Source organism: Choloepus didactylus, chromosome 4 (genome assembly GCF_015220235.1).
Source record: "Choloepus didactylus isolate mChoDid1 chromosome 4, mChoDid1.pri, whole genome shotgun sequence".
NCBI lineage: Eukaryota > Metazoa > Chordata > Mammalia > Pilosa > Megalonychidae > Choloepus > Choloepus didactylus.
In genome coordinates this window covers 169,739,795-169,883,973 of record NC_051310.1, presented here as the reverse complement: position 1 = coordinate 169,883,973, position 144,179 = coordinate 169,739,795, and the positions used below count along the sequence as shown (strand labels likewise).

The window sequence follows — 144,179 nt, the reverse complement described above, 5'->3', positions numbered from 1 at the left end:
AAGACCCACCTTAAATGGGTGGGGCCACACCTGCAAGGAAATAATCTAATCAAAAGGTCTCACCCACAGTTGGGTGCATCACATCTCCATGTGGGTCACATCTCCAATGTAATCAAAAGATTCCACCCATAAGAAGTCTGCAGCACAAGACTGTATTGAAAGAACATAACTTTTGTGGGAGACATAATAGACTCAAACCAGCACAGTTGTGTCACACCTTAACTAAAATAACTTCATCAAGAGGTCCTACTTATGATGGTTCACATCCATATAAATAGATTAAGTTTAAGAACATTGTTTTTCTGGGGTACTTAGCTCCAAGTCACCACAGATACTGTTTCATATGATGGGGTGTCAGAAAATGACAGTGATCTGAAAGCATTGTCCATGCAACTTGCATCCCAAGAACTTCTTAGCCATTGCATCTTCCTGGTTTAGCTTTTGGCTTGCCTTTATTTGTTTGTTTGTTTCCTGATAAATGACTTTTGTTTTCTGATAACTTAGCCACCTGTTCTTCATCTTTCTGTTCTGACACCCAATAAAGGTTCAGATGTTTATTGACTTATCTATTCACTAATAATAAGCCCTAGATTGGGTCCTGCCTGTGTTTCTATCCTTCTGCCTTAAATATACCTATTCAAAAACCTGATAAAATTTGATCCCTGCCTACTAGTCCCAGCTGTGTTTGAGAGATTGTAGGTCCTTTATTCAGTTCTAATTCCATACTCATAAACTGTTTCTGTCACAGTAGTCAGCTCATCTCATTGTTCAGCCATGGTGATTAGTGAAAGCAGGCTGTAGAATTTCCCTGATATACCAACCACTAAACTTAGCAAAAGAGGAAAGGGGGTTAGTTTTGAATGACATTCTGAGAGAACCCATTTTGGCTTCTAATGATCACCATGTACTTTCATAAATGCCTATAAGCCAATGTTTAATAAACTGCTCTAGAATGTTATAGAATATCAGAATCAAGCTTTCCACCTTTCAGTTATTGGAATTTAATAATTATGAAAATTGGGAAAGTTGTCAGTTTCCAGGTTTTCATAAATTTGCTCTTCTCCAACCCCCCCTTTTTACATTATTTCTCAGAGATTATTAATACTAGCTATAAAATCAATGGCAAATTCTTTGAGCAGCTAAAGTTATAATCCTCAGGAGACCTGGAGTCTTGAACTCAGTTGAAGTGAGTAGACAATCCTTCTTATGGTTCTTCACAAATTCTGGGCTTCTAGCTCCCCTTTAGGTTTGTTCATTTAACATACATTAATGAGCATCATGTTGTGCTTAAACTCAGACAAAGTTGAATAACCAAGGAGTTTACTCTATATTAGGGGATGCAGATATGTCCCCAGCTATTACACACTCTGTGTCAATGAAATGGATTAGATAGCAAAGATGAAGTTCTGAATGTGAAAGTGGCTGGCCTTTAAATTCTGAATTTCTAACACTGGTATTATGGATTTGTAGATTTTAAAATCTGTCCCAGCTGTGTAGATAATACGGAGTTTTATCTCAGAGGTAAAGATTGGTTTCAAAGTATTATTTTGATTTTTTCCCGGCTTGAAAAGATTTCTTTTTGCTTAGGAGATGGAAACAATTTAGTAATCAAGCAGCCCAAACTTTTTTTCAGTTATAAATATTATACCACTTCCCTCAAGCAATACGTCTCTTTATTTTTGAAGTACAACAAATATTTACCAACAAGTTACTCATAACATTTTATGATCTGCTTCAAAATTATGCCTTTTCCCTAAGGAATTGGGAGCAGTTGCTTAATAAGGGTAGAATGTTTAACTAGGTTGGACTTAAATGTTTGGAAATGGATAGAAGTGACGGTAGCACGTTATTGTGAGAATAATTAATAGTACTGAATGGTGTGTGAGTGTGGTGGAAAGGGGAAGTTTAGAGTCCTGTGTGTCACCAGAAGGAAAGTTGGAGGTGAAAACATGGGAATGTACAACATAGTAAATCTTGTGGTGGGCTATGAATGTGATTAACTGTACAAATATAAAAGATACTACAAAGTTTCTTTCATGAATTAGAACAAATGTATGAACTATTATAATAAGTTAACAATAGAGGGGTATATGGGAAAAATGTACCTATTGCAAACCATGGACTAGAGTTAATGTAATATTTTAATATTCTTTCATAAACAGTAATAAATGTGCCATACCAATACTATGGGTCAACAGTAGGGTTAGATGAGGGGTATGGGATGATTTGGGTTTTATTTTTTATTCTTATTTCTTTTCTGGAGTAATGTACATGTTCTAAAATTGACCATGGGGATGTATGCACAACTATATGATGATACCATGAGCCACTGATTGTATATTTTGGATGATTTGTATGGTGTGTGAATATATCTCCATAAAATTGTAAAAACAAAAAAAATCTGCCTTTTCCAACTACAGAACAGTGGTAGGGAGGAGAGTGAATATTAATGACTATATAATTAATATTTACTCCATGCCAGGCATCTTTTTAATTTGATCTTCATGACAACCCTGTCTGGTAGGCACTATTATTAATTCCATTTACAGATCAGGAAATAGGCACACAGATATTAAATAACTTGTGTTGCTTAATTACAGCTCTTAAGTGCCAGAAGTAGGATTTGAACCCAAGCCTGCCTTACTTCAGAGCTAAGTGTGTAACAGTCATAACAAACTGCTACCTTTCCTTCTGTAATTCTCTGCTACATTATTAGGCAAAGCCTGCCTTCCTGCTTTCCTTAAGTTGTTCGTGAGATATTTTAGTTTCCTGGCTGCTACAACAAATACCATGCAACAGGGTGGCTTAAGCGGGACTTATTGACTCACAGTTTTGAGGCTAAGAGAAATCCAGAATCAAGGAGTCAGCAATGTGATGCTTTCTCCAAGAAAACTGTGGTGTTTCAGTGCTGGCTGGCAGCAATCCTTGTTCCTTAGGTTTTCTGTTACATGGCAATGCACGTGGCAGCTTCTCCTCACTTCTCCCTTCTCTTCTGGTTCCGTTGACATCCAACTTTTGGCTGCTCCATCTGCCTTTCCCCCTTCTTTAAAACCTTCAGTTAACAGGATTAAAACCCATCCTGATTCACCTGGGCCACACCTAATTGAAGTAATTTCATCAAAAGATCCTGTTTACAAGGGTTCATGCCACAGGAATGGATCAAGTTTAGGAACATGTTTTTCTGGGGTACACAGCACCAAACCACCACAGATACTGAAGACTCAGGCCTGAAATGGTGCTTAGAAAGCATGACTCAGTAATTTCATCCCTACTGTGTGTCTGCTGTGGTGGTTTCTCCAAAACCTTCTGCTTCCCTTTAGAGACAGATAAGAACAACAAACAAACCAATTTAAAATGAGTCCTTTTCTAACCGCTCTGCTCTGCTCTTTGAAGAGGGATTCATAGACTCAGTGGTGCCCATAGGACTTATTTGAATATATACTTTCTCTTTTGGCATTCCTGCACTTATCTGAAACAGGCAGAAATATGTACATGTACCCTTTCCTAAATACTCCATTTCATATTACATTTTCAGATTTTGAACTCAATGCCTGATTATAGCCTATATATCAGGATTGTGTACAGAGAATAGTTGAAAAGGAGAATATGTTTTCCTTTAGCAACTTAATCTCATTTTCTCTAATAAAAGAGATTAAAAACAAATGTGTGCCTTTTCTTCACTAGAAGTTACAAAAGTAACCTTACCCCTTCAACATTGGCTCAACTACTAATTATGATTAACTTTAATAGAATGTTGAGGTTATACTACTGTTTTCCTGCAGGTTACTGGTTTTTAACTGCTAGAGGGAAAAAAACCAGTAGAATAAATAGAACACATTCACTGCGATATGAAATCCAGCCTATAACTTTCCAACACCAAAAAGAGGTAATTATTTCTTAGTTGTTTAGAACTTTAGTTATCTGTAACTGCATATAATATTTAAAATCTGACTATCAGTACAGCTTGGTACAAACTGTACAAATTAAATACTCCAGATTATTGAGAAAACTGTCAAATAGGTTAAGTTTTTCTTCTGTGAATCTTTATTTCCTTTGCTGGGACATCTTTCTGTATTCTCCCTTCTTCCAGGTATTGGTGTCCTGCTGTTGCTCCCCAAACTGCCTACTGCTCTCCACGGCAGACCCCTAAGCCTGGCAGTTGCCCTTATCTTCCCCTCTCCCCAGTGTGTTCCAGTGTCCTATTTCCTACAAGTTTTACTTACATAAGTTGGTAATTGATACACTAATTCAAACTAACATATTAATGACTGACAGCTGCCTTGGGAATTTGGGAAAGAGCTCTGGGAAAGGCCTTTCCCTGTGGCTTTCAAATCTCACATGGGCAGCCTATTAATTAGCTTATCTCCAGGAGTTCCTAATCAAATTAATTGGCAAGTACTGTGTACCTTGAGAGAATATATTATTTAAATATAAAATGGCTATTTATTAAAGGGGCTATTGTTTAGATCTAATTGTGTCTCTCATGTGGGAATTTTTTTTTTTTTTACATCCAGAGTAAAAGTGAGAATTAGGAGACAAATTACACAATCACAGATCACAAACTCATCTTCATCCCAGCTTTGTTACTACTGAATATCCTGTATAAATTCTTATATTAATCATTTATAAAATAGGAATAAAGGATGGGCATATTTCATAGGAATATTAGGGAAATTAATAATTATACAATATATTAAAATATAAATTATTAAATAATGATGTTTAAAGCCATAATTTGTGGTTTTCTATAATATTACCATTTATAAAATTACACAGGTATAAATATAGCATGATAAATTTTTAATTTAAGAAGTGTAGTGAAAAATGTCAAATTTATATAAATGTTAAATCAAGATGGATAAAACTTTTGGGAGTTTTAGATACTCAGAATAAATTTTCTATGGAATGTGATACTTTTGTGCATGAGATTTTTCCCTAATTAGCAAGGTAGAAGAAAATAAGAAAACATCAGTATGAATTATAGGCTCTAACTCAATACTGCTGATTGACAGAAATTGAGTTATAATTTTAAATTTCATACACACTGTATTACCCAAGTACTGTTGTAGTTACAGACCTCATGAATTTTTTTTTAATTAGAGTACACAATTTGTTTTTTTTTTCTTGCAGTCTTAGAATTGGGATCAAAATTGGGTATCACTTTTAAAGCAAAATTGTTTTCAATAATTATGTTGAAAGGTCCCTGTATATATTTACCATCATCCAGAGAGTTTAATTAATTTTTCAATACTTTTGTTGACAATTTGAATCATATGTATTGCTTTAAATTTTTTAAAAATGTTCATTTTGGATTTTCATATGAATGTGAATAAAGGCACATCATTTTAGCATCCATTATATTTGCTCTTTCATTTTGCTTATATGAATGGTGAATTAGAACTTTTTTACTTAATCGGTTACAATACATTTAAAAGTGCAGACAGTGGTGTTTTTTTCATTATTACATCAGATTGTGCAAATTAAATGGTAACTATATTTTCAGAACTTAATAAATCAAAGATAAAACTCATGTAATTTAGTGAACTCTGCTTATTCTTTCTGATCCATTTTTTTTTACGTTAAGTACCTTTTTTTTTTTCCATTTTTATTGAGATTGTTCAGATACCATACAATTATCCAAAGATCTAAAGTGTACAATCACTTGCCCCTCAGTACCCTCATACAGCTGTGCATCCATCACACTTAATTTTTGTTCAATTTTTAGAAACTTTTCATTACTCCAGACAAGAAATAAAGTGAAAGATGAAAAAAAAAAGAAAATCCAAAATGAAAAGGAAACTCTAATCCTCCCCTATCCCTAACCAACCCCCCTCAATTGTTGACTCGTAGTATTGGTACAGTACATTTGTTACTGTTTATGAAAAGTGTTGAAATACTGCTAACTGTAGTATATAGTTTGTAATAGGTATATAGTTCTTCCCTATATGCCCGTCTATTATTAACTTCTAATTGTATTGTCATACATTTGTTCTGGTTCATGGAAGTGATTTCTACTATTTGTACAGTTGATCATGGACATTGCTCACCATAGGATTCAGTTTTATACATTCCCATCTTTTGAACTGCAACTTTCCTTCTGGTGACATATATGACTCTGAGCTTCCCCTTTCCACCTCATTCACACACCATTCGGCACTGTTAGTTATTCTCACATCTTGCTACCAACACCCCTGTTCATTTCCAAACATTTAAGTTCGTCCTAATTGAACATTCTGTTCATACTAAGCAACCACTCCCCATTCTTAAGCCTCGTCCTATATCTTGGTACCTTATATTTCATGTCTATGAGTTTACATATTATAATTAGTTCCTATCAGTGAGACCCTGCAATAATTGTCCTAATGTGTCTGGCTTATTTCACTCAGTATATTGCCCTCGAGGTTTTGTCATCAACCCATTTTTTTTTTAATATGGTCTTGTTCACTCACCATATATTCCATCCCAAGTAAATAATCGATGGTTTTCTGCATGGTCATACATTTATGTGTTCACCACCTTCACCATTATCTATATAAGAGCATCTATTTCTTCCACAAGGCAGGAGGGAGAGTCAAAGAAGGTAGAGAGGCAAAAGAAAGAGAAAAAAAAAAAGACAGCTAGGAAGCAGCAAAAGGAAAAATAACCTTAAATCAAAGTAGAATAAAGAATCAGACAATACCACCAATGTCAAGTGTCTAACATGCCTCCCCTATCCCCCCCTCTTATCTGCATTCACCTTGGTATATCACCTTTGTTACATTAAAGGAAGCATAATACAATGATTCTATTAGTTACAGTCTCCAGTTTATGCTGATTGCATCCCTCCCCCAATGCCTCCCCATTTTTAACACCTTGCCAGGTTGACATTTGCTTGTTCTCCCTCGTAAAAGAACATATTTGTACATTTTATCACAATTGTTGAATACTCTAGATTTCACCAAGTTACACAGTCCCAGTCGTTATCTTTCCTCCTTTCTTGTGGTGTCTCACATGCTCCCCACCTTCCTCTCTCAACCGTGTTCATAATTACCTTTGTTCAGTGTACTTACATTGTTGTGCTACCATCTCCCAAAATTGTGTTCCAAACCACGCATTCCTGTCTTCTATCACCGTGTAGTGCTCTCTTTAGTATTTCCTGTAGGACAGGTGTCTTGTTCACAAAGTCTCTCATTGTCTGTTTGTCAGAAAATATTTTGAGCTCTCCCTCATATTCGAAGGACAGCTTTGCTGGATACAGGATTCTTGGTTGGCGGTTTTTCTCTTTCAGTATCTTAAATATATTACACCACTTCCTTCTTGCCTCCATGGTTTCTGCTGAGAGATCCGCACATAGTCTTATTAAGCTTCCTTTGTATGTAATGGATCGCTTTTCTCTTGCTGCTTTCAGGATTCTCTCTTTGTCTTTGACATTTGATAATCTGATTATTAAGTGTCTTGGCGTAGGTCTATTCATATCTCTTCTGTTTGGAGTACGCTGCGCTTCTTGGATCTGTAATTTTATGTCTTTAATGAGAGATGGGAAATTTTCATTAATTATTTCCTCTATTATTGCTTCTGCCCCCTTTCCCTTCTCTTCTCCTTCTGGGACACCAATGATACGTACATTATTGTACTTTGTTTCATCCTTGAGTTTCCAGAGACGTTGCTCATATTTTTTCATTCTTTTCTCCATCTGCTCCTTTGTGTGTAGGCTTTCAGGTGTTTTGTTCTGCAGTTCCTGAGTGTTTTCTTCTGCCTCTTGAGATCTGCTGTTGTATGTTTCCATTGTGTCTTTCATCTCTTGTGTTGTGCCTTTCATTTCCATAGATTCTACTAGTTGTTTTTTTGAACTTTTGATTTCTGCCGTATACATGCCCAGTGCTTCCTTTACAGCCTCTATCTCTTTTGCAATATCTTCTCTAAACTTTTTTATTTGATTTAGCATTAGTTGTTTAAATTCCTGTATCTCAGTTGAAGGGTACGTTTGTTCCTTTGACTGGGCCATAATTTTGTTTTTCTTAATGTAGGTTGTAATTTTCTGTTGTCTAGGCATGGTTTCCTTGGTTATCCAAATCAGGTTTTCCCAGACCAGAACAGGCTCAGGTCCCAGAGGGAAGAAATATTCAGTATCTGGTTTCCCTGAGGGTGTGTCTTAGAAAATTGCTCCACCCTTTGATGCCTGTGCTTTTCTGCCCAGCAGGTGATGCCTGTTAGCCTATAATTCTTGACTGGTGTGAGGAGGTGTGGCCGTGTTCCCCCAGGTTCTGGGGTCTGGTTCTGAATGGAAAGGGCCCCACCCCTTTCCTCCTAAAGAAGACAGAGCTCCCAGGTGGAGGTCATTAGCATTTCAATGGTCTCTCTCTCTCCTTGTGCTGTCTCCACCCTTCTCCGCTTCACAGCCCTGGAAACTGAAAATGACTGGGGCTTTCTCCACCGAGCCAAAAAAGAAACAGATAGTCCCCCTTCAGACCCAGTCCAAGGCGACCCTCCAGCTCTCCCAGGTCAGTCGTCACCCAAAGCCTCTGTCTGTTTTTTGGGGATGCGTACCTGTAGTGAGCAGTTCACACTCACTACTTAAAACCCCAGTTGGAGCTCAGCTGAGCTATATTCGCTTGCTGGGAGAGAGCTTGTCTCTGGCACCACGAGGCTTTGCAGCTCGGGCTATGGGGGAGGGGGTCCCACGACTTGGTTCCGCAGGTTTTACTTACAGATTTTATGCTGTGTTCTCAGGCATTCCTCCCAGTTCAGGTTGGTGTATGATGAGTGGATGGTCTCGTTTGTCCCCCTGCAGTTATTCTGGATTATTTACTTGTTGTTTCTGGTTTTTTGTAGTTGTTCCAGGGGGACTACTTAGCTTCCACTCTTCTCTATGCTGCCATCTTGCCCCTCCTCCTCTTTCTGATCCATTTTAAGTAGATTTTTATTTACCTGTGAATTCTTCATTCAACTATTCAACATGGATTTATGGATTTTCCAGCAACCTTTCAAGACAGGTGTTATTTCCATTTTGTAGATACAGAAGCTGAGGTTTAAGGGTGGGAGTGAGGTGGTTAAGTAACTTGTCTAAGATTGAATGGCTGGCCCATGCCAGAGCTGGTCTCAAACCTGGAGCTAATCCAACAATGAAAGACCTCCAACTACAGTATGCTATCTCAAAAAACTTACAGTATATGGATATTTGTGGCTAAGGAAAGATGGGGAGGGGACTCAGGCATTAGAAGACCCAGGTTGACTACTGGCTATATCATCTCTATACTCAGTAGTTGTATGACTTTGGGCAAGTAAACTCAACCTCTCTGAGCCTTAATTTTCTCACTAGTTAAATGGGTTTAATAATGTCTACCTCTAAGGGTACTGTGAGGATTGAATGAGATAATGCATGTATAACACAACACAGTGCCTGACACATAGTATTATTTCAGTAAATGCCATCTATTAATTTTAGTATTTCATAGTAGCAGTTCAAGGAAGAGAGTGGCATTGATATATGTTAGTGAAAATGTTATTGCTGATGAAAATTTTTGTGACCTAAATCTTTTGATCTCATGTAATTCTCCAATATCAGATATGATTATTTAATAATAAAAATAATTTCTGAATAATGATTTCATTGTTTTATGATTTGTTTTTAATTATCGCTTTTAAATCTTTATTTATTACTTTAGTCCCTATGGTAAATCTGGATGAAATGTTAATAGAACAGAATTAACAAATATTTATTGCACATCTACTATGTGCCAGGCACTGTTCTAGGAGCTGGGGATCTAATGGTGAGCAAAAACAGTTGGTCTCTGCCCTCATGGAGTGTACAATATGGTTGAACAGGGTAATTAAATAATTACACAAATAGATGTAAAGTTGTACTTATATAAGTGCTATGAAATAGATGTACATGATGCTATGAGAAAGTGTAATGAATAGGGATTAAACCCAGTCGGGAAATTCAAGCTAGATTTCTATGAAGAAGAGACAGTTGAGATCTGAAGGATGAAAAAGATAACTAGCCAAAGACAATGGGAAGAATATTCCCAGCAGAGAGGACAGCACCAGCAAAAATCAGGAGGTAGCCTAAGGTATACCAGGAGTTGAAAGAAGATGAGTGTGGCTGGAGAAGAAAGCCAGAGGAGTATATTGTAACAGGAAGCTGAAGAGTAAAACAGTCCAAAATGTACAGGGTGTTGGAGGCAGCACTAAGGAGTTTGGACTGTAAGAACAATGGGAAGATTTAAGAATTCAAAGTCAAAAGTGACATGATCAGACCTTACTGTTTCAAAAAGCACTCTGTAGTGTGGATAGAGGAAGCAGAGTAAATACAGGTAGATTAGGAGGCTGTATTACTATTTCAGCAAAAAGTGATTGACTTGGGCTAGGAAAGCAGTGGCAGGAAAATTGAACTGATTAGAGAGAGAGAGAAGAAAATGAAACAAGGGATATGTTGGATTGGATAATGGGAATTAAAGAAGGCAGTGTGTTTTCTATGAAATATAATGCTTTAGAAATAAAGTCATGCATTAGAGATACAGCCAACTGTATTAACAATTAATTGTATTAACAACCATATGGCAATAAAACAAAACAAAACACCCTCCTAAGGTAAAGGTGAATTCTAATAACAATGAAATATTTTAGCTAGAAATAATTAACTTCAAAAAGTATTAGTAAAAATCTAGGTTATTTCTTATTTCATTAGCCATGATATGACCTATTTGCATGTCTTCTTACAAAATGTAAAATTGTATTTTAGGTGTACTTTTAAAATTGTGCACAGAGAGTGTGGCTGCACTGTTTCTAATGATATATTACTCCTGAATGCCTTTCATCCCAGCATTGTAAAAGCCTTTGCAGGTATTAAACTTCATAATACTCTGATAAGCAGTTTATATGTAATTAAATTCGGTGACCTACCCACTTTACATATGAGTCAGTTTCTAGTTATCATACTCTCTTACATATTTAAAATGAAATAAAAATTAAAAAAAAATAACATTGGAACAATCCCTGGAGAAAAATGGAGTTTAAAATAACCATGAATGTGCCTTCTTTTAAAAATATAGCTTCTTAAGAAATGTGTGAAAACTTATGCTTGAACTAGTTCAAGGTGGATCTAGAAAATATTTTTGTAGGCCCTCTGTGTGTCAAACACAGTGCTAAAGGTGGCTATATAACAATAGATAAGATAAGGCAGCACTGGCACCTGTCCTTGAAGAGCTAGCTATCTAATGAGAGAGACCATCAAGAAAACAATTATAATACAATGTGATAAGTGACAGAGGTGTTTAGGAAGAGTATCTTCTACTGATGCATGAGGACAATGGCATGAGAGAAAGGCAAAAGATCTTACAATAATTAATAACTACTCCCAAGACTGTGCTAAGAACACCAATTTTTCTAAAGCACAAAGATACATTTACATATTAGTAAGATGCACTTTAAAATCCCTGAATAAATTGATCCCATGGCAAGCATCTAATTTAAACATCACTGACACAACTGAGTACCCCTAGAAGTTTAATGAATAGGATTAATGACAGAGACTAAATTTTCTGACTTCTACTGGTGTTCTTTCCATCCCACTTTTACCATGTACTTATTTCTGCCTTGTTCATGATTCAAGAAAAAAGAAACCCTATTTCAGATCTCTATAAATTCATACAATAGAGGTGACAAGAAACCCACAATTCAGATTCCCCATGGCATTCATGCATTCATTCATGCATTCATAATATATTAAATAAGGGGCCACTATGTGTCAAGCATTGTTTTAGGAGAGGAACACATTGTGCCCACCACATTATTAATATCTAAACAAATGAGTACAATGTGTTATAGGAACTGTGGAGGGGAATAGGACACCGAGAAAGAAGCATTCAGTGTTATGGATGTTTGGGAGACTGGGAATACAGGAATTACTTCCTAGACTTAGTCTAGTATGTATTATTTTTTTAAACTTTTTTAGTGACAAATATACAGTTCAAATTTCCCATTTTAAATACATTCAAATGTACAATTCAGTAATATTAATTAATTCACAAAATTGTGCTACCATCACCAATATCCATTACTCCTACTTTTTCATCACTTCTAATATGTATTCTTAATCTGTACTTGGAAAATAATGGTTTGGTCCATATAATTATATCTGACCTGTACAAAGTAGAATTTGGAGGCAATAGTAGTTTTTTATTTTGGCCAATTAAAGTTATATAAGAACCTTTGGTTGGACCTTTTAAGTTTTTCCTGGATACTACTTATTTTGAAAATTTTAACCCTACTTAATGCAATTTATGTTTTTCTAAATGTTGAGACACACCAATGAACTTTAATTTTTGCACAGACTGATTGCAACGGCTTTGGAATGTGTTTGTAAAATTAAAAAGCAAACAAAACACAAAATGCTACAGTTCAAAATTGGCTTTTAATTGGATTGGCTACTTTGCTTCAAACTTTAAACTGTACACAGATAATGTAAGAAACAGATAAATGCAAGTTGCAGAAAACTTTGTTTTGATTGCCTCTAGGAAATTTTAACGTTTGACTATCCCATGGACCAAGCATGGAATGGGGGTTGGGGGCAAAGATACAGAGGCCTACCTAGCTGTAAACCCATTATGAAGAAGAACAATATCATGGCTAAAGTAAATCTTAGGCTATTCTTGAGGATGTACATAGAAAGCTATGTATTGTTAATACATATGTGTGAGCTGAAGGCGATCAGAAGCCAGAAAAGCAATACATTCAGTCTGAAGTATGATTTGCTACATTGTTAGAAGAGAGAGAATATGCTTTTGGTGGGGAGGCCAATTCCTAAGACTGGTTTCAAAAACAGAGGAAGAGAAGGGTTCCAGTACTCTCTGATAGAGACAGGCCTTCCTCTGTCCACAGTTCACATCCTGATCAGAATGCTCACTAGTGCCACGCTGTGCTGGTTTGGATGTATTATGTCCCCCAAAATGCCATTATCTTTGATGCAGTCTTGTGTGGGCAGGAAACTTATTGGTGGCCCTGCCCATTCAGTGCAGGCCTTGATTAGTTTACTGGAGCACTATATAAGGTCTGACAGAAGGAGCAAGCTTGCTACAGCCAAGAGGGACACTTTTAAGAATGCACAGGAGCTGAGAGAGGAGCTGCAGATGACAGTCTGAAGACGGCCTTTTACTTTTACTCCAGAGAAGCCAAGAGAGGAAAATGCCCCAAGAGCAACTAAGAGTGACATTTTTGAGGAACTGCAGCCTAGAAAGGAATGTCCTGGGAGAAAGCCATTTTGAAACCAGAACTCTGGAGCAGACACCAGCCACATGCTTTCCTAGCTAACAGAGGTTTTCCGGACACCATTGGCCATCCTCCAGTGAAGGTACCCAATTGCTGATGTGCTGTTACCTTGGACATTTTATGGCCTTAAGACTGTAAATTTGTAACCAAATAAATCTCCTTTATAAATGCCGATCCATTTCTGGTGTTTTGCGAAAAGGCAGCATTAGCGAACTAGAACACATGTTTTTGTTTTTAATTAAACACACTATAAGAAAAATATTTAAAGAAACTTAAAGAAAAATAATACTAACCTGAAAAAAATAAAAACAGAGCAAGAGATACTCGTGAATAATAAGCCCAAACAAATCTTACTTGAACCACGGACCCTTCTAGAAAAGTAAAGAGAAGCATCAGGTGTTGCTGTTGCTGTGGGCTACAGGCATCAGAATGGGTTTTTTAGTAAGTTATACTTGGTGGCCTTCATGATCTCTGGGAGGAAACTGAAACAGAATAAGAATAGAGTTCCACTGTATGGGTGGAGCTGTAATTTTGACGCAGCTGAATCCAGGACAATTTCCTGGGCCCAGATCCTGTTATACCGGGTGCCCACCCAACATTTTTTAAACAGCTCCAGTCAAGTTAAAATGAACATCAAAAGCCTGAAGGTAAAGAGTTTTCTCTGGTGTAAAGATAAGGCATGATCAGTCCCATTCCTTGGCATTCTTGAGGGTGAATAAAAGTTTTGACCACTTTGTTTTTGCTGCTGGGTAAAAAGTCGCCTCTTACAAACATGAATACTGCTTAAGGGGAGACAGGAGACCAACAGTTGGGCCTTAACGGTGCTTAGCACTTTATCTGAAAAGTAAAAGTAAACTTTCTCATTAAAAACAATTCAAGGACCAAGCCTTTTACCATCAATGCTTAGGGTCCTTTGGTAGCCAATGGATGTAATGGTCAAATTAATGTACTTAAATAAGAATTTTTCAAAAGTCAATTTTTCTTGTATATTCTGACAATGAAATTGCCAATATCATTAGTAGAAGGAGAATTGTAAAGGAGAAAGCAAGTAGTATTTGGTTGTTTTTGTGTTAGCCAAAGAAGCAGTGTGGAGGCAGATGCAATGTCACTTTAAGGACTGAGATGGTGTTGCTTTGGAGACACACATGCTTAGGTTTTTTGTTTTTTGTTGTTTTTTTTTTTAATTTTATTTTGAAATAAATTCAAACTTACAGGAACAGTTGCAAAAACAATACAAACCCCATACACAGAACTCCAGCATACCCCAACCCCCCTCCCCCATACCCCAATCCACCAACTTTAACATCCTGTCACGCCACCATTTCTTTCTTTCCCTCCCTCCCTCCCTCCCTATCATTCACTATCTATTGCTCTGTCTTCTGAACATATGAGAGCAAGCTGCACACATCCTTGAACAAATGATATAATTCACATATACATTTCCCATGAACAAAAACATTCTTTTATGCAATTCCGTTAAGCCCAGCTAAGAAGTTCAAGAAATTCAACATTGATACAAAGCTTACATTCTATATTTCATTTTTTTTTTCTTATATCCCAACTGTGTCCCTTTGAGCCTCCTCTCCTCCATCCTCAGATCCCATCCAGGATCATCCTTGGCATTTAATTGTCATTATCTATTTAGACTGTCTTTTTTTTTTTTTTTAATTGTAGAAACATATATACAGCCTAAATCTTCCCATTCCCACCCCTGCCTAGCATTCCATTAGTGGGGTTAATCACATTTAGAATGTTGCAATGCTATCACCTTCCCACTATCCATTACTAGAAATTTCCCTTCACCCCAAACAGAAACCCTACACTCATTTCTTAACTCCCCATTGCCCCTTCCCCCACTTCTTGTAACCCATACTCTACTTTTCATCTCTATGGTCATATTCTCTGATACTTTCTTAGTGTTTACTGTGGGGCTTAAATTTAACCTCTTAAATCTATAACAATCTTGTTTTTCTTTGATACCAACTTAACTTCAATAGGACACGTAAACTATGTTCCTATACATATACATATACATTATACATTATTCCTCCACTTTTATGTAGTTCTTGTCAAAAATTACATATTTTACATTGAGTCCAAAACCACTGATTTATCATTTGCTTAGGTTTTTATATTCTTCATATGTAACCATATTGCCAAAGACAAACTATTTCACCATGTATTGTAAACAACACTTTTCCCCAGACCTACCATACAGCTTTTGTGACACACTGTTTGCTGGTTGCAATAAAAATTACAGAGTTGCACCAAAGTCAGACAAAAAGCAGATGACCTTATTTTTAATTCTTATTATAAAAACAGTGCAAAAAACAAAAATAACCCCCCAAAATCAATAAAGCAAAAATAAAAATTAAAAAACACCAATAAACCTATTCATCTAGAAATAATTACTGGCCTGTGTTAAAATTTTGAAATATCTTTGAAATATGTCACACACGCTGTTTAATAACTTTTTTTTTACTTAAACCATATATTGGAAATATCTTTTCATGTAAATAAAATACACTTCTGCAACATTATATTTAATGGCAGTACAGTTGTCAGTTGTTTGGATATACCATAATTTATTTGATTCCTTTTTGTGAAACATTTGGGTAGTTTTTGTTTTGATTTTTTTTCTTTATTTGCTAACATAAACTGAACTTTGATAAACATCCTTGTATCTGAATCTTTGTCCATGAAGTTGATTATTTTCTGGGGAATAGAGTCCTAGTAAAAAGGTGGGCAAATTTTATCCTTGATGTTTGACAAATGAAAAATGATGGGCCTATGTCTAATTTTTAATGAGGCAGAACATTTTTGCCCCAATATCCTTGGACATTTATATTTTTCTTTTTGTAATGAGCTTCATTATCTTTTGACAATTTTTCTTTTGAGTTCTTTGTTTTTATTTGTAAGGGCTGTTCACATATTAAGGATGCTAACCCTTTACCTGTCATAATTATTACAAATAATTTTGTAAGTTTTCCATTTGCCTTTTTAATTTTTTTTATGTAAAAGTTCCTATTTTTATATAATTAAATATATTGATCTTTTCCATTTTTTTATTTCTACCTAATGTGTCATGCTTAGGCAGTCTTTCTCTACCCTAAGGTTAGGTAATATTTGCATACATTTTCTTCCAATAGTAGATATTTGTCAGCATAATATGCCTTATATTAATCATTTTTATATAATACTTATTCCATGTGAAACTTGTTTTGAAGTAAGATATAAGGTAGGGATATAATTTTGTTTTGCCTGAATAGTTTGCCAGTTGACTCGATGCCATTTTGACTAATTTCATTTTCTCTGACTGATTCAAAAATTCAAAATTCCACCTTTTTTGTATTCTAAACTCTTACCCATATTGGGATTATTCTGGACTTTCTTGTTGCATTGATGTGTCTGTCTATTCCTTTTTTTTTTTTTTTTCCTGTAGGGGAACTGAGTTTATTTACTTGACAGGCAAGAGAATACAAACCAGTGAAAAACAGATTAGTTCACTAATTCACTAAAGGGGAAATGGAGTGAGGTGAGGAGGCAGGTATCTGTGCTAGACAGGCAGAAAGTTCATGATGCTTATGCTAATTTGGAATTGTAACTTGCACTCTGGATAGGACAAGTAATCTATATGTCTCTACATGGTTTGTTAAAATAAGTCATATTGTTCAATGATCAGGAAAGAGCCTCCTAGTTAGGTCCAGTAAGAGTCTGTCATACAAGGACACTAAATATTCTTAGTCATTTTTTAGCTTCCACGGGCGTGTTGCACAACATTTATTTATTTATTTCCATTTTTAATTTGAAATAATTATAGGTTTGCAGAAAGTTGAAAAAAAAAAGTATAAGGATGTCCCATGTACCTACCCTTCACCTTTTGACCAATGGTAGTATCTTGCATAACTACAGTGCAATAGTAAAATCAGGAAATTGACATTGTTAAAGTTCACAGACTTTATTCAAATTTCACCAGTTTTACATGTACTCGTGTTTGTGTGTAAAGTTAATTCAGTTTACCACATGATTAGATTTGTGTGACCATCATCACAATCAAGATATAAAACTATTCCATCTCCATAAGGCTCACACACCCTTCAGCTCATCCTTACCCCTAACAACCATTAATTTGTTCTCCATCTATATAATTTTGTCATTTTGGAAAGTTACATAAATGGGAAAATGGAATCATACATTATGTAACCTTTGAGATTGGCTTTTTTCACTCAGCATCTTTCCATTGTGATCCTTCCAAGTTGTTTCATGTATCAATAAATTGTTCCTTTTATTGCTGAGTAACATAGTCCAGGTATGAATATACAGCGGTTTGTTTAACCATTCACCCACTGAATGCCATTGGGGTTGTTTGCAGAGTTGGCTATTATAAATAAAGCTGCTATGAACTTTCATGTACAACTTTTTGTGTGAACATAAGTTTTAATTTCTCTGGAATAAATGCTCGAGTGCAGTTAATTACTGGAGTAATTTTTAGTTTTATAAGAAACTACCAAACTGTTTTCCAGGGTGGCTATACCATTTTACATTTCCACCAGCAAAATAGGAGCGATACAGTTTTTCTGCATCCTTGCCAACATTTGGTATTACCACTATATTTCATTTTAGCCATTCTGATAGGTATGTAGGGATTATCCCATGGTTTTAATTTGCGTTTCTCTGATAGCTAACGATGTTGAACATCTTTTGATGTGATTATTTGCCATTTGAATATCCTTTTAGGTAAAATATCTCTTCCTATCTATTGCCCATTGTTTTAATACAACCCCCTCCTCCCCACGCCCCCACATTCCCCCCCACCCTGCTAAAACAAATACCATACAATGGTTTGGCCTAACAACAGGAATTTATTGGCTCACGTTCAGGGGCTACAAGGTTTGCTTCCTCCTGGGGTCAGTATCTTCTGGCTGGCCAGAAATCTTTAGGGCTCATTGGCTTTTCTATCCCATGGCAATGTACATGGCGGTGGCTCCCCTTTTCTCTTCCAGGTTCTGTTGACTTCCATCTTCTGGCTGTTGCCCGTGTCTTCTCTCTCCGTCTGACTTTCACTCAGTTTATAAAGGACTCCAGTAATCTGGATTAAAGCCCATCCTGATTCAACTGGACCACACTGTAACTGAAGTAACATCTTAAAGAGATTGTATTTAATATGTGTCCATACCACCAGAATGTGGACCAAGACCAGGAACATTTCCAGTCTGGGTTATACAGTTCAATCCATCACACTCATTTTCTAATTGGATTGTTGATTTTTTTTTTTTTTTAAGCTTTTGAGTTTTGAGAGCTCTTTATATAGTCTAGATATTAGTCCTTTGGTGGATATATGGTTTACAAATATTTTCTCCCAGTCTGTAGCTAGTGTTTTCATCTTCTAAAAAGGGTCTTTCATAGAGCAAAAGTTTCTAATTTTCATGAAGTCCAATTCATTAATTTTTCTTTTCATTGGTTGTGTTTTTGGTATCAAGACTAAGAACCTTTCGCCTAGCCCTAGGTCCCAAAGATTTTATGTTCGTTTTTTTTTTTCTAAAAGTTTTATAGTTGTATGTTTTACATTTAAATCTATGATCCATTTTGAATTAATTTTTGTAAGGTATAACTTTTAGGTTAAGTTTATTCATTTATTTATTATTTATTTTAATTTATGATCTCCAGTTGTTCCAGTACCATTTGTTGAAAAGACTATCCTTCCTCCATTGAACTGCTTTTGCATTTTTGTCAAAAATCAATTGGAAAAAAAAATTCAGTTGGGCATATCATTTGGGGCTATTCATGTCAGTTCATGTCTGTGTTTATCCCTCCTATATATTCCTATTTTTATAGATTTATAATGTGTTTTTATATCTCTTGGGTAAGGCCCTTTTGATTACTTTTCTTTTTCAAAAAATTTCTTGATCTGGAGACAGTATAACATTGTGGTAAAGAGCTCAGACTCCAAAAACAAACAGTGACTCTACCACTTAAACAGCTGTGTGACCTTAGACAAGTAAATTAACACTACCAAGTTTCTATTTTCTCATCTGAAATGTAGTCATTGTGATGACTAAATTAATGCATATAAAATGCCACAATGTTTGACACATAGTAAGTGTATTAGTCAGGGTTATCTAAGGTTCTAATAAACAACCCTTAAGTTTCAGTGGCTTACCTGAAAGACATTTCCTGCTCATGCAACAGACCAATGTGGGTGTTTTAGGTTGGGTAGCTTCCCTGAGCTATTGTCCTCTAACCTGGACCCAGGCTCCTTCCATCTTATTTTGGCTTTGGGAGTCTTTTTCATTTAGCTTTATGGGAAAAGAGAGGGAGAAACAGAGAAGTGCTTGAGAGGTTTTTTTTTCCTCCTGGTGTAGAAGTGGCACTTCCTCTAACCTTATATTGGTAAGAGATCAGTTATATGGATTCAACTAACTACAAGGGAGGCTAGGAAATGTGGTCTATTCGTGTACCCACGAGTAAAAGTAAGCATGGCAAACAGCATTCTGTGCCATGGGAAATGCCTAATCGTGTTAGCCGTCATATTAGGGTCTAGATAAGGGAGAGGTTTTTCTGAAGAACAGGAGATTGAGATAAGTAATGGTTGATGAGAAGGTGGCAACCAAAGATCTAGGGAAAGTATTTGAAGCAGAAGAATTAGCAAGTTGCAAAGAAAGTCCTCATACAATGGGTATTTTTGAAGGGAACTTGCTTCATGTAGCTATTTAAATAATAATTGCTACTCTATAGGAAAATTATCTTGTAACAGAACATCTTTCTGACCTCTCTTATTATTAGTAGTAGTTTTTCAGCTGTCTCCTGATTTTCCAGGTAAACAATTAGATCTACACAAAATGATAACTTACTCATCAATTTTAATAACTAATCCTCTTTTTTTGTCATATTTATGTGCTATCTTCCTGAACAAATATGAATAATAACAATGGCATTAGGGGCTTTTGATTGTTCCCAACTTTGGAAATGCAGCTAGAGGTTTTTTGGGTTTTTTTTTTAAGTTCTAATAAAACTTTATTGTGGACACTGGAATTTGAATTTCATATAATTTTCATGTCATGAAACATTCTTCTTCTTTTGGTATCTTTTCAACTATTAAAAAATGCAGAAACCATTCTTGGTGCTCAGGCTGTTCAAAATCAGGAGGTGGGCTACACTTGGCAAGGAAAAGACACAAATTAACAGGGTATTTGCTTTCAGTTAGCTTTTATGAATGTTTAGGTCTTTTTCATAATAAGAAATAATTCCTAATGAAGATTATTTTAAAATTTTAGTTTAAAAATTAACACACAGTAAAACTGACTTTTTTGTATATAGATCTATGAATTTTGACTTATAGATTTGATGAATGTATTTGTTTAACAACCACTCAAATCAGGATATAGACTAGTTCCATCATCCTCCAGAAACTTCTTTGTTGCACCCTGTATAGTCATGCCTCCTTGTACCCGTAAGCCTTAGTAACCACTGAGCTCTGTAACCACTCTGTCCCTTTAGTTTGTTTTTTTAGAATGTCTTATAATAGAATCCTACAATATTTAAACTTTGAGCCAGGCTTCTTTCTCTCAGCATAACGCTCTGGAGGTTCACCCAAGTTGTTGCGTGAATCAGTAGTTTGTTCCTTTTGGTATTTCATTGTATGGCTGAACCAAAGTTTGCTTTTCCATCCACATGTTGGAAGACATTTGAGTAATTTCCAGTTTTGGCAGTCATGAATAGAGCTGCTTTAATATCTGCATGCAGGTTTTTGTGAGAACATAAGTTTTCATTTCTCTTGGTTATGGGATTGCTGGGTCATGTAAGTGTATTTTTAACTTTAATAAAAACTGCCAAACTGTTTCCCAGAGTGTCTGTACTATTTTGCATTCCCGCCAGCAATGTATGAGAATTCCAGTTCACAATTTTTTATTGCTCTTACCTCATTCCTGATAATTTAAATTCTTTTTCTGGTATCATTTCCCTTCTGTGAAAGCACTTCCTTTAGCAGTTCAATTAGTGCAAGTCTATTTACAATGAATTCTGATCCTTCTCCTTCATTGGGGAACGTCACCTATGTTCCTTAAGGTTGTTTCACTGGGGATGTAATTCTGGGCTCATAGGTCTTTCAGTACTTTAAATATGTTGCTCCACATCCTTCTGGCCTCCATTGTTGTTTTGTTTTTGTTTTTGTTTTTGCTTGTGGCAAGCACACATTTAATAAGTGTCTACTGGATGTAGAAGTCCATGCTGGACACCTTGGAGAATGCAGTGATGTAACAGATAAGGTGCCTGCTCTGTGCTTCAGTAGGGAAGAAAGACACATGCACAAATATCTTCAGGAATAAAACAAATGTTGAAAGTGCTGTATGTTCTGTGAAAGCAGAAAAGGCCCATTTAATAACAGCAATTATTCATGTTACATTAACATACATTATTTACCTTGATATTCAAAACAAGTCTATAATGGCAGTGTAAAACATTCTCGTTTTACAAATCAGTAGGTGGATCAAATTGCTAAGTTCTCCTACCTGATGAGGGAAAGAGCTAGGATTCAAACTCAGGTTTCGCTGACATCCGGGTCCTTGTTTTCTTTTTCTTTTCTTTCTTTTTTTTTTTTATAAATTCAGTTTTATTGGGATATATTCACATACCATACAGTCATCTGTGGTGTACAATCAACTTGTTCACAGTATCATCATATAGTTATGCATTCATCACCCCAATCTATTTTTGAACAATTTCCTTATACCAGAAAGAATCAGAATAAGAATAAAAAATAAAAGTAAAAAAGAACACCCAAATCATCCCCCCATCCCACCCTATTTTTCATTCAGTCTTTGTCCCCATTCTTCTATTCATCCATCCACACACTGGGTAAAGGGAGTGCAATCTACAAGTTTTTCACAATCACACTGTTGCCCCTTGTAGGTTACACTGTTATGCAATCGTCTTCAAGAGTCAAGGCTACTGGGTTGGAGTTTGATAATTTCAGGTATTTACTTCTTTGCAGCTAGAGTTTTAATGTGAAGTTTGAAATCTGCTGTTTATTGCTTTATTGTGTCTCCATTTGCATGTTTTGGTTTGTTTGATTTTTAAAAAAACAGAACTGAAGTTGAATTTTATCAAGTGTTCTTTTGTTTTCTCTCCAAGTCATCTCAGATTTTTACTCTTTTGCTCCATTAATGTAAAGCTTATGAATTGATTTCCTAATGTTGAACCATCTGCACATTCTTAAAATAAGCCTTTCTTGGTTAGAGTGCATTATTATTTTAATATATTACTGAATTTTGTTACTTGTATTTTATTTGGGATTTTTTTTCCATAAATAATACTGGTCTGTAACTTTCCTTTTTGTGTGCTTTCTCAGGCTGTGTTCTCAAGGTATGCTAGCTTTGTAAAATGAATAATAAAGCTCTCCATATCATTCTATTTTCTAGAATAGTTTAGTAGCTAATACTGATTATAATGTATCTATGCCCTAATGTTTTGATAGAATTCATGCTAAAACGTTTAGGGGACTGGCATCTGTCTCTATTCTTTGTAGGTGAGGAAACCTAGTTTCCTGAGGCTTCTTGTGCTAAATAGAAATTTAAACCCCAGTCTTTCACTCCAAAGCCATTCACTTTTTGCAACAGCCTGCTGCTTCTCTAGCATGATTAATTATCCTTAGCTAGTTAAGGATGTCTGGGAAAGAAGAGAGTCTTCTCTCATTTAATAGAGTAGGATTTACCCAAACTTCAATAAGCTGATATGGAGGGGAAATGAAACTCTTCTATATTTGTGAATGCTCATATGTGATTACCCAGTGATTAGCTGTGCCTCCTGCTCAGCCCCCACCACAGCCTTCACTTTTAGCCTATAGGGCAGGACCAGTCAGGCTTACAGTCTACCTTGAGAATGTTCTTTTGATGGGACTCTCTACTGCTATCAAAAGCCACTAGAAATTAATTTAAGTCCATTCTTTGAGTTACTGCCTCCTCCTGAGGCCAAGGAGGGAGTGGGAAAGAACAGGTTCTCTCTTGTTCTTGCCTCCTTGTTCTTTTAGACTCCACACACTTTATACATTAGACTGTGAAACATATAAACTACTTTAAAGCCAGATTAAGAAAAGAATAATTTCCCTATATTTGCTGTGCTCAATTTCAGTCCTTAGAAACAATGACTCCCCATTGTTGTGCAGAGCAACTTTTAGTCTTTTCTTGCCTTGAACTGTTCAGGGAGCCCAGCAGCAAAATAAAAGTGCCATTCTAGTTTTAATGGCTGTGCTTTTTCCCCTTGCCACCTAACAGAGCTTATTCTTATATTTATCTCAACCTCTGAATATCAAAATCTTTTAAAATGTAAAAAGATATCACTAAAGAGAAAATCCAAATGGCCAATAAACATATGAAAAGATAATTAACCTCTCCTAATCAGGAAAATGCAAATTAAAATTACAGTTGAGATATCACTACATATCCACCAGAATAGCTAAAAAGATAATATTGTTGAGAATGTGCAGCTACTGGAACTTGTATATATTGCTGGTGGGAGTACAAATTTGGAAAACAGTCTCTATTAAAGCTAAAAATATGCATATCCTATGATTCCATTCCTAGCTATATACGCACATGTATGCACATGTGCTCCAAGAGACATGCACAAAAATATTCATAGGCAAAAACTGGAAAGAACCCAATATCCATCAACAGAAGAATGGATAAATTATGGTGAAGGCATACAAATAATATTGTAAATTAATGAAAATGGATGAATTACAGCTATGTGCAACAACATGGATGAATCTCATAAACGTTGGGATGTGAGCTATGTTCTCTTTCTTGACCAGAGTGGTATTTGTTTTGTGATAATTCACCGAGCTTTTTATTTATTTTGTGCACTCTTCTGTATATCTCACAACAGTAAGGATTAAAAACAAATAGCAAAAACATATATATGCATAGTACATGCATTCTCAAACTCTGAAATAGTATATTGAGCATAATTTTATCTTAATAATTTAGAAGCACTACAATAAACACTGGTATTACTGGGCTAGAATAAATTTGATTTACATTGGACTTTTTGCCCTAACATGCAATAGCTCTAAACCTATGCTTTTAAAATTTTTGTATGTGGTTCCGAGTTTATCCTGACTCAGAAGCAGCTCTGAGTCACCCTCTGAGTGGTGGAATTATGATACAATGAATATGAATATGCATCACCCTTTTTAATTAGAAAGATCTTAAAAACATGACAAGGAAAAATTCCTCTAGATATTACAGGAAAAAAATTTAGCCAATTTTCTGATTTATTCAAATTCTCACTGTGATGACAGTATTCACAGGAGAAGGTCCTGTCCCTTCTCAACAATAACCTTATGAATGTGGAAACATTATCTTTTAAAACCAGGATAAAGTGGCTTCTCAGCAATCAAGGGAGAAGTTTCCAAGAGTGGTCAGCATGGTTAAATGTTGTGGACAAGTTGAGGAGAATGAGGATGGCAAACGACCACTGGAAGGGAGACCAGGTAGATTTAGAGATATTGAGTGCTGTGGAGTTCGGGGTACTGTGTGGAGAGAGCAAAAGGAATGGAAATAGAGCAAATAAGAGGCGTTTTTCAAGATGATCCTTGTGCATATTTAATACAGTGAGATGGATTCAGTGAGGGAGGCAATAATTGAGTAAGTCATGTTTTAAAGGAGACTTGAGGTGATAAAATCAAGAACCAAGATGGAAATGTTAATCTTGGGAAAGAAATTTTTTCTTTATTTGTGGAGGTGGTTGGCGGGGGAGAAGACAAAGGAGTTGTCATCTAATAAAAGTGAGCACCAAAAGTGCAGATGTCTTCTTTTGTCTTGTTCTCAATGTATCCCAAGTGCCCAGAACAGTGTCTAGCATACAGTAGGCACCAAGAACTATTCAAAATAGATTTGAAATAGATTTGAAATCTAATCTACCTGAATTCAAATACCAGAATCTTCACGCTTTGTTGTGGGACCTTGGAAAGTTTCTGTACCCTGCTGAGCCTCAGCCTTATTATCTATAAAATGAGAATAATAATATAGTACTTCATAGGCATATTATGAATATTAAATGCAATAATATAAATTAAGTGCTTTGTACTGAGTATAGTACATAGCAAGGAGACATTAATTTAATGAAGTAGAAGAAAATGCCATTTTACAGTATTTAAAACTAGGGTCACTACTTGAAATTTTCATGAAATCACTTGATCCTACTCCCCAACATTCACACACCCCCTGCAAAATTTTCATGCAGTGTTAGTAAACTTACAGGGCTTGTTAGACTTGAGATGGTATATGGTGAAAATATATTTATGAATTTTAGAAGAAATAATAGGGCCATGTTTGATTAATAAAAGAAAAAGAAATGTTGAGGGTAAATCCCTAAATATTTGAGATTAATGTGTTGAAGGGTATTTCCTCTAATAAAATGTCTCTTGGTACTACTATTAAAGAATATTTGCAAGACAGACTTTTAATCTGATCCGTTATGACTTTCTTATTCTTAAGCTCAGTGCTTAGTAAAGTGCTTTATACTTAGCAGTTGTTCTCTAAGTGATTTTTAAGTTTACCTTTTTTGCTTAAACAACTGTAAGGAAGAAATTTATTTTACTGGAAATCACAATATCTAGATATTTTCAGGGGTTTTCTAGTTGTAGGGTCTTTGTTATTTTGCTATGATTACATGAGATACATATTTTGTTTTTGTAAACTTATAAAAGTAACTTTTTTAGAAGTTGGTTGTAAAGTTAATTTTAAGTATTTCATTCTTTAGCCCTTAGATCCAAATAATTAGCTGGCATTCTCTCTAACTTGATCAGTTATTGGGAAGGCAACTATAGGGATTTTATGAAGTAAGACTGTTTGTATCTAAATTAATAATGGAAAAAATGTAGTGTTCTCATGGAACCTTTTAAGTTTAAAACTTGCCTGCCCACTTCTCATGCTAACATCTACATTTGTTGCCATAGGGATTGCCCAAGACTTGCTTACCGCCTTAAATGAATATAATTGCTATTGTTGTAGACATCAGACAAATCCTGACTTATGACTAAGAGATAACCATCACATGACAACTCTTTAACTGCGTTTACAATTTTAACTCTTGGAAACAGATAAAGGCAAACTAGTATTTTATTTGTTGTTTCTCAGAAGTCAACTTCCCAAATCACACAACTATTTTTTGTTTAATTATAGTTGAAGACATTTTATGATTAATTTATCAAACTATTTCTGCCCTATAGAAACTTACATTTGGATATGTGGACACGAATATATGAATACACCAACACAAATAATATTGTAGGCACAGGAAAAAGACATTCTGTCAAGAGTTCAAACCACTATCAAGACTACATTTAGTTAGCTTACGTGGTGTGACTGCGTGACTGTGAAAACCTGGTGGCTCACACTCCCTTTTTCCAGTGTATGGACAGATGAGTAGAAAAATGGGAACAAAAACTAGATGAAAAATAGGGTGGGATGGGGTGATGGAATGTTTTAGATGTTCTTTTTTACTTTTATTTCTTTTGGAATAAGGAAAATGTTCAAAGATTAATGCTGGTGATGAATGCACAACTATATGACGGGTCTCTGAACAATTGATTGTACCCTGTGGATGATTGTAGGGTATGTGACTATATCTCTATAAAACTGTATAAAAATAAAAACAAATTTAAAAAAGACTACATATAGTTATAAATTACTAAATTTATTAAAATTATTAAATAATAGTAATAAAAAAAGAAGAGCAATAAGATTGTAGCTGTGAGGGAATCAAAGTGAAGGAAAAAAATTTAAGTATAATTAAGGCTTGAATATTTTAGTAGGCCAAAAGAAAGGAGTAACTGAAAGGGAGATTAGAGACGAAAGTCAATAAATGGAATGAGGTCTTAGATGTTGAAAGAAATAGGGTCAAAGGCACAGATATAGTTATGGAAAGGAGAAATTCATATGGAAAAGAGAAAGGCTAGGGTGAAAATAAAAGAAAATTTGGTTTGCAAACAGAAGTCATATTGAATGACCCAGATTTTATAAGTAAATTTGGAGGCAAGGTGATTGCTGAGAGCAAAGGTAAGGCTAAGGAAAGACGATCATCAAGTTAGAGGCTTGAGAAGAATGAAAAGAGGTTTAGAAAATATGTCAATATGAAATGACTTAAAAGGAGTTTAGAGGGCCTGTGAAGGCCCCTGAGGTTTGTAGTATCTAGCAGTGGTCAACTTGCAAGAATGAACAGAGAAAGCAAATGCTGGAAGTTACTCATGGTGGGACAGTAAGGTGTTTGGGACTGCTGCTAAGTGCCTTGGCATCCTAGCTGGGTACTTGAATAGGGGGATAGGTATTTAGTCACTCAGGAAATACTAATTACCTACTGTCTATTCATCAACTTTAGTAGCTTTTGTTATCACATTCCTGTAAACAATTCTTGAATCTATAGCCTCGATCCTGATTTGCCTTCAGAGCCCCATCTTCCAATTGTCTATAGGGCATCTCTGCTTTGATGTTCCATATCTAAAATTGAAGGTTACATTTTCCTCTCAAACTTATTTCTAAACTTGTTAGTGACACTATTGCCTTTCTAGTTACCCAGGCTTGAAACCTTTAAGTAAAATCTCTTCCCAGGCCTGAAACCTTTAAGTAATCTCTGACTTTTCCCCTCCCTTCCTTAGTGTGTCATCAAATCCTGTCCCAAAATACTTTTTTTTGAAATATTTCTCTGGGTTCATATTCCTTTCCATGGCTGTGCTTGTACTTCTGTGATGCCTTCTCAATTTGTTTCTCTGCCTCCAGGTTCTACTCAATCCAATCAATCCTACATACCACATCCAAATTAATCTTTATAAAATATCAGTTTCACGAGTCACTCCTCATCTCAGAAATCTTCAAGGAGCTGTGATGAGGTCCCTCAGAAACAAGAATAACTTAGAGGAGCTCATATTCTAGTGACTGTGGGGGGCAGTCAGTGTAGTCAGGTGGTGTTGATTTAGGGAAGGCTTCTAGTGATTAGAGAAGAGAATGCTGGGAAACACGAGGTTTTAGGATATGGGTTGAGAAGAAAGAGGTGATTCAAAGAAGATTGAGAACAGTCCAGAGGGGCAGGAGGAGTACCAGGGAAAACTGACACCGAGTCCAAAGGAGGAGAATGAGTAAAGTGGAGTCTTCCCTGGAGACAGTCTATTGGATTTGGCAATTAGGGGATCAGAAACAAGATCAGTTTTAGGAGGGTAAAGGGAATAAAGGCCACAGACTGTTGAGAAATAAAGAAATAGAAAAAAGAAATGTAGGTTTCCTTTTTAAAAAGGTGGCTAAGAAGAGAAACAAGGTTGAAGGTAAAGAGGGATGTACTTAATTTTCCCCTCACAATGAAAGAGACTTGCATTTGTTCACAACCTAAAGGTAGAAATTCCAGTCTGAAGAAAAGGTTGATATTAGATGGAGGGAAGATAACTGATAGAGCAAAATCCCTAAGGAGGTCTGAGATAGAATCTAATCATGAAAAAAAGGTCTTTGTCCATTTATAATCATCCTCTTACTATATACATGCTAATTCTGACTGTATATATGTTATGATTATTGTATGTTTAAGGTAATGGTATATTATGAAATGACTAGATGAATTTTGCAATTTGAAGAGAAGTGCGGGATGAATCATTGCAGAATACTCTAGAAGTGGGAGGAGCTAATAACATCAGCTTGAAAGAGCTAAATCATTCATTAAGGTTCAAAGGTATCATTCACTATTGCCATAAAAATCAGCTGGGGACTAATACATTTTTCAAACTGGAAACTGGTTATATGAGTTTACTATTGTTGCTGTGACAAATTATCACAAACTTTAGTGGAGGTCAGAAATCTGACACGGTTCTCTCTGGGCTAAAATCAAGGTGTTGGCAGGGTTGTGTTCCCTTTTGGAGGCTCTCTGGGAGAATCTGTTCCCTTGCCTTTTCCAGCTTCTAAAGACTACTTGCATTCCTTGGCTCATGGACCCCTTCCACCATCTTCAAAACAAACATTGTCACATTTCCCTGACTTCACTTCAGGCATCCCATCTCTCTCTGACCACAGCTAGAAAAGGTTCTCCTTTTTAAGGACTCTTGTGATTGGATTGGACCCATTCAGATCCAAGATAATCTTATCTCAAAGTCCTTAACCTTAGTCATATCTGCAAAGTTCCTTTTGCCATGTAAGGGAACATACTCACAGATTCTGGGGATTAGGATTTGGACATCTTTAGGGAGCCATTATTCTGCCTACCATACTGGAACTGAGCTGAGGTCCTTATTTTTGGAGAGAAGTTTGAAATGGGGAAAAAGGAAAGTGTTTAAAATTGGAGAATTTGGTTTTTGTCATTGAATCAGGCAAGATGCTTATTCTGGTAGGTATCCTGGCTCCAAGATGCCAGTTATATCTAGATGCAAAGAAGTTACTGAGAAAGAGTTTACTGGTAACTTGGAGTGAAGAAACCAATCTTAGTGCCTGCAGACGGTGCTAATCTATTGATTACTAAAGAGCAGTAATCTTAGAATAAAGGACTTTAGAGATCTCAAAAGCATGTCACTGGTTTTACAGTGAGTCTTAGTTTCACAAATTGGCTTATTTTAATATTGTGTATATGTATATATATTTAAATTTATCTTTAGCTTTTTTAGCTAAAGATAAATTTCAGTTGGACTAAGGAAATAGATTTTGACCCAAACATCTGGTCTGGAGCCAATGGGGGGGTACATAACTCCTGGGTTCTAGGTATGATGATGGCAGAGGAAATAAAAGAGAAAACCCTAAATGTTTTATTTTATAGGAAACTGTAGCATTAGCATATATGTCACCAGGAAATTTTAGGTTGGAATTCAGCAGTAACACATTCACAACTGGGTTCCTAATTTTAACTGTCCTTATTCTGACTCTCCACTCATAATTGCCAAATTACGTATATATGCAGTATGAGGATTCTTCTTTGTAAAGCACAATGGCTATACTTTTTTTTTTTTTTTTTTTTTTAAGCACAGTGGCTAGTTGTTTGTGTCAAAGTTGCAGTATTTATATTGATAACCATTTCTTCAACCACTTAAACTGACTGGTAAAAATCATATGGTCCTAAGAGGCTTAAATAACATAAGAAAATTAACAGGTTTTGAGTGTCTACCCTGTTCCAGGCATTGTGTCAATCTTTTTAAAAAGATTTTAAAAAATTGGATAGTAATCTGTAAAATGATATAGTAGGTTATAGCTTGAACACTAAAGGAAAAATGAAAGAAACAAAATATATTCCAGTATCTTGTGCTCCAGTATTAACAGAAATTAGATGGCAACTCTTGGCGCAATTTTTCTCAGATGGCTATTTTACTCCAGACAAAAATAAAACTTGCAAGTTTGTTTCATTGTTGATTAAAATAAGAAAAGAACCCTGTAATTCACATTTTAAAACCTAATTTTTCCTTATATGTCTTATTTTAAAAAACAATGATAACTCTATTTGGCTGAATATAGTATCATTTGTTCTATAAATTGGTACATAACTAATTATTAAAGTAAGCAATCTAGAATTTGCTTTTCATAATCTGAGTTCTATTTCCAGGTTAAGATGAAAGCAGCTGTCCATCTGACTCTAGTTCTCTTACTATAATCAAATTGAATTTGCAGTTTTTACATCCATCTAACCAGTCATCCATCCACCAAATATGTATTGAACTCGTGAGGGATAGGCACTATGTTAGACCTTGTAAAATATTTAACATAGACATCTTTACTTTTTATTTGCAGTTCTAAACTTTTACTTCCAATTGTGAAGTAAAAACTTTATTATATATTACATCAACTATCTGTCCTAACCTACCTCTTCCCCTTCTAATTCTATATTTAAAATTTTTTTATTCATCTTTCTACAGCAAAAAGTCTCCATGTCCCCTGGCCACCCTTTTCTCAGAGGCAACCAATGTGTTATTTTCTTGTATATCCTTCCAAAATGCATGTTACATATCAAGTAAATATGTATATATATTTTACCCCATTCACACTTTTCTGCACCATGCTTTTTTTTTTTTTTTTTTTTTTTACTTCTTTGTTCCTCTGATGCTCTGTATACTATTTGTTTGGCTTTATCATAATTTATTTAATTATGGACCATACCATTGTTTATAATCTAATGTATTCCTAACAAAGCCAAACTGAAGAGTCTAATGTATTTGTGGGCTATCTTCTGAGATGCAACTTCTGGTCAAAGGAAGTGTGTGCTTCTTGTAACTTTGAATAAATATTGACAATTTGCCCTCTATACAGGTTGCACCTGTTCCCTCACAGACTAACTATACAGTGGTGATCTTTGCTACTGGAAGGATGAAAAATGTCATCTCAATGTAGTTTTAATTTGCATTTCTCTTGTGAGGTTGAGAACCTTTTTATATGTTTTCAAAGCCATTTGTATTTCCTTTTCTATCTCTCTTGAGTTATTTTGGGTTATTATTATTTATAGGAAGAGAAATTGGTCCTTTGTCAGTAAGTTGCAAACATTTTTGTCTTTCAACTTTGCTTGTGGTACATTTTGTCATGCAGAAAATTTAATTTTTATTTTATACAATTATCTTTTATAGATTCTGGGCTTTGTGCTATACTTAGGCTTTCCCTACTCTGAGATAATTAAAAAAAATTACTCCATGGTATTCTCTAGTACTTTTATGGTTAACAAACATTCTTAATCATTACAAGTTCTAAATTGTTTTGTACATAGGCTCAAGTTCCCTGTTTCAGTTTACATCTGAACTAGATTAGCAAATCAGTCCCATGGGTAGTAGTAAGGAGGGTGGAGTCTGGAATTTGTAAAGCTCTGATTTGGGCTTTTCTGTTTCCGGGCTAAATGAGCTTGGGCATACTACATAATTAACCTATTTGAACCTTACAGTCTTCATCTGTAAAATGGAAATGATGACTAGTACCTAGTTTGTAGGAATCACCTGAGTAGATTTTTAATCTACAGATGCCTGGGTCCCTACCCCAGAGATTGTTTTAATTGGTCTGGGGTAGGGTCCAGGCATCAGTATTTTTCAAAAAACCTCTCAGGTGATCCCAGTGGGCAGACAGGGTCTAGAATGACTATCCTAACTTTAGGCCAAAGGTTTCAGATATGAAGGAAAACATATTCATTGCTTTGAAAGAACAATATGTAGAACTCTTTTATAGGTAAAATGTCATAAATTAGTTAGGTAGACATTAAAGAATAGAGCATAGAAGAGTTCAGACAGGTGTTAGAGATACTTGAGGGAAAAAGGTAAAGTTAAAGATGCTCCTCATATATTTCTTTTTTTTTTTAACTTAAAAAAAGAGAACTTTTTTTTTTTTAAATAATCTCAAACTTACAGGACCATTTCAAAAATAATACAAAACCAATACAGAAAACTCCACTATACCTCCTACCCAGATAACCAGATTTACCAACTTTTAACATGTTGTGACATTTGTTATATTATTCTAGCTAGTAGCTATCTTTCTTCAGCTCCTCATATATTTCTGAGGCATTTTTCTCAGAGGAGCTCAGGGCAGCTATACTCTAAATACTTTTATAAGATTGCTAAGAAAGAGGTAACGGATGTGAAATGCTAATATATGTTAGATGTGTTAACTGAAGTATGGAGATAGATAATAGGAATAATAGGACTCATGCCAGCTGTTCAATTAGACAAATTTGAGATTATTACCCAGTTCACTGGACTAACCACCTATCCATTTGTTTTCCTGAATACTTCTCAAAAATAATTTCTGGTCATCAGAGTCAGGAGGTCTAAATTCCGTTTCAGCCTTGCCACTAACAACTATGTGAACTTGGTCAGTCACTTATCCTTTCTGAGCCTCAGTTTTCTCAGCTGCAAAACGAGACTTACAGAATTCCCAAAGGTTTCTTTAAGCTTTAAGTCCTGTGATCACTGTCTCACCAGATCACCTAATTAAAACCTTTCTCATGTTAATCAGTCAATAGAAGACAGGAAAGTTATTCCAGTTTAAGCTTTTTAAACTTATATTACATAGTCTTGTTTTCTCTAAGGTGATATACCATCTCAAAATTGAGATTTTTATCCAAACTGTGAGTTGCTGATACTAGATTAATATATGTCCTGCCTAAGTAGCATATTTACATTTTACATTTAAGCAGGAACCATTGGTGTCTTCATCCAGATGGGTGACTAATGGAGGGTGGGAGACTTAGGTCTTGACTGGCAAGGATATGTTGGAGCATGAGTTTTCTTTTTCCCTTCAATTCATGCTGTGTAGATTACTTCATTTAGAACCAATTCTAGGTCCCTCTTCTACATGTTCTTCTAATTATTCCTACTTCTCTTTTTCATTATATTACTCATGATCATTAGGACTCAAACAGTTCTTATATTGGCTGTCTTTACATCTTCTCTTCCCTATAAGACTGTATATTTCTTGAGGTTAGAATACATTTATATTGAATCCCTAACACAAGCTAGTACAATGTCTTACATATACAAGGTGCACAATAAATGTTTAATTGAATTAAATTTTAAAAAATTAAGTGATTTCAATTTCAGTTTTTTCTATTTTTTTCTGTACCATTTTAACTTTCATAATTTCCTTTACAATATTTCCAATTTTTGACACAAAGTCCCATTTCATGACTATTTTTAAATTACTTTCTGAATATAGCAATGAGCTTTTCATTCTCAAGTCAAGACATATTAATCAATAAAGCAAGGAAGTAATCATGATTCCAAAATACAGAAATAAATAATAAACTAGGTAAGCTTTTAATAGTGAATCTGTAGGGTAACTTTAAGAGAAGTGTTACTTGGTGAGGCAATTTGAGCAATTTGATCAAGTATCAAAACTAAACTTTTTACTGAATTATAATTTTCTAAACTTTCATCATTCTGAGTTAACAATGAACCACCATGTATAATATTTATTACATGTTACAAATCATTAAAATAAACGCTCTCTATATATATACAGAAAGAGAATTGAGTCATAATAATATTAAAATTTGAGTATGATAGTATAAAAGTTGAGTATGATAGTATTGGATGAAATAGAATAAAATTTCAATTTTAAGTTCGCATAAGAAAAATATCCAACATTTAAAATGTTATATTTAGAAATACAATCATTGCTTTTGATCATAATAGTAACAAAATAATTTTTACTTAATCAAATAGTTAGAACTAGGAAATTTAAAGACTTAAGAGTCCAGACAGAATTTCATCTGTTTTTAGCTATCAAGTTAAGTTGGGATTTTGAGTTGTGAGGGTGATGCATCAAGACAGGCTGAAAATTATTTATCCCCATCTCTCCCCTACCCCCACCCCCCTTTTGAGTCTACCATTGTCTGCTCTAAGTTTTTCACCTGGAAAATTAATAAATATTTTCTAGGTAGGGGATTCTAAATTGTCACTCAGTACACTACTTGGAGGCCAGTTTAAAACATGAATTTTTTTAAAAGTTTAGGCAGGAATAAAATATGTACTTATTAATGAAAGCACTTCCAAACCTCTATGACTTCTATACTGTTACAAAAAGGTGCATTAATATTATTAATGATTTTTAAAACATCCAGTGACTATTCGGCCTTTTACAAAATGCTAATCTTGTAAGCCACTGTAAAAGCAGCTTGAAAGAAGTTCAAATATAACTCTTGAGATTTAGAATGAGTAGTTTCTTTTTCTGCTTCAATGTACACAATGTACACATGTGCATAAATTGAAGGCATCAAAATGATTCTACATTGTTTCTGTAACTTACCATTTTACAGTTAGAAAAATAACAATTAGAAAAATATGTTGAATGACTGCTCTTCAAACTTTCTTTTGACTTATTCTTACATGTTAATCTGCAGATAAGCAAAAGTCAAGGGTAGTAGTAAAAAAAGACTTTAAATAAAACAAAACTGGTGAACATTCTTGTTACTTCTAGTTAAAAAATTTGTTTAAATTTAAAAGTCACATGCATAAAAATTGGTTTCATAAACGAAAATTATTGATACGGGAAAGTTGCTTTAGGGGGAATTTTTCACTAATAAATCCATACTCTTTAAAATTCTAAGTGATTGAATTAGATTGTTTTTCCAAAGAATATTGGTCCTTCACAAAATATTTTCAGCGGTTGTGTTTTAAGTATGACTTTTAAAGGTGTGTTTTAGTTTTAAATATGTGGGGTCCTTTAGGTATAATGACATTTTCTAACATACACTTTTTTGGTCTTTTCCTCTGCTAAGTCTCTGAACTGCTATGAGTAGTAAAAAGAACTGCTGTCAAGAAAGCTATTTTCTTTTCAAGATGGATGTTTACACAAGCAAAATATTTTTTGGAGATACGAATTCTAATTTTGAAGAATATAAAAATATTTTTAATTTCTTATTTCTCTTCCCATCCTTAAAATACAAGTTTAAATCGTAATTTGAGTCCTTTTCCCACAGTGTAGCCAAACTTTGGCACCAGACTTGAAGGCTTTACTTTGTTAGCCATGTGCTTATGAAACCCCAGCGCTTTCCTTAGATCTTTTGGCTGATAATCTCAAACATGGAGGATGCTTCTGATTCTTCACAAGGGGTTGCTCCATTAATTAATAATGTAGCTCTCCCAGGCTCTCCGCAGTCTCTTCCTGTATCAGTGACAGGCTGTAAAAGTCATCGAGTAGCCAATAAAAAGGTAGAAGCGAGAAGTGAAAAAGCTCCTCCCAACAGCTCTTCCTCCTTCTGAGCCGAAAGTAGATCAGAAACTTCCCAGGAGCTCCGAGAGGCGAGGAAGTGGCGGGGGGACACGATCATCCGCGCGGAGCCGGGCAGTGGCGGCGGGAGGAGCGGCAGCCCGGGGCGCAGCGGGGGACGCAAGAAGCGACCCCGCGTGAGGACTGAGCCTCTGCTCGCCCCCTCTGTAGTTAAGAAGATAGAAAAGTGGCAGTCGGCGTGCTCGCAGGTGAGGGGCTTGATGCGGTCGCTTGGGAGCCGGCCAGCGCCGGCAGGGAAGTGCAGGCAAGCCGGGGAACAAAGCAGTGCGGGGTGGGGGTCTGCCCGCTGCGAGCCCCCTCGTGGCGTCGGGCGGGCCGGCTGCGCGCCGAGCACGTTGTGAGCCCGGCGGCTACCGACTGGGAGCCGGCGCTGGGGGAGGGGGTTGCCGCGGGTCCCGCAGCGCCGGCCCGCGGCGGAGCGTCCGGCCCCATTGTGAGCAGGCTGCCGGGCGTGCGGAGGTGGGGCGCGCTCAGAGGGTAGACGCGGCGGTGGCGGCTCCGCTCGCTCAATACCTCGGCGGCGGCAGGAGTGAACTCGGCTCCGGTGGCAGCCGCGCCGCGTCACACAAAAGGCAGCAGACCTTCTCCCGGCGCGCGGACCAGCCCACGCCGCTGCCGGGCGCTCCCCACCTTACCGGCTTTCCTTTCCCTCCAATTTTGATAGGGAAGCGGGGCCGACGCGGGCGGCCGAGAGAGCGGGCGAGCCCGCGGGCGGACAGGAGATGCCGCTGCTACACCGAAAGCCGTTTGTGAGACAGAAGCCGCCTGCGGACCTGCGGCCCGACGAGGAAGTTTTCTACTGTAAAGTCACCAACGAGATCTTCCGCCACTACGAGTAAGGGCCGGGCCCGGTCGGGCGCGGGGGGTGAGGAGTGCGGGTAGACCCTCCCCAGCACCCCAGCTCCGTTCAGTTCTTCTCTGCCTCCCCAGCGCCCTTTTGTCTCCTTTTCTTCGCCCTGGGGATCTGGCGGGGCGATTTGAAAGTGACGGGTAGTCGCAGGCCCGCGTTCCTCTGCTCGCGAGCCCGACCGGGTGACGGAGCGGGCCCTGGGGTAGCCCTGCCGGCCGCGGCGCTTGTAGGGGGAGCGGGCCTGGGCGAAGGAGGCAGGGGTACCCGGCCAGCTGCCGGGACTTCCCTGAACCGCGGCTACCGCCTGCGGGGTGGCGGAAACTCCCCGCCTCGCCCCTCCCCGCCGCGGCCACACGCGCACTTCGCGGCCAGTTCCGGGATCCCCGCCGGGTGGCCAAGGGGATCCCCGCTCCGGCCAGCGGCACGGGGCCCCCGTCCCCAGCCCGGGGGAGGGAATCCCCGCCCCCGGGGGCAGGAAACGACCGGGCTGGGCTTCGTTTCCTCTGTCCGGAGTGGGGTCTGAAGTTGGTTCTGTCTGGATAAGAGCGGGAGAGAGCCTAGTTGAGACTCATGGGAGGAGGGCTTCCCCCGGGTTCGGGGCTCCGGGACTCGAGAGCCTACCCCGGTGGCCTCCTGTGAGGTTGGGCTAGGCCTCGGAGAGTGCGACGCGAGCCGCTCGCTCTGTCACCGCCCCTTCTTGGTGACTAACTCCCGGCCCTGGGGAACTCGGCGTCTCCGCCCCCGGAGACCGGGTGAGGAAGGAGTACCGGCCCTACTAGAAGAGGAAGGGGGAGAGAGCAGGGCCCAGGGCGCTCCTCGTTTTCACTTTCGCGTTGCCTGGAGGGCGGCAGTGGGAGTTGGGGGAGGGGATTAAGACAAGTTCAACTCCAGCCACAGCCAGTCGCCTCTTTATCCCCCTGCGCACGTGGGCCACCTGACATGTGCCACTCGCTATTGTTTTGCTAAGAACTCAGTGCTGCTGCTTGTGCAGTTTCAACTCCTAAATTTCCAGCTTCTCTCCTGATTTTATACCAAGAGTTTCTTATCATGTGACAGGGAGCAATGGAGTGTATTTTAGCCATCTGTGTTTAAATAGGATCTTACAAGTGAAAATGTCAATTGATCAGTCATTGAAACGACCTCATCATCCCTTTTTCTTACGTCTTCTTTTCTCTACTCAGAATGAATCCCTTTGTGGCATGGAAACTAACTGATAGAGCAACCAAGCACATTTGTGTAGGAGGCACCTTTTCTGAGTTGGGGGCTTAATCCAGGGAGGGCGTTAGGCAAACTCTGCACCTGTTGGCACAACGAGTAATGAGGTTAGAAAAGAGTTCCTTTGAGCATTTATTTTAAGTAGTTCTTTTTCCTCAGTTCCACAGAAAAATGAGTTACAAGTAAACATGTCCAATAATGGTCCTAGAGAAATTTTTCACCAGATAATACTTTTAAACCAAAGTGCACATCTTACTCTGCTCCTGTATGGACTTGTTTGTTACTCAAATAGATTTCACTCTTGTAACCACTTAAGTGAATGTGGATTAGGTAAATTGACAAGGATGATGTCTTATTTTTTTTTAAGTTTAAATCCTTGGTAATAATTCTGAAATTTTAAAAATTGTATTTGAGTGCCAACAAAATAGTGAATTTCAAACTCTGTTTTCCCCTTTGACATAAACAATCTTATCTATTTAAGAGGCTCTCCACTTTGGAGTGGAGAATGAATATGGCTGTCATCCTTTTTGAATTCAACACTTTTCATATACTTTGTTTCTTAAGGTGAACTACTCAAACCTGGAGATATCTAAAATGCAGAAATAAAGGGAACTTTTGATATTTGAAGCCTACCTACCTTTCATTTATATTAAGGCACTGTGTCCTCTGTAATCTTATGACATGAAAACAATTTTTAATAGTTTTTTGTTTTTTTTTTTTTTGCTGTAGTGTTTGAAGTTTTGGAAATTACAAGCAGTTCAGGAGAGATGATTGGGTTTGGGAGCAAAGACCAGTTATCCCTGAACGAAGCAGTGCTACTGGTGTACTTAGATATTAATCTTTTATGACTTTGAATTGGCAAAATGGAAAGACTTCCTCCTTGTCCTTCTAAGCAGGAGTGATCACCCGCTCCATTGTATCTAGTGTAATGTCTGCTATTATTGTACTATAATGCAATGTATTTGTTGCCTCACATTTTCTCTTCTCCAAAACCATGAATTCTTTGAGACAGACTATGAACAGGATGAATCCTTAGTGATTATATAGTATAACTCCTTTGTGTCTTTGAACTATGTGTTTCTTAATTAATTGCTAACTCTTGTTTGACCTGCTTTTGTAAGTAAAGATGACTCATTAAAAATAGCATTTATAGGCAAATACATATTCAAAGTACATAATGTAGTTTCTTAAATTAGAAGTTTATTCTGTAATTTTAGCTAGCTGACAAAAATTTTATTTTTAATTTATTTTTGGCTATGAATTGTTAACAAATGGAAGAGTCAGGTCTGAATACCAGAAATTCTAGATTTGTGGGATAGGAAAATGATTTGTTGTATTATCCAGTGACTTAATCTCCTAAATAAAATAACTATACTCTTTTTTTCAGCCATTAGACCTTGGAATTTGAATGTACTTCCCTGATTTCAACCTTCCTTCCAACATGTAGGAATCTCTTCCATAATATCACTGAGAGGCTGTCCAACTTATGTTTTAACTTGGCTTTCCAGTGAAAGGAATTTGATTAGCTTTTAGGGCAGTCCATTTTCATTGTTCACCAGATCTCACTTGTCAATTCAGTCCTCTCAGCAACCTCCTACAGAGGAGGAAGCTGGGACTGGGGCGGGAGGGTGTAGGGGGAGTAAGTCCAAGATCACCCAGGTCCAAAATCACATAGTGAGCAATTGGTGACACTGCAATTCTAACTCATGTTCCTAAGACTCTAGAGTTTATGCTCTTATTTACTGTCACATGGTGCTTGTTATAGAGAATTCTTCCTAATATATGTTGAGGTTTAGAGAAGTATGCACTGAGAACATAGAAGCATTGCCTGGAATTCAAGCTGGCTTCCTAGATCTTTATGTAGGCAGCATCCTCTACTGCCCGTGCTCAGATATTTGACTTCTTCACTATGCACCAAAATGATTAAGCTCTAGATTTTAATTCACAAACCAGAATGCCATTTATCAATTTACAGTGGGGGAAGAATGCCTTTCACATAGACCAATCCCATAACTGATGATCAGCTGTGTGTGAAATCCAATTATAATCAGAAGGCTGTGTGGTAAGCATGGGATTTTTCAAGGGGGATGGATAATCATCATAGCTTGTGTCTTCAAATTAGCTCTTCTTTAGGAATAAATCTGCCACATGCCCAGATGCTTGGGTTGATGCGTCTGTTTTCCTTTGGTACAGCAGAGATATTCCTAAATGCTTTTTCTTTATTGCTTTTCTTCAGCTTCATATCATCTGCACATTTTGTGAACCTGCCTTGCTTGTCTTCACATAAGTCTTTCTAAGGCAGCACCAAATAAAGTGCTATTTCATTGGAGTGGGGTTTTTTGGGTACTAAACCCAAAAAATAAAACATTTTTTTTTATTAAACTTTTCAAATCCTGACTATCTCTGAATAAATGTAATGTAGTTTTCACCAAGCTGTGCGGTCGCAGTTGACTCATCTGGGGGGGGGGAGGTGGCGGCCGGTTGCCAAATCCTAGGCTCTCAGGATTGCTTGGAGGGTACCGGGGGCGGGGGCTCTTTCCCGGAGGCGAGGGCGAGGCGGGGGACTGGGCCCGGTCCCCGGCGTAGGCGTGCAAAGTATGGAGGGCGGCGAGAAAGGAACAGGCGGGACACGGTTCTTTTAGGGTGAAGAAGCCAAGAGAGATTATTAGGGGAGAGTACAAGCTTATATCGGGCGTTTAGAGGGCGGGGTAGCTGTAGAGGTTAAAGGCTTGGATTGGTTCTGAGAGGGCGCGGAGGTTGATTGAAAAGGGGCGAGAGTTGCTCCGGTAACGGTGTCTGGCAACAATGTATGCGTACTGGTGGTGATGGGAGTTGCACTGGCAACGGGGAGTGTCCGGGCAAGATAAGGGGGTGGGGAAAAGGCGGTTCCCTCCGGCAAGCCTCCCCTAACAGTGGTATTTTGGGTGAGGAAATGGGGCCTGCCTCCGGCCTCACTTTCCCAGGCCCGGGGGGCTGCGGAGGGCGCTGTCGCCCGTGCCCACCACCCTCCCCAGGGGCTGATCGGGTCCCCCAGCCCAGGCCCGCCAAGTTGAAGCACATAATCAGTGTCCCGCAAAGCTGGTATTTTTCTATATAAGGTGTTTTAAATTTGGCATGCCCTTGATCTCCTGATTCTCTGCTCTTATAATCCTGTCAGTGAGAAAATTGTTAGAACAACCCAAGCTGGCTTCTAGCAATTACTCCTTTTCTATGTTTATAAGCCATGCTTTCCATCTCTTGCATGTCATATGATGTTTAAGTCAGGAATTACTTTAGTTTTCAACCCGTGACTGCATTTCTCAGTTAAGCTAATTATTTTGTGGGCATAGCAGTCTGCTATGTCCTTGAGATCATTTTCTTCTCTGTGCTGGATCTTTATCTTGTCTTATATCTAAATGGTTAATAAAGTTTTGGCCCTTATGTAGAGTACACTCTTCTGAAGTGTGTTTGATTTCTGATTTTTGTCACTTCATTCTTAATCTTATTCTACCAGGTTTTTAATTTCCCAAATACCAGGCAAGTTAACAGTATGTTGCTATCTGTTGCTCAGTTTGCTCACTAGAGGGTTGATTGACTTAATATTATATTAGAGCTATGTTCTTAAAAAAGTACTTACCTATTAAGAAATAATGGTAAAGAGCAGGGTTTGGCAAACTTGCCCCAAAGAACTTATTTTAAAAGGCTACTGTGGTAGACAGTGTTCCTGCCTCCTCCTCCTGAGGGTAGATCTTTGTGCAGAGAGAGGCTATAATGTAACAACTGGAGATCTTGCAAAGGGATAGACAAAAAGGAAAGGAACAGCACACATTGCAGGAGACAGTGGAACCCTCATGGGTGTAGAAGGGCACCTGTATGTATATCATTGGTTACTGACTATCCTGTTTTTCTACCTGCTAACACATTGTTTAGTGGAGGCTTGTGGCACTTGTGTCACTGCTCTCCTTGGTATTTTGAACAGTCTTAACAAATCTAAGTAGTATTTATTGCAACTCAGATTACACTGAGCTGTCCCCCTGCCCTGGCGCTTTCAGTGGTCTAGCAAATGTCCCAGGCACCTAGCTGCTATGTATAGAGCTTTGGTGTCCAATATGGTAGCCATTACCTGTTCACGTGTGGCTATTATTGAGCACTTGAAATGTGACTAATCCAAATTAAGATGTGCTGTAAACATAAAATACACACTGGATTTTGAAGACTTAGTCCAAAATAATGTAAAATATCTCAATGATTTTTGCATTGATTGCATATTTAAATGAGATTGTTTAAGGATATATTGGATTAAATAAGAGATAAAATTATTATCCTTTAATGTTTCTTTTTAATTTTTAAAATGTCACTAGAAAATTTAAAATTTAAAATTATGTGGCTTGTATTCTGTTTCTATTGGTACTAGTTTAAATGCTAGCTAATGTATAAGATTTAAATTTGAAGTATACTTAAACAGTACTGGGTATAGTTTAAATTATTAGAAGTCTATTTCATGTACATTTTGTACTAATTGTGTGTTAGTCCTAATTGGGATGCTCGGTCTTATAGATATGTTTGTTTTTATAGGAATAAGTTTAAAAGTTGTATAAAACTTCCTAAGTGGTACTGCAATTTTGTGCAGTAAAACATTTAATAAGTGCTTTTTCAAGATCCATTCATTAATTCTGTTCTGAACCATTGATAACCACCTATTGGGTATGTATCTTGCCTCTCTTAGCTAATAAATTACTAATCTGACATAGATTTTCTTGCTTTTTAGGACCAGATTGCATTTATCTTTCTCTCTGGCATTCCTTTTTCCAACTCTACTTATCCTTTAAGACCTAACTCAATGCCATTTTCTCCAAAAATTGCTCTAGTATTTCCTGATCTTTTTTGCCCTCCTTTTCTCCCCTTTCTCTGAATCCCTTGGATATCTGCCTCTGTCTTATAAACACCTTTTACTTATAAACCCTCCTCTCCTCCCCTTTCTCTGAATCCCCTGGATATCTGCCTCTGTCTTATAAACACCTTTTACTTATAAACCCTCCTCTCCTCCCCTTTCTCTGAATCCCTGCCTTATAAACACCTTTTATTGATATGTACCCATTATCTTTTAATAAAGGAGATCATTCAAAAGGATTGATCTTTTTTGTACTGAATTAGTCATTTAACTTGGTGTATGCATATTGTCTCTTTAGATCTCATTTGTATTAAGGTGTGATTAGTTCCCCTTTATTTCCATAGATTTCATTTTTTTTGTTTTGTTTACAGATGCATATACACATGAAACAATCTTAATGGAATTTCCACAAATATATGGAGATCAGGCTACCTACCGTAGGAATAACCTATAGAGAAGTACTAATCAAAAAGTAAATGTACAGCAATTTTAATAGTTTTGAATGATGAAAGAAGGAAAGGAGAGAAAGTTAGAGAATGATATCTATTAATTATATTGGTTACATGCAACTATTAAAAAATGAGAAAAGTAGACCAAACTATAGAGGAGGAAGGAAAAAATTTATACATATCTTACCACTTAGGGGTAACCATTGTTAACCTTTTTGCATATGTCTAGCCTTTTCTATTTTACAAAATATTTTTATTGCAAAGTAATATGAGTACATGCTCATTATAAAAATTAGAAACAATATAGAAATATTAAGAATAAGAAAAAAAGTTTTACTATTAAATACAGTACATGATCCTGGACGTGGGCTAATAGTAGAGGAGAAAAGGCTTGAAAAGACATTGTTGGGACTTATTCAAAAATTGAAATATAAATTGTAAGCTTTATATCAATGTTAAATTTCTTGAGCTTGATAACTGCACTTAAGGTGATTATGTAAGTGAATATCCTTGTTCTTAGAAAGTGTACTTAGGCAGTATTAAGTATTTAAGGAGCATGATATGTACAATCTACACTCACGTGTTCAGAAAATGGATTGGTACCTATATAAATAGATAAGATAGATAGATAGAATGATTAGGCAAATGTGGCAAAATGTTAAAATTGGATCTGGGTATCTTGGGGGGATAGGGCTATTTGGAGTTCTCTATAAGAGGTTTGTATTATTTTTGTAATAGCCCTGTAAGTTTGAAAGTTTCAATATAAAAAGTTAAAATTACGTTTTCTTTTTCTTCCTTCACAGTCTTCCTGTTTTTCCATAAGGGACGTCTGTTTATAGTATGTGTATAATACACATATTACAGTGATTATTATTTTAATGGGATTATGTTACTCAGGGATTTGAATTTTTTCCTACTCAGTTTGCCTTAGAAATCTTTCCATATTGTAGATCTCTTACATTTTAAAAGTGACTAGATAAAAGTTTTGAAAAGAAATAAGTGCTCATATTAAGAAATTCAGAAAAGCGTTGAGTAGAATATCCCCAGTCCCATCTCCACTCCCCAGCTGTTACCTTGATTTTTGTATAACATTCCAGAAATCTTTCTACTTCTATAGTTGTCTTTCCTCCCCTCCTTTCTTCCTTCCTTCCACAAATGGGATCATACTATATATACTGTTTCAGTAAGCTTCTACTAACGAAAAATATGGAAAGGATCACACTGGAAACAGTTTTGTGTTTTCCTAGTAACATATATAAGAACTCTCCTTATAATTTTTTTAAAAATTGTGATAACATATATAGACCATAAAATTTGCCATTTTAAGTATACATTTCAGGAGCATTAATTACATTTACAATGTTTTGCTGCCATTAACACCATCCATTACTAAAAACCCTCCCAAATCTCATCCAAAACAGAAACACTGTATACAGTAAGCAGTATCTACCTATTCCCTCCTTTCTCCAGCCCCTGGTAGCCTCTAATCCACTTCAATCTCTTTGAATTTGCCTGTTCTAGACATTTCATGGAAGTGGAATCATATAATATTTGTCCTTTTGTATCTGGCTTCTTTCACTTAGCATAAATTTTTAAGGTTCATCCATGTTGTAGCATGTATCAGTGCATCATTTCTTTTTATGGCTGAATGATATTTTGTTTATCCATTCATCTATTGCTGGATACTTGGGCTGTTTCCACTTTTTCACTATTGTGAATAATGCTATGAACACTGGTGTATTTCTTTATACTTTTGTTGAATTGACCCCTTTATCGGTGTATAATGGCCATTTTTGTCCCTCATAACTGTTTTTGACTTAAGGTCTATTTTATCTAATATTAGTATAGCTACCCCAGCTCTCTTTTGGTTACTATGTGTGTGGTATATTTTTTCCATCCTTTCACTTTCAACCTACTTATGCCTTTGAATTTAAGGTAAGTCTCTTGTAGTCAGCATATAGTTGGGTCACTTTACACTTTTAATGACTAACTTTTTCATTGTTCTTTATTCACATACCATAATTTACTTAAGCCTTTCTCTTATTGTTAGACATTAAGATTTACTGGTTTTTCACTAATATGTTAACATCTTTAAAAATTCATATTTAAGTGCTTAAATCAATTCCTGTGTTTCAACTGCTTTGGAACAAAAAACTTAAAAATTAGAAGGAAAAAGAAAAGTTGAAGGAAAAAGAGAAGTTGAGTTAATTTTCAGTTTGATTCTCAGCTTCAAAACAGATGGAAATTGAAGTTCAATTTTGGCTGAACGTACCTTTACAATGCAAAAATATAAATGTCTTGCTTAAGTATACTTTCTCTTAGATTTGTATTAATATGTAAATTGACCAGTTACTAAATCCTTGTTTCAATTCTATGATTGTTTTTGCAATAAAGACAATCCTTTATCAGTTTTTAATGTAAAATTTATGTAATGATGAGTAATGGTTTTTATTTTTCTTTGTTTTTTAATCAGTGACTTTTTTGAACGAACCATTCTATGCAACAGTCTTGTGTGGAGTTGTGCTGTGACGGGCAGACCTGGACTGACGTATCAGGAAGCACTTGAGTCAGAAAAAAGGGCAAGACAGAATCTTCAGAGTTTTCCTGAACCACTAATTATTCCAGTTTTATACTTGACCAACCTTACCCATCGTTCACGCTTACATGAAATTTGTGATGATATCTTTGCATATGTCAAGGATCGATATTTTGTTGAAGAAACTGTGGAAGTCATTAGGAACAATGGTGCAAGGTAAAGTTCTTTTAATGTTTATTTTTTTTGGAAAAGTATATATTCACGTTGCTCAAAATTCAAAATATGCAAAAGAGTGAACTGAGGAAAGCTTCCTTTTTATCCTCCAGCTACTCTCTTACCCTCCCCACTGATAGCCCTAGTGGGTTAGCAATTTCTTACCTATTATTCCAAAGTTAATTTATGCATATGCCACCAAAAACCTGTGCATGTATGTGTGTATACATACAGATGTATGTATCTCCCCCCTTTTAATGCAAAAGGTAACATACTTTACTATATACCTTTTTTTCACTTAAAATATCTTGGAGATCAGTCCATTACGATATAAACTGCCTTTTTTTTTTTTTTTTTTAATCATTTTATTGAGATATATTCACATACCACGCAGTCATACAAAACAAATCGTACTTTCGATTGTTTACAGTACCATTACATAGTTGTACATTCATCACCTAAATCAATCCCTGACACCTTCATTAGCACACACACAAAAATAACAAGAATAATAATTAGAGTGAAAAAGAGCAATTGAAGTAAAAAAGAACACTGGGTACCTTTGTCTGTTTGTTTCCTTCCCCTATTTTTCTACTCATCCATCCATAAACTAGACAAAGTGGAGTGTGGTCCTTATGGCTTTCCCAATCCCATTGTCACCCCTCATAAGCTACATTTTTATACATCTGTCTTCGAGATTCATGGGTTCTGGGTTGTAGTTTGATAGTTTCAGGTATCCACCACCAGCTACCCCAATTCTTTAGAACCTAAAAAGGGTTGTCTAAAGTGTGCGTAAGAGTGCCCACCAGAGTGACCTCTCGGCTCGTTTTGGAATCTCTCTGCCACTGAAGCTTATTTCATTTCCTTTCACATCCCCCTTTTGGTCAAGAAGATGTTCTCCGTCCCACGATGCCGGGTCTACATTCCTCCCCGGGAGTCATATTCCACGTTGCCAGGGAGATTCACTCCCCTGGGTGTCTGATCCCATGTAGGGGGGAGGAAACTGCCTTTTTATAACTTTCTAATTTGCTGTATAAGTTCTGTTGTGTGGAAGTTCCATCTTTACTTAAGAATAAAAGTTCTTAAAGATATCTAAACTTTTTATAGCCTCTTGACTTTTGAGGGAGTGGCTATAAAATGGTTTTTTTTTGACCAGAATGCAAATTATTTTCTCTCTGAATTTTAAACTTTAGCAGTCAAAAGTTATTTAATTATGTTTTTTATTGTCTTATTTTGGAGTTTATTTGTAATTTATAATAATATGTTAAATTAATATGATATACTTTAGTTATTAAATGCTACAGGAATTTTCAAAAGTCAAATGATGTTTGTATTAAGACCTAAACTAGTTTAGATTTGAATTAGGCAAATAATTGAATAAGTTCTTTAAAAAATTGTGGAAGCAGTAAATGGTAAAAATTTGTCCTTATTAGAAGAGTTTCACATCTAATGACTTTTGGAAAAAAATTTATTTTTGAAAAATTAGAGAATATAGAGGGGAGATTAATATGTCACCAATAACCCCACCAAGAAAAAAGCATGTTAAAAAAGAATTATATTGTAAATACTGCTTTGGAGTGTTTAATGGTTTATGATTTTGATGATATGCCTAGAAAATAGGTTGTGTTTTGATCTATATCACCAATGGAAATACAGAGCTGTGTTTGGGGACCATGACAATTTTTTCTCCTATAGTTATTGTTTTTATTTGACTTATGCCAAAAATGTTTTGTAATTTACAAATCATTGTGATACATTAACCTTTAACATTAGGAGGTGTTGTTTGTTAAGTTGTACCCAAATTAAATGAGGGTGGCCCTTAATTCAATATGGCTGAAGTCCTTATGAGAAAAGGAAATTGGACACAGAAAGAGAAGGCTCAGATGATTGTCAGCATATTTTAGCAATAAAGTATTTTTAAATTAAGGTATTTACATTTTTTAGACATATTGTACACTTAATAGACTACTGTATAGTGTAAACGTAACTTTTATATGCACTGAGAAACCAAAAACTTTGTGTCTCACTTTACTGCAATACTCCCTTTATTGGAGTGGTCTGGAACCAAACTTGCAATATCTCCGAGGTATTCCTGTATTTGTTTTAGCAGCTAGGAAACTATATATAGGCAGGAAAATGTGTGGGAAAGGAGAAATTGTGGATGACTCCTACCTGGATTTTTTGCCTTTAGCAGCTGGATTGGATGGTAAGATGCAGAAGTTGCAGGAAGTAATATTAGCAGAGGCTAGCCATCTTTGCTCTCATCTTGGACCCAGTTATTTCTTTCTTTCTTTTTTTTAATCATTTTTTATTTTGAAATATATATACAGAAATGTAATAACATTCATAGTACGATTTACAAGTAGTTATAGAACAAATTTCAAAAAATGTTATGAGTTACAATTCCACAATTTCAGTTATTTCCCCCTTCTCTTGCTTCTATCTCTAGGTCCTCTATATTCTACATTTTAAAACACTGATTTTACATTATTCAGGTAGTTCATATTAGTGATAGCCTACAGTATCTCTCCTTTAGTGTCTGACTTATTTCGCTTTAGTGTCTGACTTATATCCTCAAGGTTCATGCGTGTTGTCACTTGTTGCAGGATATCATTCCTTCTTACTGCTACATAGTATTCCATTGTATCTATGTACCACATTTTGTTTATCCACTCTTCTGTTGAAGGACACTTGGATGTTTCCATCTTTTGGCAATTATGAGTAATGCTGCTATGAACCTTGGTGTGCAAATGGCTGTTTGTATAACTGCTTTCAGATCTTCTGGGTTAACGCTGAGGAGTGGAGTGGCTGGATTGTAGGGTAACTCAATATTTAGTTTTCTTAGGAACCGCCAAACTGCCTTGCACAGTGGCTGTACCCTTATATGTTCCCACCAGCAGTGGATAAGAGTTCCAATTTCTCCTCATCCTTTCTAGCATTTGTAGTTTCCTGTTTGTATAAGGGCAGCCATTCTTATTGGTGTGAGATGATATCTCATTGGTTTTGATTTGCATTTCTCTAATAGCTAGTGAAGATGAACATTTTTTTCATGTGTTTTTTAGCCATTTGTATTTCTTCAGAAAAATGTCTTAATATCTTTTCCCCATTTTATTATTGGACTGTTTGTACTATTGTCATTGAGTTGCAGAATTTCTTTTTGTAAGCTGGATATCAGTCTCTTATCAGATATATGGTTTCCAAGTATTTCCTCCCATTGAGTTGGCTGCCTCTTCACCTTTCTGACAAAGTCCTTTGAGGCACAAAGGCTTCTGATTTTGAGGAATTCCCATTTATCTATAATTTTTTTCATTGCTCATGCTTTGGATATAAGGTCTAAGAAGCTACCTCCTATTACTAGGTCTTGAAGATGTTTTTCTGTATTATCTTCTAGGAGTTTTATGGTACTGGCTCTTAGATCTGTGATCCGCTTTGAGTTAATTTTTGTGTGGGGTGTAAGGTAGGGGTCTTCTTTCATTCTTTTGGATATGGATATCCAGTTCTCCCAGCCCCATTTGTTGAAGAATCTGTTATGTGTCAGTTCAGTGGATTTGGGGACCTTATCAAAAATCAGATGACTGTATATTTAGGGGTCTCAATTTGATTCCATTGATCAGTATGTTTATCTTTATGCCAATACCATGCTGTTTGGATCACTGTAGCTTTATAGTAGGCTTCAAAGTCAGGAAGTATAAGTCCTCCACTTCGTTCTTCTTTTGTAGAATGTTTTTGGCAATTTGAGGCCTCTTTTCCTTCCAAATAAATGTGATAACTAGCTTTTCCAAGTCTGCAAAATAGGTTATTGGTATTTTGATTGTAATTGTGTTGAATCTTTAGAGCAGTTTGGACAGAATTTACATCTTAATGATGTTTAGCTGTCCTATCCATGAACACAGAATAGGTCCTCTTTGATTTCTTTTTAGTAAACTTTTATAATTTTCTGTATAGAGGTCCTTTATATCCTTGGTTAAGTTTATTCCTAGATACTTGATTCTTTTAGTTGCTACTGTGGAGTTTTTTCCTTGATTGCCTCTTCAGTTAGGTCATAATTATTGTGTAGGAATATTACAGACCTTTGCTCATTAATCTTGTATTCTGCCACTTTGCTGAATTTATTAGCTCAAGTAGCTGTGTCATCGATTTCTCAGGATTTACCAAATATAGGATCATATCATTTGCAAATAAGGATAATTTTACTTCTTCCTTTCCAGTTTGGGTGCCTTTTATTTCTTTTTCTTGCCTAATTGCTCTGGCTAGAACTTCTAGTGCTATGTTGAATACTAGTCATGGTAGTGGGCATCTTTGTCTCATTCTTGATCTTAGAGGGGAAGGCTTTCAGCTGAGTACTATGCTGACTGTGGGTTTTTCATATATGCCCTTTGTCATACTGAGGAAGTTTCCTTCAGTTTCTACCTTTTGAAGTTTTTTTTTTTTTTTTTAATCAAAAAAGGATGCTGAATTTTGTCAAATCCTTTTTCAGCATCTATTGAGATGATCATTTGATTTTTTTTCCCCTTTGATATGTTATGTATTACATTGATTTATTTTCTTATGTTGAACCACCCTTGCATGCCTGGATTGAACCCTGCTTGGTCATGGTGTATAATTCTTTTAATGTGCCTTTGGGTTTGATTTGCAAGTATTTTGTTGAGAATTTTTGCATCTGTATTCATTAAGGAGATTAATTTTCCTTTCTTGTGGTATCTTTGTCTGGTTTTGGTATTAGAGTGAGTTAACTTCATAAAATGAGTTAGGTAGTGTTCTGGTTTGCTAATGCTGCCGGAATGTAAAACACCAGAAATTGATTGGCTTTTATAAAAGAGGGTTTATTTGGTTACACAGTTACAGTCTTAAGGCCATAAAATGTCCAAGGTAACGCATCAACAATCAGGTACCTTCACTGGAGGATGGGCAATGGCGTCTGGAAAACCTCTGTTAGCTGGGACGGCATGTGGCTGGCGTCTGCTCCAAGTTCTGGTTTCAAAATGGCTTTCTCCCAGGACATTCCTCTCTAGGCTGCAGTTCCTTAGAAATGTTACTCTTAGTTGCTCTTGGGGTATTTGTCCTCTCTTAGCTTCTCTGGAGCAAAAGTCTGCTTTCAAAGGCTGTCTCCAAAATGTCTCTGTAAGCTAAAGCACCTCTCTCAGTTCCAGTGCATTCTTCAAAGTGTCCCTCTTGGCTGTAGCTCCTCTTCAAAATGTCACTCTCAGCTGCACTGAGTTCCTTCTGTTTGTCAGCTCATTTTTATGGCTCTAGTGGTTTAATTTAGACCCACCCTGAATAGGTGGGGTAACACCTCCATGGAAATTATCCAATCAGAGTCATCACCCACAGTTGGGTGGGGCGCATCTCCATGGAAACACTCAGAGAATTACAGTCTAATCAACACTGCCCACACAAGATTACATCAAAGATAATGGTGTCTTGGGGGACATAATACATTCAAACCAGCACAGGTAGTGTTCCTTTTTCTTCAGTTTTTTAAAAGTTGCTGCAGGAATTATGTCAGTTCTTTTTGGAAAGTTTGGTAAAATTCCCCTGTGAAGCCACCTGGCCCTGGGCTTTTCTTTTTGGGAAGATTTTGATGGCTGATTGGATCTCTCTACTTGTGATTGGTTTGTTGAGGTCTTCTGTTTCTTCTTGGGTCAGTACAGGTTGTTCATATGTTTCCAGGAAATTGTCCATTTCTTCTAAGTTGTCTAGTTTGTTGGCATATAATTGTTCATAGTATCTTCTTATGATTTGTAAAATTTCTTCAGGATCCATAGTAAATGACCCCCTCTCATTTTTTATTTTGTTTATTTGGGTCTTCTCTGTTTTTGATTTTGGCAGTCTAGCTAAGGGTTTGTCAATCTTGTTGATCTTCTCAAAAAATCAACCTTTGTTTCTTTTTATTCTCTCTGGAGCTCACTTATTTCTGCTTTTATCTGTGTTATTTCTTTTCTTCTACTTGCTTTAGGGCTAGTTTGCTGTTCATTCTCCAGCTTCTTCAGTTGTTCAGTTAGGTCTTTGGTTTTAGCTCTTTGTTCCTTTTTAATGTGTGCATTTAGAGCTATAAATTTCCCTCTCATCATCACCTTCACTGCACCCCATAGGTTTTGTTATGTTGTGTTCTCATTTTCATTTGTCTCCAGATATTTACTGATTTCTGTTGCAATTTCTTCTTTGACCCACTTATTGTTTAGGAGTGTGTTGTTTAGCCTCCATATATTTGTGAAAGTTCTGGTTTTTTGGTGATTATTGATTTTCAACTGCATTCCATTGTGGTCAGAGAATGTGCTTTGAATAATTTCAGTCTTTTTGAAATTGTTGAGACTTGTTTTGTGCCCCAGCATATGATCTATCCTTGAGAGCGTTCTATGAATGCTAGAGAAGAATGTGTATCCTGGTAATTGGGGGTACAATGATCTATATGTGTCTGTTAAGTCTAATTCATTTATCACATTGTTTAGGTTCTCAATTTCCTTATTGATCCTCTCTAGTTTTCTATCTATAGAAGAGAGTGGTGTATTGAAGTCTACCACTATTATTGTAGAAACATTTATTGCTCCCTTCAGTTTTGCCATTGTACTTTGGGGATCCTTGATTGGGAGCATAAACATTTATGATTGTTATTTCTTCTTGGTGGATTATTCCTTTTATTAGTATACAGTGTCCTTCTTTGTCTCTTATGCCATCTTTGCATTTATAGTCTATTTTATCTGAGATTAGTATTGCTATCTCTGCTTTCTTTTGGGTATAGCTTGCATGGAATATTTTTTTCCATCCTTTCACGTTCAGTCCCTTTGTGTCACTGGGTCTAAGATGAGTCTCTTATGAACAGCATATCGATAGATCATAGTTTTTAATCTATTTTCCCAGTCCGTGTCTTTTAATTGGGGACTTTAATCCATTCACATTCAAAGTTGTTCCTATAAAGGCAGTTTTTGAACCAGCCTTCTTATCCTTTGGTTGTTATTTGTCAGATCTATTTCTACCCCTTTTCTTTTTACCTTTAAGTTACCATTACTAATACTTTTCAGTTCTGTGCCCTTCTCCAGACCTTTCTGTCCTGTCTTTTTTTCAGCTGGTAGAACTCCTTTTAGTATTTCTTGGAGGGCAGGTCTCTTGTTAACTCATTATCTCAGCATTTGTTTACCTGTGAAAATTTTAAACTCTCCCTCAATTTTGAAGGACAGCTTTGCTGGATAAAGAATTCTTGGCTAGGAAGTTTTCTCTTTCAAGATCTTTTATTTTTTTATGGTTTTTTTTTTTTTTTAATTTATTTTTACTGAAATATATCCACATACCATACAGTCAACCAAAGTATAAAACAGTTGTTCATATTATCATCATATAGTTGTGTATTCATCACCATAATCCATTTTTCAACATTTTCATTACTCCAAAAAATGAAAAGAATAAAAATAAAGGTAAAAAGAATACCCAAAACATCCCATACCTCCTCCCTATTGTTCATTTACTTTGTCCCCATTTTTCTACTCATTTTTCCATCACTGGGTAAAGGGAGTGTGAGCCATAAGGTTTTCACAATCACACAGTCACACCATATAAGCTATATAGTTATGCAGTCGTCTTCAAGAATCAAGGATACTGGATTGCAGTTCAGTAACTTAATCGTCCTCAGAGGCTGCTTTGCCTCTGAGTGCAGGCTGTGTCTGACCCAGCGGGGCTGAAACTGTAGGATTCCTGTGCCCTCACTTTGCCAGACAAAATCTGGTTTGCTATGGGGCTACAGACCTGTGGAAAAGTACTCCCTCAGCTGATCCAGCTCTCCAGCTGTCTCCAAGGCAGGGAAATGGCTGCCAGCTGCTGCTTCCCTCAAGGGTTGAAGAAGGGTTTTCAGACCCAGGGCTGGTGACCATCTCTGTCTACATTTTCTCAGTCTCTTTGTCCCTTACTGATCTGGGCCTTGAAATGTCCTCCCTTGTCCACTGGGTCTTCAAACAGTGGTGGTATTTGAAAATCTGTGTCTCTGGTGGGAGGGTTCCTGTGTGCTGATTCTGTGCCACTGAGACTGAATGCGGGGGAAGGGAGAGGACCAGATGGTCTGGGATGGAAAATTCCTACCTAATGTTTCTTCTCTTTCTTCAGTTCAGCATTTGCGGGGTCTGTCCCCAGTCTAGATGCTCCTCCAGAGTTTCAAACAATTCAGAATTGTCCTTTTTTCATTGAATCTCTGGAGAGAAGTTTTCAGTAGCTGTTTACATCATCATGTTGATGATATCACTCCTCTCTTTCAGGATCTTAAATATGTAATACCACTACCTTCTTGCCTTCATGGTATTCACTGGGTAGTCAGTACTTAGTCTTATGTGGTTTCCATTGTATGTGGTGGATTGCTTTTCTCTTGCTGCTTTCAGGGCTTTTCTCCTTCTCTTCAGCATTTGACAGTCTGATTAGTATATGTCTCAGAGTGGTTTGCTAATGCTGCTGGAATGCAGAACACCAGAAATGGATTGGCTTTTATAAAAGGGGGTTTATTTGGTTACAAAGTTACAGTCTAAGGCCATGAAATGTCCAAGGTAACACATCAGCAATTGGGTACCTTCACTGGAGGATGGCCAGTGGTGTCTGGAAAACCTGTTAGCTGGGAAGGCTCGTGGCTGGCATCTGCTCCAAAGTTCTGGTTTCAAAATGGCTTTCTCCCAGGACGTTCCTCTCTAGGCTGCAGTTCCTCAAAAATGTCACTCTTAGTTGCACTTGCGGTATCTGTCTTCTCTTAGCTTCTCTGGAGCAAGAGCCTGCTTTCAATTGCCATCTTCAAACTGTCTCTCATCTGCAGCTCCTGTGCTTTCTTCAACATGTCCCTCTTGGCTGTAGCTCCTCTTCAAAACATCACTCTCAGCTGCACTGAGTTTCTTCGGTTATGTCAGCTCATTTATATGGCTCCACTGATCAACTTAGACCCACCCCAAATGGGTGGAGCAACACCTCCATGGAAATTATCCAATCAGAGTCATCACCCACAGCTGGGTAGGGCACATTCCAAAGAAACACTCAAAGAATTACGATCTAATCAACACTGATAACATCTGCCCACACAAGATTACATCAAAGATAATGGCGTTTGGGGGACACAATATATTCAAACTGGCACACCAATGATTCTTATATTTGTGCACTTCATGTTGTCCATCATTTCCCTGAGGTCCATTTCAAATGTTTTTATTTTTTTTTCCATTTGTTCTTTACTGGGTTTGCTTTCAATTAATTTGTCCTCTAGTTCACTTATTCTTTCTTCTTCCTCTTCAAACCTGCTATTATGTGTCTCTAGTATAATTTTAATTTGATCGACAGTCTCTTATTTCCATAAGATCTGCTATTTTTCTATTTACCCTTACAAATTCTTCTTTATGCTCTTCTAGGGTCTTCTTGATGTCCTTTATGTCTTTATCCAACCCACTGAAGTTGTTTCGGAGATTGTATGTACTTATTTAATTGCTTCAAGTTCTGTGTCTCCTCTGGCTTTTTAATTTGGTCCTTTGACTTGTTGATATCTTCTTGGACCTTCCTATGGTTTGTGATTTTCTGTTGACTTTGTGGCATTTGATTATCTTGATAAGGTTATTTTGGGAAATGCAGGATAATTTGGACATTTATATAAAGTTTAGCAGAATCACAGCTTTGTGGAGTGCACTTTTCCTGTCTTCCCAGCAGATGGTGCTCTTGAGCCACCTCTTTCCCTCAAGCCCGCTTTTTCCTGACTGCAGCTGTGCACTGGGCAGGGTCTAAACCAGGTGGATATCCAATTAGTGTAGCCGTTCTCCATGTACATTGGCTTCTGTCAGCCCTCGGGGTGGTGGGTGGGCCGTATGCAGTTTGGCAGAGAGTCCACTTAAGGGCACAGTGGGTCTGGGATTCCCAGGCCTCTGAATAGTCCACCCTTGGGCTGTGGGGCTGTTATTCTTACCCTTTCCAGCCCTCAGTCAGCTCAAAATTGCCTTACTTCCTAATTGGCTCTCAAGGTCTCTGCCTCTGAGCCTCTGGGGTGCAGGAGGGGCTCGTGGTGCTTCTGTGCAGCATCCTTGCTTATCCCTGCCTCTTGCCTGTGCACACAATGTGCGTCTATGGAGCAACAGTAAATGCACCAAGTTTTCTGTGTGTGGTCAACACAGGTCTGCTGGTTCCCAAGTTTCCTCACAGGAGCTCCCAGCCATGGTGCTGAGAAGGGTTATCTCCCCAGCTAACTGCTGAGATGGTATGTGGTAGTGGAGAGCTCCTCAACCTCCTGCTTGGCTAGACAGCTTGCAGCTGCCAGCGCCAGTGGCAGTCCCAGTTGAATAAACTCATCATCTCCTTTCATACATAATTTCTCTGCTCTTTCAACCAAGTCCCCACTATATGTTGTAGAAGTCCTCTCGCTGCTTTTACCCTGGAACCACTGTCTGGCCATTTTCTGCCTTTTCTCTAGTTATTCAACAGGGGAGAAGTTTGCTCTGCTTCTCCTATTTTACCATCTTCCTGGAAGTCTCCCCAGTTATTTCTGATCCCTCATTTTGCATTTCACAGACATGTTGCCTACATGATTCATTTATTTCCTTGAGTGCCTTTTTTTTTTCGTATTTATATTTTATTTTTTGTTACTGGAGAAAACCTATTGTTTTATTTATTTTTATTATCTTTTTATAATCATATTTTTATTGTCAAATATAACTTGTATATTTGGAAAGTGATCACTTTCCAAGTGCAATTTAACAAGTAGAGAGCAAATTTCAAAAAATATTATAGGTTACAGTTCCATAGTTTCAGTCATTTCCTTATTATGAAATATAACATACACAAAAAGGTAGTATCTGTCAAAGTATAATTTAACAAGTAGATATATAGGAAATTTCTGAAGTTGTTATGAGTTACAGTACCATATTTTTAGTTATTTCCTTACTGTGAAATATAACATATATACAAAAAGTATAGCTTTCAAATTACAATTTAATAAGTAGCTATAGAAGAAATTTCAAAGGATGCTATGTTACAGTTCCACCATTTCAGTTCTTTCCTTCTAACTATTCTAGTACCCTAGCAACTAAGAAAAAGAAAATCGTATAAAGATTCAGTATTCATAATCCTTTATTAAATTCCATCTTGTCTGTTGCTACCCCTTCCTCTAGTTTTATCACTTTCCTGATCTTCAGGGATGTCAAGGCAGTGACCACCCTAACCTGTTCATGTTGAAAAGTGGTGTCAATTTTATGAGCAAAAGGGACACATCTAGTTGATATTCTTGAAGAGGCTGTTGCCTCTGGGTTTGGGGGCTTAGCTGGCATACAATCTAAAGGATTTAAATTTCTGAAGAATAAACTTAATGAGTAAAACTTTTATAGAGTCCCAGATTAGGGATCGGGGTATTCTTTAAGGTTTTTGGGACTACTATTGACTTGGGCTTATCATATTGTGATCTTTTAGCATATCTGGGTGAAGCTTGCATAGGAGTAGCCTCCAGGACATTCTCTTGACTCTATTTGGATACTCTTAGCCACTAAAACTTTATTTTGTTGCCTTTCTTTTCCCCCTTTTGGTCACAAAGGTCCCTTGAGTGCCTCTTACAGGGCTAGACACTGGTCTCGGTAACTAGAGGTATAAAAAGGACTAAAGATGCTCTTAAGGAGTTCAGTTAATTTAGAGACAAACATGTAGACATACTTGGTAACTTGCCAAGTATTAAACATTCGAATGAAGTAATTCCAGAGCATCAAGATTCAGTGTGGTGTTGAGGCTAGGCCTGGGTTCCCTCACACTTGAACTAACAGTGTATTTTTGAGTCTTTTAATCTTTGCCAGATCTGATGTTATCTCAGTGTTTAAATTTGGTTGTTCATGTCCTTTGCCCATTTTTCTTTTGTCTTGTCTCCAATGTATTTTTGAGCTATTTATTAAATACTAGTCATATTAAATCTTTTGTTGTAACTTTTTCCTTAAACTTTTTATTTTGAAATAATTTCAAACTTATAGGTCAGTTGCAAAAATAATACAAAATACATGCAGAGAACTCCAGCATACTGCCCCACAGATACCTAGAGCCACCAATTTTAACATTTTGCTACGTTTGCCTTATCATTCTGTCTGTTTTCTAAACATTTCACAGTAGGTTGTTGTCTTAGTTTTCTGGCTACCATGATAAACCCACACAATAAATTGGCTTAAGCAACAATATTATCTCACAGCTTTGGAGACTGGAAAGCTTATTCTTCCTGCAGTTGGTAGCCTTTGGGCTGGCTGGGAATCCTTGGGTTCCTTGGCTTTTTCCCCATCACGTGGCAATGTCGTCTCCTTTCTCTTCTAGTTTACCACTGACTTCCAGGTTTCCAGTTCTTCCCATGGCTTTCACTCTTTCTGACTTTTGTTTTGTTTGTAAAAGACTTCATAATCTGGATTAAGGCCCAGCGGGTTCATACCCACAGGAATGTGGGTTAAGATTAAGAACATGTTTTTTCTGGGATACATAACTCAATTTGCTACAGTTGTATATGTCATGCTCCTTGAAAACATAATACTTAACATGTTCATTTCCTAAGAACAAGAATAATTACTTAGGTAGCCACCTTAAGTATAGTTATCAAGTTCATTTTAACATTGATATAAAGCTTACAGTCTGTATTCCAATTTTTTCATATGCTTCTGTCATATGTTTCCCTTTGACCTTTTGACTTTTTTCTCAGGAATGCAGTGAATGTAAAATAATTTAAAATGTGTATATAGAGAATGTAATTAAGAAATAAAGAATAAAAAGCAAACATTCAAGCACTCCCGCTTGGTTTCAGTAGAATGCCTTTTATCTTTGATTTCTGTTTACAGTTTGAAAAAAGTTACAAATTTCTAGTTTAATGGGAGGCAGAATCATGTGATAGGAAAAGGTCTAGGCTTTGGTGTCAGATTGACCTTGGTTGGGCAATGACATCCTTTGGTTGGGCAATGACATCTTTTCAGGTTATTATGAGACTTAAAAATGTTTGTGTGTGTGTGTGTGTGTGTGTGTGTACATTGTGCACATTTTGAGTCACTTTATAAACAAAAGATGGTAGCATAAATAGAAGAGAGCTGCATTTAAAATAGCAGCAATAATGCTTCTTTTGGTTCAAGAGGCATATACGAAAGTTAATATCCTTTTTCTATTATTGATTAGTTTTTCTATCAAAAATTACATTTTATATTATAATTAAGCTTTTAAGTCTGTGTTGAGGTTTCTTCAAGTGTAGGTCCTGAGTTCCTGCCTATACTCTTAGGCTTTTAGCCTTTCTACTTAAATTTCAGTTAAAATAACTATTTAAGTTATAAACTTGCCCTAACTTGACTAGATTTCCTTTGGTTGGAATTGTGCCTTCACTACCTACTCACTACCTGTGTAACTTCTTGGCAAGTTATTTGCTATCACTTATCTCCCCTCTTCTATGCTTAGTAGAATTGAGAGATTAACTGAGACCATGTAGAAAGTGCCACAGGCACATAGCAAATGTTCTATAAATGATGGGTAAAAAATGTCAAATCTTTTTTCCATTGTGGGTTTTGAGTTCTGTCATGTTCATAAACTCTTACTTTCCTCTTCCGTTGATAATAAGGAAATGACTTGGTATGACGTTGTTCATTTGGGTATGTTTGAGACACCAAGGTACACGTGTCTCTTCTGACTTCACATCTACTTGTGTAACTTTTGGAATTGAGTTCATTTTTGAGATGGTGATGGTCATTACCTGGTGTCCTCAAGGGGTAGGGTGGGGTAAACCCAGTTTTGGTGGTGAGAGAAGCTCCAGGTTGAGTTTCCTTGGTATCCCTGTTGACTTTTATCTTTAGACTTCCTGTGGCCTTTGTACTGGTTATGGTATGAGGTTTATCCTTACAAGTTATATTTAGAGAATTAAATGAAGTTCTTCCCGCTGACTAAGAAGTAGGCACTTAACTGCCTTCATGGGATCCACAAATATAACATGAGATATCAGTGCTTCCACACCCATTTTCCACTTCTCATTCTTTCTCCACAGAATGTGAAGTTGGAAGGATTTGCTTACACACTGCATGTTTTCATCTCCCTCTGCTTTTTTAAAAAAAGAACTTTATTGAGATGTAATTTACAAACCATAAAATTCAACCTGCTAAAGTATACAATTCAGTGGTTTTTAGTATATTCACAAGGTTATGAAATTATCACCACTATTTTAATTCCAGTATGTTTTCATCACCTGACCAATTTCCCTATCCCCTCCAGCCCCTGGCAACCACTGATCTACTTTGTGTCTCTTTCGACTTGCCTATTGTAAACATTTCATAGAAATGGAATCATATAATATAAGGCCTTTTGTATCTGGCTTCTTTCACTAAGCATGTTTTCAAAGTTCATCCACGTCATAGCCTGTATCAGGACTTCATTTCTTTTTATGGCTAAATATAATCTGTGGTGTATATATACAACATACAGTAGAAATGCCATTTTGTTTATCCATCCATCAGTTGATGGACACTGGAGTTGTTTCCACTTTTCTTTAGCTGTTAAGAATAATGCTGCTATGAAGATTCATGTCAAGTTTTTGTATGAGCGTATATTTTCCATTCTCTTGAACTTACATACCTAGGAATGGAATTGTGGGGTCATATGGTAATATGGTTTAACTTTTTGAGGAACTGCTAAACTGTTTTCCAAGGCAGCTGCACCATTTTACTTTCTCACCAGCAATGTACAAGAGTTCCCATTTCTCCACATCCTCATCAACACTTGCTGTTGTCCATCTTTTTGATTATAGCCCTCCTGATGGTAGAAAGTATAGTATTTTTTTGTGGTTTTGATTTGTATTTCCCTAATAACTAATGATGTTGGGCATCTTTTCCTGTACTTACTGGCCATTTGTATATCATGTTTGGAGAAATGTCTATTCAAATCCTTAGCCCATTTTAAAATTGAGTTATTATTTAAGAGTTCTTTAATATTTTGGATACAAATCCCTTATCAGATATATGAATTACAAATTTTTTTTCCCCTTCTGCAAGTTGTCTTTTCACTTTCTTGATGATACCATTTGCGATACTATTTCTCTTTGCTTTTAACTTTTGTTTCTACTTGTCAGTAATGTCTGCCTTTAGTTTCTGTCTCTGTACTTTCTGTCTGTACTTGTCAGTAATACTAAAGACATTGCCTCTTCTATTAGAATTAGATTTCTAGCAGTGAGCTTGCAGAGCTAGAGAGAAACAGGATTGGGCCATTCTCATGTTATTGTTATGAGTCAGTATGAGGTACTCTGGATCTCCTCACCTCAGTATTCTTGTCTTATTTATCTTTAAACCACCCCCCCCCCTTTCTTTTTACATTTATCATGTGTAGATTAGGTGCCTCTTCTCCCCACCAAGATTTTCTGCTTTGAGATAAACAATCAGCTAACATATTCTTCCAAACAGAAGATCCTTTTAATTGCTGTGGGCAGAGAAAAGAGAACAGCTGTCTACTTGGACAAAATGAGGAGAAAGAAAGCTAGTCCAGTTGGTTCCCCATCCTTATTACCATCCATCTTTGTCTGCCAGTCCACTCTGACTTTTGCTCTCTGCTATTTCTTCAGAGCCTGCAGGAGAAATTGGAAGATGGGTAGTCTTGTGAAAAGGACACTAGACTGGGAGTCAGGTCTATTGATTCTTAAAGACCTACCAGGTGCTTTATATATACATTTTCAGTAGATATGTCACAAGAATTTACTGTCTCCATTTACAGATGAGAAGTTGTGATTTTTTTGTTGTTGTTGTTAATAGTTCAACATATATTTATTCATCTCCTGCTGTGTTTATACTGTCCTAGACATTGGAGATACAGCAGCGAACAAAACAAAGTCATGGATCTTCCATTCCAGTCTTATAAGTATTAAATGATAGGATTTAAATTCAAATAGAGCTGACTTACAAAGTTATTTCTTTCACTGTATCTCTTGTCTCCCTGGTTTTGGGTTATGATTTTGTCATTTATGATTAGCTGTATGGCTCTGAGCAAGTAATTAAAACTCTGAGCTTTGGCTTTTTCATCTAATTAATGGTCCCCTGCCTAACAGAGATGCCTTACAGGGTGAAGAGACATAATTAATTTAATTTTTTTTAAAAGCTGTATTATATATTTTTTAAAAATCAGTGGAATTTATTTTTTCCAAAAGGAAATGCTTTTTCTTTTCTTTTTCTTCTAAATGTATTGATAGACGAATAAAGGCATACCCAGCCACACACACACACACACAAAAATCAGTATTATATACTATTTCTGTTTGATGTAGGTGTCTCATTAGTATTTGCATATCTTGATTGGGAGCTAGACAGTTTCTTTATTTTCTTTATTTTATTTTTAAATTTATTTTGTTATTTATTTTTTTAATTTAATTTTTTTTTGAGAGAGAGAGAGAGTAACCACTAGTGAATCAAATTTCCTTACTACATAATACAACAATTCCAATATCTTGGAAAGCCATAGGTTTTTGTTGTTATTGTTGTTGTTTAGTTTAGTTTTTAAATACCTTTGTTTGTGTTCTTCTAAAAAATACCACTCAGGTGAAAATATGAGGAGTTGATAAAGAAAAGCAGATTTTAAGGCATCTAAATTTGAATTAACTTTGTCATTTTCTTTTTATCAAGTCTGGAAGTCATTGTTTAATGAAGGGTTGAAAGGATGGTGGGCTAGAAATCAAATGCTTGCATGATTCCATACCCTGGAATTGGAGAGTTAAAGTAGGAAAAATGAGGTGAGAATCATAAAACAAATAAACATTTTGGCTCATCGTGTTGAGTCAGTCATTCAGGCCAAAGATGGTATAGTATGGAAGAATCTGAGAAATTGAGTCAAAATATAATTGTGTATTTGGTGATTTTTTTTAAGTTAAAGTGGACTTTCGGCAATTTGTTTTCCAACATCTTACAAGCGTGCTTTACAAAATGTTATCTAGCCAAGAAGCATAAGAGTGTACTGTTCTATATTGTTCTTTAGAACTGCCTTGTAAAGTAAAGATTATAGAATTCTTTTTAATCTTATAAACTGATGTCAATTTTAACATCAAATAGTGACCAAGTAGAGCTCTTAAGTATTCAACTATAAAGAATATGCTCTGGACCTTCTATGTTGCATTGGTGGAATGTTTTAAGCAATTTAGACTAATGAAGTAAAATAGAAAATTAGGGTAAAAACCTATAATGCAGACAGTAGGCACTCAGTTTATAGTAGAATTAGAAATGAGAAAATAGTTTTTTTTAGTCTTTGGGCTCTTTTTCATATTTCTAGCCTAAATGCTATGAGTGAATCATAATTAAAATTAACTACTGTTAAGAGGACAAAAAGGAAATACTGAATATATGGAGCAGATAGGATGAACATAAAAGAGACAAGTGAGGAACAAATACAGTTATTTTAATTTAAAACATGTACATGTTTGGATGCCAGTGACTGGGTCCAGATGGAATTAGTCAAAGAGAAAAGGATTTTTAGAAAAAGGTTATTAAGCCCAAAGGTAATATAGAATTTTTAGCAACACATGTTAGTTTATTATAGTTCTTTTCTAGAGAGAAGGCTAACATTTGTCAGCTTACACTGCAGACTTTTTAAGGTCAAAATTCTTGGTTCCTGGCCAAGGAAAGTCCTAAGTATTATTCCAAAATTGTTGTTTTCAGTCTTTAGTCCCTGATGATCCTAATATGGTGATGATATAATTTTTAATAAAAAAGGAGCCTATTTAGAACATTTGTTTTTCCTTTGGAATTCTAAGTTAGAGTGGGATCATCTTTAGTTATATGTTGTGGGATGTGCTGTATGTACCACAGACCCAGATTTCCAGCTTAATTGGCTCCTGGACTATGGTTGCAAGTTGAACAAAATTTAGAACACCCATTTACTTGTATATTAATATAAATTGGAAGGCCATTCCTGGGAAACCCTTTATACCCTAAAAATACTTAAATATTCAGAGAAATTAATGAAAATAAGCAATGAATCTTTTTCTAAACATGTTTAATTCAAATAGCATAAAAAGCTATGTTGTAAATGTTTGTACATGGACTCAGTGCTTCATAAGACTGTTCAAACAAGTTGATTAATTTTCATCAGTGTCCAAAGGTCCTTCATATTGCATTGGCTTTTAGGAGCATCTGTCTCATGTGACTCGCCCTCGAAGTCTTTGGCAAACACTGGGGGTGGGGGTGATTAGTTTCTATGACAACTTCTTTATTGATCCTTGGCACTAAGAAGTGCAAAGAGTCTGCTGGTCTCCCAGGACTTATGGTCAGTATTGTGGAGGTGTTATTTAAAGACAGCAAACAGCAGGATGGTGCAGTAGAAGAGTAGTGGATCCAAAGTTCTCAGTTGTTGATGGTTGGAGAATATTATAGACTTGTCTCACAAAAGAGGGGAGACTATTTATAAGCTATTTCTGGCCGGAAATCTCTGTTGGGAATAAAAGAGAAGTTCATGTCTACATGGTTGTTATGCAGGATCAGGTCTGAGTAATTAGAGGGCCTTCTAAGTAAAATACTTCTATGTCTTTTTCTGCCTCCATCATGGTCTGTTCCATGTGGCCAATATAAGATCATAGTTTTTAATAAACACCTTTCCTGATAAAGACTGAATTATTCTGAGAGCAAGTAAATGAGTGTTCTAAATTTTGTCTGTTCAACTTGCAGCTATAGTCCAGGAGCCAATTAAGTTGTAAATCTGGGTCTGTGGTACATAACAGCACACCCCACAACATATAACTAAAGAAGACCATTGTCTGTTAGTTTTTCGTCTGCCATGGAAGCCAGTAATATTGCGTATGTAAGTGGAATTCATTTAAGCTAAAATAATTTTCAGTAAAAGGAAAGTGTGACAAAAGTACCAATAATAATATAGTTATAGGTCACAGTGGCTAAGAGATCCCAAATAAAGTTGAGAGACTATCCTGGAGGTTTCTCTTATGCAAGGTCCAGCTAGACGTCCCAAATGGCCACAGTATGCCTTGCCCTTACCAAAAGTAGTCCCCAAATACCTAGGTCCCTACCTGAGAGTCTATAAAAGATTCACTAAGTTTTTTTTATTTTTATTTTTTTAATATTCATTTTATTGAGATGTATTCACATACCATGCAGTCATACAAACAAATCATACATTTGATTGTTCACAGTACTGTACATTCATCACCAAAATCAATCCCTGACACCTTCATTACCACACACACAAAAATAACAAGAATAATAACTAAAGTGAAAAAGACCATTAAAGTAAAAAAGAACACTGGGTGCCTTTGTCTGTTTGTTTGTTTGTTTCCTTCCCCTATTTTTCTACTCGTCCATCCATAAACTATACCAAGGGGAGCGTGGTCCTTATGGCTTTCCCAATCCCATTGTCACCCCTCATAAGCTACATTTTAATACAATTGTCTTCAAGATTCATGGGTTCTGGGTTGTAGTTTGATAGTTTCAGGTATCCACCACTAGCTACCCCAATTCATTAGAACCTAAAAAGGGTTGTCTATATTGTGCATAAGAGTGCCCACCAAAGTGACCTCTCGGCTCCTTTTGGAATCTCTCTGCCACTGAAGTTTATTTCATTTCCATTCACATCCCCCTTTTGGTCAAGTAGATGTTCTCCGTCCCACGATGCCGGGTCTAGATTCCTCCCCGGGAGTCATATTCCACGTTGCCAGGGAGATTCACTCCCTTGGGTGTCTGATCCCACGTAGGGAGGAGGGCAGTGATTTCACCTTCCAATTTGGCTTAGCTAGAGAGAGAGGGCCACATCTGAGCAACAAAGAGGCATTCGGGAGGAGGCTCTTAGGCACAACCATAGGGAGGCCTAGCCTCTCCTTTGCAGCAACCGTCCTCCCAAGGGTAAAACCTGTGGTAGAGGGCTCAACCCATCAAACCACCAGTCCCCAATGTCCATGAGCACATCAGCAACCCTCGCGGTGGGGCAGGCCAATACCCCTGCATTCTCCACCAGCTCCTCAAGGGGGCGCTGCATATTTTTTTCCTTGTTTTTTTTTTTTTAACTTTTTTTTTAATCAACTGTATGAAAAATAAAAAAAAAATTTTTTTAATTAAAAAAAACATACCATAAAAGAACACTTCAAACAGACCATAACTAGGGAGTAAGAAAAAGACAACTAACCTAAGCTAACTATTTTATTTCCAACATGTTCCTACTCTACCCCAAGAAAGTAACCTAATATAGCAACATTTCTGTGAACTTGTTCCTACTATACCCATCAGAAATTAACAGACCATAGTCATTCCTGGGCATTCCCAGAACATTAAATTTACCCATGATAGCTTATCTGTTCTTATTGGATTATTGTTCCCCCTTCCTTAATTACTCTCTATTGCTAGTTCCCCTACATTCTACATTATAAACCACTTATTTTACATTTTTCAAAGTTCACATTAGTGGTAGCATATAATATTTCTCTTTTTGTTCCTGGCTTATTTCGCTCAGCATTATGTCTTCAAGGTTCGTCCATGTTGTCATATGTTTCACGACATCGTTCCTTCTTACTGCCGCGTAGTATTCCATCGTGTGTATATACCACATTTTATTTATCCACTCATCTGTTGAAGGACATTTGGGTTGTTTCCATCTCTTGGCAATTGTGAATAATGCTGCTATGAACATTGACATGCAGATATCTGTTCGTGTCACTGCTTTCCCATCTTCCGGGTATATACCGAGAAGTGCAATCGCTGGATCGAACGGTAACTCTATATCTAGTTTTCTAAGGAACTGCCAGACTGACTTCCAGAGTGGCTGAACCATTATACAGTCCCACCAACAATGAATAAGAGTTCTAATTTCTCCACATCCCCTCCAGCATTTGTAGTTTCCTGTTTGTTTAATTGCAGCCATTCTAATTGGTGTGAGATGGTATCTCATTGTGGTCTTAATTTGCATCTCTCTAATAGCTAGTGAAGCTGAACATTTTTTCATGTGTTTCTTGGCCATTTGTATTTCCTCTTCAGAGAACTGCCTTTTCATATCTTTTGCCCATTGTATAATTGGGCTGTCTGAACTATAGTCATTGAGTTGTTGGATGTCTTTATATATGCAAGATATCAGTCTTTTGTCAGATACATGGTTTCCAAAAATTTTTTCCCATTGAGTTGGCTGCCTCTTTACCTTTTTGAGAAATTCGTTTGAGATACAGAAACATAAGCTTGAGGAGTTCCCATTTATTTATTTTTTCTTTCGTTTCTTGTGCTTTGGGTGTAAAGTCTAGGAAGTGGCCACCTAATACAAGGTCTTGAAGATGTTTTCCTACATTATCTTCTAGGAGTTTTATGGTACTTTCTTTTATATTGAGATCTTTGATCCGTTTGAGCTAATTTTTGTGTAGGGTGTGAGGTAGGGGTCCTCTTTCATTCTTTTGGATATGGATATCCAACTCTCCCAGCCCCATTTGTTGAAAAGACCATTATGACCCAGTTCAGTGACTTTGGGGGCCATATCGAAGATCAGTTGGCCATAGATCTGGGGGTCTATCTCCGAATTCTCAATTCGATTCCGTTGATCTATATGTCTATCTTTGTGCCAGTACCATGCTGTTTTGACAACTCTGGCTTTATAATAAGCTTCAAAATCAGGGAGTGTAAGTCCTCCCTCTTTGTTTTTCTTTTTTAGAGTGTCTTTAGCAATTCGAGGCATCTTCCCTTTCCAAATAAATTTGATAACTAGCTTTTCCAAGTCTGCAAAGTAGGTTGTTGGAATTTTGATTGGGATTGCATTGAATCTGTAGATGAGTTTGGGTAGAATTGACATCTTAATGACATTTAGCCGTCCTATCCATGAACATGGAATATTTTTCCATCTTTTAAGGTCCCCTTCTATTTCTTTTAGTAGAGTTACGTAGAGTTACAAAGATGTAGGTCTTTTACATCTTTGGTTAAGTTTATTCCTAGGTACTTGATTTTTTTAGTTGCTATTGAAAACGGTATCTTTTTCTTGAGTGTCTCTTCAGTTTGTTAATTTCTAGCATATAGAAACATTACTGACTTATGTGCATTAACCTTGTATCCCGCTACTTTGCTAAATTTGTTTATTAGCTCTAGTAGCTGTATGGTCGATTTCTCAGGGTTTTCCAGATATAAGATCATATCGTCTGCAAACAATGACAGTTTTACTTCTTCGTTTCCAATTTGGATGCCTTTTATTTCTTTGTCTTGCCGGATTGCCCTGGCTAGCACTTCGAGCACAATGTTGAATAACAGTGGTGATAGCGGGCATCCTTGTCTTGTTCCTGATCTTAGAGGGAAGGCTTTCAGTCTTTCACCATTGAGTACTATGCTGGCTGTGGGTTTTTCATGTATTCTCTTTATCATATTGAGGAAGTTTTCCTTCAATTCCTACCTTTTGAAGTGTTTTTATAAAAAAGGGATGTTGGATTTTGTCGAATGCTTTTTCAGCATCTATTGAGATGATCATTTGATTTTTCCCTTTTGATTTGTTAATGTGTTGTAATACATTGATTTTCTTATGTTGAACCATCCTTGCATGCCATTAGTTCTTTGATTTTGACTCTTTCTTCCTTTTTAATATATGCATTTAGTGCTATAAATTTCCCCCTCAGTACCGCTTTTGCTGCATCCCATAGGTTTTGCTATGTTGTGTTCTCATACACTTGGTTATGGTGTATGATTTTTTTAATGTGTCTTTGGATTTGGTTTGCAAGTATTTTGTTGAGGATTTTTGCATCTATATTCATTAGGGAGATTGGCTGGTAGTTTTCCTTTTTTGTAGCATCTTTGCCTGGTTTTGTATTAGAGTGATGTTAGCTTCATAAAATGAGTTAGGTAGTGTTCCATTTTCTTCAATGTTTTGGAAGAGTTTGAGTAAGATTGGTGTCAGTTCTTTCTGGAAAGTTTGGTAGAATTCCCCTGTGAAGCCATCTGGCCCTGGGCATTTATTTGTGGGAAGATTTTTGATGACTGATTGGATCTCTTTGCTTGTGATGGGTTGGTTGAGGTCTTCTATTTCTTCTCTGGTCAGTCTAGGTTGTTCATATGTTTCCAGGAAATTGTCCATTTCCTCTGCATTATCCAGTTTGTTGGCATATAGTTGTTCATAGTATCCTCTTATAATTTTTTTAATTTCTTCAGGATCTGCAGTAATGTCACCTTTCTCATTCATTATTTTGTTTCTATGGGTCTTCTCTTTTTGATTTTGTCAGTCTAGCCAGGGGCTTGTCAATCTTGTTGATCTTTTCAAAGAACCAACTTTTAGTGTTATTTATCCTCTCTATTGTTTTTTTGTTCTCTATGTCATTTATTTCTGCTTTAATCCTTGTTATTTCTTTTCTTGTACTTGGTTTAGGATTGGTTTGCTGTTCATTTTCTAGCTTCTTCAGTTGATCCATTAGTTCTTTGATTTTGACTCTTTCTTCCTTTTTAATATATGCGTTTAGTGCTATAAATTTCCCCCTCAGTACCGCTTTTGCTGCATCCCATAGGTTTTGATATGTTGTGTTCTCATTTTCATTCATCTCTATATGTTTAGTAATTTCTCTTGCTATTTCTTCTTTAACCCACTGGTTGTTTAGGAGTGTGTTGTTTAACCTCCAGGTATTTGTGAATTTTCTAAGTCTCTGATGGTTATTGACTTCTAATTGTATTCCATTGTGGTCAGAGAATGTGCTTTGAATAATTTCGATCTTTTTAAATTTATTGAGGCTTGTTTTATGTCCCAGTGTATGAGCTATTCTGGAGAAAGTTCTGTGAGCACTAGAGAAGAATGTGTATCCTGGTGATTTGGGAAGTAATGTTCTATATATGTCTGTTAAATCCAGTTCATTTATCAGATTGTTTAGGTTTTCAGTTTCCTTATTGGTCTTCTGTCTGGTTGATCTATCTATAGGAGAGAGTGATGTGTTGAAGTCTCCCACAATTATTGTGGAAACATCAATTGCTTCCTTTAGTTTTGCAAGTGTTTCTCTCATGTATTTTGTGGCACCTTGATTGGGTGCATAAACATTTATGATTGTTGTTTCTTCTTGTTGAATTGCCCCTTTTATTAGTATGTAGCGGCCTTCTTTGTCTCTCAAAACATCCCTGCATTTAAAGTCTATTTTATCTGTGATTAATATTGCTACACCTGCTTTCTTTTGGCTGTAGCTGGCATCAAATATTTTTTTCCATCCTTTCACTTTCAGTTTCTTTGTGTCCCTGTGTCTAAGATGAGTCTCTTGTATGCAGCATATTGACGGTTCATTTTTTTTGATCCGTTCTGCGAATCTGTATCTTTTAATTGGGGAGTTTAATCCATTTACATTCAACGTTATAACCGTGAAGGCATTTCGTGAATCAGCCATCTTATCTTTGGTTTATGTTTGTCATATATATTTTTCCCTCTCTCTATTAATATCCTGTAATGTACCCATACCAAATCTCTTTAGTACTGAACCTTTCTCCATGTCTCTCTCTCCTTTCTTTGTTTCTCTGTCTGTAGGGCTCCCTTTAGTATCTCCAGTAGGGCAGGTCTCTTGTTAGCAAATTCTCTCAGCATTTGTTTGTCGGTGAAAAATTTAAGCTCTCCCTCAAATTTGAAGGAGAGCTTTGCTGGATAAAGTATTCTTGGTTGGAAATTTTTCTCATTCAGAATTTTAAATATGTCATGCCCCTGCCTTCTCACCTCCATGGTGGCTGCTGAGTAGTCACTACTTAGTCTTATGCTGTTTCCTTTGTATATGGTGAATTGCTTTTCTCTTGCTGCTTTCAGAACTTGCTCCTTCTCTTGTGTATTTGACGGTGTGATCAGAATATGTCTCGGAGTGGGTTTATTTGGATTTATTCTATTTGGAGTTCACTGGGCATTTATGATTTGTGTATTTATGTTGTTTAGAAGATTTGGGAAGTTTTCCCCAACAATTTCTTTGAATACTCTTCCTAGACCTTTACCCTTTTCTTCCCCTTCTGGAACACCAATGAGTCTTATATTTGGATGTTTTATATAATCTATCATATCCCTGAGGTCCGTTTCGATTTTTTCAATTTTTTTCCCCATTCTTTCTTTTATGCTTTCATTTTCCATTCTGTCATCTTCCAGGTCACTGATTTGTTGTTCAGCTTCCTCTAGTCTTGTAGTATGAGTATCCAGAATCTTTTTAATTTGGTCAGCGGTTTCTTTAATTTACATAAGATCATCTGTTTTTTTTGTTTAGTTTTGTCAATGTCTTCTTTATGCCCTTCTAGGGCCTTCTTGATGTCCTTTATATCCTGTGCCATGCTCTTCTTCATGTCCTTTATATCCCATGCCGTGGTCTTGTCGTTCATCTTTAGTTCTTTGATTAGTTGCTCTAGGTACTGTATCTCCTCTGGTCTTTTGATTTGGGTGCTTGGGCTTGGGTTATCCATATCGTCTGGTTTTTTCATATGCTTTAAAATTTTCTGTTGTTTTTGGCCTCTTGGCCTTTGCTTAACTTGATAGGGTTCTTTTAGGATTTGTAGACCAATTGAAATCCTTATCTCTGATTTGTCTGATCTACAGCTTTGTGGGGTACACTTTCTCTGACTAGCCAGCAGGTGGCATCCACGAGCCACCTGTTTCCCTCAAGCCAGTTCTCCCCACGTTGCCTTTGTGGTGAGTGGGGGAGTGAATCTTGTGGGGTCCAGTGGGTGTACCGAGCTTGCGTGTGTAGTTGGTATTGCCCGCCCTGTATATGGGGCGTGTGTCTGGGCAGTCAGGGAGTGGGGGCAGCTCTAACAATCAAATCTCCCTGGTGTTCCTAGAGTTTTAAAGCTGCTGCAATAGTCTAATCTTTCAGTTCAGTCCTGCCACAGTTTGTCTCTGCCGCTGACCCACAATTCCTTGGTATGGCCCCTGAGAATTACGAGTGGGTCCCTCTTCCAGGTCGTGCACCCCCTGGTCCTCTGTTGAGGGATGATTGTGCTATGTCACAGGGTGGTTCTGGGCTACAGGGCTGTGTAGGGAGGCTCCCAGTCTGCTGAGTGGATGCCCCCCTTTTCTTGGGAAGTTGTGGTGTTTAGTGAATTTTCTCAGCCACTGGATTATTGCCTTTTGTCTCAGAGCTCTCTTAGTTCTCCTCTTGTCTTGACCTGCCCAAATTGCAAGTCTTTGAGGCTTTCTGTATTGGGCTTCTTAAAGTAATTGTTTTAGAAAAAGAAAAAAAAAAAATGGCCCTCCTTGCAGATCTAATGGGTTATTGAAATGCTAAGAGACAAAGCAATTAGGGCCTTTAAGGAAAAGTCCAGGGGGCAGAGAGCTCAGTTTCTCTTCGGGATTTGCATATGAGCCTCAGGGCCTGAGCTCTGCCCTTCCCCTTTCTATGTTCACCAGAACTCCAAAAAGCCTCCGCTTTTCTTTTTGGGCTTTTCTTGCTGTTTCTTGCTATTCCTATCTCCTCTCTGCTGGGCTGGCTGCTCTCAGATTCTCTGGTGTCTGGTCTCAGTCTGTCTATGGTTGGAGTTTGGATCAGTAGAATGAGTTTCCGATAAGGGCTGCCACTGCAGTTCTTCCTCCTCGTTCCCAGCGCTGACAGCCCCTCCTCCCACGGGACTGAGCCTGGCAGGGCGGGGCGCGGGTTCCCTGGCCGCAAAAACTTACAGATTTCGCTGATCTCAGCAGTTCGACGTGTTCATGGATGTTGTATGAAGTATGCCCAAAGTCAAATTGCTCTGTGGTGTCCAGTCCACGCAGTTCCTGGCTTTCTGCCTAGTTTCCTGGAGGAGTAACTAAAACATACACCTCACCAATCTGCCGTCTTGCCCCGCCTCCTCCAAATGAAATCAGATTCACTAGGTTTTATCCTTCAGAAGCTTAAATCCACCAGAGTATTCCTATACCAGACAAGTCCTGAAACCTAGAGGCAATGGCCTCTTTAAAATCAACAATTAGATGCAGCCCCTTCCCCATGCTGTCGACACCCCTTTTCAATATGAACAAGTTAGGGTGCTTACTGCCTAGAACCCCTGAAGATGGAGAAATAGATTGAGAGAAAGGGGTAGCAACAAACAAGACAAGATTTAACAGTGGTCTATGAATAATGAAACTTTATATAATATATATTTTTTCAGATGCTGGGGTGTTGGAATAGCTGGAAGGACGTAAATGACATGGTGGAACTGTAACCTGTAGCATCTTTTGCTCTATAGGTGCTTGTTGAATTGTGCCTTGAAGGTCATCACCTTTCTGTATATACCTTGTATTGCATAATAAGGAGAGAACTGAAAATGGAACTGTAACCCATAACAGTTTTTGAAATTGCCTATATGACTGCTTGTGGAGCTGTATATCAAGAGACCACACTTTTCTGTATGTATGTTATAATTTACAGTAATGGAAATGGCTGAAGTTGTGGAACTGTGACCCGTGACATTCTTTGAAATTTGTTCTCTAACTGCTTGTCACTGTTATGTCTATATGTTAACACAATTTAAAAAAAGGAAAAAAAAAAACAATAATAATAATAAAAGATCTATTCATCACTAAGGGTCAGGCAAAATCCTTTGTTTAAATTTAAAATATATGCTAAGTGTATGATTCAGAACAAAGGTCAGCATACTTTTTTCTCTGAAGGGCCAGATGGTAAATATTAAGGCGTTGCAGGTATACAATCTCTGTTGCAATTGCTCAGCTCTGCTATTATAGTGCAAAAGCAGCCATAGACAATATGTAAATGGATAAACATGGCTGTGTCCCAATAAAATTTTGTTTATGGAAACTGAAATTTGAATTTCATATTATTTTCATGTGTCACAAAATATTCTTTTGATTTTAATTTTTAACCATTTAAATATGTAGAAACCATTCTTAGCTTATAGGCTGTACACAAATGGGCAGTGGGTTGGATTTGGCCCATGGACTATCATTTGTCCTGGTATAGAACAAAGAGTATCGCTTAAATAAGTTGTAGAATAAAATACTCAGGTTTCCCTTTTTACCTTAATACCTGAGTGTGCCATACAGAAGTGGCTTAATATGGTAGAAAGAGCCTTTGGAGACAAACAGATGTACTAGTTCTTGAAGTCGTCTTTTCTAACTTGTAAAACTGAGATAACATCTACATTCATATGGTGGTTTTATTATTTAGCTTTTGTAGAATGAGAAACCATTCTCAAAACTTATTGGCCTAAATCAGTTAAATATTATTCTCAGGACTCTGTGGTTAGCTGGAATGTTCTTATGGACTGGATTGCCTGCCTGGGGCTGTACTGTCTCCGTCCTGGATTCTAGGATGGCCTCGTGTCTGGGGCCTCAGACTGGGATGACTGGGGGCAGCTTTCCTATGTCCCATCGTCCTCCAAGAGGCTATCCCAAACTTGTTTCCAGGGTGGCAGAAGGGTTCGCAGCAGCAAGTGAGTGCAAACCCCAGTGTGCAAGCATGCTTCAAGCCTCAGCATGCTGTATGTTTGCTTTTGCTCCATTGGCCAAAGCAAGTCATATGGGTAAATCCAAAGGTAATGTGGGAGTAGACCAAGGAGTTATGATTCAATGGGGGCCAACCTGCAAGTCTGCTACCGTGATTAATATTTGTTAGGAGCCCAACATAGTGCTGGGCACATAAAGCATTTAGTAAATGCTAGATTCTTTTTGCACTTTGTCAGGGACAGCTGAATAGTCTGCCAGCTATGATGACTCATCCTTTTTCTAGGTAGTGCTTAATTTTTGAACACTTGCAGAATCACTGTTCTTGAGAGTTTGCTATTTGTCATTTTAGGGAGATGACAATACCAGTAAACCTGAGAGTTACCATATACCAAGCACCATCTAAGCTTTTTACATATGCTATCTATTTAATTCTCATACTGGCCATGTGAGATAAGTGCTCATTTGCTCATTTTACAGTTGAGGAACCCATACACTTGCCCAAGGTCACAATTGGTGAAAAAGTTTTCAAGCACAGACTGTGTCAGAACCACTGTTTATCTGTTTGGGAGGAATAAATGAGTGGTAAAAATATTACTAAAGGATAGCACCCAACCAGGATTAAAAGATTATAGTTTAATGCATTTATTGAGCACCCACTGTTTACTTTTCACTTTACTTGCACATTTTTTTAATTTCTCTCAAAGTCTGCAGAGACACATACATTTGTATATATGTGGTCAGATTTAGCTTTTGATCATTCACCCTAGGAATGATCCATGTCATTGTTGAATGTTTGAAAGTCAGCAAATTCCTCTGATCATTGACTCAAAGGAGGGAAAGCTGCAACATTTTAAAAAGTTACCCTTCTTTTTAAAATTTTTAACCGCTGTACTTATCAAAGCATGCCTTAATTATTTTACTTGTGTACTCTGAGCTGTTGAAACTTTCTTTTCAAATATTCGCTTGCAGATGAAAGAATGCTATCTAGTGGCAACAAAAGGTGACTACACGCATGGAAAAAACAGGATTTTTATTTGTTTTTCTATCTTGTGGCTCCATTTCCAAGGATGAAAAGGGTTGTTTATGTGTTTTTTTCTTTGAAGTGGGGGGTGTGGTGGGTAGGGAGATATTCCAATTTAGTACTAAAAGTTCACACAAAGCCAAATTTTATGCGATTCATTCAATAAGCATTTAAGTTTGTGTCATGTGCTGCTCAGTACTATTGTAGATGTTAGGAAGAGGGTAATGAATAATTATGGACTTGGGGCTTGTGTTCTAGTGCCAGGGAGATTAAATGCACAAATCAACAGGGTAATTTCAGTTATTGTTCAGTGCTATAAAGCATATTCCAACGATGATGGAATAGTTTCGAATCATATTTTTTGTTTTAGCCAGTTAAATTTGCTGTCTTCTGAAAGGCACTCTGCTAAATCAAATATGAGTAAAGCATAGTTCTTATTCTCAGGCATTACATGTTCTATAGATAGAGGAATAGAGTGTACAGGGCAGGGTTAAGTGAAATATATATGAATGACTAATACAGGACTGAATAAGATAAAAGTGTATTAAGAGAACATAGATAAGTCTTATTAGGCTTGTGGATATATCATTAACATTCAAATAGAATAAATAAAGGGTACTGTAATGCCAAATTAATTTAGCCCTCTGTAAATACTATAGTACAGTATCACAATCAAAATATTGACATTGATATGGTCATGATACAAGGATTCTTCATGTTACCCTTTTGTAGTCATATCTACTTACCTCTTGCCCCCACCCCCTCCTTTAAATCATGTTTTTTTTTTTCTTTATTAGAGAAGTTGTGGGTTTACAGAACAATCATGCATAAAATACAGGATTCCCATATATATACCACCCTATTATTAACAACTTGCATTTGTGTGGAACATTTACTACAGTTGGTGATAGCACATTTTTATAATTATATAATTAACTATAGTCTGTGGTTTTAATTAGGGTTTACTGTTTGTGTAATGTAGTCCATGGATTTCTTTTTTTATTGTTATTCTGTTAAAAATCATAGGTTATTATTTTCCTTCTCCAGATTTTCAATTTTCTGAAACAAATATGACTTGAAATCTTGATATATGACTTGATATATTGCCAATGGCAAGATAACTTTCAAATTTGAAAATCTCATTCAGCCTTTTTGGCTGAATTGAGGAATGAAGTATTCTGGCTCATAAAATAAATTTAACATAGGCAAATTGTTTATAAACTGATCAGTGTTTAATAAAAGCACCTACTACACCTAATATAGATTGTTTTTCTTTATCAGTTGGGATTTGTTTGGATGCATATAATAGAAACAATTTTAGTGGCATAAACAAAGTAGAGGTTTGCCTTTCATGTAAAGTAAGTCCAGAAGTACACAGTGTAGGGCTTAGTATGGCAGGTCCACAAAATTGTCAACTACCCAGTTGTTTTCTGCTCCATCATTCCAAGGTTGTGATTCTCATTTTCATTGTTTAGGATGTCAGCAAGATTCACACTGAGGCCAATATAATAGTTCTAAAGTTTACATTATGTTGAAACAAAAACTCACTTGGTACCAAATCTGTGGTGGCATGGCTTTTTATTTAATGTTTTGTTGTCTCTGATCCTCATATGTTGGTCTTGCCTGCTCATAGCAAGGTATCAAGTCATCCTAACTATTTGTATTAGTGTGCTAGGCCTTGCATAATGCTGAGCCCTCAAACACTTACATGCTTATTAATTTGAATATACTGGTTGGAATTTTAAAATCTCTTGGTAAGGTATAAATTAATTTGGTTGATACTTCAGCCATGCTTATTCATGTGGCTTTATTATGCTAATTTGAATACTAAGGAGTTTTAAAAAATAATTAAAATGTATGTCAGATAATGATAAGAGCTAAGGGAATCTGGGGAAGGGTTTGCAGTTTTTCAGAGTGTTTAAGGAATATTTTGCTGACAAGGGAACATTTGAGCAAACTCCTGAGGGAGGTGACGGAGTGAATCATGGATATATCTGGGGAAAGAGCATTCCAAGTAAAAGGAACAGAAAAGGCTCAGGCTCTGACCCTATGTTTCCACAGTGTGCCTGGCTTGTTTCTTGGACAGCAAGAGGCCAGTGTAGCTGAAACTGAGTGAGCAAGAGTGAGAGAGTAAATGGGTATGAGGTTAGAAAGGTAATTGGGGAAGATTGTAGAGGGCCTTGTCTTATAAAGATTCTGGTTTTTACTTTGAGTGAGATGGGTTGGCAATGGAAGATTTTGAGCAGAGAATTGACATATCTGACAGATATGTTCTAATCTCACTATGGCTGCTGAGCTGAGAATAGACTATAGATGCTTAAGGGTAGAATCAGGCAAACTGGTTAGAAGACTAATATAATCCAGGCTAGAAATAGCAGTGGCTTGGAGAAAGAGGTGATCATGGTGGAGATGGTAAGAAGTATTGGGTTCTGGATACATATTGGGTGGCTGTTAATAGATTTTGCTGATAATTTTTGATGGGGGTGTGGAAAAAAAGAGAAGTAGGTAAAAGATGACTCTTAGGTTAAGATAACTCTTAGCTTAAGTAACTGAGAGAATGGCTTTTCATCTGCAGATGGGGAAGACTGGGAGCTGTGGTGGGAGAAGGCCAGGAATCTGATTTTGGACATAATAGGTTTGAAATACCTGTTAGATATTTTAGGGAAGATATTGACTGGATACTTGGGTACAAGAATTTCAAGGAAGAGGTATGGCCTGGATATATAAATCTGGGAGTTGTCAACATATAAATAATAGTTGCATGTGTGAGAGCCATTGAGATCACCAGGGTGGCTAGCATAGTCCAGTCACATGAGATTCAAAGCTAATCAGAATAGTTCATCTAAACAAATAGGATGCTCTTACTAAAGTAGATGTCTCCTTACTCATTACTCTGGTAGGGTTGCAGACACATGACACTCTATAATACTAAAGTATTATACCCGATTGCTGATTTGTTGCCTTGGACACTTTATGGCCTTAAGACTGTAACTGTGTAACCAAATAAACCCCCTTTTATAAAAGCCAATCCATCTCTGGTGTTTTGCATTCCGGCAGCATTAGCAGACTACAACACTTATCTACTGACACATAAGACTTCTAATAATAATGACCATCTTTTGCTCTTTAATTTCCATGATGTCCTCAAATATGAAGCATAACTAATTTAGAAAGTTTCTGAATTCTCTGAGACCCTCTATCTGGGTTTTCATTCATGATTCTCTAACTTTTCTTTACATTCTAATCTCCTTTGGACTCCCTAAAACCAAGAAATGGTAGCAAGTGGATTTGAAAGACGTTGACTGATTCTCTTTGGAAATCTGTTAGAAGGTGTTCACTTGACATCTTGAGTAACTGAAGTTTAGCTAAATACCAACGAGATGCCCAGCCTTATTAGATTGGTAAAGAATGCCTGTGGTCTGGGTGTAGCACAAAGTTAATAGTGGCATTGATAATAGCTATTATTATTTATTAAACATGTACTCCATTCCAGGCAATGTCCTTATGGTCTATTGGTTTTCTTCTCCCTTCTTCCTTGGTCAGGCAGTTATATTTCAATCTATTAATTTTCTGTTGGTTTTAAAGAAATTAACCCTTAAATTACTGTAGCTTTGTAGGTCCTACTGGGTCCTACACTAATCCCTTCAATGGATTGTCAGACCATTTTAGGTGCCACACCAACCCTATCTGGGCCCAGTGTAGACCCATTTACTTTGATTTTTCCTCATGATGACCACCACTGTCCCCACCTAGGTGTACTTAACCTGGGCTTTGCCAGTGAAGAAGGACTCTTTTTTTCTAACTTGAAGAACCTTATCCTAGGTTCACTGAAAAGCTTCCTTGGTAACCTCCTGGAAGCCTGTGTGATATCATGATCCCTGGATGTGATATCTAGGCCCCCCAAAAGTGTTTACATTTGATTCCTTTCATATTTATTGTGCAGTTCATGGTCAGTAAATTATAGAGACTTTTTTTATCAATAGACTACATAATCACCTAACACGTTTTGATATGACTTCCTGTTGTTGTTCCTCTTTAGAAACACTGGTTAATTTCTTCCAGCCAGTGATGAAAGTCAGCCTACAGTTCTTTCGACACTATTTCCGTTTGCTTCCATTACAGGCTTGGTAATTGAGCTTTCTCAAGCTTTACTGTTAAAGCAAAAAATCTTTTAATTCTTTTTGAAGAGCAAGTTGAAAAAGACCAAGACTATGATGAATCTAATAAATTAATAAGTCTCAGAGTGAGAGGAAATGAAGGAGTAAGATAAGGTGCCTTTGAGTGCTTTGGATTCATCTGCAAGAGCCTACATTTTGTTGGTTATTAAACCTCAGGGTACTGTGAAACCAGTTGCGTTTCTATTTGCATGTGGTACAAAGTTAATAGGAGGAAACATATGGTTCTCATTTTCTGTATGTCTAACAGCAATATCAGATATTGGCGGGGATTCTAAAGATGTACCTAAGGATAGCTAAAGTGTACACTAATGAAAATAAGTGCTATGATCTTCTAAATAGTGCCATGCTTTTCATATTTTTGTGTTTTTTGTTGGTGATTTCACTATTTAAAATGACCCCTAAGCATCGTGCTGAACTGCTGTCTAGTGTTCCTAAGTGCAAGAAGGCTTTCATATGCCTTATGGGCAAAAATACGTGTTTTCAGATAAGCTTCATTCAGGCATGAGTTATAGTACTGTTGGCCCATGAGTTCAGTGTTGAGGAATCAACACCTTATTTAAGAACTTCAATTACTTGCCCCTAATGCAGTTTATAATTACATTTGCTTAAATTTATGTTCAGAGGCAATGTTGCTCTAAAATGTTTTTAAGGTAGGGATACTGTTTCTAGATGGCATTAAATGGGGACAGTCTCTAAATGCCTGGTGAAACAAAGAACTTCCTGGGGATTCATTGTATGCTAACTTAAGGAGGAAGCAAATGATACAAGGTATCTTCAAACAGAATTACCCATAAAACAATGTTACGTGTTGATTGGTTGAAGAAATACTGTGACCAGATGCTCCCAGTAAAATTTACTCTACAGCTAATCATTAAATTGTACTTCGAAAGTTATCGCCTTTCCGTATATATGTTGTATTTCACAAAAAGGAAATAACTGAAACAGTGAAACTGCAATCCATAACATTCTTTGAAATTTGCTATATAACTACTTGTTTTTGTTGGTGATTTCACTATTTAAAATGACCCCTAAGCATAGTGCTGAACTGCTGTCTAGTACCTAACCCTGTGTTTTCCCTAGGGGTAATAGTTCAATATTCCCGGATTCATTCATCTCAGAAACTTTTTTTTTTTTTAATGGAAGAAGACCATTTTATTTTAGCATCTAGTATTGGATTTTTTAACTTTTTTTTCAGTTATGAAATATAACGTATATACAGAAAAGTGATAACTTTCAAAGTAAAATTTAACAATAGGGAGCAAATTTCGAAGAATATCATGGGTTACAGTTCCACAATTTCAGTTATTTTCTTATTGTGAAATATATGCAGAAAGGTGATAACATTCAAAGTACGATTTAACAAGTAGTTATATAGCACATTTCAAAGAATGTTATGGATTGCAGTTTCACTGTTTCAGTTATTTCCTTTTTGTGAAATACAACATACATACGGAAAGGCGATAACTTTCGAAGTACAATTTAATGATTAGGTGTAGAGCAAATTTTAAAGAATCTTATGGGTTACAGTTGCACCATTTCAGTTATGTCCTTCTAGCTATTCTAATACCTTAGCATCTAAAATATATAAAGATTCAGTATTCATAAATCCTTTGTTAAATCCTGTCTTGTCTGTTGCTATGCCTTCCTCAAGTTTAATCCCTTTCTCGATCTTCAGGGATGTATAGGCAGTGACCATCCTAACTTGGTCATATTGAAAAGGGATGTCAACATTATGGGGAAAGGGCTGCATCTGGTTGATCTTGAAGGGGCTCTTGCCTCTGGGTTTTGGGACTTCTCTGGCATAGGAACACTCCGGAGGATTTAAGTTTCTGAAAAATGTAGTGATTGAAACTTTTGTAGAGTCTCAGATGGGGACCTCAGTATTTCAGGACTACTGTTAATTAGGGCTTGGCATACTTAATTGTGGCCATTTGAAATATCTAGTCGGGGCTTGCATAAGAGTAACCTCCAGGAGAGCCTCTTGACTCTATTTGACATCTCCCAGCTACTGTAACCTTATTTTGTTACCTTTCTTTTCCCCCTTTTGGTCAAGAAGGCACTCTCAGTCCCTCAATGCCAAGGCCAGGCTCATCCTTGGGATTTGTGTACCATGTCGCCAAGGAGAATCACTCCCCTGGGAGGCATGTTCCACATAGTGGGGAGGTTATTGAATTTATTTGCAGTTGGGCTTAGAGAGAGAAAGGCAACACTTGAGCAAGAAAAGAGGTTATCTAGAGGTGCCTCTTAGGCATAATTATAGGTAGTCTTAGCCTCCCCTTTACACCCATAAGTTGCACAAGAGCAAGCCTCAAGGTCGAGGGTTTGACTTATTAAGGTGGGGGAGGGGGGTGTTCCTAATTTCACATAGCATATATTCTAAGACAAACAATCTTTGTCTCACATTGTCTTCTATTGTACAACCCTCATCGCTCTCAATTTTAAACATTTATCATAATACAAAACACCCCAAAGCTCTTATCAGCCCCTAATTATTTATCCCTAGTATTAGTTTGGTAGTACTAGTAAAGTATTCCTATTAAATGTAGGCTATAGTATGCAATGGGTAGTTTTTCTATATACCACTCTGTTGTTAACTCTTTTACCAGTGTCATACCTTAGAAGTAGATCATGCAAGCCTTCTTGGAAACTTTTTGTAGAACATACCCACCATGGATAATTAGAATCAGCTGTTTATGTTCAGGTTATTCTTAGCTGATAAAACCTCCCCCTGGATTGCATAAGAGTTTAGAGGTGCCATAGATGTAATTCTGTCAGTGCTATATATCTCTCTTTTTTATTTGCCTCCCAACTATATCTTGCTTTTACTTGTAAGTCTGTCTCTCCCCCTTTTATTTACAGCTTTATTGAGATTCATTTCACATACCATAAAGGTCATCCATTTAAAATGTATAATTCAGTGATTTTTAGTATATTCATAGAGTTGTACAACCATCACCACAATCTTAAGTTTCAGACATTTTCAGCACCCCAAAATAAACCCCATGCCCATTAGCAATCACTGCTCATCACCCACCCCCAACCCCAGCCCCTGGCAACACTAATCTACTTTCTGTCTTTATGGATTTACCTATTCCAGATGTTTCATATAAAATGAGGTCTTTTGTGTCTGGCTTCTTTCACTTATAATGTTTTTCAAGGTTCTTTTATGTTGTAGCACGTATCAGTACTTAATTCCTATTGTTTTTGCAGAATAGTATTCTATTGTGTGGACATACCACATTTTATTTATCCCTTCATCAGCTGATGCACATTTGGGTTGTTTTCACCTCTTGGTTATTTGTAAATAGGGCTGCTATGAACAGTCATGTACAAGCGTTTATGTGGACATACATTTTCAGTTCTCTTGGTTATATAGCTAAGAGTAGGATTGCTGAGTCATATGTTCAGCATTTTGAGGAACTGCTGAACTATTTCCCAAAGTGACTCCGCATCCTCACCAACAGTCATTATTGTGATGAAATCCCATCAGTTAAACACACTTACTTATTTTGAAATGGACTTTTTATTTTTAATGACCGGATTACCAGGAATTGGAAGTCAGAATGGAGATGGCAGTTACTTCTATAAAGCCCGGTTGAAAGCAACAAGGGAAAGTATATGCCAAGAGACAGCAAATAGAACTTTGGGGGAATTATTACAGTTTGGTAGTAGGAGAATAAGAACTAGGCAAAAAGAGAGACAGTGAAGTCAGAAAGATAGGTGAGTAGGGAAGGCTTAGGACCATAAAGGTAGAGGTAGAATATTTTAAAAGGAAAGGGAATAAGTTTACAGAAGACAAAAACTGAGACAAGGCTGTTGAATTTGTTGACCAGTAGATCATTGTGACTTTCATGGGACTAGTTTCTGTGTAAGATCACCAGAATTGTGAGAAATTAAGGAGTGGTAGAGGAAGTGGCAAAACCATATAAACCACACCTTCGAGCCACCTGGCAGTAGATAGAAGGAGAAAAGACTTCACTGAGTGGGGATATCTGGATAGATGAAAAGGATGTTTTTAAAGCTTGAAAAGATGTGTGAGTAAGCACTGGAAATTTAATTTGAAGAACTAATAGGCAGATCATAAATTGATGGGAAGTGACAAATTCAATTTTTAGCCAACAAAATGGTCTTTAAAAGAAGCAAAATATATGCAGAGCAGGCACAGATACAGGTTATCTTTGCTTAGCTTTTCCTTACTCTTTGTATGACAATCAGTGTGCTTCCATGTAAGAGAATATTTATAAAACTTGGATTCTTTGTTCTTGGAATCAAACTTAATATTAGCAATGCCTAGTCCCCATGGAGGTAAGAGTGGTAGTCTGTAGGGAGTGTGGAGAAAGATGCATCTATGCCCAGGAGTCTCTAGGGAGCTGGAGGTGGCTATAAGCTTTCCAGGATTACTGAAACACAGGGAGGCTGAAGCTACACGGGAAGAAAAACATGATGGGACCAGGGGGTTAGTGGAAGGTAATGGGTGGAAGAGATCCATCTGATGTAGGAATGTGAAGAATAATGAAAGATATGGACATTTGAGGTTGAGAAGAAGGAAGTCAAGGAGCCTAACCCAAGATCTCCTCTCTCATTTTTTAAATGTTAAGGGTAGGTTTGGGACATGAGGAAGGAAAAAGTTTCAGAAATTTACTTTGGGAATCAACAAAAATTATGTCAACCCTAGCAGTGAGATCCTAACCATGAATTTGTAGTAGGCTTATGATTTCAAGACAGAAAGTGAAGAAGTTGGAACAAAGATCGTGTGGAGAAAATGGGTAGTTTTTTGTTGGTTTTATCATTGAACTTGGCACAGTAGAAATTGGATTGAGGAATATTTTAATTGGGGTGAGTGAATCTGAAGTTGTAGACCATAAACCCAGGTAGGAGGGACAGAGGTAAGGGAAGCAAGGATAGGAGCGATAGAGTTAGTGAATAGGAAGTTTTCCAGAGATTAGAAATCACAATAAAAGTTAGAGTGAGACAGACCCCGAAGAAATAAAAAAGATTTTAAAAGGATACTATGAACACTGTACGCCAACAAACTAGACAATTTAGATGAGATGGACAATTTCCTAGAAACACACGAACAACCTACACTGACTCAAGAAATAGAAGAGATCAACAAACCAGTCACAAGTAAAGAGATTAGATCAGTCACCACAAACCTGCCAACAAAGAGAAGCCCAGGACCAGGTAGCTTCACAGGTGAATTTTACCAAGCATTCTAAGAATTAATACCAATCCTGCTCAAACTCTTCCAAAAAACTGAAAAAGAGGGAACACTACCTAAGTCATGAGGCCAACATCACCCTAATACCAAAGCCAGGTAAAGATACTAGAAGAAAAGAGAACTACAGACCAATTTCTCAAATGAATAGATGCAAAACTCCTCAACAAAATGCTTGCAAATCCAATCTAATGGCACATTAAAAGAATTATACACCATGACCAACATGGTTTTATTTCAGGTATGCAAGGATGGTTCAACACAAGAAAATCAATTAATGTAATACAACACCTTAACAAATCAAAAGGGAAAAACCACGTGATCTTCTTGATTGATGCAGAAAAGGCATTTGACAAAATTCAGCATCTTCTTGATAAAAACACTTTGAAAGGTAGGGATTGAAGGAAACTTCTTCAACATGATAAAGACATATATGAAAAACAACAGCTAATATCTTACCCAATGGTGAGAGACCGAAAGCTTTACCCGGAATATCGGGAACAAGACAAGGATGCCCACTGTCACCACTGTTATTCAGCATTGTGCTACAAGTTCTACCTAGAGCATTTAGGGAAGAAAAAGATATGAGAGGCATCCAAATCAGAAAGGAAGGTGTAAAACTGTCACTGTTTGCAGATGACATGATCCTATATTTAGAAAGTTCCCCCCCAGAAAACGACGACAAAGCTACCATAGCCAATAAGTTCAGTACAGTGGCGGGATACAAGATCAGCACACAAAAATCAGTAGTGTTACTATACACTAGTACCGAGTTACCTGAGGAGGTAATCAAGACAAAAATTCCATTTATAATAGCAGCTAAAAGAAGCAGATAACTAGGAATGAACTTAACCAAGGATGTAAAGGACTGTACACAGAAAACTACAAAACATTGCTAATTGGCAGATATGAATGTCAGTATTAGTGCATACAGCAACTGTTAAAAAAAAAAAAAAAAAGCTGAAAAAGATCCTAGGCTTCAATTAGTGATATAAATGAAGCAGATCTGGTTAATACTAGGGCAAACTGGGCCAAAGGGTAAAGGTCGAAACTGACTGTGTTTTAAAACTTCAGCTTCCATGAGAGACCAAGGGAAGAGATGTCTATTTGGTGCAGGATCTATATTTTCTTAACAGTTATAACTCGACAGTCAGTTTGTTCAAACACCACAATTACATGCAACTTTGAATAGGAAGTGAGATACGGTAGGTTAGTAGAGGTTAGAGTGAAATAGTGACACATCCCAAAGTAATTTGGGTAGAGAATAAAAAATATATTTACAGCCCCCCCCCACCCCACCCCGAGGAGCTGGGGGAAGGTGCAGAAGTGTTGGACTTCCTCACCTGGACTGGTGTTGATGTTGTCACAAACATTGGGACTGGTGGTTTGATGTGCTGAGCCCTCTATCGTGGGACTTGCCCTTATGAAGCTCATTACTGCAAAGGAGAGGCTAAACTTGCATATAATTGTGACTAGCAGTCTCCCCCTGAGTACCTCTTTGTTGCTCAGATGTGGCCCTCTCTCTCTCTCTAACTGAGCCACCTCGACAGGTGAACTCACTGCCATCTCGCCTATCAGGGACCTGACTCCCAGGGGTGTAAATCTCCCTGACCATGCAGGATATGACTCCCGGGGATGAATGTGGGAGTCGTGGGATTTAGAATATCTTCTTGACCAAAAGGAGGATGCAAAATGAGATGAAATACTTTCAGTGACTGAGAGATTTCAAGTGGAGTCAAGAGGTCACTCTGGTGGACATTCTTATGCACTATATAGATAACACCTCTTAGGTTTTAATGTATTGGAATAGCTAGAAGTAAATACCTGAAACTACCAAACTCCAACCCAGCAGTCTGGACTCCTGAAGACAATTATGTAATAATGTAGATTATAAGGGGTGACAGTGTGATTGTGAAAACCTTGTGGATCACACTCCCTTTATCTAGTGTATGGATGGATGAGTAGAAAAATGGGGCAAAAACTAAATGACAAATAGGGTGGGATGGGGGATGATTTGGGTGTTCTTTTTTACTTTTATTTTTTACTCTTATTTTTTCTGGTGTAAGGAAAATGTTCAAAAATAGATTGGGGTGATGAATGCATAACTATATGATGGTACTGTGAACAGTTGATTGTACACCATGGATGATTGTATGGTATGTGAATATATTTCAATAAAACTGAATTTTAAAAAATTGCTAAAAGAAATCAAAGAATACCTAAATAAATGGAAAGACATTCTGTGTTCATGGATTGGAAGGCTAAATGTTAAGATGTCAGTTCTACCCAATTTGATCTATGGATTCAAGGTAATACCAATCAAAATGCCAACAGACTAAACCTGCTTATAATTGTGCCTAAGAGTCTCCCCGAGTGCCTCTTTGTTGCTCACATGTGGCCCTCTCTCTCTAACTAAGCCACCTTTGTGGCTGACCTTGCTGCCCTCCTCCCCTACGTGGGACCTGACTCCCAGGGGTGTAAATCTCCCTGGCAAAGCAGGATATGACTCCCAGGGATGAATCTGGACCCGGCAGCATGGGATTGAGAACATCTTCTTGACCAAAAGGGGGATGCAAAATGAAACAAAATAAAGCTTCAGTGGCTGAGAGAGATTTCAAATGGAGTTGAGCGGTCACTCTGGTGGATATTATTACGTACTATATAATAACACCTCTTAGGTTTTAATGTATTGGAGTAGCTAGAAGTAAATACCTGAAACTACCAAACTCCAATCCAGTTGCCTTGACTCTCAAAGACGAGTGTATAACAATGTAGCTTACAAGGGGTGACGGTGTAACTGTGAAAACCTTGTGGATTGCACTCCCTTTATCCAGTGTATGGATGGATGAATAGAAAAATGGGATGGGATGTGGGGGATGATTTGGGTGTTCTTTTTTTATTTTGATTTTTTATTCTTATTCTAATTGTTTCTGGTGTAAGGAAAATGTTCAAAAATAGATTGGGGTGATGAATGCATAACTATAAGATGGTACTGTGAACAGTTGATTGTACACCATAGATGATTATATGGTATGTGAATATATCTCAATAAAACTGAATTAAAAAAAAAAATTCCAACAGCCTACTTCATAGAACTGGAAAAACTGATTATCAAATTTATTTGGAAGGGTATGGAGCCTCAAATAGCCAAAAACTTCTTGAAAAAGAAGAGTGATGTGGGAGGACTAACACTTCCTGACTTTAAAGCCTATTATAAAGCCACAGTGGTCTAAACAGCATGTTACTTGCATAAGGAGAGACATATTGATCAATGGAATCAAATTCAGAGTTCAAAAATAGACCCTCAGAGCTATGGTTAATTGATTTTTTTTTGTCTTGAATTGTTTTTTTAATTAAATTCAGTTTTACTGAGATATATTCATATACCATACAATCATCTATCGTGTATAGTCAGCTGTTTACAGTACCATCATACAGTTATGCATTCATCAACCCAATCTATTTTTGAACATTTTCCTTACACCAGAAAGAATCAGAATAAGAATAAAAAATAAAAACGCCCAAATCACCCCCCATCCCACCCTATTTTTCATTTAGTTTTTGTCCCCATTTTTCTACTCAACCATCCATATACTGAATAAAGGGAGTGCGATCCACAAGGTTTTCACAGTTACACTGTCACCCCTTGTAAGCGACATTGTTATACAATCATCTTCAACAGTTAAGGCTACTGGGTTGGAGTCTGATAGTTTCAGGTATTTACTTCTAGCTATTCCAATATATTAAAATCTAAAAAGTGTTGTCTGTATAGTGCATCCGAATGTCACCAGAGTGACCTCTCGATTCCATTGAAATCTCTCTCAGCCACTGAAGCTTTATTTCGTTCCATTTCGTGTCCCCCTTTTTGTCAAGAAGATTTTCTCAATACCACAGTGCCTGGTCCAGATTCATCCCCAGGAGTCATATCCTGCTTTGCCAGGGAGATTCACACCCCTGGGAGTCAGGTCCCACGTAGTGGGGAGGGCAGTGAGATCACCTGCCGAGGTGGCTTAGTTAGAGAGAGAGGGCCACATCTGAGCAACAAAGAGCCACTCAGGGGGAAACTCTTAGGCATAAATATAAACTGGTTTAGCCTCTCCTTTACAGCAAGAAGCTTCATAGGGGCAAGCCCCAAGATAGAGGGCTCAGCATACCAAGCTGTCAGTCCTCAATGTTTGTGAGAACATCAGCAACGATCCAGGTGAGGAAGCCCAACACTTTCGTGTTTTCCCCCAGCTCTTCAAGGGTCCCTGCATATATGTTTTTATTCTACGCCCAAATTACTTTGGGATGTGTTGCTGTTTCACTCTAACCTATACAAACCTACCATATTTCACTTCCTATTCAAAGTTCCATGTAATTTTGGTGTTTGAACAAATTTACTGTAGCAGTTATATTGTTTAGAAAATGTAGATCCTACACCAAATAAACATCACTTCTCTTGGTCTCACATGGAAGTTGAAGTTTTAACACACAGTCAGTTTCAACCCTTACCCTTTGGCCCGATTTGCCCTAGTCTTAACCAGATCTGCTTCATTCATATCTTTAATTGAAGTCTGGGCTCTTTTTCAGCTTTTTTTTTTTTTTTTAACAGTTGCTGTATGTGTTAATACTGACATTCATATCTGTCGAGCTCCAGCTCTCAGTTTCACGTGTCACACAGATACCCAATGTTCCACAGACCAATCAGATTATACACAAAGGGATCAGCATCTCAGAGTTTGGAGATAGCTGTTACAATTCAGGAATAGATTTGACTGCTATAAGAGCTTACAATCTAGGGACCATTACAATAATTGTTCCCCTCTTAGACTGTGCTCTAAGATTCAATTCTGAGTTTACACATTGTAGTTAGTCCATATTGGTGAGGCATTATAGTGTTTGCCTTTGTTTCTGGCATACTTCACTCAAAAGGCTGTCTACAGGATCCATTCACCTTGTTGTGTGTCTCTTGGCTTCACTCATCGTAGCTGCTCAGTATTCCATTGTATGCATACACCATAGTTCACCATTCCGTTCCTCAGTCGGTGTACCCTTAGGCCACCTCCACCCATTGCAAATCGTGAGTACTGCCTCCACAAACACCAGTGTGCAGATGTCCATTCTTGGTCAATTGATTTTTGACAAGGCTCCCAATTCTACTCAGCTGGGATCAAACAGTCTTTTCAGTAAATGTGCTGGGAGGCCTCCACAAACACCAGTGTGCAAATGTCCATTCATGGTCAATTGATTTTTGACAAGGCTCCCAGTTCTACTCAACTGGGATCAGTCTTTTCAATAAATGTGCTGGGAGGACTAGATATCCATATCCAAAAGAATGAAAGAGGAACCCTGTGTCACACCTTATACAAAAATTAACTCAAAATGGATCAAAGGCCTAAATATATAAGAACCAGTACCATAAAACTCCTAGAAGAAAATGTTGGGAAACATCTTCAAAATCTAGTGATAGGAGGTAGTTTCTTAGACCTTACATCCAAAGCATAAGCAAAGAAAAAAATAGATAAATGGGACGTCCTCAAAATTGAGTACTACTGTGCTTTTCAAAGAACTTTGTTAAAAGGGTGGAAAGACAACTGACTCAGTGGGAGAAAATATTTGGAAACCACATATCTGATAAGAGTTTGATGTCCAGAATATATAAAGAAATCTTACAACAAAAAGAAACAACTGAATTTAAAAATGGGCAAAAGACAGGAATAGACCTTCTTCCAAAGTGGAAATTCAGATGGCTAAGTATAGAATTGCCTTACAATCTAGCAATTCCACTGTTCATTATATATCCAGAAGATCTGAAAGCAGGGACACAAACAAGAGGCTTGCACACTGATGTTCTTAATATTATTCACAATTGTCAGAAGATGGAAGCAACTCTAGTGTCCATCAACCAATGAATGGATAAACAAAAGTGGTATATACATGTGATGGAATATTATTCAGCAGTAAGAAGGAATGAAGTCCTGAAGCACATGACAATAGGGATGAACCTTGAGGACATTATGTTGAAACTCATAGACATAAAATCTAGAATATAGGTTAACAGGAGATAGAATGAGAGTAGAGAATGGGGATCAGTTGCTTAGTATGTGCAGAATATTTAACTAGGCTGAAGTTAACGTTTGGAAATGGATAGACCTGATGGTAGCATGTTACTGTGAATATGATTAACAGTGCTGTATTGTGTGTGAATGTGGTTGAAAGGGGAAGTTTAGAGTCATATATGTCACCAGAAGTAAAGCTAGAGGTTAAAACATGGGAATGTATAATACAGGGAATCTTGTGGTGGACGATGACTGTGATTAACATTGTAAATATTAAAAAGTTCTTTCATGAACTAGAACAAATATATGACACTATTGCAAGGAGTTAATAGAATGATAAATGGGGAAAAAATGTACCTATTGCAAACTATGGACTAGAGTTAACAGTAATACCTTAACCTTTCATCCACAGTAACAAATAAACCACACCAACACTAGGGCTCAATAATGGGGAGGAGAGGGGATAAGGAGTATGGGAAGCTTGGGGTTTTCTTTTTTCTTTTGAGTAATGAAAATGTTCTAAAATTGATTGTGGCAATGAAAGCGCAACAATGTGATGATACTGCGAACCATTGATTGTATACTTTGGATGGATTCTATGGTGTGTGAATATATCTCAATAAAAAAATAAATTCCCTACCCAGCTCCTTTATTAATCATGTTTGAAGAGAGGTGTCAAAATTTAACCAATATTATAAAATATTAAGAGTTTAATAAATAAACTTGTGTCCAAAACCAAAAAGTTATAGTGAGAGTAAAAAGGTTATAGACAGACAGAATTTCAGAATTTAAAATATTATACGCTTGAAAAAGGTATTACGCTAATATTTGATTCTAAACAGTTAAGAATATAGTTGCTAAGAATCTTGATAAGTTGACCTTTAAAATAGTTCTGTATGGTTTTAAATTTTCTCACCTTTATTTAAATTCGATGTTACAGATTTTTTTTATTGAATTGGTTCATAAATTGGTCATAGTTTCTACAAAACAAAATAGCTTTTCAATTTTTCAAAATAATTAGATGTCTCTGAAATGTTTGGTTGTAAAACTTCAAATATCAAATGATTTGCATTTTTAAATGTATCATTTTATTTTAGGTTGCAATGTAGGATTTTGGAAGTCCTCCCTCCATCCCATCAAAATGGTTTTGCTAATGGACATGTCAGCAATGTAGATGGAGAAACTATTATCATCAGTGATAGTGATGATTCAGAAACACAAAACATTTCTTTTCAAAATGGGTAAGTGATTGTTACGAATTTTTTAATAGGTTATCAGATTGACTAACGATATGCCTTTGAAATTTTTCTTTCCCTTTCTCCCTTTGATACTGTGATGTGCTTACTACCCATTTAAACAATCTCATTGATGAACAGATACTAGAATTTTCAAAACTGGATCAGGAGAAAGGGGATATAGTTAACTGCTTGAGACCAGTTGAAGCTAACTCATTCAAATATATTTATACATCTATTTACTTGGGAATATTCATTCTGTACTTTATTAATACTTACTGTATGTTGTATATAGTTAGCTGACTCATTCAAATATATTTATACATCTATTTACTTGGGAATATTCATTCTGTACTTTATTAATACTTACTGTATGTTGTATATAGTTAGCTAACTCATTCAAATATATTTATACATCTATTTACTTGGGAATATTCATTCTGTACTTTATTAATACTTACTGTATGTTGTATATAGTTAGCTAACTCATTCAAATATATTTATATGTCTATTTACTTGGGAGTATTCATTCTGTACTTTATTAATACTTAATGTATGTTGTATATAGTAAAGAAACTTTGTTACATTCTAAAATCCAGTCATTGGCAGTTTATGTTAGCTAAGTCCTTTGGAGAAAAAAGTTATCTTAGGTAGATAAGCACTGTCTACATGTAGTTTAAAATCTCAGCTGAGTCAGCAACTGATTAAAATCCCTCCATGTTTTAGCTCAGCTCCCTCTTCTGTTCTCCATAATAGCTATTCTTAATCTTCACTGCTTCATTCTGTTTCCCCAGTGCCTTTTCAGCATCTCAAATTTTTAAATGTTCTCTCTTCTTTCTTCCCTATTTTTAGTAAACAGTATCATAATATTCAAATAAGGGACCAGAAGCTATTCTTAACTATATCTCCTCTGTTCCTAATATGCCAGAGACCATCAAATTTTGTCCCACAGAACCTGGTAGTTTAAGTTCTCATTTTGTCTGACTTGAAATATTGTGACCAGGCACTGTGCTAAGTCTTTATATGTGTTTTTTTACTTTCCTGGAAGAGTGTGGTCATCCTTATTTAACAAGGAAGAACCTGAATCTTTGAAAGTTTAGTTGGCTTTGCATAAGGTCATCTAGGTAGCACATTGCCTGTTAGAATAAAGGATTGCTAGATGAGTGAATAACATGGTCCTATATAATAAGTCCTTTGGTGCATATCCTTTTTTCTTGAGTTGCTTCTATTAAGCAGAAAAATCAATAATAGGTCACTTGTCTCTTGTTGAATACAGGGCTTAGAATGCAAAATTAGTGGTATCATCGTAGTTAGTGTGTGTCCTTTAGTAGCTCTGACAGTAGTCCATGTGTTTTGTTTGGACTATGTCAAAGATTGTAACCCTTAATTGGAGTTAGTTATAAATCAGATGAGTCACATAGGTATAGATAGAAGTATAAATGCTAGTATTAGTTCTTGATAATAAATAGAAAAATAAAACTCAGTTATGCTCAGTTTATTGGAATGCCTTTGGAAAACTTTAATTCAAGATATTAAAATAAACCTAGCCTTGAAGGATTAAACACAGATTTTGTATATGAAAGATATTTTTAAAACATATTTTTTAAAAAATTGATGTTTAAGTATGATAAGCATATAGTTATCTGAATTTTTGCATTTTAAAATGATTGTTATCATTTAAGGCTATTTTGTAGTAACTTTTAATATACCCTTCTAACTCGTTTAGGTGCCATAAAGTGCTTTGAAATGAAGAATGTCTAGATTCTTAGACTTAATCATTCAGCTCACAAATGCCCTTTTTCTTCCTTTTATATTTGAACATGAGATACCCTTCCTTTTATATTTGAACATGAGATACCCTAAGTGTAAAGCAAGTTAATTCAGAATTCCAATTAGTAGTAGTAAATATTTTGCCTGTTGTATGTAATGTTTAAAGGAAGATTGCCATTGGTGAATCTATTTGTATTCCAGTTATAACAAGCTCATCACAAAGTATAATTTAATTTGGCCATAGGAGTAATCGATTGTAATTTCCTGTCTAAATGGGCTATGCCTTATCCCTTGAACGTAGATATTTAGGATAGACCCTGGAAGTGGGAAAAGTGAGTACACTGGTGAATTATTTTATTCACAGCTACTTTTAACCTGCTTGTTTATGATTCTCTTAAAGAATCTGAGCTTTCACTATACATCAGCAACATAAAATGTCTTGTTGTTTATAGATTGCTATTGCTGTGTCATGAGATCATTAGAGACTGTGAATGGTGAAAAACAGTCCTGTCTTTGGGCACTTACTCTGTCGAGTTATTTGCATTGATTTCCTAACTTAAGTTTGTAAGAAATTTATTTATATCTAGGTTGTTCCTCTCCCTAAACAAAATAATCTGGATTTCTTCATGTTTTAGTTAGGTAGGTTGAGAGAAGAATGGAACAAATAGTCATTGGAAATTTTCTGAGTTATGCTGTATAACAGGAGTCACATATGTTGCCTTATTTATTCCTCAGTATCGTTATTCTTATTACACTGAGGAAAAATGGAAGGTCAGAGAAAATTTGCCCAGCAGCACATAGCTCATATGTCTGCAAGATGTATTAAGGTAGCACATTTGAAATTGAGTTTAGGTGCTCAAAATGACCACCAGTCTTTTTAAAATTCACTATTTTGATGCAGTTGGAGGAGATTTGGATTATTTTTTTCAAAGCCAAATGCCACATTAGTGAAAGTAGGAGGTTAAAGGCTTGACTTTTTATAAAATTGCATTTGCTCCAAACATATTACTAGCTCACTTATCAGTCTGGCCATTGACTGCAGAATCTGACTGAGCTAAGCAGTAACTACACATTTACCATTATAGGTCAGCTTTTGTTGGTGGACAGTGGTCAAGGTTTTGGGTAGCAGATGTTATTTAAGGATTGGAATTAATACCTTAACATATGCTTCTTAAACTAAACTTAAGGAAGAGACTATATGAGAGAATTACTGCTTTTCCTTCTCATCACAAAGCCTACTCCATGTATACATAGCAGCCTTGGACCCAGCTTTGCAGTTTCTGACTCCTAGAGAGCCTAACACTCTTGCAGAAATTCAAATACTTTTGACAGAATTGGACTCCATACTAAAGATTTGAGGTCATTTTCTCCCTCAGCTATTTACCCTGAGAGGTATGACAGTCTTTGATACATGTATCTAAATATACTTTAGAATTAGATGAGGCTAATTTCTTTAATATTATAACTACTGAGGTACTTTGTGTAGATTTTATAATGATACCTTAAATTTAGAATTATTCATTTCTCTTAATGTATACACTCCAGCAATGGGTTTAATAATGTTACACTTATGTCCAGGCTTTCCTTCAAAAGTTGCTAATAGATTTAAAGAAAATATATGTGAAAATCTTCACAATTGGTGAAAACCACAATCTATGTAATTACTTGATACAGGTTTTCCTTCTTAATGTAACAGCCAAACAGTGAAGTTCATCAGCAGTCACAAATTCTCTGAAAACTGAGCTATATTGATAGACAGTCCTGACTAAAATATTAGCTGTTTTTAGTAGCGAGGTGTGCCAAGTATGGTGAGTTTTAGTGTTTTTAGGATTTATATAAGAAACTAAATACGCTGTTTGTGACAGTTCAGATTATTAGATAAAGGACACTTTCCAAATCATATAAAGTACTCTGTTATTGGGGTAGCTGGTGGTGGATACCTGAAACTATCAAACTACAACCCAGAACCCATGAATCTCGAAGACAGTTGTATAAAAATGTAGCTTATGAGGGGTGACAATGGGATTGGGAAAGCCATAAGGACCAAACACCACTTTGTCTAGTTTATGGATGGATGTGTAGAAAAGTAGGGGAAGGAAACAAACAGACAAAGGTACCCAGTGTTCTTTTTTACTTCAATTGCTCTTTTTCACTCTAATTATTATTCTTGTTATTTTTGTGTGTGTGCTAATGAAGGTGTCAGGGATTGATTTAGGTGATGAATGTACAACTATGTAATGGTACTGTAAACGATCGAAAGTACAATTTGTTTTGTATGACTGCGTGGTATGTGAATATATCTCAATAAAATGATGATTTAAAAAAAAAAAAAAAAAAATAAAGTACTCTGTTATTGTGACTTAGGCTGTAAAAATTTAGGATCAGTAGAGCTGTCTCTTAGCTGTTCTTTACAGTGGACCCATCTCTAAGCAGATAATAGTTACATTATAAAAGTACTATCCTGGCGTGAAAATTGTACATGTTCTAGTTTGCTAATGTCACCAGAATGCAAAACACCAGAGATGGATTGGCTTTTATAAAAGGGGGTTTATTTGGTTACACAGTTATAGTCTTAAGGCCATACAGTGTCCAAGGTAATACATCAACAATTGGGGACCTTCACTGGAGGATGGCCAGTGGTGTCTGGAAAACCTCTGTTAGCTGGCAAGGCACGTGGCTGGCGTCTGCTCCAAAGTTCTGGTTTCAAAATGGCTTTCTCCCAGGACGTTCCTCTCTAGGCTGCAGTTCCTCAAAAATGTCACTCTTAGTTGCTCTTGGGTTATTTGTCCTCTCTTAGCTTCTCCGGAGCAAGAGTCTGCTTTCAACGGCCATCTTCAAACTGTCTCTCATCTGCAGCTCCTATGCTTTCTTCAAAGTGTCCCTCTTGGCTGTAGCTCCTCTTCAGAATGTCACTCAGCTGCACTGAGTTCCCTCTGTCAGCTCATTTATGTGGCTCCACTGAACAAAGCCCACCCTGAATGGGTGGGGCCACACCTCCATGGAAATTATCTCATCAGAGTTATCACCTACAGTTGGGTGGGGTGCATTTCCATGCAAACAGCCTAATCCAAATGTTCCAACTTAATCCCCACTAATATGTCTGCCCCACAAGATTGCATCAAAGAATATGGCTTTTTCTGGGGGACATAATACATTCAAACCGGCACAGTACACAAATAACAAACACTTTTGTAATATCCAGTAATCCTGGTGGTGATTTGTAGAAGCACATGGGAAAACTAATTAGTTTAAGAACCTCTTGAGAAATATGTATTTAGTTTCAAAATATTATAAGCACTGAATCATTTCATGAAATAAAATCTGACTCATGATAACCTAATTGTTAGTAAAATTATGGAGTCTGGGTGTTATTTTTAAAGAAGTAGACCTATTTGTTTTGCTAATAGTAGTTCTTATGTGCAAATGGATAAAAATAAGGTGAGCATTTTAAATTTCTAAGAAACATACCACCATAAGTAACCATCTGTGCTGAAAGCTTAATCATTTGGTAGATTGTTATTGCAGAATAGATGTAGCAACATAACTTGATTGTCTCTCTTAAAAGAAACCTTTATGTTGAAAGTGTACTTTTGTTTTTTGTTATTTCTGTTGTGCTGATTTAGAAAATTTTTTTATTACTTATTATCAAATTCTGTCCATAGATAGCAAAAACAATTTTCATTCTGATAAAAGTTGAATTAAAACTTATATATATAACAAGGCATATTGAAAGATGTAGGTGATACATTTATAAAAGAAAAAGTTTTGTTCTAAATAGTGATCTGATTTCTATAAATGTAATATTTGAGTATAATGTGTTATTGTAGAACTAAAAGGGATCTGTACTTACAAAATCAGTCTATTAATGGTGTCACAGTCATGGTTGAGATCGCTAGATTCATCTTACTGTTTCACCTATTTAGTACTAGACTTTGGGAAGCAAGGGAGGAGAATTATTAAAATGAAGAGTTTTTTAAAAATATTACCCTTGAAATTCGTATTTTATAGGTTAATCCATATTATAAGAAACAGTTTCTGTTGATCTCCAGTAATTGTACTTCTTTCGAAAGAATCCACGGATGATTTTATTCTATACAGAATTTTGTGCTTTTCAGATTGCAGGTTTGGGTCCCATTTGTCGACTGTAGAATTAATTTAATAATGAACTTTAATATAATAGAAAATTTTAGACTGTATTCCATATAGTAAGGATGAGTTGAATGTTTAAATATATCTCCTGATTTATATGTATCCTGAGTTTTCATGTAAACATACTTGATTCTTGGCCCTCCACCTTGGAATTTAATGCTTTACATGTAAATATGTATTTTTGTGTGAATGTCTCATTTATCTTTTTTTTGTGTTGAAACCCACCTCACACCAGCCTTAAGTGTACTGTATTTATATCACTTTGACTACAGCTTATTCTCATCTCCCAGTGCTTCTCCTCTTTATAATCTCTGCTTACATCCTCTTCACATATACTCGTGATTTACAGAGGCAACATTTCCAGAATCCAACCAATTCTCTCAACTGTCACCACTACATTTTAGTGTATACTGCCATCGGTTCTCGTGTACGTTATTGCTTTAGTTTTCTAAATGGTCTCCCTGTTTGCACTCTTGACCCATAGTTTGTTCTCCACATAGCAGTAAGGGTGATCCTTCTGAAGTCTAAGTTAAATCATTATTACTCCATTATTTGAAATCTTCCAGTGGCCCTACTGATGGCCTATTTGAAAGTCCTAGTGATGACCTATAAAGCTCTATATAATCTGGCCCTGCTGCTGCCTTTCTGAATCTTCTTCTTTTGTCTCCTTGTTCTTTCTGATTCTTACGCAAACTAGGGATGCTTCTACCTTAGAACCTTTGTATACTTTTCTCTCTAAGCTCGTTTCCTGAAAAAGTTCTCATTGTTTGCTTCTTCATTTTTTTCAGATCTCTGCTTAAATGTCCACTTCTTTTGGAAAACCTACCTAGCAATTTATCAGGGATCACCCTATATGAAATAGTAGCCCTCCACACTGTTCTTTCTCTCTCTCCCCTTCATTGCACATGTCACCAATCCTGTTGTATTTTTTTGTTTGCCTATATCTCCCCCATTAGAATGTAAGGAAGGGATTTTCTATTTTGTTCACTACTGAATCTCCATTGTTTAGAGCAGTATCTGTCACATTGTATTAACTGTTGATTAACTATTGATTGACTAAATGAATGAATGAATGAATACACCCTCCAAGGGAAGAAAAGATGAGAAGTCAGCAAAGGTGGGGCTTAAATATGTAGTCCTTTTACCAATTCTTAAAACAAAGTAAACTGCATATCTCTACTTTTGCTCTTAAAATAAATAGCTATGAAGAAGAAAGTTTTAAAGCAAAACCACAAGCTTTTTGTTTTGTTTTGTTTTGTTTTAACACATTTATATAACCTAAATTAGGTACTCTGCGGTTTATTCATCTCTAGTTAATTTCTCCATCCAAGGAAAATTTATTGACTGAGTAATGCATCTGCCTAAAAAAAAAAATAAAATAGTGCCCTCTACAGTTTTACCCAGTAGAATGGTGATACGAGGGGGTATCTTATAAAAACCTAGTTAAAATAAAAATGCTTAAGATTCTATTACAGTATATTCTTAAAAGTAGGTTTCCATTTAAAATTTCACATTTCCAAAGAAATTATTAACCAATTTATGTCTTTTCCCTCTTTTTAGGGAGAAAAAAGATGCAATTGATCCCTTGTTATTCAAGTATAAGGTGCAACCCACTAAAAAAGAATTGTATGAGTCTGCTATTGTTAAAGCAACACAAATCAGGTAAAACTCAGTGTCCTCTCTGGTAGTTTAAAGCAGAATAGTAATTTACCTATGTTAGATTAAGTTTTGATGTAGAACCAAATGGTTAGTATTGCAAGTGATTGATCCCCTTTTTAAAATAAATATACATTTATATACTCACAGACTGATAAAATGAATCTAATGGACTCCATGAGTCCTTTGCTTAGATTAGTAACTAACCCCAAACAGTCTTCACATCTAAAGAAATAAGAACGACCCTATTTAGGAAGGACTTCTTGTCAGAGAACTCAATTTTCAGAGCTGAGAAATCTGATGGTGCTTACAAATATGACAGATTTGTAGTATTTTATTCATTAGCCACAAACATGTGATCAGCCTCTGAAAAAAATGAGTGTCTTTTAAAAATTCCTATTGAAGCTAATGAAAGGAGAGGGAGATTTCGATTAATATATTAAAGTGACTTCGGTTACATAGATATATTTTAGGAAATATCCCTATTACTGCCTGTTGGGGTTAGGTATGCATATGAAAGGAAGTTGACCTTAAGAAAGGTAGTTGATATTATCAGTCAACTATCAACTTACCACCAAGGAATCCATCTTACATTTTGTTTGATATAAAATAATTTTTACTTATTCTCTCATCCCTGTCACCCCATATATACTCATGCATCTAAAGAAAAGTGATGATTGTAATATAAGTTTTAAGTAAATGCTGAACCAGATTATATCACTTTCTGTAGTTATATTAAGATGTGAGTAGGTTTTTTGCTTTTTTTGGGTGTTTTTGTTTGTTTGGGTTTCTTGAGACCCATCATTAGTTTAAGGTCTCTGGAGCATTTTACATTTTACTGTATGTTGAAAGTTAGTATTCCCAAAGTAATGCTCATGGACTATTCAAATTTATAAATTTTTTCTGTTTGTAGACTAATGAGTAGCATGGTTGAGACTACAAATGTTCTCCTACTCACAGTTGATTTTTGTCTTTTGTTTTGCCTTTTGTTCAGTACATTTTCTTGATATAATTCCATATTTAATAATTTCAAATTTTCTATTTACTTTTTTATTTATATTTTAAATACAATTATTCTGCTAGGCTCTGATTACAGTCTTATTAACTTATTTCATCCTTAATTGGTGAGCCAAACATTAGAAGGTGAGAAAGTTATTCTTGATATGAGAAGACTTAAATGATTGGTATCTCTTTGTTAGCATTAAAAACTATCACTATTCCTTTAATAAAGAGATGGTAATATTTCTTTAATAAAGAAGACTTGATATTCTAGAATAACGCTGACTAATAGAACTTTGTGCCATGATGGAAATGTTATATGTGCTGTCTAGTACGGCAGCCAATAGCGTGTGGCTATTTAACACTTAAAATGTGGCTAGTGAGGGTGAGGAACTGAATTTTTAATTTTGTTGATTTTTAAGTAATTTAATTTTAAATAACACATGTAGCTAGTAGCTACCATATTGGACAGTGCAGTTCTCAAGGACTAGTATATTTATTCAGAAGTCAACAAATAATTACCTTTTCTTTACCAGCTACTGGTATGGTGCTGGGATACAGCAGTGAACCAGAGAGATTTCTTAATCTTGAGGAATTTTGTGGGATTTTTTGTGTTTATTTTTTATTTTTTTATTCTTGTGGAATTTTTATTCTAGGAAAAGAATATACATTTTGGGGAGGACCACTTCTCAAAAACTCATTGTTTATTCACCCGTGGTAGCTTGTGACATGGCTTTTTGCTGAAAGGAATGTTTTGAATTCAGTTAAAACATTTACTTTCTTTCTGTAATCTTTCCAAAACTTATTGGGTATTATTTTATTATGTTTGTTTTGTTAGAGGTGTTTCTTAATGTTGTGGTTGCTGTCTTTGGATTTGGAGGCAAGGTAGAATCCAAAATAGTATGTTTTTAGAATCTTAATAATTGTAATTCTTTAATTTCAATACCACTAATTCATTACTACCATTTGAGGTTTTAAAATTTGATAAAGCAGTGTTCAACTCTGCTTACAGTATCCACTTGGATGTTGATTAACTTAGTATTTTGTGCTATCTGGTAGTTTACTGGTTTTAATTTTTAAAAGAATTTTTATATTTGTAGGGATAGTTATCTAATTTTATAAAATCTATTATAATCTACCCACTCAAGTAGATCTATAACTTTCTACATAAATACTTTGGTATAAAATTTCTCGTAGCTTCTATATAAATATCATTAGAAACTAAAATGTTCTCAGTTTCCTAGGCTTGAAATTGAGGTTATGAATTTACAGAGATTATGGAGTTTGGTCTGATTTCTTCACCTTTTCCTGTTTCTCTTCCTTTCCCCCAATAGTCGGAGAAAACACCTATTTTCTCGTGATAAACTAAAGCTTTTTCTGAAGCAACACTGTGAACCACAAGATGGAGTCATTAAAATTAAGGTAATCAGAATGGTGGAATTATTTGTTGGAAGGAAGGGAAAAAGAAAGAAACAGATAGTGTTGCAAAGTTATAACATTGCAGAAATGTTAATTTCAAAGATGGTTGAAAATAATTCTCTTCTTATCCAGGGCCAATTTTTGGCAGTTTTCTTTATATTTACTATTCGATTAAGTACTCTCTTTGCAATTGCTAGAATTCCTAGGTGACTTTCTTAACACCCACTGTTTTATTCCTTTTAAAAATGATTAACCAGGAGAGGTGTGAATAGTCGGAAGAAGAAAAATTGGGGATGGGGTTGGGGCAACTGTAGCTTTCTAATAGGGTGGCTTTGGCTCACAAATAATAGGTAGACTCAAAGAACAATGCTAAAACAGGTCATACTAGTTTGGAGAACAATATATGATTTAAAAAAAGCATCATAGACCAGTACTAAGTAGATAGATTATATTATATTCATAGCCATTAAGAAGAAAAAAAATCAAATTTAAAGACTTTTCACATTGTACATTAAGTAAAAAGTTAAGTGGTAAAAGTAAAATTAATTTTTCAAAAAGGGAAATATTTAACTCGGCATAGGGAAACATTATGTTAAAAAGCAATAGAACGAGTTCAGAGATATATGTTTGTCATACATCAGCTAATGTATGCTTAGTATTTGTGCATTTCGTTGTATATAATTTACATCAAAAGAAAAAAAATGGAAAAATAGTTTTCTATATGTGAAAAGTAGTGTTTTAGTTCTCTAGGAACAAGATGGATTGTTTAATTAATAAGTTAAGATGGGACACGTGTTAACCATTTGGAAAAATAGAAGTTAGATTGAACTCCAAAAAAAGAAATAAAATGAAACAAATCTTAATGGTATTCAATGTTGAAGTACTTAGGAGGAACAATAGAAAAGAAACACCAGGGATGAGATTGATTTGACAGTATAGACTTAGGTAGGCTTAAAAATGTCGTGAACAAATTTCAAAGGCAAGTGCTGGGGGAAAAATACAATGAACTCTTCAGTGAATACATGAAGAGCTCAAATCAATTAGAAAACTCCATTAGTACTCCAGTAGAAAAATGGACAAATTGACATGATCAAAATTCGAAAACTTATGAGTGGAAAAAAAGTCTGAGGAAATGTTCAAATTCATCAGTAAAGAAATACAAGTCAAGATATCAAAACTTATTCTGTGAAATAGAAAAGTATTGAAAAAACAAAACCCCAAAATGCCTTATCATCTGATGGGTGATATATTTTCTGTAAAATTGCTTACTAATGCATCAAAGACCTTCAAACATGAATTACTTTTAACTTGCCATCTACTTCTAAGAGTCGTCTGGAAGAAATAGTTTTTTAAAGATGTGAGCATACTCATGTATTTGTCTTGATACCAGGGAGAAGCTTAAATTATGCTCTGTTTATAGCAATGAATATCAGGTAGCCGTGTAAAATGATGTTTAAAGTTTTTTTTTTAATGATTTGGATACTTGTGATAGAACGGTGATGGAACAGTGGCAGTCAGTCTCTTGGTAGTCACTTGGCAGGCAGGCAGTGACTATATGAATAGTTGTATATGTAGTTGTAAACAAGATCTTTTACACATTACTGAGCAAGAACAATCAGTAGGAAGAAAAGGGTGAAGAACATAAGTAAGTATTTCAACAAGGAAAATAAGTGGTCAGTAAACATGAAAAGAAGTCAATAAATATTTTTCACCTTAGAGTATAATAAACGATTGTTAATAGATATTCTGGTATACTTAACACATACATTTGCAAGCCCACACGTACCAAAACAACAAAAAGTTTGATACCCAGTGTTGATGAATGCAGGCGGTTGTTTGGAGTACCCACAAGTCCACAAAGATGTGGGTGTGTGTGAATTAGGAACCTTGGCAATTAATGCATTAAAGCTTATTTGACCTCTTTTGAGAAGAAACCACCCATATGCTTTCTATTTCAACGTAAAATCATGATGCCTTCTTGATTCATTATGATGGCTAAAACTGATAATGATTTTTAGTTGTTAGAAGTTATATTCTATCAAAAACAAAATTAGTATACAGATAATTGAATTCCCAGTAGTTAGTATTCCTATTTTGTTAATAATTTAAAGTTTTCTATCATTCTTTTCTTACACATGTCTCTACAGATATTTCTGTAAATGGCACATTTTCTTTGAGGGAAATGAACTTGGCCGTTAGGCAAAAAAAGAAAAAAAAAATTCCTCAGAGCTGCTTATCAAAATAAAATGTACAGAATACAAAATAAAAGGAGAGGAACTCAAACTACAAAAGTAGTTAGTAATTTTCCTATAAACATATCATTTCTGGCAAAATGACGTTGACTTCTCTGAACTTAAATTTTGAGTTGAAATTTGACAGGAATTTCTCAATATTTCTGCTTTTTCCAGACCAACTTTAAAATTTTATATATTAAGTTATCTCCCCAAACTAGTGGAAAAATCTAAATGCTTAGCAGCTGGGAAATGGTTTAGAAAAATATTTTGGGTTAATACAGTGGACTTTTTGATGTCAAATATATTGATTATTTACATAGAAAATCTCATGCAAAAAAGTAATGAATTCAAGAAACTGTAGAAGCATTCTTGAAGTATTTTATGGTAAAGCAACCCTTTGAATGGTGGTTTTCTTTCTTGATACAGCTGATTAAATATATAGTTTTATAAAGGATTGAGTAACCAACTAAAATGTATATCACCACCCAATAATGCATGACATTCCAGTGTTTTTGACCTGATCAGTAACAGTGGTCATATGACATGGTTAGAGAATATCTGTGCGATTTTAATGTGTTATTACTGTTCCTTTGTCTTTTTTAACGAAGGCATCATCTCTTTCAACATATAAAATAGCAGAACAAGATTTTTCTTATTTCTTCCCTGATGATCCACCCACATTTTTCTTCAGTCCTGCCAGCAGACGAAGAGGGAGACCTCCCAAACGAGTATCTGTTGGTCAAGTAAGTAGGGAATAGATAAAACTTACATTTTAACTGTCAATAAAATAGTAATCAAAATCAAGAGCATTGTTTGGCTCCCCTCACCTCCCTAACCTATAGGAAGGAACCTATTCCTTCACAGAATTTATGTACTATATGTTGATAACTGCACAGCAGCCATGCTTATAGAGTCTGAAGTGTGAGTTAGACATGACTCTCATGCCTCAGTGACTTTGTATCAAAGCAGAAGCAGGCATGTAAGCAGTAATGAATTCTTCTTGAAGGAAATTATGGAAGGTGTTAAGAAAGCAATAATGCTTGAGCTGGACAAAATACAAGATTTCTGATGAGGCAAGGAAGTGGGAAAACATTTGAAGTAGAAGGAAGAACATGAACAAGGTTTACAAGGATCTGTCTGGCATCAGTGAATAGTGTGCTTTAGTATGGCTGAACTGTAAATATAGAGATGTAATCAGAAATGAGGCAGAAAATCTGTTGTTCTTGAGGCTCTGTAATTTCTCTGTACAACACAATAGCACTAATATGTTCCTTCCATTAATATGTTCAATCTGCAAAAATATTCAATTTGCCTGAATAATTGTTTGTATTATGTAGAGACTGAAAATGGACTTTAGCCAACAAACGGTAGCCTAAATCTGAGCAAATAGCAATGTAATAAAATAGTGTATGTAGTAAGAGAGACCTTACAATGCAAAATAAATCTTCCCTGAGGAAAACTTCCATGAAAATCTTTAAGGGAAAGGAATTCTTAGAACAGAATGAAAATGGTTATATAGATTGAATACTGTGCTTAATTGTTATGTGGCTTCCCAAATTTGTATTTCTCAGAACATTTAGCAATAAGGAATTTTTCCCTCTTGGGTCATTGCCATTTCCCAATTCAGAGAGCAAAGACACTGAGAATTTCTGGAGTTGGGCACACTGATAGCTAGCTAGATGCAGTTGCCTTGGTTGCAAAAAATTTATTTTGGATTATTATTTATTCCCTTTAATTTCCTTTCCTTCTCTTTTTATTCTCTCTTATCCTCATTCTACTTCTGTTTTGTTCTTCTCTTTTGCTGGTTATGGATTGCTGATGACTGTAATGATTTATAAGCTAAGTTCCCACTGCTTCTAAGTGTAGTTTGCAGTACAATTGGCATGATTTAGAAATGTATTAAAGAGTCTTTAGGAGTCAGGTCTGGGTTAAGTGTTGGCTGAAGGAGTTGCCTGTGCTGAAAGAAGAATGTTAATCTATCTGGTTCCTTTCTTTCCTTCTTTTTATGTCCTTCCGTCTCTCTTCTCAGTACTTGTGCAATGGCACACTTAGGATTTTTCTACCCAAAATGAAGCCTGTTTCCTTCTTGCAAATAATTTTCAGTGTAATTAGCTGCTTTCTATTTTATTCCTACTGCATAATAAGCACTTTGTTGTGTATGTTGTGTTCTTTAAACCTCACAATAGCCTTTCAAACTAGGTGGGATTCTTATTTTACGGATGAAATGACAGGCTCAGAGAGATTACTTTCTCAAAATAATATAACATAAAAGCTGGGATTTGAACCTGTGCTCAAATTTAGTCCCTTGTTCTTTTTGCCTTGCTACAATGATTTGGTGTGATATTGATGTTATTCATTGACATTCTAGCCATTTCATTTTCAGTATAGAATAAAGTCAGAATTATTCATTGCCACTTTTATTTTCCAACTCCAATTGTAACTACTTCTTTTGGCTGTTTAGAGTTTTCCATTTCAGAATTCTGAGATTTGAGTGGTATTTACTCAGAACCTTGAACTTAAGTTCTCCTGACCTTAAATACATTTTTTTTTCATTTTGAAATAAATTCAAAGTTATATGAACAGTTGCAAAAACAACACTAGCCCCATACACAGAACTCCATCATACCCTGACCCCCCTCCCCTGATAGCTCAGTCCACCAACTTTAACTTGCTGTCACATTGCTATTTCTTTCCCTCCCTCCCTCCCTCCCTCCCTATCATCCATCATCTATTGCTCTGTCATCTGAACATATGAGAGTTAGCTGCACACATCCTTGAGCATTCACTATAATTCACGTATACACTTCCCATGAACAAGAACATTCTTTCATGCAATCCCATTAAGCGCAGCTAAGAAGTACAAGAGATTCAACAATGATACAAAGCTTACATTCTATATTTCCTTTTCCTTATGTCTCAACTGTGTCCCTTTGAGCCACCTGTCCTCTATCCTCCTGTCCCATCCAAGTTCATCCTTAGCATTCAATTGTCATGTAGTTAGACTTTTTTTTTTTTTTTTTTTTTCAGTTGTGGAAACATATATACAGCCTAAATCTTCCCATTCCACTCCCTCCCTAGCCTTTCATTAGTGGGATTAATCACATTTAGAATGTTGTAATGCTCTTTCCCACCATCCATTACTAGAAATTTCCCTTCACCTCAAACAGCAACCCTACACTCATTTCTTAACTCCCCATTGCCCCTTCCCCATTTCTCTTAACCCAAACTCTACTTTTCATCTCTATGGTTATATTCTCTGATAATTTCTTTGTGTTTACTATGGGGCTTAAAATTAACCTCTTAAATCCATATCAATCTTGTTTTTATTTGATACCACCTTCACTTCAATAGGACACATAAACTATGTTCCTATACTCCTTCATTCCCCCACCTTTATATAGTTGTCTAAAATTACGTATTTTACATTGAGTTCAAAACCACTGATTTGTCCTTAGAGTTTGTGTATTTTATATCATGTAGGGAGTAACTAGTGGAATTACAGTTCAGAAATTATTGACTTCTATTTGTATTCCATTGTGGTTGGAGAATGTGCTTTGAGTATATTCAATTTTTTTTTTTTTTAATTTCTTGAGGCTTGTTTTATGTCCCAGCTTATGGTCCCTTCTGGAGAAAGATCTGTGATCACTAGAGAAAAGTGAGTGTCCTGGTGATTTGGGATGTAAGGTTCTATATATGTCTGTTAAAATTCTCTATATCTCTTTCTCCTTTCCCTGTCTCTCCTCCGGCAGGGCTCCCCTCAGAATCTGAAGTAGGGCAGGTCTTTCATCGGCAAAGTCTCTCAGCATTTGTTTGTCTGTGAAAAATGTAAGCTCTCCCTCAAATCTGAAGGAGAGTTTTGCTGGATAAAGTATTCTTGGTTGGAAATTTTTCTCTCTCAGAATTTTAAATATGTCATGCCACTGCCTTCTTGCCTCCATGGTTGCTGCTGAGTAGTCACTACTTAATCTTATGTTGTTTCCTTTGTATGTGGTGAATTGCTTTTCTCTTGCTACTTTCAGAACTTGCTCCTTCTCTTCAGTATTTGACAGTCTGATCAGAATATGTCTTGGAGTGGGTTTATTTGGATTTATTCTATTTGGAGTTCGCTGGGCATTTATGCTTTGTGTATTTATATCGTGTAGAAGGTTTGGGAAGTTTTCCTCAACAATTTCTTTGAATACTCTTTCTAGACCTTTACCCTTCTCTTCCCCTTCTGGGACACCAATGAGTCTTAAGTTTGGACGTTTTCTTTTATCTATGGTATTCCTGAGATCCATTTCAATTTTTTCTATTTTTTTTTCCATTCTTTCTTTTGTTCTTTCATTTTCTGTTCTGTGGGCTTCTAGGATACTAAGATGTTGTTCGGCTTCCTCTAGTCTTGTATTGTGAATATCCAGAGTCTTTTTAATTTGGCCAACAGTTTCTTTTATTTCCATAAGATCTTCTATTTTTTTATTTTCTCTTGTAATGTCTTCTTGATGCTCTTCTAGGGTCTTCTTTATGTCACTTATATCCTGGGCCGTGGTCTTCTTGATGTCCTTTAAATCCTTTGCCACGTTTTCGTTCCTTGATTGTAGTTCTTTGATTAATTTTGCGACGTATACTGTATCTTCCAATATTTTGGTTTGTGTGTTTGGAGTTGGATTCTCCATATTTTCTGGTTTTATCATATGCATTAAGATTTTCTGTTGTTTTTGGCCTCTTGGCATTTGTTTTGCTTGATAGGGCTCTTTCAAGTTGTAAAGAAAAAGGGATATCGATCTAATTTTTCAGGAACACAGTTTGGTGACATACACTTTCTCTAACTAACCAGCAGATGGCGTCTGTGAGTCACCTATATCCCTCAAGTCAGTTCTCAACCTTTTTTCCGCTCGTTGTGTGGGGAAATGATTCTTGTGGGTTCAGTTGGAGAACTCAGTTTGGGTGTGTTGCTGGAGCTGTCCGCCCTGAATGTGGGGCGTGTATACGGGTGGCCATGGAGGAAAGGCAGTTCTAATGTTCAAATCCCCCAGGATCCCAGAGATTCAAGGCCACCAGAGTCTAAGCCTTCATTTCAGTTCAGCCCCAGACCCTCTCTCTCGCTGATCCATAAACCACTGGACTTGGCGTAGCGTCCCTGGGTTCTCTGAGCAGATCCCCCCTCCCTGCCATGCTCCTCCAGGAGCTCAGCCGAGGGAATGCTGTGCTACGCCACCAGTGCGCACCGTCCCACAATGGAAGCCCTGGGCTGCCGGACCGTGCGGCGGTGCACTCCCAGCCCGAAGCAAAAATGGCTGAGCGGGGCGTCTCAGCCCCCTCCTCCTCACACAGTTCCTCCTTCCCAGCTCCGGGACAACTGGTGGGGCTCTGGGCTGTGGGCACAGCCCCAGGCAGGAGTTTATCCAGCCCCCCGGGGGCCAGCTGCGAACTGCAGGGTTTCTTTCTGCTTCCGGCTCTCCCCTCCGTTTCCCCGAACCCAAGGGTATCTGCAGCAGGCTATCTTCCCGGCCAGACAGCAAGAGGCCGGCCCAGCCCCCTCTTGCTGTGTTTGACTGCGTGGTTCCCACAATTGCTACTGGAGCCGCTCCTTTTTTTTTTAAAAGAGCCAGCTGGTCTCCATACGCTGATCCCTGGCTTCCCCAGCCCGCCGTGTGGCTGCGGGTCTTCCAGGCCAGCTTACTCACTTGTTTCAGAATGCCCACTCCCGGTTTCACCAAGTATACGGCCCCTCTGGAGCTAGGAGCCCTCATCCAGCTGGCGCATCGCTGTAACCGGTATTCTAGGTCACTTTCTGGTTTTTAGCTAGTGTTTTTCACAGAGGCGTTTTTTTCGCCCTGTCTCAGCTAGCCGCCATCTTAGTTCTTAAATACATTTTAATTTAGTTATTTTTATAAGATCTGACTTCCCTGCTAAACTGTAAACTCTGTGAGGCAGGCCATGTCTGTCTTGTGTAGCCCTGTGCTTAATACAATGCCTAGTACACACTAGGTACTCATTTATTCAGGTGAATTGTTGATTGATTGTTGTTTTATTACATTTTTAAAGATAGGTAAGAATATCACATTAATTAAGCAGGTCAAGATATTATTCTCTTAAGAAATAAAGTAGAATAATGACTGCAAGCATGTTTCTGACATGTCTTTCCTCTGCCTCGTTGGTAGTTGATGTCTACACCTTCTAGTTTTTATGATTTTCTGGAAAGTTTTCTTTTTTTTTAATGCATATTTTTAAGGTTCTCTCTGTGTATTACCAGCTGTTTTTCCAGAGAGGTTTTTGTACTAAGTTTTAGAGCTATAGAATTAATTCATATTAAGTATGAAGTTCAGTTATACTGTAGAACAAAAACCCATTTTAGTACAAAGAAGGTATAATTATTGTGGACTTTTAAATTTTGTTTTTGTTCTTACTGTAAGAACATGGCATACTATTAGTTTATAAATTGTTGTTTTTCTCCAACTTCAATTTCTTGGTTGGATTTTTTAGGAGGACAGAGTTGCTAATAAACAGACTATTATAGGATGTAAGAACAAAGCTACCAAAGAAAAAGACAAACTTTTAAAACAAGAAGAAATAAAGTCACTGGGTGAGTTTCAACATTCTCTTCAAAAACTGTTTAGCTACCAGATAGGATATTTCTTTAATTGTGCCAGGGTGGAAGAGGTTTCTAAAACTGGATCTTTCTGGTTTATCTTTTGACATGTAAATAGTAGTCTTTGTCTTCCAGTAACTGCATTTTTATGATGAGACCCATTCATCTCTTTAAACAATATTTCAATGTATAGTAATATCTCCTATTAAACTGACATAATGCTACATTAAGTACAAGTTGGAATTTCCAGGGCTTGCAAACTCTTGTGCCATTTTGTTTGATTCACACAATCTTTAAAAAACCTTGCTTCCCAAACTTGAATTTGCCTATGAATCACTTTGGGATTCTAAATTAGTATGTCTGGGTAGGGGTAAGATTCTGCATTTGTAACAAGGGTATACCTTGCTGTTGGTTCTAGGACTACACTTTGAGAAGCAGGGCTTTCAAAGTCAGGGTTATGTTTGTTTCAGTGCTGTAGTTTGTCTTAAACCTGCTGGCTCCTTCTAGGAATTTACAACCCCTGGGTGTCTGTACAGATCTCATTTAACCTTAAATTATTTTAGGGATTCTTTTGTTACATTAAAAAATGCCAGGTATTGTTTTCTGTCTGTATATAGTCCTTGTAAGTTTGACCTTTCCCACAGCTTTTGAAAAGGCTAAATTAAAAAGAGAAAAAGCAGATGCTCTAGAAGCAAAGAAAAAAGAAAAGGAAGATAAAGAGAAAAAGAGGGAAGAATTGAAGAAAATTGTTGAAGAAGAGAGACTAAAGAAGAAAGAAGAAAAAGAGAGACTTAAAATAGAAAGAGAAAAGGTATTTGCATATAGTAGCTAAGCTCTCAACATAAATTAAATTCATCGCTAATTTTCAAATGCTTTTACCACTTTATTCAAATTTATAGTTGTGTACAGAGCATTGATAAATAACAATATTCATTTATCTCTTGCTTGGGAAATTTAGTGAATGATTTAAGGTTCAGTGTATATTTACATACCTTACACCTAACTTAAAATCTTTAAAAATGCTATTTTAAAGTGGTTTTCTGTATTATTTAGATTTCCAAATTTAAGGAAAATGGTATGTATAAAACCTTCAAAGGTATAATATGTATTTAGAAAAATATAATAAATTACATGACTGAAAAGAATGGTTACAGTGTTTTTATCATTGAAAAGGTATCGGTAATAGTATAGTGTTTAACAAGTCTTCATGGGTAGATATTCCATGCTGACTACAAAGTCAGTCATTTTCATTGGTTTTCTGGGGTATTCACAAGTAGTCTTAGGGAATCAAGTTAAAGACTGTGCTTGTTTAAATTACCTGTACTTTTAAAAATGATTTCACATAGGCCATGGGGAGATGGTGGGGATGGATTTAATTAATACTGTTGACTCATGTAAATGTAGAGAATAAAAAAATCACCTGTAATCTAAATGGTAAAATTTAGAGATAGCATTGTTATTAACACTTTGATTTATTTCCAGTCTTTATTCTGGACCTCAGAAAAAGAACTCATCCAACATTTACAATTTAGTACACTTTTTCTCCCATTATTATAAGTATTCCTTATATAGTCTAAATTGGAAATTTTAGTAACTGCTTAATTATTCATCAAATAGAAATAGCCAAGTGCTTTACAATTTTTGCTCATAGATAACGCTGCTATCTTCATATTTATGCATAATCCTTTTTTGGATTATGTCCCCAGTTAAATTCGTAGAGGTAGAATAATAGATCAAAGGATAAGAACATTTTATAAGCTACATATATACATAAATGTTTGCTAAACATGATTATTTACCCTCTTATCAACAGTGAATGAGAATGCCCATTTTACTATACCCTACAAGAATTATTTCTTGGGGAAAAAACTTATTTCAGCAGACTGCTCAAAGTACAGTTAATAAGTTCCGTAATTACACGTTTATACTTTGAAAATTTGATAAATTATCTTTGGTGTTCCTAAATTAATTTCAAAGGAAGAAAATATTAAATATATTTATTGGGAAATAATGATGAAATATTTTGTTTACACTCTGCTTTATTAGAGAGAGACTTTTTAGGGTCAGTATTTATCTTGTAGTTTCAAATACCTGAACCAAGAAGTAAAGGTTTAAATGGACAAGTGAACAAGAGAGATAACTTCAATGAAAGAGAAGTTCACCAATAGTATTCTAATGTTGTTCCTTTTATGAACTGTTTCATATGATATGAGTTTCAAATAAGTCTTGAAAACAACAAATGTATTGCAAACATTTACAACAAATAGAAGGTGAGGTTTTGTTTTAGGGACTAATAATTTGTTACCTAGTTTGTCAGGAACTAATTGATTTGAAGTAGGAGGAGAACTGCTATAGATAGGGTCGGATTGAATTAATATTCATTCAGAAACTACTATGTGGTGGACATTTTCTGTCTTTGTAGTGGTTCTGTCAGGGAGGTATTACTTTAATCAGTGGTTCCGAAACTTCAGTATGCATCACAGTCACCAGAAGGGCTTGCTAAGTGACAGATTGCTGGGCCCCCACCCCCAGAGTTTCTGACTTGGTATGTCTGGGTTAGGGCCCAGGATTTGCATTTCTAACAAGTTCCCAGATGATGATGATAATGCTGGTTTGGAGACCACATTTTGAGAATCAAGAAGCAGCAAGGAGACAAATAACTACAATAGAAGTTTTTTGCTCAACAAATTGATCAAGATAGCAAATGGAGTCTTAAAAGTAAATGACTGCCATTACCCACCATGTAAAGAGTTCTTTTTTTATAAAGTTCTTATAAGAATTTTTGTTAACCTTTTATTTTAGGAAAGAGAGAAATTACGTGAAGAAAAACGAAAATATGTGGAATACTTAAAGCAATGGAGTAAACCAAGAGAAGATATGGAATGTGATGATCTTAAGGTATAAGCATTTTATATGATGTTTGGTACACACATTTTCTGTATGCCTAAGTAGCTTTGCTGATGGAATCTTTCTTTCCTTTTAGCTGTGGCCTCTTTTCTTCATATTTAACTGAGGGGAAGTAGGCTAATTAATGCTCATACTTGGAATTCCAAGGTAGCATTGTTAGTGTTTTAAAACAAGCTTTGGTAATGATTCTTATTCTGTAGAAATAAATGATTAGTTTGTGTGATCCTTGGTATTCCAGTAGCCACTGGAGCCATGCCTGCATTTAGTTTGATTGCTAGGTTAGGATTCTGCCTAACTGCAGAAATTACCAAAGTATCCACGACATACTTATTCATCTCAATTTATAAGGAACCATTTCTAAGTTGGTAGATAATAAATTAATTCTGTTCCATATTCAAGGAGATATCACATTGAAGATGATAATGTTATAGCAAATGCTTTGACCTCAGAAACTAGGTTAAAAGTCCCCCTTAACTAGGAAACGAGATACTCTTCAGCCTAAAGTTATGTTCTCAGTTTGAGGAAGGAAAAAAATCCCAAGAGAATGTGATTTATAGAGTTGAAATAAGGCCAAGCTATCTATAATTTTAAAAGTTCTGATGATAATTATGATGCACATCTAGGGTTGAGAACCATTAGTCCACATGGAATAATTCTTACTAAGTAAAGAGTATATCATATCTACCTTTTAAAAATTTCCTGTACTTAGTTCAAATAGTTGTATAAATTATTTAATCTTGCAGGAACTTCCAGAACCAACTCCAGTGAAAACTAGACTACCTCCTGAAATCTTTGGTGATGCTCTGATGGTTTTGGAGTTCCTTCATGCATTTGGTGAACTTTTTGATCTTCAAGATGAGTTTCCTGAGGGAGTAACCCTAGGCAAGTGTTCCAGTTGTCTTCTGCTGTTACCATTCACTCCAAAACTTAGTGGCTAAAACGAACAAATTATTAGCTCAAAATTCTGTGGGTTTACTGGACTTAGCTGTCCAGTTCTCTTTTGGGGTCTCTCAATGTGGTTACTGTCAGACAGCAGCTGGGACTAGACTCATCCGAAGGCTTGACTGGCTAGATGCGCCAGATGGCTTCTTCACACACTTGTCTGGTACCTCAGTGCTCCTCCTCATGGTCTCCCATTCCAGCAGGGCAGGCTTTTCTTACGTGGTAGCCAAGGGATCCAAGAGGCAGGAAGCAAAAACCGCCAGCCCTCTTAAAGGCTAGGCCTGAAACTGGTACAGCACCAATTCCACCATATTCCAGTGATCAGAGCAGTTACAGGCCAACCTGGATTCAAGGGTGTGGAGAAATAGTCCCCACTTCTTGAGGGGGAAATGGTATGTGCATGCAGGAAGAGAAGAAATTGCTGTCAGCCCTATTTGGAGACAAGTTATTGCCTACCTTTTATTTGTAGTTCTGTTTTGCCTGTATACTTTTATTTTGGATAAACATAATTTATAATAGAGCTAAATTAGTATGGGAAGAGATTTGTGTCACATTTTGGATATTAGCTGTCAAATAGCAAAAAATAATTTTCTTCATATTCTATAGAGGCCCTCAAAGATAGGATTGTAATGACACTTTTAGGTTAATAAGAGTGTATTCTTCATGAGGGCTTTCACATTCAGTATCTCTATGTGCTAGATGAGGTATGAATCATTGTGCCTTATAGATCAAGAAGGTATAACTAATGCTGATTTAGGTAAGCTTAAGTAAGATGAATTAAATAAGAAACATCTATTTAATACTTGGAGGCAATATTAGGAATAGAACCTAAACTGATGATAATCTTCCCTGTGTACTATTTGGTAATAGTAAAGTCGCACATACTTCTCAAGAATAAAGGGACAGTGCCTTTTGTCTTTGCTTTGAATAAAATTATAATTGTTAAAAGGGCCTTAATTTGGACCTTAAGTTTAAATTATCTTAATCTACTTTGGTTTATGCTTTTATTTATTGTAATCATTATGAGTTGTTTTTATTTGACCTTAGAAAACATTTGGTTCTACTTTCATAAATGAGAATTTAAGAAAAGTTATACAGACCATTATTAATTAAAATGTTTGTTATTCCAGTAGGGTTTTTTTTTTGTTTTTTTTTTTTTTTTAGTACATGAACAGAACTTTAAATCCATTTTAAACATTTTATTCACAGAAGTGTTAGAGGAAGCTCTTGTAGGAAATGACAGTGAAGGCCCACTATGTGAATTGCTTTTTTTCTTCCTGACTGCCATCTTCCAGGCGATAGCTGAAGAAGAAGAGGAAGTAGCCAAAGAGCAAATAACTGATGCTGACACCAAAGGTCAGAGTTGAACATTATTGCTAATTGAACTAATATTAACTTTGTAGTGAAACTAATGTTTGAAGGTTATTTTTAAATAACTTTGTTTTTACAGTTACAAAATGTTTGGGTTACTTGAGTCTGAGTTAATATATAACAATATATTATCAGTTGTTTTAGAAAAATTTTGTTTTAATTTAACCTGTTTGACCTTAAAGATATTTCCCCAAAATCTGTTTTGCTTTTATTCCTTTAGCTTTCTCCTGTGATTTCGGAGCATTGTAGATTTCATTCATCAGTATCTGTAATCCCAAGAGATTCTGCTAAATAACACTGAATTATTATTTTTTTTGCCCCCACATAAGGAAATACTCTATTGTTTCTATTTTTTTATTTTAATTTTCATTTTTACTACTTAAAATGAACATCCTACTGCTAATCTCATTTGAGATCTGACGGTTTTTAGGCCAGAGTTATGTGAGATATTATTTTTAATTTTTAATTCTCACTAATTAGTTTGGATTAGAAATTTTGCTCTTTAAATGTTATTATACTGGTAAGTATTGAGTCTGTGTGTGGTACATGTTAATGAAGCAGTAACTCTTGGGACAAAACCCTTTTTTATTTTTAAAACAGAATATGTTCACTATTTTGTTTAGGATTTACCTCAATCAAAGGAAATTTTAAATTTAAGATAAAGTTTTAAGTTTAAGATTGATTTGGCTTCCTGAACTGTTGTGAACTTTGCCTCATATGAGATTTAGGTCAAAAGGAAAAAAGTGTTCCAATCAAAAACTTGTTTAAACAGTAACTTCAATGTATTATAGAAGAATTCACAAAAGAAATAACTTTCCGGAGACATCTTGATAGCAGAATGTTGTTACAAAAAGATGGGACATTCTTCCATTCAGATAGTTTTATTAGCCTTAGATAATTTGAGCTCATCATCCTTTCGGTCTTGTTGCTGAAGCAACAGGATATTGATGAGCAAGCAATAGATGTTGGTTGCCTTTTGATTTTACAGCTTGAGTTGAAGTAAAATATATTCTCTAGCATGAATGCTGATCACACTCAATTTTGGCAATATGGGCCAACTCTGTTTCCATCTCAGACAACTCAGTCAATTAAATAAGACTCTACTATGTTGTATATTATTTATTAGCAAAAAAAAAAAAAAAGAAAAGAAAAGAAAAAGTACAAAGGAACATAAGGGAAGACAGCAGGATAAATAAATCCATAAAACATTTAAATATTTTCTAAAATGACAAGTACCAGCACTAAAGATAGATTATTTAAGAAAGACAATGAAATAAATTTTCATTTTTTGGCCATTAGGTTATACTAATGACCAAAAAACATTTTAGGGTTATTGATCAGTTCAGGCTCTGACCTTACTGTAACACACAAAGCTATAGCTGAATCAGATAAGTTTTGTAGTTTTAGAAGTTCTGATGAGGGAGAAAAAAAAAATGGGGTAAGGAGGAATTGTGTTGGAAAATCAGCTTAATTTGATGGAAAAATAAGTGACTGTCAACATTTGTATTGACATTACATTTTCTATTCATGATTTGTTTGATCTATAATTTTTATAGCTATATTCCTATACAGGATTGTCATTATAAATATAATGTCTTATAACATTGACCAGAATACTGACCATAAAATAAAGATATTAGTGCTCCATTTGAAAATATTTGTTTATGTTAGGGAGAAAAGAAATATACTTTAGAATTTTTCACCCTTAACTCACTTCCCTGTTATTATTGGCCACATTTTACATGGTTTTTGCAGTTTCAGTAAGGACCCTAGACTGCTCCCCCAGGTACAATTTCACTTTTTCTCACATATTTTCTCCCATCTCAGTGACAAAAAAGCTTTTCTGCAGTCTTCCTGAAAGCAGTTGAATGTCAGAAGGAATTGACTATTTTACTTCTTTAGCTGGTTTATCAGTAAGGTATTTCCTGTTATTTCTAGCAAGGGGGAAATTGGACAGAAGAGAAAATAATAATGAGTTTATCTTAATGATGAGAAAACTGAGGTTCAGTGAGGTTATTTACTGAAGATAACATAGCTAATAAATGCTATCCCAGTAAAGGCGCTGTCTATGCATTGTTCCATTTAATCCTCATATTAACCTTGTGAAGTAGGTATAATTCTGTATTTTTTCATATGAAAAAACTGAGACTAGGAGTTTAATTAACTTACCTAAAACTTGCCTAACGAGGCAGTGCTGGGATACATGCTTTGTCACCCTTGACCTAGTGCCTATAATGACCATGCTATTTTGCCTTGTAATATATGGAAGAAGCTGAAAATTTGAATATTTCTTTCCCTCGCATTGTCTAGAAAATTATCTCCCTTTAAGGAGACCTAATTTCTTTGGCCTTTGGTCTCCTCGAGATTATATCAAATCTTGGAAATTTTGCCCAGCAATTTTTAAAAATTTCATATTAATTATATCATTTCCTCTTTTTAGTCTTAAATCATGAACTTAAAAGCCTTTCAAAGTATAGGAACAAGAGTGTTCTCCTTATGTAGAATACTTTTGTGTATTTACTGGGATATCATTGTTTAGTGTTGGAATTGTATGTACCTAATTCTAGATTATGGTGGTGATAAACTTATCTGTTCCAGATAGTAATAGCAGATTAGATGTTCTTCATCTATATTTTTTGAATATCTCCAATTGGTTATCTCTGAGTAAATCCAAGAGTGATAATTAGTTTCTCAAGAGTGCCATTTGCTAGATAATTGAGTTTAAAGAATATATGTTTTAATATATATGTTAATTTATTAACATAGTTAAAAATAAACTGTCGTTTTGTTGGTTCATTTCCTAAGGCCTTTATAGGCTTTGTCTTAGGAAATTATAACTTAGTATAGTTTGAACATTGTGATTGCTACAAAGAAAGAGAGCCAAATATACACTTTTCCAGCAGTGTATTTAGGACTGTTAATTTGAGAGTGCCTATTAATTTGAAAGTTTGACTTTATATGTAAGATGAAAATTGAGAAAGTTTTAGATCTATTGTTTTCTTTGTGAGGAAGTATATAATGTCTGTCTTTTGGGCTAGACTCACAACCCAGTAGAAATAACTTTGGCATATATGCAAAGTTTAGTCAGATAATTTCTCCTTTTTAGTGAGGTAATTTCTCGTTTTATACCTTTTGCCCTCCTCCTGTGTGTTCTTGTTTATGCTTTCAATGCTTTAAATGAAATTGACAGTGATTATTATCAGACGTGATCCCAGAACTGCCTTTTTCCTTCAGTATAGCAGTTCTTTTTTTTAAATTTGGTTTTGTCCACCTGTGAACTTTGGGAAGGGAATCATAGAGTAAAAGGTTAAGGAACCACAAAAGTAATTTGGCCCAATGGTTTTCAAACTCTAATCCATGGAGCCCTACAATTTGAGAGATTCCTCAGGGCAGGATTCTCATCTCCATACCCCCACTTTAACAAGGGCATGTTTTATCTCTTTCATGTTAGGCTTCCAAGAAACTTAATTTAAAGAATTTGAAAACTGCTGATCTAGACTAATAACTCTTCCTTTGATTCTTAGTCTGAAGCTGTGTCCACTATACCATAATATAAAGGGATTTTTGTAAGGTTATGTTTTTCATAGTTGACACTTTTTTTTTAATCAATCTCATGGTCTATAAGTAGGAATAATTCTATCTACTAATGCTTTAAAAATGTGCTGGTAGATTTTCTTATTGGTCCTAACTGTAAGCACTTTTCAGAGCTAAAGCAATTTATTTAGAAAAGACAGGGAAATCTATTGTTTCTTGGATTGGAGAATTTTCAAAATAAAAACAGGAAATTTTAGTGAAGAAAATTAAGTGACAGTAGTGCTGTCTTTATAGTTTTTTAGCTTTTTCCCTGTGCTCATTTTGTGATGATTTCAATCTCTACTTTATGAGTCAATCTTAAAATATTTGTAAAAGCTTGAGTATTTTTAAATAGATTCTCATTTTCAAAGTAGATTTTTCAAAGGTTATTTTAGGTGAGGGGGTTTGTTTTTAGTTCTAAAGTACATTTTAACAAATTTTGGAGTTGTGTTTATGTTTCTTGTTGGTAACTTTGGATATTGTCTTCTCTGTGTAAAGTAAGGAAAATCTTAGTGTGAAGGGCATGTTTAGGATTTAGAGTTTTATGTGGAGACTAGGCAGAATGTGAATAATCTTGTATCTAGTGTTGATTCTCTTGAGGTTCCTGAATTTTAAGCTGTTTGCTGTTTTAATCATTTTAAAGGGCATTATTCCCAAATATTCAAGCTTTGATTTGCACTAGAATAAAGTATTTATTTCCTTAAAGATTTAACAGAGGCTTTGGATGAAGATGCAGACCCCACAAAATCTGCACTGTCTGCAGTTGCATCTTTGGCAGCTGCATGGCCACAGTTACACCAGGGTATGTGTGGGTTTTATTTTTTTGTTTGGCTTTTATTTTTAATTTTATAAAGGTACATTTTACATTGCTGAATATTGTGTATATTCTAAGAGATTGTTTCATTTTTAACAACTATAGGCTGCAGTTTGAAAAGCTTGGATCTAGATAGCTGCACTCTTTCTGAAATCCTCAGACTACACATCTTAGCTTCAGGTGCTGATGTAACATCAGCAAATGCAAAGTACAGATATCAGAAACGAGGAGGATTTGATGCTACAGATGATGCCTGTATGGAACTTCGTTTGAGTAATCCCAGTCTAGTGAAGAAGCTGTCCAGCACTTCAGTATATGATTTAACACCAGGTAAACTTCGCAGGTTAAGTTTGTAGAACCTACCCTCTTAAACTCAGAAAACTAAGAGCTGACCACAAAACATTTTAGTTGATCAGTTTTAAGAGAAAGTAGTCTTTAAGAACATTTTTTTTAGATACAAATGGTAACCTAAATTGAAACTTACTATTCATATTAACTTTATAATTTTTTTAAATTTGTATTTGCTACGATTTTTTAAATTTATGATTAGTCTACTGCATCTACTACATCTAAAAGGATAAGTTGAGAAATAGGTAGCTTCCTCTTCCTTTTATTCATTAGTATATAAGAAGTTTAAATTATAGCTGCTAAATTCTGATGTTTGCTTAAATAAATATTTGAAATATGAGACAGTATATGTTTTAAGGTGAAATTAGTTTTCACTTATTTTAAAAAAATTTTAATTTACAAATATAGTTTAATATACTTATTTATGAGAATATTTTTCTTTGAACTTCACATGTGAGCCTAAAAATTAAAACTTGATATCTCTTGTAATTGGAAATTTTCATGTCCATTTAACTAGGGTCATTGATATTTTTAATACCTTGTATATCACATAGCTGTCAAATTGGGATCAAAGTTGCTTTTTCTGAAAATATGTCATTGACATGTTTGATCATGAGAAACTTCTCCTTATCCTTTATTAGGCATTTTCACATTGAGCCACAAATTAAAGTTTTTCCCAAAAATGCCTTTTTTTGCCTTTGATAATACAGAAAGTTACTTACCTATTTTTTGACAGGGGAGAAAATGAAGATCCTTCATGCTCTCTGTGGGAAGCTTCTGACCCTAGTTTCTACTAGGGATTTCATTGAAGATTATGTTGATATATTACGACAGGCAAAGCAGGAATTCCGGGAGTTAAAAGCAGAACAACACCGAAAAGAGAGGGAAGAAGCAGCTGCCAGGTAAGAGATAATTAGTCAGTCGTGCTAATGAAAGCTGTTTATTTCTTCGCATCTAAAATCATATTTTATATTTTCCTATAATATTTTAACTTGTAGAATTCGTAAAAGGAAGGAAGAAAAACTTAAGGAGCAAGAGCAAAAAATGAAAGAAAAACAGGAGAAACTGAAGGAAGATGAGCAAAGGAATGCAACTACGGATGTATCTATCGGGTATGGTGTGAATATACTGTTCATCTAGCTTGATTTATTCATGTTAACATATATAAAGAATAAAAATCAGTCACACTAAACTCTAAAATGGTTTAAAAATTTTAGAAAACCATTTTCTAAGGTACATAACAATTGTTAGTAAGCATATGAAATTTACAAATAGACATTCTTCAATTGCACGTGTGTTGTTACGAAAGTTTTTGCTTTCATCTTTTTAGAAAATCTAGAACTCATTTTTTCAGTTAGTTATAAAATGATAATTTCCCAGCAAACTTTTTAATAGTAAATTTTAACCAGTAATGTAATGTTTCTAGTATTAATAATACTTTATCTTCCTACTTCTGCCAGCAACATTATCAAAGATATGCACTGTTTTTTAGAGTTCCTCTGAGCCTTAGTGAGGGATAGGATGAGATTAAAGGCTTTGGTAGAAGGCATAGATAGGGACAGAATGTCAGCAGCTTAAGTAACTTAGTGACTACCCAACTATTTTATTACAATTTGAAACATTTGGCAAGGGGGTTGGCTATGAAAACAAGTATAAATGTTTCCATATTGCTATCTGGCAAACCATATTCAAATTTACCAGAAGTAGTCATTTAAAAAAAAAAAATCTACAGTGACGTTTCTACAAATCTCAGTATTTCAAAATTAGTATATTGACTTTAAAATACCTAATAAGTCTTAATATCATAGGTCACAAACCTTTTGTATTACCAGCAATAATACTTTAAAAAATTGAATTTGGATACCTTAAGAAAGCTTAAAGATATAACACTGAATGTACAAATAACTGAAGAAAAATAGATAAATTGAACTGCATCAGAATTAAAAACTTTTATGTTTCAAAGTACACTATCAGAAAGTAAAAAGACAATCCACCAAATGGGATGAAATATTTGTAAATCATATCTTATAAGAATCTAATATCCAGAATATATAAAGAACTCTTAAGAACTCAACAGTAAAAAGACAAATAGCCCAATTTTAAAATGTGCAAAGAATTTGAATAGACATTTTTTCAAAGAAGACATAAAATGGTCAACAAGCACATGAACAGATGATCAGCATCATTAGCCACCAGGGAAATGCAAATCAAAACCACAATGAGATATCACTCACACCCACTATTGGCTTTAATCAAAAAGACAGTAACAGGTATTGCTGTGGATGCTGAGAAATTGGAGCTCATACATTGCTGGTGAGAATGTAAAATGGTCCAGCAGCTTTGGAAAACTTTTTGGCAGTTCCTCAAAAAGTTAAACCATATGTTGCCATATGACCTGGCAATTTCATTCCACACAAAAAAAATGTATATGAATATTCATAGTAGCCTTATTCATAATAGACAAAAAGTTGAGACAATCCAAGTGCCCATCACAATATTATTCAGCAATTACAAGCAATGAAGTTCCTACATATGTTTCAATATGGATGAACTTTGGAAACAATATGCAAAATAAAACAAGCATATATGCAATATGAAACAAAGGCCACATATTATATGATTCCATTTATATGAAATGTCCAGAATAGGCAAATCCATAGAGACAGAAAGTAGATGAGTACTTGCCAGGCTTACAGGAGGAGGAGGGAATAAATGGGAAGTGACTACTAATGAGTATAGGGTTTTTCTTTGGGATTGATAAAAATATTCTGGAATTATATAGTAGTAAGGGTTGCACAAGCTTGTGACATACTGAAAACCACTGAATTGTACACTTAGAAGTGCAAATTTTATGATCTATGAATTATATCTCAATTTATTTAAAAAAAAATGCTAAGCATGGAATAGAGCTGCTACTTAATGTCGCTATTACCATTCTGCTCTGAGCCACTATCATTTCCCAGCCAGCCACGTGGGCTGTTACAGTGACCTCTTCACTGGTCTCCCTTCATCTACTCTTTCCTTTCCAATCCGTTCTCCATGTAGCAGCCAGATTGCTTTCTAATCGTATCACTTCCCTTTTCTCTAAATGCTTCAGTTTTTTCTCATTGCTTTTTGGATAATGGCCTGCAAGGTTCAGCATGATCTATCCTGTTTTATTTTTTCATCTGTATCTTGAGTTACTCACCACCTTGTTCATCATACCCTTTTCAAAATTATAAGCTCCTTTTCCCTTCAACCCCAGGTCTTTGCACATGTTATCCTCCTGTTGCACATGTTATCCTCTCTGTTTGAAATGCATTTCCTCTCACCTGCTATCTTCCTCACCAGTTCTCTCTGATCTCTCAGTTTAAATGTCAGTTCTTCAAGCAAGCCTTACTTGATCCCCAAGATAGATTTGGTTCTCCTTTAAATGCTGTCATAACATCTTGAATGTCTCCTTTTTAATACTTATTACATATTTTAATTTACAATGATTTATATAAGTATTTATTTTTTTTCTCTCTCATCAGGGATTGTGTCCATCTTGTTCACTATCTCCTGAGTATACTTAGTAGGCAGGTAATAAATATTTGATGAATGACTTAACTATTCATTAATGAATGTAATCTTTGTTTTTATCCTTAAGGGAAGATTTTGATACTAGCACTGAAAGCAAAGAAGTAGAGCAGAAGGAACTAGATCAAGATACAGTTACTGATGATGAAGATGACCCAGGATCACATAAAAGAGGCAGAAAGGGTAATACTGAAATTTCTTAAGGCCATGTTTGTTTTGTTTGTTTTAATTGGTAAGGCACTTTATTAATTCAACTATTCTGAAATATATGTGATTCCTGTGTGTGTATGAGGTGTGTGTGTGTTTTAAATGCCCAACTCCCAGCAGTGATGCGTTTTTAAAATTGTGACCATTTTGTTATGAAGTCACATTAATACATTTGTTAGTAGGTCTTTATCAGCATGTCATTTATAGTTTAGAGGAGAGAGACAACATTCATGTGTCTTTGATAGATCAGCTCCTCATAACTTCAACTTTGCCTAGTCAGCAAGTTGTGTTGAATTTTTGTATTTACTGCTTTATATCAGGCCAAACAAATTTTTATTCTGTTATGTATTCATTTAACATGCATTGAATGCCTGTTGGGTGCTAGAGAAAAAAAAAAAAAAAATCACTGATGCTCATAATTGGTGTCATATTGCTGGGAATGAATATATCTTACTGCCTTAAAATTTCATAAATTATTGGATCAAAGGGAATACATTTCTTTATTTACTTATTAGGGAATTCATTTTTCAAAAGCTGTTGATACAGATTACTTCTGAGGCTCCTTAACCACCCCCAAATGGTAACTGCTGAAGGAAATCCTTAAGGTTATTTTGTGTCTATATTGTGGATGGAATCTTTTTCTACATATTATTTTCTAACTGTTTATTATAAATAGACAATTTCTCCTGTGTCATAGAGACTGTATTCTCTGATTAAAAATGCAACTGGTTTAGAAAACCAAAACGAAGAAACTTGATAGGATTAGAATTTAAAAACATATTTCTAAGTAATAGGTCAAAGAAGAAACCATAATGGAAACTAGAAAATATTTTAAAACGAATTGATATTGCATATTAACACTTATTGGATACAGTCCCTCTTCTTAAAGGGAAATTTATAGCTTTTACATACTAGGGAAAGAAGAAAGGCAAATTGAGCTATGTATTCATTAAAGAAATTAGAAGAAGAAAATAGATAATCCCTCGCAATAGATGGAAACCATAGAAAAAGAGTAGAAATTGATAGGAAACAAAGCCAAAGTTCTTTGAAAAAGATACAAACTAGCCAACCCTTTGTTGTAATTGATATTTTAAAGAGGGGGTGCATCATAAAATTAGGACTGAAAAGAGTAACAGTGTAGCTACAGATCGAGTGGAAATTAAAGGATAGAGAGACTGCATAAACAATTTAATGGCAATAAATTTGAGAATGTGGACAAAAGGGACAAAATCCTGGAAAAATACCAATTATGAAAATGGTTTCATGAAGAAATGAAGGTGAATGGTTCTATACCATTAAAGAATTTGAATCAGTTTTAAAAATCTTCCTATGAAAATGTTCAAAAAATAGATTGGATTAATGAATGCACAACTATATGACGGTACTGTGAACAGTTGTACACTTTGGATGATTGTATGGTATGTGAATATATCTCAGTAAAATTGAATAATAAAAACTTCCTATAAAGAAAACATCAATCCCAGACAATTTTATAATTGAATTGTACCAAATTTTAAAGAAACACAATTCTTTAGAGCAAAAGAAGTAAAACACACATTTCCAACTATTTTAGCCATTTAAGAGTGGCTGAAATGAGAGAAGTTTAATTCTTCAGCATATCATAAAATCCAGGCAGGTCATTGGGTTCAGGCTTTTTCCACCTTGTTGGTATCGCCATGCTTTTTTGCTGCCATCCTTATGTTCTCCATTCTAGCTAGTTGAAAGGGGGAAAGAAGAAACCAGAGGATACATACCACACTCTGCTCTCTTTCTTTGAGGAGAACTTCCTCATGTAGCCCTGCCTTGGGGGTAGAGTGGGGGGCTGTGGGAGGGCGGGGAGTCTGGGAAATGTCCCAGTGTCGATGAATAAAATTGTGATTGAACACAGTCATGCTTATTTGTTTACATATTATCTGTGGCTGCTTTCATACTTCAACAGCAGAGTTGAGTTGTTCTGACAGATGCCTTAAAAGTTAAAATAGTTACTATCTGGCCCCTACAGAAATTTGCCTGATCCCTGCTTTAGAGGAAGGGATGTTGCAGTATCACTAATAGTGATCTCTCCAGTGCACTCTCCAGTGTACTCTCCAGTATGGAGATCACAGATTTTGAGTGATCCTTTAAATTCAAGTGTGTCAATTTCTTATTAACATAGTAACTTGGGATCACTTTGTATCTCATATTTTTCTAATAAAAATTAAAAAGATAATGATGTTATTTCAATTATAGGGAAAAGGGGACGGAATGGATTTAAAGAATTTACAAGGCAAGAAGAAATTAACTGTGTGATGAGAGAGCCTCTTACTGCTGATGAGGAAGAAGTTTTAAAACAGGAACACCAACGAAAAGAGAAAGAGCTCTTAGAAAAAATTCAAAGTGCCATAGCATGTACCAATATCTTTCCCTTGGGCCGTGACCGCATGTATAGGCGATATTGGATTTTCCCTTCTATTCCTGGATTGTTTATTGAAGAGGATTTTTCTGGTCTCACTGAAGACATGCTATTGCCTAGACCTTCTACATTTCAGAATAATGTACAGTCTCAAGATCCTCAGGTATCCACTAAAACTGGAGAGTCTTTGATGTCTGAATCTACCTCCAACACTGAGCAAGGTCCATGTGATCATTCTCTGCAGCTGCCAAAACCAGTGCATAAGCCAAATCGGTGGTGTTTTTACAGTTCTTGTGAACAGCTAGAGCAGCTTATTGAAGCTCTTAATTCTAGAGGACATAGAGAAAGTGCCTTAAAAGAAACATTGTTGCAAGAGAAAAGCAGAATATGTGCACAGTTAGCCTGTTTTTCTGAAGAGAAATTTCATTTTTCAGGTAAATTTTCGCTGAAAACCTTTTTTTTTTTTCCTCTCACCATAGTCTCTGGTCTTTGGGGATTAACCATTTTTCAAACCGTTAGAGAAATATTTAAAACTTCTTATCTTTCATTTGGACCATGCCCTCCAAGTTTATGAGTTAGAGTTTTGGAATTTCTTTATCAAAACGAGGTTCTCTAGGTTTTAACTGTTGGTTTCTATTTGGATTATGAGGGATACATCTGGTAGGATGAGAATATATATGTATATTCTTACTGATCTTATTCCTTTTTCAGTAGACAGGAAATGCCCAAGGCTCTAATGCCTGGGGCTACTCACTAAGGGTTTTGGCTGAGGGTCCAGGGGCAGGTTGCATTAGTGATCATTTCTTTGGAGATGAGTTGCAAGGGCAGATCTCCTAAGTAGCAGCCTTTCCCATTTGATGGCTGGTCCATTGATGACAGGTAAGAAAGCAGTAAGGCATTTTTAGGTGTAAGTTTTTATATTGCTAAATGAGATCTTATAGGTAGACTGCTTAAATTCAGGGGCTTACCATGACTCCTTTGTTGTCTTCAGTATTAAAAATTGTATATCACAATCTTTGACTGTAATAAGAAAATCATAATATAGATATTTGATTGTTATTTCAGACAAACCTCAAACTGATAGCAAACCTTTATATTGTCGGGGAAGATCTTCCAATGGATATGATCCATCTCAGATGTCTGCAGAAAAGCAGCTTGAATTGAGGCTTAGAGATTTTCTTTTGGACATTGAAGACAGAATCTACCAAGGAACATTAGGGGCAGTCAAGGTCCGTCCTTGTCCAGATTTTGTTTACCTTATTTGCTTGACCAGAATTTTGTGTCATATGTGTTAATTTATTTGATATAGACAAGGCATATGTGTTTTGAATAAATACAAGGGAATATGTTTTTTTTTTTATTTTATGAAAACTTTATTCCCCTGCATCAAAATCTTATTTATGGATAGAACTCTTTCTTAAATATACTATATGACTTTCTGCTTTCTTAAACAAAATTTAATGAACATAATTGACCTTCCTGTTATTAATGTTTAATATTATAAAAATGTTTGATGGTATGTGTAGCAATAGTTTCTTCTCCTTTGAATAGCTGCCAGCTGCTATGCAGAGTCTTGGTTTGTTTATTAGTTTCTTTGTAACCTTTTTAAAATCCATAATTCATGCTTGGTCTGTGTTCTGTTCATTCCTTTGCTGTCAATCACCTGACACTCTTTTTGCTCTCAGGTGACTAATATTAGAATTGTTTATACTTTCTTTATATAGATTCTGAGTCAAGTATTAAACCTTTCATCAGTGAATGATGCGAATTCCTCTTTAGCCACTTGGTAGCCTTATTTTTCTATCCTTTTTTTATTTTCAATCTGTTCTAAAATATCCATGAATTTTTAATATGTATTTTGAACCTCATACCTCTTAAGAACAACATATGCTATTTTCCAGGGTTGGTAAATTTGGGTTTTTTTACAGGTAACAGATCGACACATGTGGAGATCAGCTTTAGAAAGTGGACGATATGAGCTGTTGAGTGAGGAAAACAAGGAAAACGGGATAATTAAAAATGTGAATGAAGATATAGAAGAGATGGAAATTGATGAGCAACCAAAGGTCATAGTAAAAGACAGGTACAAAAATGATTTTTCTAAAGTAGCCATCTCTTTTTCTTGCCACTTAAGTCTTTTTAAAAGTATATATGTTTCTTCTTTAAGCGTGTATGTTTCTTTAAAATCTCTGTTTTAAAAACTCGTCATGAGTAATCTAATAAAAACAGGTAAGCTATGGAGGGTAATCTTAATGTTATGGGAATGCTCAGGAATGAATATGGTTTGTTAATTTTCTTGGGTATGATAGGAACATGTTGGAAGCAAGGTAGTTATTTTAGGTTGTTTTTCTTATTCCTTTGTTTTGCTTTGTTTGAAATGTTTTTTCTTTAATTTTTTGATAAATAAGGTTAAAAAAAACTCTTCATGAGGACTTTAATATTTGTAACCAAGGAAATAATGATTTTCAAAACTTCAGTCTCTCTCTAACCCAAAAAGCCAACTTGTTAGGTTAATAATCATTTCTTAAGGGTTTTAAAAACAATAGTCTTTGACCTTAAACTTTTATTAATTTCAAAAAGAAATTTTTTACTATCTGTTTTTTTTTCTTCTTTCGCAGAGTTATTTTGGATCATATCTGCCCTTAAGGAGTTTGTAATCTAGAAAGGGAATGATGGGGAGACATTGTTAGCAGTTATGAAACAGAGTTTGAGTTCTGACAGCAGTAAATACCAAGATCAAATGGAGTACATAGGAGGGCTCCTTATCATGAGGGACCATGAAAGATAGTGAAGGAAGTGCTAGAGAAGTGACAGCAAAGCTCAGACCTAGAGATGGAGAAGATATAAGACTGGTAGGAAAGACTGTACAAAGACTTTGAGTGCATGGATTTGCACTTTAAAGAGATCACTTCAGCAGCAGAGTGGAGATTTATTGCAGAGATTAGAGGCTAATGAACAAGTTAGAAGGTAGCTATAAGTGTCCTATCCAAGTAAATTTGAAGTAAGAGACAATAGAAATAAGCAGACTGAGATAAATACTTAATCCTTTTAGGCCTACCACAATGTCACCTCTAAAACCTTTCCCCTAAGCCTTGTCTTGTCTGCCTGCTCTCCAAATATTTGCCCTTCTGTCCTCCTAATATGACTTTAGCTCTTGATTTATGTATTTTTTTCCCCTTCCCTACTAGCTGATAAGATTTCCTTGAGATTGAGGGAACTATTTCTTACACAGGTGCTACATAAGCTTTTGAATGAATGAGTGGGCCCAAGTTTCACCTAATAATGTTTTTAAGTATCATAAACTCTTTATTGTTTTAATTGTAGACTTGGTGGGATAAAAACAGAAACTCCAAGTACTGTCTCAACTAATGCAAGTACACCACAATCGGTGAGCAATGTGGTTCATTATCTGGCAATGGCACTATTTCAAATAGAGCAGGGCATTGAGAGGCGTTTTCTCAAAGCTCCACTTGGTAAGTATCTGTTTTTATTTTAAAATTATCAATAATATAAGTAATTTTGACATTGCCCTTTAAATTAATAGAATTTTATTGACTGACATAATGGAACTGATTATCTTCACATAGAGTTAATACAAACTGAGGTGAAACAACTTGAGACTACTGTTTTCATTTTAAAATATGATTTCTTTCAGGTGAGATTTGTTTTTCAAATAATACTTAAGTACTTTTTTAAAAAAACTATTCTAGATATTTATTCATTTTAACAAATATATTCTAAACATTTCTTTCAATCTCTTCTGTAAAGAGTTTTATCAAAAGAAAGGTGACCAAACCAGATTCTGAATAATCAAAGAACTAATCTAGGAACCTAATCACTATGTCTCTGGAAAAATATGTTTCAAGTTCTAAATCAACTTTGATTTCATAACTGCCTCTATTTCCCTAAAGTCTTTTTCAGGTGTTTAATTATAAACTGTCTCAATAATGGGGTACTAAAAGAAACAATTAGAAAAAAAAACAGAAACATTTCTTGGGCTCATAGTGAAAGAGCAACTTGAATAGACTAAATTCCTTAAATAATTGAAATTACTTTGTTGAGTTAGAATAGTTTTTATAAATTGATGATGCTATTGGAGCAATTTTGGTATGTGAATATAATATTTGCAAAATAATCTGGTTTTAAAATGAAGTTTCTGACCAGTCTATCATTAGTGTTCTAAGCATATTCATGTTCTTTAAATTTTCAGTTCCATTAGCTTAGTGGGTCACTTTTCACATTAAAAATAGCTTTATAAGAAATAAAATGTGTAACTACAGCTCACAAAGATATTATTACAGTTGGCATTTGCTATGTCACTCTTATTTATTCTCCCAGTCTTGAATATTTCTTAGTATTTTCTGTTAGAGTCAAAGAAGGTATACAACAGATCACTCTGTTATTTCTTACAACCGCATGTTACTCAACAGTGATCTCAATTAAAATTTCAATTATTTGTAAATCATGCAGCTCTTATAAATGTAAGCTATTTATATTCAACTCCTTAGCCCCGTGATTCCAAAGGATTAAAACACAATTCTGCTAATTTTTCTATTTTTAAAATTGCCATCAGCTAAAATTGTTTATAAGTTCATGGGTGAGAAATCAAATTAGTTTTTGAGTGTGTCTGTGTTTTCATCTGTTGTTTTAAAAATTCAAGCAAAAGGGAAAAAGTTAACCTGCTAGATAGTGCAACTTCTAACTAGCAGGTTGTATGAAATCTGAGAGCCACAGTATTCTGGTTTGATTACAGCAGTATTAGAGGATGTTCATTTCATCCTGAAGCAATTTTAATTTAGAATCTTGAAAAAATAAGTGAAATAAGAAAAGGTCAACATACCTAACTTAAATTGGTGATAAATGTTGATCGCTGCTGGTCCTTAGGAAACTTACAGAATAACTGATATCTGTAGATCTGTTTTTGTAAGCCTTTGGATAGTTTATTTTGAATGGGACAGTAGGAGATGGCAGTGTCTTAATCTAAATATATAGAGCAAGGAAATCAAGACGATCCTTAATCTGGGAGAAAGGAGAAGGTTCCACACCTGATAATTTTTCAACATAGCAAATTAACCATGGTAGGAATTTTCCAAGTTTAGCTTCAGAAATTATTTCAGTTTCTTCAGAAACCAAGTAAGAAAGTTCTATTCTAATTATCTTCCACCTGCCTTAACATGTCCCTTTTATTCTAGTAATTAAGTATATTGACAAAACTAGGGATTTTTTTTTAATTTGGGAAAGATAACACATTTCTATTATTTTAGACAAAATACATGAGAATTGTTTGTTTAGATTAATAAGTTCATCATTTATAAAGTTATGCTTATGGTTAAACCCTTAAGCTACAAAAAGATGCTTAAGCTAACTATCAATTTGAAATTAAGTAACACAGAAATTAATAAAGATCAAAAGGGAGATAAAAAAAGACAAGAAAAAGAGAGAGGAAGCTCAATCTAGTAAGAGAGATGGTAAATTTTTAACTTTTTAAAGAAATTTGTTTTTTGTCTTTCTTAAGAATTATGCTTTTACTGTCTATATTACTAAATACTGATTTGTATATTGAGTTTTTGAAGAAATACCTTGGATTTGACTTTAGAAGGGAATGGGCTGGAGGCAAGCTTACGAAACAATATGATGCCTTCCTCTCTGCATTTCACACCTCAGCTAATCAAACTCCTTCAGATTGGGGCAAAAAAAGGTTGATGTTAGCAAATCTTAATATATGTATCTATTAGTGAAAAGAATGAACAGCTAAGGAACTTACATTTATTTAACTGCATGCAGTATTATTCATAGCATTTTTATTCTTTTACTAGCATAGGGAGACCGAAGGACAGCAGTTTTAATGTTTTGTCCCCCAGAGAAGCCTACATTGCTATATAGTCAGTTAAGCAGTATGAAATCTTCCAGTGTAATATTTGATCATGTGACTACCTTATTTTATGTAAATAAGATCATTATAATTAGTCATTTCTTGAAGAATTGATCTGTGCTAGCATAATTGAAGATAAAAGAGAAACGACATTTTCTGCCCTTGAAAGTTATATTAGCTGGTTAGAATAGAAACAAGGTTTAAGATAAGGAAACAATTACAGAAAAATGGGATCAATTGTTTATACTATTTTTATCCTTATTTATGTACTATAAGAAAATAGAAAAATGTAGACATCCATTACAGGCTAGAATTTAAAAGTGGGTAAAAGTTGGTGGGTTAAGAACTGAACCGTGGACTGTGAACTGCCAATGATTTGATTTTCTTAAAACTTGTCTTTGATCAAAGTCCATGGTGTTTGACCATCCTTTGAGTTGAAACCATTCAAACTGACTTCTAAGGTTTGTCATAATTTGTCCTTTTCTTCCACCCTACATTGACCTCTGTAACCTTATTTCTGCTCTTACCAACAAGAATGCCCTCTGATTTATCTAGGAATATTTCTTCATCACCTTTGAAATACCAATTCATGTTGACTCCTTCCTCTGAAATCCCACACAGGCTAGAACTTTTCATAAAGGCTTATATTGAAAAGCCAAGACAGGAATAAAGCACAAAATAAGAGGGTGGAAATAAATCAAATGCACTTAAATTTGCTGAATTCTCCAATTAGAAGTAAAGCAAGAGTGGAAAGATGGCAGAGAAGAAAACTCCAGTCATCAGTCCCTCCACCAGAAGAGCTATTAAACATTTAGAACTGTCTGAAGCAACTGTTTCAAAACTCTGGAGTCTAGCAGAACAAAGTACAACATCCAGAGAAGAGCAGGAGGAAAAAGCTGGTAAATTATGGTAAACACCAGTAAATTGGCGGTGGTTACCAGTGCCTATCCCCCTCTCTCAACAGCAGGCCACAGTGGAATCTGGCCCATGGTGTAACTTGCTGGTGCCAGAGAGGGACATAAAAATCCATTTCCCCAAGATACAGAGTGGGCACGGGCTGATCACTGATCACAGCTTTTGATTTGAGCATTTCAGACAGAAGGGAACAGAAGAAATTAGGAAGTTTTTTAATGGAAGAACTATGGGGACTGGTCATTGAAGAAAGACAATTTCAACAATGAGAAATGGAATAAGAGACCATTTCAGAGCCAACTTGAAAAAGAAGAATGAAGCTGGAGAGCTCACATTTCCAATCTTAAAAGTTATTACAAAGCTGCAGTAATCAAAACAGTGTAGTACTGGCACAAGAGCAGACATGTAGACCAATGGAATCTAATTGAAAGCTCAGCAATCAACCCTCAAAAATATGACTAACTGATACCCACTCAATTAAGTAGAACAGTCTTTTCAACAAATAGTGCTGGATAAACTGGATCTCCATTTGCAAAAGAATGAAGGTGGACTCCTACCTCACACCATATACAAAAATGAACCCAAAATGGATCAAAGACCTTACTATAACAGCTAGAACTATCAAACTCCTATAAGAAAACATAGGGAAGCATCCTCAGGACCTTGTGTTAGGTAATGTTTTGATAAATGGGACCTCATCACAATTAAAAACTTTTTTGCCTCAAAGAAAGATGACAACCTATACAATGGTAGAAAATACTTCAAAATCATATCTGGTAAGATTTAATAGCTAGAATATATAGAACTTGTACAAATCAACAACAAAAAGACAACCCAATTAAAAATGGGCAAAAGATGAATAGATATTTCTCTAAAGATATCCAAATGGGCAAAAAAGCACATGAAAAGATGCTTAACATCATTAGCTGTCAGGGAAATGCAAATCAAAACCACAATGAGATACCATTTCACACCCACTAGAATGGCTGTTATTTAAAAAAAAGAAAAATTACAGGTATTGGAGAGAATGTTGAGAAGTAGGGACATCCATTCATTGCTGGTGAGAATGTAAAATTGTACAGCCGCTGTGGAAGACAGGTTGGCACTTCCTCAGAAAGTTTAGTTTAGAATTATGTATGACCCAGCAATCCCACTTCTAGGCATATACCCAAATGAATTGAAAGCAGGGACTCAAAAGGATATTTACACACTGATGTTCATAGCAGCATTATCCATAGTAGTCAAAAAAATGGAAGAAACCCAAGTAGCTGTCAACATATGAATGGATAAACAGAATGTGTTGTATACACTTAAAGGGATGTTATTTAGCTATGAGAAGGAATGAAGTTCTGATAACTGTGACAACATGGATGGAACTTGAAGACATCATGTTAAGTGAAATAAGCCAGACATAAAAGGACAAATATTGTGTGATCTCGCTGATAGGAAATAATTAGAATAAGAAAACTCACAGAGTCCCTAGAATGTGGATTACCACAGGATGAGGTCAGGGTAGGGAATAGGGAGTCAAGGCTTAAAATGTACAGTTTCTGTTTGGGATGATGGGATTTTGGTAGTGGATGGTGGTCATAGTAGCACATGTTGTGAATGTAATTATCAGCACTGAATTGTATATTTAAATACACTATACAGTTGTATTAACATACACAACGCAACACAAAAATGTTAAACCATGTACAGTTAAACTATGGACTATAGTTAATAGTACAATGATGAAAATATATTTTCATCAGTTGTAACAAATGCACCACACAGTGCAATGTATTAATAATAGGGTAGCATATGGGAGTCCTTTATTTTATGCATGATTTTTGTAAACCCACAACTTGTCTAATTAAAAAATAAATAAATGGGATGGGCCACCCCCCCAAAAAAAAAGTTAAAGATAGTCATACTGTATTAAAAATACAAAATGCAGTTATATGTTTTCTACAGAAGACACACCTAAACAAAAGGACATAGATAAAGAGCCAAAAAGATGGAAAAATACCAACTCTACTGCATGCATTCTAAATAATCTATCTTTGATTTTTTTTCCTACTTCACAAGTATTTCTCATGACCTTTGCTAAGGAGCTATCTTACCCATCCATTGAGTTCTCCCTCATTGAGTTATTAATAATATCTCAATTATTTTTAGATGTTCTTTCTGAGTCTTTTTCAAATTGCTCGTTTATTTACTCATATTTTCAAACTCTTATTTCTTGAAATATGCTAGACATAGTTATTTTGTATTCTGTGTCTAATTCCATTATCTGAAGTTTTCATGGGTCTGATTCTGCTAGCTCTCACTTACAGTGTTTTATTTCCATATTTGCCTTTGTGGGTTCCACATTTCTGAGAACTTGATCTGTGGAAATTTCTTCAGAGAGAATTTGCAAGGATTTGTACACACTTCTGCTATTCACCTGGCCACATGAAGTTACTACTAATCCTGGACCACTATAAAATCTTGACCTGGTTTTGTTTTTTGTTGTTGTTGTTTTTTCCAGGTTCTAAACTTATTTGAGGCCCTGCTTGTAGTTTCAGGTTCTCAGGGTCTATTTTCCCCCTTTTTACCCAACGCTAAAGTCCAAATGGGCAGATTTTCCTTGCTACCTCCTTTCTATATGGCTCTCTTTTCCACTCTGACATTTGCAGGTGTAGCCTTTTGGGTCTGTAGCTTTTTAGAGAGGGATTTGCCATTTTGGGCCCTAGGTTTTATCTGTGTCTCACCCTGCCCAACATTCAAACAGAAGCTCAAGGTCCACTGGTATTTAACGGATCTGTTGCTTTATGGTTTTAACTCATTGTATATGTTCACCCTCCCAGCTGAATCATAAATTCCTTAAAGGCAGTTCCACGGAATAAGACTTGTTTCGTATCTTCTAAAGTGCTACACATAGGGGAACAATATAATGCAGGAATAATGATAGCAATAATACCATTTAGTGTATGTTAGGTACTTTATGTACATTATGTATATTACTTCATTTACCCTTCCCAGTACCCTCAGAAATAGATACTATCCACATAATACTATTGAGGAATGTGAGACACAGGGAAGTTAGTAGCTTGTTTAAGCTCACATAGGGAGCAAATACCTCAAGGCAAACTATCTCCAGAGCACACACTCTCTTAACCATTATGCTACTGCTAAGAGGTTTTGTATAAGCATAATAGTAGGATAGAACCAGACTATGTTGAGTATTAGAAGAGGAAAAACTATAAAATTTAAACTGTTTTAACTGCCCAGAAAGCAGTTCTAGCAGATGTCTAGGGTTTGCTTAGAAACTTTAATCACTTTTCCTTTTCATTTAAGATGCCAGTGACAGTGGACGTTCTTATAAAACAGTCCTGGACCGTTGGAGAGAGTCTCTCCTTTCTTCTGCTAGTCTATCCCAAGTCTTTCTTCACCTCTCCACCTTGGATCGTAGTGTAATATGGTCTAAGTCTATACTGAATGCTCGTTGCAAGATATGCCGAAAGAAGGGTGATGCTGAAAGCATGGTACTTTGTGATGGCTGTGATCGGGGTCATCATACCTATTGTGTTCGACCAAAGCTCAAGGTATTTTTTTTCTTCTGCCAATACTCAAAGTTGAGAGGTTGAGATTTTGAGTGACGGATGATTAATGATTATTTATGTGATTCATCAGACTGTTCCTGAAGGAGATTGGTTTTGTCCAGAATGTCGGCCAAAGCAACGTTCTAGACGACTTTCCTCTAGACAGAGACCATCCTTGGAAAGTGATGAAGAAATAGAAGACCATATGGAAGGTGAGGATGATGAAGTTGATGATGATGATGAAGAGGGTCAAAGTGAGGAGGAAGAGTATGAGTTAGAACAAGATGAAGATGACTCTCAAGAAGAAGATGAAGTCAGGTAAGTTTGAACATGCAATAAAATGAGAATCAGTAAGTCTTAACTAGACAATCTCTTGACTATTCAAATATAAATGGAATAGTTGGGTCAATTATTTTTTTTAGCTAGTTTATAATACAGTGGCTTGGAGTTACCTTTACTTTATATATTAGAAAATTTGAAATTATTCCTGAGGGAGTACAGTACCTGTGTGAGCTTGGCCAGGTCACCAAATGACTTATAAGTTCAGGTTTGTACAAGAATGCCAATTCAAGGTTGATTTTACTTAAGTTTATACCTAAAGCAGCAATTAAGCAGTATAAAGGATATTTATGAGGTAAAGATGAATGCATCTCATTAATGTCTCCCTTGATTTCTCGAGGAGGTATACCCAAATATTGGTGATCTTGTCTGTCCACAGAGAGAGAGAGAGATGCCAGAAAGCCCACTGTGTATTTTCTAGGGATTTTCTGTCAGTAGATTTGGCCATAACCAGTCACACCAGGGCAAGTCATATTGTACTCCTTGTTCTCGCCAACCCCTAAACTTTATTTAACATTTGAAACCCGTTCATGTGGAATCAGGAAAATAATTGTCAAGTAAGGGCAAACTAGAACTGGTGAAGTTTGAAAAGTCCACTGTCTGAGGAGAGTAAGTGAAGAGAAAGCCACCCCATCTGTTTCAAACAAGTCATTTTTTTTTTTTTTTTTTTTAATAATACCAGCTAAATGGAGCCATCTTCCCTATAGTTTGTGAGGACAGTATTCTGTTGAGGATAAAGATAGAGAATTTAGAAAACTCTTGCAAATATTCTTGGTAAACTTTCAGAAGTCCAGGTATGTGCAGAGATAGATAAAAGGAGGCCTAATAGGGTTGTTTCATCCTTGTCTACAAAAAGGCAATTAAAAGATTGAATATAGTTTTGTGTTTTACAGTAAGAATCAGAAGATAACTAAGAAGTTCTTGGTTTGGTATTCAGGAACCATAGGTTCAAGGCCTACTTCATTGGCCACCATTGCCGAAACTATAGGTTACTTCATTGTCAATGGTAATGAAAAGTGACAGTCTCCTTTAGCAGAGGGAGACAAAAGAAACTCATTTTAAGATTAGTTCATCACTTTTTTCTCATCATGATTGACTAGGTTTACTTAGTGATTCACCTAAGAATTTTACTATAGTTTATCATAATTTAGTACTTGGTTTTCATGATAATGTTCTGGAGTTACCAAGAAAATATTAAATATTATCTTTGCATTTAAAAGAAATATATGGAAGCACATTTTAGATTTCCATGAAAAACTGTTGACTTTAAGTTTAAAGAATTGAGTATAGGATAAGTCTCATTGATATAGAAAAGCAATATATGTAGAACGTATTGGCTAAGTAGTAGAATGGGGAATAGAAATAATAATATGTTCAGCATTGCTCTGTACAATAATTGTGTGTTCTAATCATACTTATAGCCCACCAAAACGAGGAAGACCACAAGTTAGATTACCAATTAAAACAAGAGGAGGAAGACTTAGTTCTTTCTCAAGTCGTGGCCAACGACAAGATCCTGGAAGATATACTTCAAGGAGTCAACAGAGTACACCCAAAACAACTGTTTCTTCTAGAACTACTGGTAGAAGCCTAAGAAAGATAAAATCTGCTCCTTCTACAGAAACTAAATCTTTAAGAATTGCCAGTCGTTCTACTCGCCAGAGTCATGGCCCACTGCAAGCAGATGTATTTGTGGAACTACTTAGTCCTCGTAGAAAACGCAGAGGCAGGAGAAGTGCTAACAATACACCAGAAAATAGTCCCATGTTCCCTAACTTCAGAGTCATTGCCACAAAATCAAGTGAGCAGTCAAGATCTTTGAATGTTGCTCCAAAACTTTCTCTCCAAGACAGTGAATCTAAGAGAAGAGGCAGGAAAAGACAATGTACAGGTATGAGCAAGTATAATTTAAACTATTCCTTACCAGGAAACTTGAATAATTTAGAAAGACTAAATGTTGATATACTTTGGGTCATTTTTTAAAGACTGTTACCAGATAAACTAAGTTATTAGTGAGCAACCTGAACTGAAGTGTGGTATTCATTGAAGGGACAGCTTTTTAGGGAATAAAGTAAACTATATTATTAGTCTTTCTAGCATAGCCATAGTAGTCTAAAAAAAATGCAAACTGCGTTCTGCCTTTAATGGAGGTGTTTGGCCAATATTTGAGCATTCTCGATGTAACACATTATAATTCTTTTTATTCTCTCTCACCTTTGTCTCACTTAAAACACACATACTCAGTCGTCACCTCAACGAGCTACATTAGCTTATTTGGTAAGGTTCCTACTGAATTTTGGGGGGTGAGAGAGGATGGGAGGGGCAGTAATATTTTTAGGGAATGATCAGCTATCTTTTCAATTATGATAATTCTTGTTTTATAGTAATCTTAACTCTTTATCTCTTTAATCCTGTCTTACTTTAAAATGTCAGTAGTATTAAAACTTTGATGTTTCAAAAAATGAAGTTAAATATAAAAACTACTGATTTTTATAGAATTTTATATAGGTTATATTGCATTATTCAAACACATGACAGGATAAAAGAATTCATTGGTGAAAGAGTGGCACGTAATTAGTTTATGCAGTCACTGGGATGTCAAGTTTTAGGGAGAGGTATCATAACTTTGCTTAATTACTGTTTAAAACATTTTGTTTTAACAATTTTGCAATAAAAAATAGTCTCAATTATATACTTAATGTATGATCATTTTTTATGGCCTAAAAACAATGAACCAATCAAGATGTAATTTAGCTTTTTTGCTCTTCTCCATTCTGAACTTCAAGTTATTTGGAGAACTGGTACACCTGAAACATTTTTATTCAAAAAACTCTGCTGAAGATTTTTTTGTTAGTGCTTTGTGAAATTACCAAGCCAAGTTCTAAGGACAGATAAAGGAGATAATATGTGAACTTACACTGTGACTGGAGAATTTAAACACTTAAATTCATCTATGGACCATACTACTTTTTTCTACTAATATATGAACCTTTCTTGCATCTATGAGAAAGCATTTTGCTTTAAGGAATTTTTCATATACTAAAACTAAGATTTGTAAGAATAATCTGTTACTTCATAACTGACATTTTCTTGTACAATATGCAAGATAATATATAAAGAGAGGCCTAGTTTCTAGATCTGAGAATACTTTAAGGATGTGAAACAAATAAACAAGAAACAGGAAATATCAGAGAATTGCTTAGTTTTATTATGTTGTGGTTGGAAAACTATTTTTAATAAAATGGAATCAAAGTAATCCGTAAACCTATTCTAGACTCTTCCTTTGTATTATACTCTTTAGTATCTGTTTCCAGTGAGTGTTTAATTCAGTTGAAAATTGGTAAGATCAAGAAGGAAATAATATTTAGTTCACACTTTGATCTCTCAGAAAGTAAATTCAGAGTTAGATAACATCTCAGTGTATAGAGTGCCTATTTTCTGTTTGAATTTGGTTTGTATTTATATGCCCAGATTAGCTTGTGGTGATCAGATATTTTGCTTTATTATCACCTAAAATGTTTTCATTATTTACTCAGAGTCATCTCCTATGACATTGAATCGAAGGAGTTCAGGCCGACAGGGAGGAGTTCATGAATTGTCTGCTTTTGAACAACTTGTTATAGAATTGGTACGGCATGATGACAGCTGGCCCTTTTTGAAACTGGTTTCTAAAATTCAGGTAATAATACTACTACTAGATATTATAATATCCTTTCGTGTATATTATCGTAGTTCACATGGCAACTTTGAGGTAGTCAAAATAGCTGTTATTCGTTGTTAATATATCTTTGTTTTAACACAGTTTGGAAGTTTGTTTTCTGTAGTGAAAAAAAATGTTGAGAGAGCCTTCTTGGTCCCTTCTAATCATGTGATTGATTCTTAGGAATATGAATATTGAATTAATCTCAGTGGCCTTATGCTATGAAATGAATCTGAATAGTCAGTTCAACTGAGTACCATTAATTGTATTTCTATTATATAAAACAATGTTTCTCTAACTTCAGCATGCATCTGAATCACCTGAAGGGCTTGTTAAAACACAGATTCCTGGACCCAACCCCAGAGTTTCTGATTTACTGGATCTGGGATATGCCTGACCATTTGCATTTCTGACAGGTCCCTAGATGATACTGATGGTGATGGTCCAGAGACCATACTTTGAGAAATGCTAATGTAAAAGATAAGTTATCTTAGATAACAATGGTGGCCTAACCTAAAAAGGGCTATGAGATGGTACTGGAGTTATGTATGTATGTATGTTAGAATATGGTGTGCTATATAACAGAGATAGAACAGTGTTATGATACTGTAATAGAATTTATAATAGTGGTAACAAAAGCAGAGAAGAGATTGATTTAAGCATTCCAGAGGAAGGGAACAGCAGAAATTTGAAAGTTTTTAAATGGAAGAACTGTCGGGACTGGCCATTGAAGAAAGACAGAATTTCAGCAGTGAGAAATGGAATAGGGGCATTTCAGGAAGAAGGAACTATAAGTTAAAAGACCCATAAATGAGAATGTGGGGAATGGTGGATAGTTCAACTGGAGGGGCAACTGTGTTAAAAGACTCAAACCCAAGATTATAAAGGGTCTCACTTTCCTGTGTGTGGGTGAAGGTTTTTGAATGAAAAAGTAACATCATCAGAATCCTGCTTTGAGATTTCTGGAACAAGAATGTGGAGGATAAATTAGCACTGAATAGTATCTAATAAAAATTAATTTATTTGAAAGCCTTTCATCAGTAGCTATTAAGAGTTCTGAGATTTCAGAACAAGTGGTTAATTACACTGAAAAAACTCAAAGAATAATAGTTTGGTTCCCCCCTCCCAATACTTGTTGCTTGTTACAGTTCAATTAATTGGTCACGTATACACTATAGTTCCAAATCATAATACAGAAATAATGAAAGTATGCTTTCTGTAAATTTCAAATTGTAACTCAAGTTTCTTGATTCATGTTAAATTTGTTTCCGTCATTAACACTAATGAATCACTTGTTTGGGTTGCTGTAAAATTATCTAGACTTGAGTGTGTTGTGTTTCCTTCTTCAGAAAGAACAATATAATAATTCAGAATCTCCAGAAAACTAGATCTGCCAGCCAGTATACTAGCATTATACTTTATGTTATAACAAGTATTAAGACAAGCAGAATAAATTGCCCTGTTATCACTGCAGCCAATACAATGGCATTAACTGTCTTATTTCCTGGAATTACTTGTGTCTGCAAGTACTGGAAAATGAACAAAGCTGTTAACTTTTTCAAAATAAATGTACACCCCATATGTTTGAAATTATTTCAAAATAAAAGTTTATTTTTAAAATGAACAGATGTGATGTCAATTTCTAAACTGACACATCTTTGACTCATTTTTCCTGAGTCTTTTTTGTGTTGAATGAAGCTTTGTTACATACATTTTATTCCTTACTACAAAAGCAATAATGCATATTTTAAGAATTTAAATTTCTTTCTTTTCACAACAAGTCATTAACATTTTTTATAGTATCAAATAGGCTTCTACAACATTATAATGACTGAAATGTATTACTTGATTTTACTGGGATAATAGTATTCAAAGTTTAATATTAACTTGCTTTTCAAGTACAAAGCCTTCATGTGTTTGACCACTTACCACTGATAAATTTTCTGTATGCAAAGATATCTGAATTATTTTACAGGTCCCAGACTATTATGACATCATCAAAAAGCCCATTGCCTTAAATATAATTCGTGAAAAAGTGAACAAATGTGAATATAAATTAGCATGTAAGTAATTTATGTTTTCCTTTGATGTTTATTTTTATTTAAAGAGGTAGAAGCTGTGTTTCCTTTGATTTGAATGACACAAATTAATGTAGTTATGTTGATGACAGTACTTTTATTCTGATCTCATTTTGTTTTCTTTCTTTCTAGCTGAGTTTATTGATGATATTGAGTTGATGTTTTCAAACTGCTTTGAGTACAACCCCCGTAACACAAGTGAAGCTAAAGCTGGAACTAGGCTTCAAGCGTTTTTTCACATTCAGGCTCAAAAGCTTGGACTCCATGTCACGCCCATTAATATGGACCCAGTTAGCACACCACCGGCTGCAAAAAAGTCACGAATCTAATTTTGTCCTTCTAAAGGATATATTTGAGGAAAAACAAATTGTTCATGAAAATGGAACATTAAATCATGCTCTAAAGCAGACATGTATGCATAAAGCAATAACAACTGATTGACCACATTGAAGTGTGGCCTGCACTATATTCTCAATTTTAATATTAAGCACTCAGGAGAATGTAGGAAAGTTTTCCTTTGCTACAGTTTTGTTCGGTATCTAGTAAGTTTGATAGATGTATTGGATACAGTACTGGTTTACAGAGGTTTTTGTACATTTTTGAGATCATTCATGTGTCCAAATATCTGGGGAAGTATTTTTTCATCTATGGTTTATTTGTCATTGATGATTTTTTTTTTTTTTTTTTTTTTTTTTTATAAATTGTGATATTAAGGGAGAATTTATCTGC

At 35.9% G+C, this 144,179-nt stretch overlaps 1 protein-coding gene across 1 annotated transcript; it reads left to right on the top strand.

Moving 5' to 3' along the window:
• Window positions 1-36,673: 36,673 nt before the first annotated feature.
• On the top strand, window positions 36,674-143,812 carry BAZ1A (bromodomain adjacent to zinc finger domain 1A). The gene is made up of 26 exons (XM_037834808.1): window positions 36,674-36,801; window positions 45,824-46,102; window positions 91,939-92,082; window positions 99,556-99,657; window positions 101,985-102,072; window positions 104,912-105,046; window positions 110,766-110,865; window positions 111,516-111,682; window positions 113,674-113,769; window positions 114,522-114,660; window positions 115,930-116,076; window positions 120,371-120,466; window positions 120,584-120,808; window positions 121,563-121,728; window positions 121,825-121,938; window positions 124,455-124,567; window positions 126,821-127,417; window positions 128,049-128,212; window positions 128,912-129,066; window positions 130,308-130,456; window positions 137,089-137,336; window positions 137,425-137,651; window positions 139,094-139,563; window positions 141,209-141,351; window positions 143,348-143,435; window positions 143,583-143,812. Exons 1-26 carry the CDS (start codon window positions 36,689-36,691, stop codon window positions 143,777-143,779), a joined length of 4,662 nt encoding a protein of 1,553 aa, XP_037690736.1. The 5' UTR covers window positions 36,674-36,688; the 3' UTR covers window positions 143,780-143,812.
• Window positions 143,813-144,179: the final 367 nt, after the last annotated feature.

Coding starts and splice junctions, on each gene's coding strand:
- BAZ1A (XM_037834808.1), top strand. CDS start 36,689: ATGCCGCTGCTACACCGAAAGCCGTTTGTGAGACAGAAGCCGCCTGCG. Junction 127,418..128,048: donor AGAGAAATTTCATTTTTCAG/GTAAATTTTCGC, acceptor TTGTTATTTCAG/ACAAACCTCAAACTGATAGC. Junction 137,337..137,424: donor GTGTTCGACCAAAGCTCAAG/GTATTTTTTTTC, acceptor GTGATTCATCAG/ACTGTTCCTGAAGGAGATTG.